The sequence below is a fragment of the Stegodyphus dumicola genome, chromosome 10, assembly GCF_044657685.1.
Source record: "Stegodyphus dumicola isolate Sdum_Otavi_A_Nest chromosome 10, ASM4465768v1".
In the NCBI taxonomy this organism is placed as follows: Eukaryota; Metazoa; Arthropoda; class Arachnida; order Araneae; family Eresidae; genus Stegodyphus; species Stegodyphus dumicola.
This window is the reverse complement of record NC_140777.1, coordinates 93,774,941-93,919,119: the sequence shown is the minus strand read 5'-3', so window position 1 is coordinate 93,919,119 and position 144,179 is coordinate 93,774,941. Positions and strand designations below refer to the sequence as shown.

The 144,179-nt window shown below is 32.8% G+C and overlaps 1 protein-coding gene across 1 annotated transcript; it reads right to left on the bottom strand.

Annotated features, from left to right (window-relative positions):
• Positions 1–49,094: 49,094 nt before the first annotated feature.
• On the bottom strand, positions 49,095–134,193 carry mora (cysteine and histidine rich domain containing protein). The gene is made up of 10 exons (XM_085825260.1): positions 134,055–134,193; positions 133,390–133,472; positions 104,534–104,640; positions 102,073–102,147; positions 80,404–80,557; positions 72,282–72,337; positions 66,353–66,423; positions 54,891–54,993; positions 54,468–54,656; positions 49,095–49,362 (listed from the first exon to the last, which is right to left on the bottom strand). Exons 2-10 carry the CDS (start codon positions 133,466–133,468, stop codon positions 49,216–49,218), a joined length of 981 nt encoding a protein of 326 aa, XP_085681386.1. The 5' UTR covers positions 133,469–133,472; positions 134,055–134,193; the 3' UTR covers positions 49,095–49,215.
• Positions 134,194–144,179: the final 9,986 nt, after the last annotated feature.

Here is a 144,179-nt window from a genome sequence, read left to right as displayed (position 1 = left end):
TCATTTATTACTCTGTATAGATGGTTCACCAAAATTTCTTTGCCCTCAATAGACTTTAAATTAAAAATTTTTATGTGAGTGCTCTTGTTAACATTATAATATCTTACTAGTATTGGATACAATTTTGTTTCATTATGATTCGATGCCTCAGATAAAACTGTTATAAATACTGCATTTTTCAAGTCTTCTGCAAGTATATTGTCACAATTATTATACTCAGAGTATAATAATTATACAGTGAAAGGAAATTTGTATTTGCATCAGATGTAAATGTGAACTATAATATTATAGACACATTAAAATAAACAAAGTAAAGTGCGCAAAAGTGTGAGGGTGCATGACAAGTGTGGCTGCGTGATGTTTTGATATGCCCAGAATGTGCTGTCTGTGCATTTTATAATCATGTTTTTTCGAACTGCACTATCACCTGACCATTGACATGTAACATTTCGAAGCAGCATCTTTAACTAATACAGAGATAAACAGATTAGTTGTACAATATTGAAAAGGAAGACAGTTGGGAGGACACTTCTTGAAGAAGGACAGAGTCTACCAAAGGAGGACAATTGGTCTCCTTGCATGGTGGTTCGCATGTAACATTCTTTTCATTGTTACCTCCTGGGGCATAGCTAGAGGGGAGTGAGGGTAGACATATGTCCCTTGGCTCCCCCCCCCAAGGGGAGCCAAACTGATGTTACTAAATTTTAAAATTAAATATTTTCCGTTCTTAGCAAACAAAAAGGGGTGCGAAAACTTCAGCTGGGCACTGAAAACCTTACCTATGACTTTGGTTACATTATCAGCTTTAAGATTTTCCCCAGGCAGATTATTATAATTCTCATACTGTCTTCGGACTAGTTGTAAGACATTTTAGCTCTGTGTATTCCTAAGCATATTTCATTTGTGATAAAATTTTCGTGGTGAATCATTTCCATAAGTTTCTTCAGAGTATCAGGTATGAGTCAACATTTCAGACATTAGCATCTGAAACACAAGCACAGAAGCTAACCATACAGAAATAAATGCCAATGATGATTTAATAGCTGTCCTTTTTTTTTAAAAAAAGGATTCTATATAATATCCTTTAATAAAGGTTAGTTTTTCTATATAAATTCACCTTAGCTGCTTCATTACTTTTTACCATTTTTTCTTATTAAAGAATTTACAAATTTTACAAATTTCTTATTAAAGATTTTGCAAAGGTGCTGTCCTTTTGCAAAGTGGAGATCTGTATTAAATTTATATTTTTTTAGATATGTACTGTTAAATATAATTTAACAGAAATTCAATTATCCTTCATCCTCTCAACATCAGTTTTTACTATTCACTTATATATTCTGATGAACAGAATGAAACCCCCAAAAGGCGAAAAATAAAAATAAGTAATAATAAAGAAAAGGATTTAAAATAAGCCATATTGTGATAAATATGATTATTTTGTCATTTTATTTATAATAAAGGAATAAAATACTGTTTTAAAAACAAAACATTCCATAGAAAAAAATTTCCATAAAAAATGACAAATGGTCAAATCAATAGTCATGTTTTTCCTGAATATATAAACCTTCATATCCAGCATATAAAATTTTAATAGAAATTTCTATCCAGCAGTAAGAAATGGTATTGACCTAAAATGGCGAGGATGAGTCATGTTAAAGATGTTTGATATTTATTGTATTTTGTGTAACGATTGTAAGTTATATATTTCTTAAATGCAACTTATATCATAAGTGCTTGCTTTTGTTTGCATAAAGGCACAAATCCACATACTATTGGATGTACATCCATTTTGATGTTTTCAATGAAAGCAAAAATACCAATCTGCAGTTTGAAAAATTAATCTGGCTATTTAATTATGATCTGTACATTACTTATAATAAGTATAACATATAACACATATGAAATTTTATTATTGTACAAAATCTTTGGTAAAACAATTTTGGAAACTTCTGAAAGTTAACAGTAATTCTGAGAACATAAAAAAGCTTTATTATTGAGCATTAATAATATGTAGTTATTTTCTTGTTTGAGCAATCTAAAAGCTATTAAAAGAAACAGAAATTGAAAAATCATCAGGAATCATTATATCGTTATCTTAGGGAGATTTCATTACATTTAATATAACTTATGTAATAGTTTACTATTTATATATGTATATGTGCTATTTCATCACTGTGTGCTAACATAAGTTGTCAATAACAATTATTAAATGCAGTGGTTTGTGAAATGGTTAGAAGTTTTGATTTTACTGCTTACTTATTTATAATTATTGATCATTTTTAACAGTTACAGTGAAATCATTGGGGCAACCACTTCCTGAAAATGAGTAATGTTTCTATTATCATAAATCAAACTTCACAGAATTTATTTTTAAATATCTCTATAAGATGATGGATTCCATGAAAGATAAAAGCCATGGATGCCCTTCTTGCAGAGATTTCACTGTGTAGATATTTAGTTATTGCTATTTCATTACTCATTATTTGCTTCTTCTCTCTCACATAAACTATATGCATGATGCTTAAAAGATTTTCAGAAATATGTTTAATAAAAATTTATAATTTTAATCCAATAGTATATATTATTAATTTTTTTCACATTTCAGAAATGTTTAATATGAAATTTTTATTTACTTTCTCAAGGGGGGAAAAACTTAGCATCATGATGTGTTAATGAAATAAACATCCTGAATTTTTTATTCATACATAATTTGTCAATGCATGATCTCAATGCAAGTTCTCAGATTTAATATTTAAAAATTATGGAAATTTTTAACTTTTTTTAAAATAAAAATTCTTGTTTTTAATGTAATGAATCTCATTGCTAATGTTGGAAATAAAGATAAAATTGTACCTAACAGATGGGAGATTTCACTGATATGAAGTTATGAAATTATTCCTGTTAGCATAGAGCTTCTGATAATAGTATTCAGACTTACTAATACTATTTCTAATATCTAATAGTTTGAAAAGACAATAGAACTTTGTTAATTCAAAATTTGTGATAATTTAAATTTAGATATATCTTTCCCTGATGAGTTGTTTTAAAAATGGATACTAACTTTTCTTCATAAATCAAACATAACTTTGATAATTCAAAATTTGTGATAATTTAAATTCCTCTTTCCCTGATGAGTTTGTAGAGGCATTAAGTTATTTTAAAACAGGAGACATGATAAATGAGCAATGCCCTCACCGGGAATCGAACCACGGACCTCTCGAATATCCGCCAAGCATGCAGACCACTACACCACGAAGGCACACTAAGAAGCTGGGAGAAATACGTTGTATACTCCACCTTTTAAAGGGCACTGGGGATTAAGGGATTCCATCGCCAAATTCTGATGGTGGAGAATCGTCATCAACCATCATTTTTAGTTCAGGCGGCACTGTAGAGATATTGTTTTTTTTTTTTTTTTATGCAGGAGAAGTAAAAAATTAGCGACGCCTTCACAGGGACCTCTGGAATACGTGCCCAGCGTGCTGACCACTACACTACGAAAGCATGCTAGGAAGCTGGGAGAATTACCTTATACACTTCCCCTTTTAAAAGGTGACTGAGGTTTTATAGGACCCACTCGCCAAATCCTGGGTGTGGAGAATCATCATCCACCACTCTTTTAGTTTGAGCGCCACTTTAGAGACATTATGTATTTTTTTGGAAGCAGAAAAGATGAAAAATGAGCGATGCTCTCGCCGGGAATCCAACCACGAACGTCTGGAATACGCGCCCAGTGTGTAGACCATTACATCATGAAGGCATGCCAAGAAAGTCGGAGAAATACCTTAAAATTTTTATCAAAAATGGATACTAACTTTTCTTAATAAGTCAAATTTCCTTGGCTGCTGTAATGAAAATTTCAATCAAATTTTCAATTTACTCAAAATTCAGAATTTTGAGTAAGTTTATTTTCCCCCCTACTTTTTCCTATTTATCCTAAATTCATAGAAGTTGTTCTAACTTCTCAGGAGATTCTAATCGATTGAAACCTGGAATGTTAACAAATATGTAGAAGTCTTCGGTAAAAAGTGAACTTCCCCTTTTCGTCCTGACAACCAACTAAAATATTGTAAGATGAATACAAGCCAGTATCTCAAAAATCCTCCACAAAAGCATCCCTTCCATTAGCAGATGTCCCTTACACACTTTAAGTTAAATGAAACACTTCGAAAAACTTAAATTACCTTGGTATGTAATTTAAGTTTTTCGAAGGCAGTGTTTCGTAAATATTCAAATTTTTTACACATAACAGTAATATTTGTAATAAATATTTAGAGATATCATGTATCATACAGCATTATTTATTAGGAAAGAACACAATTCTTGGTGTAAGGATGCTAGCATATGAGAACACTGCAGCTTGGTTTCTTGATCAATGCTATATCTTTTGGTACCTCTAAATTTCAATAGTAAATTATTAGTGCTATGTAACTCTTGATCACCTTGGCATTAATTAAATCACACTGTTTCCTTTGCTTGGTCCTAATACTTATGTAATGTGCCGTATATGATTTCAGAAAAAAATCCAAGCTGTTGTCAAACTGAAATGAGAAGCAATGATATAAGAAGCATGATTGCCAGTGCCCGACTTAGCCTAAATGGGGACTTTACCAAAAACTTTTTTGGGACCCTCCTATGCTTTACTGCTTCAGTAATAGACACACGAACTTTTTAGATATATTTAAATTTTTATAGTAATAAACTTTCTAGTCGATTAAGACCCCTTCTGTGCTGTGGGGGCCTGGGGCAACTGCCCCGTATGCCCTTGCCTTAGTCAGGATCTGATGATTACATAACCTACAAAGTACATATTTGAGGACTATATTTCCCACCTATTTGAGTCCCTACTGTCATACTTTGCTTTCTTCCTTGAAATTGGTATTACACTGCTAGCTGCTCAACTTACTATATCATGACTGTGGCATGCAACAAATGTCAAATTTGCCTAAAGTACTACATGGTGGGATGTGCAAATAGTTAATGATCAGTATTCTAGCGCATGCACACAAAGCAGGTATGAATAACATCTGCATTGTGTATAATTGTAAAGTCACCGCGATTTTCATTTAGAAATCGCAACTGAACATCGGTCGTTTGAGTATTACGCCTACATATTATAAACGAAAAACTCCTACCAGCACCTGTCAGAAATCGACTGCTCCAGGATTGGAGGGTTTATCGGTTCACTAGCGCCTAGAGGACAGCCATATCTTTTCGTCTCGGCTTTTGCGGGATTGTACAATCACTTCACGTGCCCTGAGTCAGGAATTTGGCTCCTCATGTTCAGGACTACAAGTGTCTGCACAGACCGCGCTATGACGTCTGCAGCACCACGAACTGTTAGGACTGCGACCGTTATTGCGGGTTTCAATTGGTGACGCAGCAGAGACAGGCGTACATACCAGTAGCTTGACGAACGACGATATTGGACACAAGAGTACCACCACATCCTCTTTGTAGAGGTTCTGCTTCAACATCATGATGAAACTCGGTTCTGCGTCAGCCATCATGATGGACGTATCCATATATGGAAGTGTAGCAATTTTAACGCCCAAAAGCAGAGTACTTTAACCATCAGCTGTGTGCATTTAGAATAATTATATGATCATCATGAAACATGCAAGAGGAATGAGAATACAGAAATGAAAATACGATGGAAGCCTATGAGTCTACTCTTAGTCACCATGCATGATTGGTTTCAAATTGATTGAAGAGCATACTTCGGAACACTCTTTTGCAAAAAATCCAAGCACCATGAAGGAAGTGGTTGTTTTTGATGAAATTGAATATATGTATAACTGATACACAGGTAATAAACTGATTAAAAGGTGAAGGTTATAGTACCTGTTCATGGCTTACAATCACCCATTGAGTGTTCAAGTTAGTAGTTGGTCGAACCTTCTCTGGCGGCAATGCATGTTTGAATTCGTCGAGGCAAGGAATGCTAGAGGTTCCTAATGTCATCCTGCGACACATTCTGCCAAGCATTCATCAGTTGTCGCTCCAGATCTGCGATATTTTGTTCTGCCCGAATCTGGCGGCCTACCATGCCATAAAGATTAAAATAGTTCCGACCCGGCAATAAGCCATACAGTATTGAATGCTGTGACACCAAAGGGTGTCTAAAAACTTTAGCGATCACTCAGCCCGAGTCAGACCTTGGTAGTATCATTACGAATCCCTACCGCGCCTGAGCGCGCACTGAACAGAACGGTGCTTCTAGTCCTGTGAAGGCCGCTAATTTTCTCCATATTCCACTCCCAACGTATGCGCAGAATAAGTGAGCAGCGTGGGGGAGGTCAGGTCCAACTAACCCGCATAAGTAGAGCAGCCAACTCATGCATTGCCGCCTCTTCCCTACGTCGACGAAGGACCCACGGAGAGGGACTGATAAACATGGCCCAAGAGCCCTAAAAGTGAACTCCTGACAATTAAAAAATAGACAACTGTAAAAGAGACAACTATTCACTGACGGCAATGAAATTATGCTCTCGGAAATATCTCTTTGCAGTACAGTGTTTTCATTGATAAGTCTGAAAACAGCTATTAGCACTACAGCTTACCACAATATCGCTGCCGATCACATTCAATCAGGACCAGGATCGGAGCCTGTGCAGCCGTACCGGGCGGTAGCACTTAGGGAAGACAAATTTTTTAGAATTTAGGGCGGCACTGGGTGGCAGAAGTTAAGACAGTAAAGACTGCACCGTGCGGCAAAGAACCTACCATTGGCCCTGCGTACACTCCTTCATTGATGCTATTCCACCAGATGCTAATGTTAATTTTCAAGAGAACGATAGTCACCGTGCATAATTGATCTCATATTGGCTGAAGAGCATATTTCGGAACATAAATAGTTTCCGTGCCAACTAAATTCTTTGGTTTCAATCCCATAAGCACTTTCAGAAACAAAATTGAAACATAATTTCGAAACTTGCTGACAAGAGTTTTTAATTGTTGATCAGGTTTATGCGCGTTGTCAAATGGTTGTAACTGTCGTCCTAACACGCCTCATGCATACATATCACTTTTGGGAAAAAAACTGAAGATCTGGCAAGCAAAAGGGAGGTTGTAATATTAAACAGACATTCCTTGGAGGCGTTGGCCGCATGCAGCTGGCTATTATCTTGCTCAAGGATGATCGCTGACGAATGCCATAGTTTTGGCAATACAGAAGTTGGCAGGATCTTGTCCATAAATCATTGGGCTCTTAAAGTGCTGCGAAAGATCAGTAAAAATTTGGTTATTAAGTAAGAATTTGGCTGCCTAGATAATAATGCCAGTATATACAGAGCTATGGTTGTTTTACGTTGACAAAGGGTACACAGCTCACTCGGACTTCCATGCTGAATTAAGGTAAGCCAATCTTCTTTCACGTATGAATCCCAAGCTAACGAAAATCATAATTCATCGCAGAACATGATCCAGTTCTAACCCGATACATTCGAAAATTATCAGCCGCAACACCAGAATAAACTTTGCTCTCAATGCCCCCTCTCCGGGGATCTACGTCGGAAAATCGGGAAGCTACTGTCTAAGATCTATACATAGGCAGTTTCTGCCACGTATAATCAGTCTTTACAGGACTAGAACATACGTTCATTCAGAGGATGGTTCAGGACCATATGGCCCCATTCAGGACCTGCAGGGACCATATGGCACTGTCTTGTCTGCCTATTCACTGTAGGTAGCAACATGGTTAGATATGAGGCGTTTCCATTGGGTCATTGGCTCTTCGGTCCTCTGGTGCACTTAGTAGATGGAACAACACATCAAATATAATCATTGCTACCGGACTGGTACACAATCGGAACTTTTATTGACTGAGCGTTATCGTTCGTGCAATGTAATATATATAAAGCCCGTAGGAACCCGCGGGAGTTACGTCCGCCTGAATGGTCTCCTGCAGATCTGAGGATTTTTTCTGAAAGTTAATCCAGGGCAGGAGTTCGTCTCCAGTGTTCTATTCTGCTCTCCATGCCTAGGAGTTATGGATATTGCAACAGACGCCGAAAATTCAAACCACCTTTCCTTACAACACTGTTTTTTAAAACTACACGTCTAGAGTTTGTAGGTAAGTGATGCTGAATGGTAGAAGCTTTCAACTAATTTGCAGTAACTCTTGCTATCCCACAATCCTTCCCAGAAACTGCCATTCTAGCTCTGCGTCTGTCCTTTTGGTGATTCTGAATGCCTTATTGTAATACTTAGTAACAATATAGTTCTAACTGTATTACACTCTTGTCAGAATTCTGGTTCTCAGGTCAGACGATGCATCAGTAAGATCAGTCCGTTCCCATGAAAGTGGTAATGCAGTCGCTGTCGAATTTATTCATTTGGATTATATTGAGTATTCGGATACATTCTCATTAGCTAATGCAAACAAAACTGTGAAATAAGTAGTCAAAGTTATAGAACGTTGACACGTTAGTCGATATGCTTAACTGAATAAACCTTGCTCAGGCAGTTTTAAGTAAGACAAGAGAAGGCTTATATAAGCACACTGCTTTTTTCGGGAAATGAGCTTGTCTTCACCTACACTGCTGGCCATTAAAATTGCAACACCAGGAAGGAATGATGTGACGAACGATAAAAGCACGTGAAAGGAAGAAGAGATTTGGTATGCAAATGGATTAGAATTTAAGCGCATGCAGGAGGGAGAAAAGACATCTGACGCATTGCATAAAAAATGTTGTATAGTGGATTTCTCATTCGAAACGCGCTTTGTACGGCCAGAGTTTTCTCAGAATATAGTGTTATGCCTCAAATATTAAGACGAAATTCTTACCAGCAAGAGTCGGAATTCGGTAGAGGCAGGATTGTTTCCCATAGAGAGTGTGGATTATCGTTCCGCGATATCGCCCGTCGCACTGGTCGACATCCAATCACTGTCATGCGAATATATAATCAATGGGTTGCTGAGGGTCATACTGAACGGCATGCAGGATCTCAACGCCGTCTCCTGACTAACGCTCGAGATGACAGACATATTGTGAGGTTAGCCTTGAAAAAAACCGCACAAACACATAACGAACCATTAGTTAGGAAATGTGTATGTTTGTAGTACGTCGAGTATCCGCTCGTACGGTGCTTCGACGTTTGCAGCAGAGCAGTGCTTAAATTGCACCGGAGCCCAGCTCTGGTACTTCTCAATTTTTAAGCTAAATTACAATTCTAGCCGGAGTGCACCGGAGCCCTAAATAAGAAGGCTGCGGCAATTCTTTTATATAACTGAATAACAATTTCCGTAGAAATTTTAACTCGAAAATTTTATTTTTAGCAATAAAATTATATTAAAAATCGCTTATGACATTTTAATTTGTTGCTTTACATTTATTTTAGTTTTAATTATTTCAATAAATAATAATTAATTATATAATAATTATCAATTAAATTATAATCAATTATATAATAATTGTTAATTGAATAAAATCTATAAACTTTAATTAAATAGCTATTAATTAATTTGATTATAATTAATTGTTTAATTTAAAAATTATTAATGAGTTTAATAGTCATTTAATTAATTTATTTACTTTTATTGCTCTTTGCTGGCGGTCTTCCATAAGGCTCCGGCACTTATAATTTTAAAATTTAAGCCCTGCAGCGGAGTGAACTATCAACACGATGACCGCTACTTTGGCTTCCCTTGAAAATGCAGCATAGAGAGAGACGGTGATTCTGGTGCACCAAACGACAAAGCTGGATAAAAGAATGTCACAATGTTGTCTTTTCAGACATGACCCTGTTCAGCGTGCGATATTCTGATGGCCGTATATGTGTCTGGAGGCAACGAGGAGACTGCACGTCGTATACCATACAGTTTACGTGCAATAAATATCTTTTTTGTATTTGCTTTTCTTCACGGTGTTGCTATTTTAATGGCCAACAGTGTACTACTGAAGTGTTCCTAACCGAAACATGTTTCGTTGAAAACTGCGTCTCGCCTAGCTAGCGAGATAATTTTATACTTAAATGAAAATGTTTCGTTTGAAGCACTGTTTCTCGTTTGATTTCTCCAAAGAACCGGTTTTCATATAAGTCAACTGATCAAACAATAATTATATATTCGACGTTGTATGCATAGACGTTCTTTCTGCACCTTCCCACGCATTGACCGTATTCTCAAATTGCACATTAATTCTTCTAACACTACATTTCCTGAATGTTTACGCCAGCCCAGAAATTTTATGAGTCATTCATTTTAAGTAATATAGTCTGCTTCTTATTCGATCTATTATTTTTCTTCCAGTCTTTTTTAAATTGCTAATTCTTCATCGATTTAATACATAGCACTGTTGATTTATGTCATAGTGAATGAACTTCATTGCATTTTTCTGTGATTACATTTCGCTTATTTTGTGACATTGCATCCCCTTTTTTTGCCAGAAGCAATGAACTGTTTGTGTTTTCTGAAATATAAATCCTAGATAATTCATTGCTATGCAGCAACTTGATCAATATGGTTCAGAACCGACTCACTTGTGCCAAGATTCGAATTTCAAATAAGCTATTTTTTACTGTTATGCTTAAGCACATTAAGGACACTTGAAATCTGTCAGTCCAAAAGTGCTCTGATGTGGATGCTAGAAAGGAAACAAAAGGTGTAAACCACAGGAATCTGTCTTTTCGGGTTTTATGTATCGAATCTAAGAAATAATTACCTATACTGCTGCAACATAAACACCACAAGTAACAGGTATAAAGTTGCACTATTATGATTATTCAAGATCTTTCCGCATGTAAAGACTCAGAATAAGTTAACACCACACTTATTGATATGTATAATATAAGCAAATGATAATCTCCTTTTCATCGAGTTAGAATGTCATACAATAAACAGTCCATGTTTAAAAGCATCTAGCTAATTTCCTGGTCTTAATCCCATATCAAGTAGAGTTAAACCTGACTTATGCAACTTGAAGTTACATGTTTTTTTAAATCATTTTTTAAACTCCAATATATGCATACAACCAATGATTGCATAAGAACTCTGATGGACAAGTGGTATAAGCAATATACTAACTTACATTTCACAAAAATTTAGACCAGATTTTATGACAGCAATATAACTAAGAATGCTTTAGATGTATGGAAAAAATTTAATGTTGTAAAGGGCAAAATTATTTTGTTTCCTAGTTGCTTAATGATTTCACTCCTATAGATACATATGCCAGTATTGGGCTCAAACACTACTCCTGCATATACATGCAGGAGTAATGTCTACATGAGAGTGGAGTAGGTCAAACACTACTCCTGCATGTATATTTAGTTTATTAAATGAAAACTTTAGTTATCTTCCCTTTTTTAAGTGTATTATGTAAATATAAATAAATATATATATATTCAGAAACAGGTTTGAAACATATTCACATAGATATTAGATTTTTTTATATGTACATATACAGTATTCTTTATTAGTTCAAAACTGAACTTCACAATATCATCTTCTAAGACACAGGTTCCCAAACTTTTCCATGTCTAGCAGTTCTAAAAAATTATATTCTTGCAGCCCCTAACAAAGTTTCTAGGGAGGGTGAGGAAAAAGAAAACAGTTATGTAATCAAATTTTAATAATAATAATAATAATAAAAAAAAAGGAACTAAAAAAATATTACAAAATTTAATATTTGCATAAATTTTTCAAAACAATAATTAATAACTATTTCTGTTCCTCTGTATTGGATATTTTTTTCCAAATTGTGGCACTTTATTGTTAATAGCAATTCGCATATCTGCTTGTGCATCCAAGTGATTTCTGAATTTTGTTTCGATTGACAAAAGAGCATACTTCACAAAAAATTTCTTCACATGCAGAAAGGCATCATTTCTTTTGTGATTGTTTTCATGTCTTCACAGAACCAAGACATCTTCCATTATAGCAACACTATGCTGTAGCACCCAGACAGGATAGTAGTTAATGACGCTGCCTATCATACCAAAAGGTTCGAGTTCAAATCCCAAAGAAGGCATGGATGTTGTAATGTAAGTGTGTAATGGTTGTTTAGCAAGGAGCACTAAAAGCAGAAGGTGAGGCAAAATCCTTGAGAGGTTGGTGGTAGGAGACTTTCTGACCACATTCAGAGCATTCTTCTTCAAAATTCCATTTTGGTGGAAGCTTAGTACTTAGCAAGGCCCAGCAATACCTAAAGTACCCACTTAGATATACAGGTGCTGGTTTTCCTTCAATCTGTCAGGTACTAAAACAAGCTTATTTTTGTTGCCCATCAGTTATTATGAAGGGACAAACAAACATAAGCTTGATTTAGGTAATTCTGATTATAGATGCTAAAATATACATTATGAACATAAACTCTTTAGAACAAAACAATTTCAATAAATATCTATTTGATTTGAATGCGTTCAAACATCATATATACTAATATTTTCAGATTTTTTACCATACAATGTTTACAAGAGAAGGATTCGGGAGACAATTACAAATTATTATTATTTTACAAATCTCTGAAAGCTTTTTATCAGTTTCAAAATTATTTGAATGAAACTATTTTGAATTTACTTAAAAAGTCATATTTTCATCCTTTGACTGAGATGCTCGCATGTATGTATTCTGACTCAACACAAATTCAAACATTAAAATAAAAATAACATCAGAAACATATATTATACAATTTAATTCAATCTAATACATTATTACTAGAAGTAAATTAAAGAGTATAAAATTTTAAAATACATATGCAAAATCTGATGTGCATATCACATTACTTATTAAATTATACAAAAACTGCAGATTTTGAAATTTAAAACACTGCTCAGTCTTTGTCACATGGGAGTCAAACTTCTCATAATTTCATTTTTTATAATGAGTATAAAAATGTCCCAGATATTTTTGCAGACATAAGGAAGCTGGAGATCGCATTAAAATAGATTTCGTTATTTGTCAAAAATAATTTTTTAAAAAAAGTGTTACATCGCCAAAACACAACTATTTTCATCATTTAAAGCATTTCAATGATAATTGGGAGTACAGACTAGGGCCAATGATTGTGAAAATTAAGGCTAGGTAAAGGTGTGTGTGGGTATATTTGGTTCTGGCAATTACAATAAAAAGAGAGATGCACAACTATAGCAGTCCCATATACAACAAACATTCTACGGCTAATCTTTTTTAGTTATGTGAGATAAATACATATGTATGTACAGACATCATTGAAAAATTCCTTTTGGAAAAGAAGTAATTTATTCTGTGCGTATATACAGATGTTATGCAAAATTATGCATGACTGTTTGCCAGGAAATGCTCCAACGGTTGAATGTTGATCTGAACCTTCTGGAGAAAAAGGTGACTGGTGATGAGACCTGGGTCTACGAGTACGATCCTGAGTCGAAGTATCAAAGCTCAAAATAACACACTGCTTCCTCTCCGAAGCCCAAGAAAGCTCGCATGAGCAAGTCGCGTGTGAAGTGCATGCTGATTGCTTTTTTAATTGTGAAGGAGTGATTCACAAGGGTTTGTTGCTTGTGGACAGACTGTCACAGGTGACTTTTATGTTGGAGTGCTCCGCCGCTTGAGGGATCGAGTCCGCCCGGCGTCTGGATTCTGCACCACGACAATGCACCCGCCGACGTTTGAGTCAAGTTCAATGTGATAACACTGACGCAGCCACCCTACAGTTCCGACTTGGCTTCAAGTGACTTTTTCCTCTTTTCCCGAATCAAGACAGTCCTAAAAGGGAAGCGATTCGACCCCATCCAACAGGCTTCGACGAGAGCCCTTGACAGCATGACACTCGAGGCCTTCCAGAAGGGCTATGAACAGTGGAAGGCACGCTGTGTTGATGCTGAAGTATTATATTTTGAAGAATTTTAGTCCGCTGTATTTAAATGTCCAATAAATTTCTATTTCAAGGTAAGTCTTTAAACTTTTGATTCACACCCTGTATAATGATTGCATTACATTAAGATATATATATATTTCTTACTTTGACCTAAGTGGGTCATCAGCAGAAAACTGAATATTGAACTGAGCTGCCCAATATTCAGCTGGGATCAATCCATTAAAATGGATTCCCATATGCCAGCTCTAACAACATTTTTCAGTCCCTTTTTCTGAAAATGTGTTTGGTTACTTGATAAAAGCTCTAATTTATTGTCCTTGGAAAGTTAGAAACAATATCTCACCTAAACTGACAACACTGTTCTATATTTTGAGTGAAACGTTTTCGCCCTACGTGAATCCAACCATTAGGATCTGGAGGAGCAGATTTCCTGAAAGGTGGAGGAAACATATCTTGTTTACCATTGCACAAAAAGAAATTTACCAATTCTTTAATAATTCATGAAATCTCAAAATTACTAAAAAGAAATAACTGTTATGAAAAATGGATGCCGCATAGGGTACAAATGATTACGATTCACCACTAATGAATTATCATTTACCTCAAGAAAGAAGACAATTCAGAATTTTCCTTTAGGTTCTTTTGAGTAACAGCTACAGATGAACATTGGTGAAATTCTCTGTTAAAAAAATTAATTTATATGAAATGAAGAATAATAATTTAATGAAATGTACACGACTTGCAAAAATATAAATAATAATGTTTGATTAAGCATACAAGAATTTATGATTTACCTTGGATCCGTTTCATAGTTCAAAGATGCTACATGCTAGGCTTCCTATGGGAGATAGAAGCATTATGTTTATGAGTAATTTCATATCCACATCCTACGAAATTAATCTTGATAAAAGCTCTAATTTATTGTCCTTGGAAAGTTAAGAAACAATATCTCACCTCAACTGACAACACTGTTCTATATTTTGTGTGAAACGTTTTCGGCCATGAATCCAACCATTAGGATCTGGATGAGCAGATTTCCTGAAAGGTGGAGGAAACATATCTTGTTTACCGTTGCACAAAAAGAAATTTACCAATTCTTTAATAATTCATGAAATCTCAAAATTACTAAAAAGGAATAACTGTTATGAAAAACGGATGCCGCATAGGGTACAAATGATTACAATTCACCACTAATGAATTATCATTTACCTCAAGAAAGAAGACAATTCAGAATTTTCCTTTAGGATCTTTTGAGTAACAGCAGCAAATGAACACTGTTGAAATTCTCTGTTCAAAAAATTAATTTATATGAAATGAAGAAAAATAATTTAATGAAATGTACACGACTTGCAAAAATATAAATAATAATGTTTGATTAAGCATACAAGAATTTATGATTTACCTTGGATACGTTTTACAGTTCAAAGATGCTACATTCTTTGGTGAAACCAGGCAAGGCTTCCTATGGGAGATAGAAGCATTATGTTTATGAGTAATTTCATATCCACATCCTAAGAAATTAATCTTGATAAAAGCTCTAATTTATTGTCTTTGGAAAGTTAGAAACAATATCTCACCTCAACTGAAAACACTGTTCTATATTTTGAGTGAAACGTTTTCGCCCTACATGAATCCAACCATTAGGATCTGGATGAGCAGATTTCCTGAAAGGTGGAGGAAACATATCTTGTTTACCGTTGCACAAAAAGAAATTTACCAATTCTTTAATAATTCATGAAATCTCAAAATTACTAAAAAGGAATAACTGTTATGAAAAACGGATGCCGCATAGGGTACAAATGATTACGATTCACCACTAATGAATTATCATTTACCTCAAGAAAGAAGACAATTCAGAATTTTCCTTTAGGTTCTTTTGAGTAACAGCTACAGATGAACATTGGTGAAATTCTCTGTTAAAAAAATTAATTTATATGAAATGAAGAATAATAATTTAATGAAATGTACACGACTTGCAAAAATATAAATAATAATGTTTGATTAAGCATACAAGAATTTATGATTTACCTTGGATCCGTTTCATAGTTCAAAGATGCTACATGCTAGGCTTCCTATGGGAGATAGAAGCATTATGTTTATGAGTAATTTCATATCCACATCCTAAGAAATTAATCTTGAAAAAAGCTCTAATTTATTGTCCTTGGAAAGTTAGAAACAATATCTCACCTCAACTGACAACACTGTTGTATATTTTGTGTGAAACGTTTTCGGCCATGAATCCAACCATTAGGATCTGGATGAGCAGATTTCCTGAAAGGTGGAGGAAACATATCTTGTTTACCGTTGCACAAAAAGAAATTTACCAATTCTTTAATAATTCATGAAATCTCAAAATTACTAAAAAGGAATAACTGTTATGAAAAACGGATGCCGCATAGGGTACAAATGATTACAATTCACCACTAATGAATTATCATTTACCTCAAGAAAGAAGACAATTCAGAATTTTCCTTTAGGTTCTTTTGAGTAACAGCAGCAAATGAACACTGTTGAAATTCTCTGTTCAAAAAATTAATTTATATGAAATGAAGAATAATAATTTAATGAAATGTACACGACTTGCAAAAATATAAATAATAATGTTTGATTAAGCATACAAGAATTTATGATTTACCTTGGATACGTTTTACAGTTCAAAGATGCTACATTCTTTGGTGAAACCAGGCAAGGCTTCCTATGGGAGATAGAAGCATTATGTTTATGAGTAATTTCATATCCACATCCTAAGAAATTAATCTTGATAAAAGCTCTAATTTATTGTCTTTGGAAAGTTAGAAACAATATCTCACCTCAACTGAAAACACTGTTCTATATTTTGAGTGAAACGTTTTCGCCCTACATGAATCCAACCATTAGGATCTGGAGGAGCAGATTTCCTGAAAGGTGGAGGAAACATATCTTGTTTACCGTTGCACAAAAAGAAATTTACCAATTCTTTAATAATTCATGAAATCTCAAAATTACTAAAAAGGAATAACTGTTATGAAAAACGGATGCCGCATAGGGTACAAATGATTACGATTCACCACTAATGAATTATCATTTACCTCAAGAAAGAAGACAATTCAGAATTTTCCTTTAGGTTCTTTTGAGTAACAGCTACAGATGAACATTGGTGAAATTCTCTGTTAAAAAAATTAATTTATATGAAATGAAGAATAATAATTTAATGAAATGTACACGACTTGCAAAAATATAAATAATAATGTTTGATTAAGCATACAAGAATTTATGATTTACCTTGGATCCGTTTCATAGTTCAAAGATGCTACATGCTAGGCTTCCTATGGGAGATAGAAGCATTATGTTTATGAGTAATTTCATATCCACATCCTAAGAAATTAATCTTGATAAAAGCTCTAATTTATTGTCTTTGGAAAGTTAGAAACAATATCTCACCTCAACTGACAACACTGTTCTATATTTTGTGTGAAACGTTTTCGGCCATGAATCCAACCATTAGGATCTGGATGAGCAGATTTCCTGAAAGGTGGAGGAAACATATCTTGCTTACCGTTGCACAAAAAGAAATTTACCAATTCTTTAATAATTCATGAAATCTCAAAATTACTAAAAAGGAATAACTGTTATGAAAAACGGATGCCGCATAGGGTACAAATGATTACGATTCACCACTAATGAATTATCATTTACCTCAAGAAAGAAGACAATTCAGAATTTTCCTTTAGGTTCTTTTGAGTAACAGCAGCAGATGAACACTGTTGAAATTCTCTGTTTAAAAAATTAATTTATATGCAATGAAGTATAATAAATATCAATTTAGAGCAAAGAGTTCATGAACAAAAATTTATAGATTCTGTAGTACTTCATGCATTTGCATAAAAAAGCTACCTTGTTTGAAGTTGCTGTTCAGTTTCTGAAGGAGCTTTCACATTCAACTGTGATGGCAGTTTTCTGTGGAATAAAATAATTATGATTACACTTTTCTGCATTATTTTGTAGAAAAACAATTTTAGAGCATCAAAGCTAAAGTCAAGCTGTAAAATGCTCTGCAAACTATCCTGTATGCTGTTTTTTCCCTTTATTCTGTAGCTTATATATGTTACTGTTTAAATACTATTTTTCCATAAGCAATTTATTAAATAGAACAGCCACACAGTTTCTGAGGTAAGTTTGACAGCTATGCAAAAATTAAGGCCATGGGGGGATGTGTTTTCTCCCCTCAGCAGTGATGATTCATTAGAAGATGCTCTCCTCTGCAGTGACTTTAGGCAATATTTTCAGCAATCAGAAGATTAACTGCCTAGTAGGCTGTATTATTTTCTTAACAAATATTAAATGAGCAGCTGGTAAGTTATAACATATATACATAAACACTAACAATAATGCATATATTTAATAAACTCAGCCATTTATGACGTTCAGATTTTCAGAAACCAGAAGAAATACATACTAATCACTAGCAAAAATGCCATTTATTAAATTAAAGACTGGCAAAGGACTGATTCTTTTGTACCAAAATATCCTACATGTACATATAAAAATTCTCTGTACTTCATCATTCACTTTCAAATTTGCCGTTATCTTAATAGATGAGTCATTTGCAGCATGTTAGAATCATAGGACAAGGACTGATTTCAAAGTGATGCACTTTAAAAAGATTTATTATAAACACACACAAATATTTATCTGATTGTAATTCTTTGTGCATGAAAGTGATCTGTAGTCACAAGGTTAATGTCTTTTAAACAGCTACAGTTTGAAACAAATTGATGTTTATCACCTGTATAATCCCAACAGAACATATAAGACAAATAAAATTTACTTGCCTAATTTTTTATTGTGAATGGAAAAATTACTTATTTTCCAAGAAAATATCTCAAGCTTGCCACAGAAATAAAGAATTTATTTCAGAGTTTGGCAAAGTGAAATTTAAAAGTGTGTTTATTATCAAGTAGATTACATGCAAATGTGATTTCTTGCATTGTAGCCTTCAAATAACATGGGAATGGATAGCAAGTTAAACTTTTTTTGCGTGAAACAGAACTTTGCACTGAGTATCTCTAACCATATTTCTACAAACAGAAATAATTTTGCAGTTGAATATGGATTTTTTTTCTAGTGTTTGAACTTGCATGAGAATAGTTGTGTCATCAACAAAGAAAATTTGAATTTTACAGTGTTGGGAAGACTAATAAGCACATATATAATAAAATAAGGAACTCAGTCTTGGGCCTCTTGTTCTGTAATCTGCCTCTGCACTGAAATGATCCATGACAGATAAAAATTCCTCATTAAAGAAGCCACTACATAAGCCTTTGAGAACATTAGAAATTTGAATGTTATTGACTGGGCGATTACGTTCTCCAGCTGTCACAACTAAATGCAATAGCTGCTTTATCAAGGAAGCATTAAGTTTTTTCAAGAAAACAATATACAATTTGTATTCTTAGGCACTGAATTTTACTTGTCAAATTTCATTACTTTAAAAAGAAAAATGAATAAAGATTTTGATAGTTCAACAGTTGCTTAGTATGATTCAGAAATTCATAGCTTGGCTGACAAACAGATTGCTTAAATATTTAATGCCTTGCTGTAAAAATATTTCTTTGTGTTTGAATTTCGAAGAAGGAAAGAAATTATATATATATATATATATATATATACATACCTCGACAGAGCTGATTCAGCAACAACTTCAGAACACAGAGGAGAGGCTGAAGATGTTAAAATATCGCTGCCGCCATCACAGAGAGGAGGAAAATCCAATGAACTTCGAAGCTCTATTTTACTGGTACTTTTGGAACTCTCAGTTAAAAGTTGCGTCAAAACTTGAACAAACAGTGTAGCTAACTGCCGTGTTCCTGCTGCATTCAAATGCAGCCCATCCAGAGCCATGCATCCACTCCAGTCACGAGATGACATGCAGAAGGTTACATTATCCAGCTCTTCACAGAGATCAATCATTTTTTCATCAAACTGAGAACTCTTGTTGTTGACAGAGCGCAGTCGAGGTCGCAATTCGTCTCTCTCATTATAAGTTAAATACTTCGAATCCACTCTGGGCAAAATTCCTGATATGACTACCCGCGCATACGGATTCACTCTACTCCCCGAATTAAACTTTTATATTTTAAGACACTGTCATCCACAGTAGAATCCATATTATTGGTCCCTACATGAAAAAGGATACAATCGTATTCATTAAAGGATGAAATTTTTTTGGTCAACCTTTCTATTGTTATGCCCGGAAACGCGAGAGCATGCAGTTTATTATCATACAGCTGAGACAGTAAATATTGGTACATATATTTAATCATGGAATCACCGGTTATCAGAACCTTCATAGTCGATTACAAGTTATAAAAACTTCAAAATTACAAGCCCGTTACAACACGCCGAACGACCTAATATTAACAATACTACTACGAACAATGACAGATTGAACGAAAGCTTGGCTACTTTTGAACAATGCACTTAGCTCTAAAATTTATTCTGGTAACCTTACATTGCATCAGCGATTTCGAAAGGCATCATGGGAAAAAGTACACATTTTTCGGTAAACTTCCGGTATCAGGGACTCAGTTATCTGTAAAATTCATGAAAAATAACCCTCGAATGCTTTGCAACAGTTGAATAAACCAAACGATTACTACATAACATGCTTAAAATATTTTGTGTTTAAAAGTTTATGCGTCAAAGTTGGCTCCCGTTAAGTGAAATATGCTGTTCTTTTTTTTTCTCTTTGCTTTTATAGCAATGTTCTCGTTTTCAGAATGTGAATAAAACATTTTTAATAATGTGTCATTCTATTTGGTTTTTTGTTTAATGAAAAAAATGAATTTAAGGAACAAATTTCTTATGTTCCGAAAAATTTTACCATTATAGACATGAGCTGCTGTCAAAAGTGCATTTTCTTACTAGCGCATCTATTTGTATAGAGAAAATTCTTTTGTGTGTGTTGTCGTATAACTGAAAAGATTCTGAGAAATTTGTATAGGGAAATAAAGTTATTAAATTTAAATAAAAAATAAAGTTATTTGTGGGCTATATGTATTTTGAGGTAAGAATCGAAACACGAGGTATGCGATGAATTTAAAATAATGACATATATAGTAAGGATTTCGTCACTAGACATTCCCAACGAAATTTGCTAAATTTTTCTATATATAGAATCAATGTATATTCCGTTTAGTATATAAATTCAGTGTTATAACGCTCTCCTTTATCAGTGTTATTCTGTGTTATATCGAGATTTAGTTACGTCCGGTATAAGCATTTTGTTTTTGTTTTATAAAATTGGTTCGTTTATTAGTATTATTCTTATTAAATACGAGTTATCAAGTTTTTAAATCTATCAGATCCCAACCAGTGGCCTTCCTGGCTAAGACCGCTGATGACTACCAGTTCCACTTGCACTGAAACCGAAAAGAACAAATTGTCTGCATGGTTGGGTTTCATAGTTTTCCCATGTGTGACATGGATATGAATGAGTTTTACTTAGAAAGCCCACCACGGCGACTAGTCTATAATTTAGACAGACGATCTCGTTTGTTTTGCCATATTCAAATAATCGGACAAAATTTGAGAACAAAGACTAGTAAATGCATATACCATAATAAAATAAAATAAGTGCATATTATAAAACTAAACTAAGTGCATATTCAAAACTAAAATAAACGTAAGAAATGAGAGCATATAACGTAAGAAATGAGATCACAACAAATTTTAAATTATTTTTTAATACACTAATTACTAAATTGCATTTTTTTCAAATTTTATTTCATTTTTATTTATGTATTAATGCATATTTTATACGTGCGAAAGTGCGCTTGTTTAGCTTATCCATATACATTAAATAAATCTGATTTGAAAATACATGTAGGTGAGATTTTCGTAACTTGAAAAAATTTACTCGCAAAATAATTTCTGAGAAAAAATATATATTAAGAAAATAAAATTTTATCTTCCTACTTGGTTTTGGGTAAAACAATTTAAAAATTAGCTTATTACTTTTTTTTATATCGAAATCGTATGTGTGGCACTGTGCTGCATAGATATTGGCGAACTGACATATAAAAATTATATGAATGTTGAAAGGAAGATATTCTACTCGAAACTTCAATTAAATGGAATAAATGAATACGCCGAAGGAATTTCTAGAAATATTTGTTTTCAAAATTTTATTATTAAGATTTTAAATCCAAAATGTTTTAAAATCTAAAGGAAAAAATATGTATTCCTTGAAACATTTTTGGAAAGAAATCTATCGATATAAAATCTCTTAAAATTAATGGAGTGTAAATTAATTAAAACAGTTAGTGTACGGAAGGGTTAGATATATTCCGCGCAAAAAATTACAGTCAGAAGAACAATTATCTAAAGAATTAAATTAATTACATTAAAATAATTTAAAATAAATTAACATCTGTCCAAGTGTCAATTCTAACAGCAATAGCACGAATGAAAGTTATTCTTTAAATTCCGAACTTAATTCATCCGTCGGTATGCAATGATTGTGCCTTTGCGATTATTTTTCTTATAGATACTACAAAAGGCCGCCAGCTAAGTAGCGGTAAAATCGTTGAATACTAATAGTTTGAAGCGGGTTCAAATCCTGACGATTGATTGCCTGCACACTAGTTTTCGCGAATTTTTACTGCCCATGTTTAATGTGAATATGAGCCAATTTCAGTTAGCTTTTCATGATGACGTGCCTGGCTACGAGTCCTTGCTCGGGTTGTGTTTGGTTTGGCTTGTTAGATTATTAAGCACGTGAAGGCGATCTGCCTAAGGGGAGGTATGCTTTCGTGACAGATTTTCTAAGGGAAACAATCTCGCACTACAAAAAGCTAAAACCATAAAAACGCCCATGCAATCAGCCTGTTCACGGGAGTTTGAATGCAGGTCAAACTACCAGTATGTTAAGAGAAGCGATTTCAAGAATGTTTAATTATTTTATTTAGTTTGTCATAAGCTAAATAAAATAATTAAACATTCTTTAAATCGTTTCACATTACTGAAATGACAAAAAATTCGAATTATACTATGCTACCACTTTTCCTCTAATATGAAATTTTGAGCTTTTCCGTTATCGGACAGCCCACCAGCGACTGAGCGGAGTCTAACGGAATAACTGGTGGTTCTGTCCGGGGTTCGAATCCCGGCAAACAGGCTGGCTGCCAGGATGATATTCTTAGTTTTCCATATGTGTAACATGTATTCAAGCCAATTTCCGTTAGGCAGTTGTCGAACGAAGGCATCCTTCACCTTAGGAAAATAACCATCGAGTACTTTGCCATAATCAAATAAACCATTATCCATAACATGCTTCAAATATTTTTCTGTTGAAAAGTGCATGCGCCAAAGTTGGCTCCCGTTGAATGAAATATGTTGTTTATTTTTCTTTGTTTTTTTATAACAACAATGTTCTTGTTTTCAGAATCTGAATTATCAACAAAATTCTTTTAATAATATACGATTCTATTTTTTTTTTTTTTTTTGTTTAATGAAAAATTAATTTAAGCGACAAATTTCTTACGTTTAGAAAAATTTTCGATTTTCGAAACAAGTTGCTGTCAAAAACGCATCTTCTCGTTGCTGCATATATTTATTTAAAGCAAACTGTTTGGCGCGTGTCCTTTTATATTTGAAAAGATCCAGAGAATTTTCAACAGGGAAATTAAGTTATTAATTTTATTGAATTTTGTGGATTCTTTGTATTTTGAGGTAAAAGTCAAACCATCAGATATGCGATAACCTTAAAATAAGGGTATATATAATCAGGATTTTGTGGCCAGACATTCCCAGCGAAATATATTACAAAAAATTTTCTATGTAGAATTAACGTATATTCCATTTAGTATTTGAATTTATCAGTGTTATTACACATCAGTTTATCAGTGTAAGTTATATCGAGATTTAGTTGTGTTCGATATTAGAATTTTATTTGGTTTATATAAATCCGATTCGTGTAATAATATTATATTTTTTAAATACTATTTATTAGGTTTCCAAATCTGTCAAACTCAATCAATAGCCTCCTGGCTAAGATTTCTGATTACCGCTAGTTCGACTCATATTCGAACCCAAACAAACGAACTGGTTGCATGGTTGAGTTTTGTGATTCCCCTATGTGTAACATGAACATGAGTACATTTTACTTAGAAAGTCGTCCATGGGGACATCCACTCCTTTCGGCTGATAGATCTTGTTTCCTTTGCCGTACTCAAATAATCTAAAAATTTTCGAAAAGACTAAAAGATGCATATAACAAAATAAAATTAAGTAAATGCATATAAGAAAATAAAATTAAGTAAATGCATATAACAAAACTGAAGTAAATGTATATAACGGAAAAAAAAAATGAGGTAAAAGCAAATTTTTAATGATTTTTCAACACTGTAAAAAAAAGTTCGCTCTTTACAGGCAAAAGTTTTGTAAAGCTACAGAAATCAAAAAGTTACACAAGACTTTCCTGTAATGGTAACAGGTTGACAGCAAACTGTGGCGGGAATAGCTGATTTGCCTGTAGCATTAATCGCTAATTAGTGGTTTTCACGGACGAATTTCTCACTTACACGGATGGCGCACTCCGACTTTTATCGAATTTAACGTCTTTAAATGGTAATTTGCTTATTTCAAAGTTTCTTAAGGGTATACAACCTCTTAAACCCGTGTAACAAAAGGTTAAGTTAGATTCCGACTTATATTTCGTTTAACAATATTGCATACAGCGCCATTTTCCCCCCTGGTGGTGAGGTTTCGAACTTCCTTATTTTCGCGGAAAATAAATTCCCGTGACCTCCTTTACACGATTACCAAGTTTGATAACATTTGATCCAGTAGTTTTCCTTTTATGACGTTTCAATGTGGAACTTTAATTATAACGACTCTGTATATTATTAAATTTTAATTTGAAGCTATGCGTTATATGTATACCATGCGTAAATTTTTCGCTTTTATGGAAAAATAAAGAATCGAAGCAAATATACTTAGGATAATGGACCAAAACTGAAAAAATTTCCCCTCCCTCGGAAAATAAAATATTGAAACTTCGACCTTGAGTTTATTGGGTTATCGAAATATTTAATTTGACTTATCTTCTAAGTCCTAGTTCCGACAACAATTCCTTCAAAAATTCCGAATTACTTAAGCTGAAGTAAAAGATTTAGTATATATTCACTGTACAAAGTAAAAAAAAAAGTTCACTCTTTACAGGCAAAAGGTTTGCAAAGTTACAGAAATCAAAAAGTTACACAAGAATTTCCTGTAATGGTAACAGGTTGAAAGCAAACTGTGGCGGGTACAGCAGATTTGCCTGTAACATTACAGATAATGTTTCGGAAGCCGCGCGGAAGAATCATGTGACTGATTGAAAATTAGCCAATCAGGAGAAAAGTGTTTGAAAGCTAGTTGCAGAAAAAAGCATGGCTGGATGATTGTTGGTTGTATAGCGCAGGTAAGCAAGAAAATGTTTACAATTACTGTTTGAAATATTTTTTTGTTCATTTTATGCAGATTATTCTCATGCACTTTGCACTGTTACATGTAGTGAGTAAGTATTTAAACGTTTAAGCTTTGCGATTAATTAATATGAGTGTTCGTAATGTCTAATGAGTTAAAAGAGTGCAAAATATTTATTCTAAATGCTGATCTAATAGTAATATTTTGTGATTGTGCATCCGATAAATTATGCCTTAAATTGCCCGTATTATTATTTATAACTAATTATTCCAAAATTTAATCACCGTTGTGGTATTTAATTGAAACGGTAATGTGGTTGTTGAAATATGGGCACAGCTTTAGTATTGGTCCTTTTTGGCGAGACATTTGTTTGGCGACATTTTGGAGCGATAAAGGAAAAATTATGATAACCTTGGTAACCCTAAATACTGAGCTTCAAACTTCAAAACATGCCGCCATTTCTGTCCACGTAACTTGAACGAATTTGGTAGATATCGGAGCTTTCATGGCAGGAGGGATAAATTGCATGTTTTTCTTAAAGTTACTTTTGTGTTAGGAAAGCACAACATTTAAAATAGTTTTTAAAAAGCCAAAACTCGATAGTTAAAACTGGTGCTTTTAATATTACATCACGAGTCTTGACATTTTTTCATATGTCAACTCTGCATATTATTATAAACTCCAGCCCCCCCCCCCAAGGAAAAAAAAAACACATTAGTAGCATGAGGTAAACTCTTGGTGTTTCCTTTGCTAAGGAGATCAAAATTACCATGGTCTAAAAATACTTATTTGCCTCATATTAGAACTATAGGGATGTGTAATTGCATGAACTCATAGGTTCGAATCAGGACCAAAATCAGGTTTCATTATTGCTTTTATAACATTTTTATAATTTGTCTGACTATAAAAAATATAATGTTGCTTAGATTATGGAATATATTGCTTATAATTTAGAGTTCTCAAATTTTGTAAATCTTACAACCTAATAGCTGTATATGAATAACCTTCACTGAATATTATTACCTTTATTAATAGTATGTTGACATAAGAGTTGACTTTTTATTTTAAATTTTATGCAAATTTTCTACATTACTTAAACATTGTATCTAACAGAAATCTGAATTTTTTGTAATAAAAACTCTATAATAAAAGTAAGAGTACAATTTATATATAAAAATTTGACTACATGGCAAGCACTTAGATACTGATTTCAATGTCTTTAAATGTTATTATTATAAAGTTTAGACATAGTCTTATTAAGTTAAGATATACTTTTATTCTATTATAAAGTTAAGATGTACAGAACAGAAGGCAGACTTTGCACTTACAACTCAGTCAACCACTTGTGGCAAGATAACTTATGATAACAAATAAGTTCAAATGTAAAATTTAAATTCAAATAAATTTGTAGCCAAAGGCTACACAAATCAATTTAATGCAAAGTTGGTTAAAAACTTAACCGGCATGGAATTCAACTATCAGCAATTATAATGCAAGACTGAAGACTACAAATCTTATCTTATCTAGCAACCTAGTAACGTGGCCTCGAAAGGTTTGTTTTACAAACTAAAAACTTCATTTGGATTCTGGTGAGAAAACAGATGGAGGAAATTGACAGTAAAGATTCCAAGCATAAAATAACTCTGGTTACAAAATAAAGGAACGTTATTATATACTTGGTTCCCTGATTAATTATTCACTACATGAAATAGTGTAATGCATTTTTGTTTGCATCATATACAAATTATTTATTTTATTTAAATGCTGTTGAAAACTGAACAGGATTTTGCAAACATATTGACCATATTTTTCGACCTATAGATGTAACACTTTTTTGCTTCAGAAGTAAGATTTAAAATTAAGAAATAAGAAAATAAGAGAATTATGAATAGAAAATAAATATATATGCTGGCTAGCGGAAGAAGGATGCCTTCATAAAGTACTTTTTAAGAGAAACTGGCTCAGATTCACATTACATGTACGGAAAACCACAAAAACTCCCATATAGCCAGCCTGAACTACCACTGTTCAGTGGCTTTATCACTCCACCACTAGTGGATTCCAATGACCGTTCGAATTTTTCACATAAATTATTGTATTATTACCATTGTTACAAAATTTACTCATTATGATAATTTAATTTTAGCTTTTAAATTATAATCATAAATTACTTGTAATAAATTGAGGGATTTAAAAAATACACATTTGTTAATATTTTTACCATTTACAAAATTTAATCATAAAAAGTATTTATAACACTGGTATAAAACTTGCCCATTACCCTTTAAATTTAAAATATTAATACTAGTATAATACAAATATTAGCTAACTACTTAAAATATTAATGTTTAATACATTAATATTAAATTTTGTAATTTAAAATATTAGCCTTTTGTAAATTTCATTACTCATAATCACTGCCATAAATTCATTTACGTTAGTGTTTCAAGAATTTATCATAGCAGTACTAGAAATGTTGAAAATTAGAGAAAGACTGTTTATTCTGATTAAGAGCTTATTTTTTAGGATTGTTATTTAGTCTAGAGCGGGTTTTGTTGACAATCCGTCATTTTTTTCCGAGCTTCAAAGCCGGGTCTACCTTGGCGACCGAAGTTTGTCGCCAAATCAAAAAATCGCCAAAAGGACCAATACTAAAGCTGTAATTATGTTAGCGTTCGTTTGCAATCGTCTGTCCAAAGAACGTTTGACATCTTTTTCCCGGCAGGCCTTGCAAGAAAGTTTATGTAAACAATTAAAAGGAAGCACTTCCGCAGAGAACCCGATAAATGTAAACATCGCCAACTTTGGCGATAATAGTTCAAACTTGGTAACCCATCAGATTTATCCTATTCGCTTGTTCGAAGTTTGCAACCATTCCTCTTGTGTGTATTTTGTTGAATTAACACTGTCATTGTTCGCATTTGCAGATTTATATTATTTTCCTCTTATTTATTATTATTTTTTCTGAATTTTTAACAACGAATAGATAGAATAGAAATATTTTCGTAGATAGATGCTGGTTCTCGGTTCAGGATGAAAGGAGGGGTGAATGCTAATTTGTAACACGGCTGTTCACGTTTTGTTCTTAATTATTAACAACTCTAAGAACCATGAGGTTTCCAAAGTCTAAAATAATTTGATTTTGTAGACCGCAAAAATGCGCATGTGCATTTAAAATAATTAAGTAATGCTTTTATTTTTATTATTGGTTATTGTCATCTAAAATTATGAGAATAAATCAATTTTTTTGGCGTAAAATTTTAACAAGATAATATATTGTTAATGCTTTTCTAATAATAACCTTTCAGAGGATGGCAGGTGTGACATAAATAGATGATTAAATTGAAATAAAATATTATTGATTATCTAAGATGACAGAATAGTTTGATGCATCACCATGGTCATCAAAATTAGCAAATCACTGCTGGTGTAAGGAATATATTGTTTTCTGTGTTAACTGGAATTATGCTTAATAATATATTCCTTTCTGTGCTAACTTGAATTTAATACAAATTTATTTTCGTATATCACGTTTAACCGTTTAGTTTTACATCTACAAGCATATTATCTGTGAATTTTTACTACCATATGCTTAATATATTGTTTTATCTGCTAACTTGAATTTACATGCACTATAAATCACGTTTACGGCTCGGCTCATCGCGAGCTTGGCGAGTAAGAATGCAACGGCGCCAACGGGTTCTCTGCGGATGAAAACCCAATTAGAATTCTGAATGTAATATACAGTGTCTCAAAAAAGTGATGGGACACTTGACAAAAAGAAACTGTAATAAAATTAATTAAAAAAACATGTAACAAATTTTTTGTGGGTGTGTTTCATACTTAAATTTAGTAACAATTATTACATAACATACATTTTTTCAAACATACAAATATTAATTTAATAAAAATACAATTGTTTAGAACGGAGCAAAAAATGGCTCACATAAGTGATGGCACACTACGTACTATGCAACAAAAATCGTCTGAAGTAAGCAATAAAAATATCTTTTGGGGTATTTATTTTTACTCAAAATCAATTGGCAATAACTTATAAAATCGTCTGCAGTATTTCTCTCCAGTTTGTTTTGGAATTTTTGTGTTTTTTAGCTCTGTGCAGCTATGAATGCTAAACAAAAAGAAACTTTGCCTGAAATTCGAAAATTAGTTATTAATTTGCATATTGAACGTAGGAAATCTATTAGAGAAACAGCTGAAACAGTTAACTTGAGTCCTTCAACAGTTTTCAATATCATTAAACGATATAAAAAGAATCATATGATCCAGGATAAAAGAAGACCTGGCCGACCATCAAAACTATCCAATGGAATAAAGCGAATTATCGTTTGAAATATTAAAAAAAATCCAAGAATGAGTGCTCCTAAAGTTGCTGCTGATTTACAAGCATTATATGGAGTAATTGTTAATCCTGATACTATTAGAAAAGTAATTCGATCTGCTGGATATCACGGTAGAGCAGCCAGGAAAAAATTCTTCGTAAGTGAAAAGAATAGAAAACAGACTGGCTTTCGCAAAATCCAACATAAATAAGAATTCTGATTACTGGAATGAAGTTATATTTGCTGATGAGAGTAAATTTAATATATTTGGTTCTGACGGTAGAATATTGGTGTGGAGAAAACCCAGGGAAGAATTTCATAAACAGAACTTGGTGCCAACAGTAAAACATGGTGGAGGAGGAGTTATGGTATGGGGGTGTATGTCGTCCGCTGGAGTTGGTAATCTTGTTTTTATTGACAGTATAATGGATCGGTACAAGTATATTGACATTTTAAATCAAAATTTGAAATCTTCAGCACGAAAATTGAACCTTCATAACGATTTTAAATTCTACCAGGACAATGACCCCAAGCACATTGATTTGAACGTTAGACTCTGGCTGCTGTATAACTATCCTGAAATAATAAAATCACCACCACAATCTCCAGACTTAAATCCCATAGAGAATATTTGGCAAGAATTGGAATCAAGAATTCGCAAACACACCATTTCTTCAAAACAACAATTAAAATCGGTGCTTCAAGAAGAATGGGGTAAAATCACAAAAAAATTAGTGGAATCCATCCCAAGAAGATTAAATCATGTTTCAAAAGGAAAAGGAAATCCAACAAAATATTAAAACCTTTTAAAAAGTAAAATTTTTGGATAAATATTTGATGGAAAAGTAAGTGTCCCATCACTTATGTGTGCCATTTTTTGCTCCGTTCTAAACAATTGCATTTTTATTAAAATAATATTTTAATATTTTGAGAAAATGTATGTTATGTAATAATTGTTACTAAATTTAAGTATGAAACACACCCACAAAAATTTTTTACTGTTTTTTAAATTTATTTTACTACAGTTTCCTTTTGTAAAGCACAAGTGTCCCATCACTTTTTTGAGACACTGTATGTATCTTTTGCTTACTAGGATTAGTTTATTCTTTCTTTATGATTACCTGATTAATTATACTTGGTTTATAATTCAGTCTAATAATATGTTTATGTACGAGCGTGTTATGAAGTAAAATTACAAAAACTTGAACAACGCGGTCGAGAATCTCATTTATTCTTTAGTGTAATAATATTATTTTTTTCACTGATATTAATTTCTTACGAAAATGTTATAATTCCAAAATGAAGTAATTATATCGATTAAAAATATGTCGCATCAAATACTTTTCGTAATGTTCTGTTTTACTAACTAGACGCAACTTAATTATTCCATATATTTTAATATACCAATATCAACAGGGGTAAGATGGAAATGACCTAAAATATTTTTCTAAAAATTCGTTAAACTAGTTATAAACAAAAACTAAAATTTTGTACATTATTTCCAAAAATATCATTTCATTAATATTTTATAAATGACAAAATTTATTATATTGTATAAATATCTACCACCGCATACTTATAAGTTTTAAACATTTAATTTAGAATTTATGTTGATTTTATTTTGCCCAGTTTTAATACAGTTTTGAAGTATGATAGTCTTGTTACTAGGATAGCATGAATCTGCTAATACAAGTTTAATACATTTCTTGACAAATGTTTCTCTTATTCATGTAATATAATACATAAATTATAAAATAAGTTTTCTTTAAAATAAATTATGATAGTTTATTGGAATTTAAAACAATTCTGTATCTGTATGTTAGTATTAAAAATAAAATAATAATTTAATTTTAATGAAGCATTGATTTTAGCATTTAACAGTATAAATATATATACTATATACACACATGAATAAATGAAAGTGCAAGCTATTTTCCCTTACAAACCCGTCCATGAATATATACTTTCCTTTAGGCTCATAGCCTTTGCTTCTATCAATCAAATGATGCAAATATGCAAAAAATTTTATTTTTTAAAGTTAATGCAGGAAATAAAATTCAGTGCATTTGTAAACTACATTAGTTCTCTTATTGCTTGGCATTTAATTGCCCAATGATTTACTAGTCCAAAGTAATGCAGAATTCAGATATCGTTCAAATAAAAAAAATTTATGAAGGTCTGATGTTTTAGACATATATATGAAGATTAATTTTTTTAAATATTATTTTAAGTTAACCAAATTAATTTCAAATTTAAGTAAGTATTCATACCTTTCAGTAGCATTATTTTCGGAAATCTTAAATTAAATAACTGAATGCAATATTTCTTGTTAATAAAAGAAAAGCAATGTTATGAAAGACTAGTGAAGTCGATTTGCAAGTTCTAATTACGGAAGGCCATTTTTAAAAATAATTAATTTAAAGAAAAGTTTTTAACATAAAACTTCCAAACTCACACATGTGGAATATTAATTATATATATTTTATCTCATTCTTATGTTATTGATTAATTTCATAGCATTTCGTATGACACTAATAGTAATTATTAATTAAATTTTATGCAGTTTCTGATCTATGTTTTGATTTTTTATTAATTACGTAAGGTTACACAAGGTTTAAAATTATGTAAGGTACAAAAACCTTCTGCATCTATTAATGCATACAGAAGTGAATGTAATTATGCCAGTGAAATTTTTTTAAAATAAAAAAAAAGGAGTGAATTTGAAAGTTATAAGCCAAAGTGTTGGTAATTTTTGCAGTTTTGCAGAAGAATTTTTATACTTTGCAGAACGGGAATATGATGTTTGGTTTTGTTAGTATTAATTATTACAACTGAATTATTGCAACTTAAACACATAATTTATAATTTTTGAATTTATTTTGATCATGTATATTTCATGTGTCATAAGTCTTTAAAATGAACTTAATTCTCATCATATTTATTAACACAAATTTTTTTAAAGAGGAAAAAGTCACATTTGTTTTGCTTAGTTGCACACAAAGATACATGCCTATATATAGAGAGAGAGAGAGAGAAAGAGGAGTTATATTTACTTGCAGACTTTTTTCTTCCTTTTTACTAATATCATAGTATGAAAATCAAGGGGGAAATTAAGCAATCAATTTAACTTTGAAGGATGTGATTACAGTAAGATAACGAATCAAAAATATCCATGAATGAACTACTGGTTACTATCATATTACTATTTAAAAGAGACCTACATTCCAATAAGAATGCTTAGTAACATTAACATTTCAGTATCTGATAATAATAATTTTCATTCCTACTTCCCTATACCTTGAATTTCACTCTTATTATTGTCCACTGCTACTCCCTACACCTCAAAGCATTTAATGCATCTGAAACTGCAATTTGCGTCTTCTTCTACAGCATGCAAGTTATCACCGTTTAGTTTGTACTGCCACGAGCAATGATCTTCAGAATTACCGTATTGTGTTGCATTTTGCACCCCACCCAACTTTAGAACCAGATTCTGAAAATTAAAAAAATATTTGCAGAATTTTCCCCTTTTTAATGCATTCAGAAAATGAAGATCCCAAGGTTTTAAAATGGATTTATCAACATAATGATTGTTTTCGTCATACTAACAAAGGCAAACTTTTGCACACTAAAGGCCCCGTTGAATCTTTCTCTTCTAACTGTTGAATATTATGTCAGCATAATAAAAAAATGATCTATGATAGTGAAAGCACATACCAACTGCCATTCACTGTGCAATTTTGCCATATCAGCTACATATTCACCTTCCCTAATTATTTATGTATGATCTGAGGCCTAAGGAGTTGCAAGAACAACAATGAGAATGAAAGAAATTCAAATTATAAGGAAGTAGAAATGAGATAACTTATTAGATGTTACAATTAAGTGTATTCTTATTGAACTATAGGTTTCTTTTAAAGAAATAATATTGTGATAGTAGTAGTTTATCTATGATTACTTTTCATTTGTTATATTCTTACAGTGACGTTGTCCTTTGGAAATTAAATTATTCGCCTAATTTTTCCCTCTCAATTCTCGGAAGATAAAATTAGTAAAAATAAGTGGGAATATGGCATCAAGAGCATTAGATATCCCCATTTTCTTGAAGCTGTTCACTATTATTGTTTCATCAATGATAGGCCATGCACCTGAAATCCCCTAGCAAATCAGTTAGTAAGATGAAAATGACCACTATGCGGACGAAAAATTTAGGGTAACTCGTTTTGTGAACGCCTTAAGGAAGACAAACATTACCAAAATCATTAAAACATATTCAGAATCCTGTGCTAAAAGAAAGCTAGGGGGAAAATGTTGTCCGAGTCCCAGTGATTCATTTGGGTGAATATGTAATATTGTTTTAGAAATTTAAGGTAATAAATACAATACTTTTCAAATGCTAGAAAAGTTCGAGAAATTTATTTAAGTTATGAATTCTGAATATAAGTATACTGTATATTATATTTAATAACTATGGTGGCTTCATTTATGAAAAGATTTGCATATTGGCTGTTTTGTACAATGAATCTTCTCTAAGCTAGCTTACATGATTCCTAAAGATTTTGATCTTCAATGACAGTGGGCATCCTAGAGAAGTTATGTTTACTAATTAAGTTATTTTATGAGGAATGCTGGGTAAATTTAAAAAGTGGTTGACAGGGGTAGTTTGTCGTAATGAGACGGTTCACTGTAATCCAATATTTTAAGGAATTTAAGCTGTTCTTAATTTCTTAAGATATTATAAAGAAATATGATTAAAAGTGTTATATAAGCACACGTTTAAAACATCTATTAAAATAATTTTTATAAGCTTTTTAAGAGCATGGTTATGATTTAAAAAAAATGTTTTTTTTTTTTTTTTTTTTCTTTATTTAGGAGGCATGGTTTACAAAAATGGAAAAACCATTCATTTTTTCCAAGCAGTCGAAACGAATTTTTATGAAATGTTACATTGTGTTATTTTTAATTAATTCTTTTTTCAGATTTTATGTAAAGTTTATGAATTAAGTAATAAATTATTTTTACTTCTGTATTTTAATTAGCATATTATTTGCTTCATAATGTTTCACAATAAAATTATAAATTCAATAAACTTCTTAATTAACATGCTGTAATATATATATAGGGCATAAAGTTTATTTTCTGGTGTCACATGTATATTTCACAATTTTGTATGCAAATCTCGAAATTTATAATAAATAGGAATACTTTTTAGTATCACTTTCTAAATGGTAAATATTAAGCTTAAATTTATTACATATCATGTTTGTAAAAATTATAGGTAAAATTAAAATGCATTAAATTTTAAGCTAAAGTGAGTATTAATTTTTGAAACAAATTTGTTAAAGGCATAACTGTATTAAGCATTAAGAATTTTAATGGAAGCAAGGCTTTGAAAATTAAGGTCAGTTGGTGAAGTTTTATACTTATTCAAAAAACATGACATTAGGCTTTTAATGAAAGACTTCTATCTGTTAATTCAAAGGAAATTATTTGAAGGTAAGGTAAAAATGTTATGCATTTACCATCTATTATTTCAAACAATAGCAGACTGTTGGCAAATAGTAAGTGCAGATAAGAATAAAAAGATTAGTTGGACGTCGTAATTCAAGCTTATGAACAAAATTTTGAATTCCTTGCAGTAACAAAATGAAGTTCATTGCTATGTTGAATTCTTTAATTTACTGAAAATGTTATTTTTTAGAAGGAGAGAATATAATATTTTTGAAACATAAAGAACAGCTGTTCTGAGTTCTTCATAGAAATATTTCACAAAATGTTTTTTACAGTAATAATATGATCATATAAACATGCAACACATTTACTCATATAAGTTAAATCTAAAGCAACATGTGTCTATTTTAGCTAAAATTACTAAAAAGAAAGTTCTAGAACATATCTTAATAATTGACACTAAAACATGCAAATAAAGCATATTGTTTTTCTCAGCTATTTTACAGGCCAAATATAAATTCTAGATGCCATTTCATTATTTTATATAAAGGATATACATGTAATTTAATGTAAGGAGTAGCATATCAATTTGAACTTAATTATATAATTAAGCTCTAATCAATTATTAATCAAAATGATATATATACATACAGATATCATTCTTTTACTCAAAACAAATTGATTTCAATGTATTTTATTATAATAAGCATCATTTTAGACAAAAATCTATTACTTTTATAGACATATCCTTTAGTATTTCATCTATGAAAAATATATTCTACACACATATAATTGCTTAATGAGATATTAGAAGGAAATAAGCTGAAACCTTTACAGATACAACCATTGGAATTTTAGGTAAGAAAAGTATCTTCTACTCACATAATAACTTGCTGAAATAATACAAGCAAATAACCTGGAACGGTTACAGATATATCTGTTGAGATTTTACACGAGAAGAACATGTTCTTTTTACATAATTATTTGCTGTAATATTACTAGCAAATAATCTGTAACCATTACAGATATATCGTTTGGGATTTTACATGAGAAAAGCGTGTTCTTTTACACAATTATTTGCTGTAATATTACACGCAAATAATCTGTAACCATTACAGATATATTGTTTGGGAATTTACATGAGAAAAATATGTTCTACTTACATAACTATATGCTGTGATATTACAAGAAAATGATCTGTAACCATTACAAGCAAAACTCTTTTAAAGTTACAAAGAAAACACCTGTTTCTGTTACTCAGATAACCCATGGCATCCCAGTTTCCATGAGTTTTCTTAGTAACCTTACAGATTTTTTTTTTTTTTTACAGTGAATACAGTAGTTTTTAAATTGCTTGTTTTCAAATTTTATTTCATTTTTATGTATGTACTAATATACAGTTTATATGTGCGAAAGTGTGCTTGTTCGGCATATCCATATATATTAATTAAATAAATCTGATTTGAAAATGCACGCACTAACGCGCTATTCTCGTAATTTGAAAAACACTAAAGTATTGTCTGAGAAAAATATTTATAAAGAAAATTAAATTTCGTCTCCTTACTCGGTGCTGTGTAAAACAATTTAAATAAGCTTATTAATTATTTTTCTTCTTTATTAAAAACAAATTATTTTATTTTTCATCTATATATGAAAAATAACCAAATCTTGCTGTCAGACTGGAAATTCTTAAAATATAAAACTCGTTTTTTTCGAACAAAAGTTTCTGAGAAATTTCTCTTAGTCAGCAAGTAGTAACAAGACCCCTGACTGCTTTGTTTGAAAAACCTGATGAAGTGGATGATTTTACCCCCAAAAGGTTTTCTCTAACAAAGCAAATGCGGTCCAAATGGCTTTGCTGCATTCGTATTTGAATAGCTAGAAGCTATTCAAATACGTAGTTATTGGAATGGAAGACTTATTGTTCCCGAAGCAATCAGTCAGACAGCAATAAAATTTGTTATAGATATTTCTCTCTCTCTCTCTGTGAGTTGTTGAAATCTTGGAATAGGTGAAAGTTTATTTGTTTTACATACATAAGGAAACTGCATGTAAAGCAAAATAATTCAAGGCACCCATTGTATGTTAATCATTGTACGTCCCTTCAGCTCTTCGGTTGGATATTAAGAAAAGAAAGTCCTATACTGCTTTTTTATTATTTGTATAGTGAAAGATTTGAAAAAAATAGCTTCATATGAAAAGTTTTTCTCTGATGAACGAATACAGCTGAAAGCATGTTTGTTTCTTCAAGTATATCCACAAAACATGAAATAGTATTGTACTCTTTTGTGTTGTATTGCATTTTTATATTACTTCGGGTAAATTTTTTTATTCTTAAATTTCTCTCTCTCTTTTCTTATAATACACAAGTACTCTTTCAAATATGGCTCACCTATGAACCTAAATGTTTATACTATAAAATTTTATATAAAAATTAGCCGTAATCATTAGACACAGCTTTGTGTATATTATATTTATGAACTACATGCCTGCAATTAATACTAAGAATACTATTGATGAAATTCGTTATATAATTAATAATGAAAATACTGTTTAAGCTAAAAACCAATTTGATTCTTTTTTTCATTATAGGGTAACATGAGCCAAACAATTTTCGTTAGAAATATACAATTCTGCTAACTTGACACATCAGACAGGAAATATTTTATCGTCCTCATTGGCTATCATAAAAGGTTTTTACGCTTAAGATTTTGGATTATGATAAAGCACACAGGACCTATTTGTCTAAGGGAAAGGAAGTCTACGTGGTAGATTTTTTTGAGGGAAACAAACTGTTAATTCACAATTGCACTTCAGAAAAACTCCTAAACCTTCCATGCAGCTGCTAGAATTTACCGGTGCTCAGCTATCTTACCGCTTGGAGACTAGTTGGCTTTCTGAACTTATGCAATATCTATCTGAATTTGAATATTTGCATAAAAAACGAGCAAAATAAAATGACACATTGTAAACACAGTCAAAAGTCGTTAATTCGGACACCCATAATCCGGACCTCAAAGCTAAAATCTTTCTGCGCATATGCCGCGCTGACGCATGCGCATAGGCGTTTTACGCATGCGCGCAAGACATTTACGACTGCGCATATGTGTTTGCGCAAGCGCAGAATACGTTTTCGCGTGCGCGTTTAATGTATAACAGACGATATAAGCTCTAATTATCTATTTCAGTTAATGTTGATGATTGCGTTGTTCTTTAATCTTCGAATTGGATCCAGCTTATTATTTTTTGAAGACTGTAAGAGCAATTTTATAAAAGTAAGCTTGAACTTTCGATTATGTCAAATAGAATTTCCGATGCTGGAGCTCCCAAAGGATCTAGAAAACGAAAGTATGTTTCGATGTCCATCAAACAAAAAACGAATTGCTACAAAAAATGGATAAAGCCATATCCTTTGTTTATCTAACCATTCCGAAATCTGTTTATCAATTTCACGCTGCTCTGCGCGGGGGGGGGGGGGGACGTCGCGGCGCACAATGAACTGGAAGTTGATCTGTCAGCACTATCGTTATCTTCAGGGCAGATGTTTTTATTTTATTCGGCTTATAATTCCTTACTAAATGTAGTATTTAATCTCGATGTAATCCGTCTTTGATATGATTTAAATCAAATTCCTCGTCATTGTAAATATCACGAATACAAATCAAATAGTTTTCTGGTTGCAATTTTCTAATTTCGGCTATGCATGAGGTATGCTTTACGCATGCGCGCGTTGAAAGAAATGTTTAATAAAGTAAACAAATAAATATTAAGCTTCTTTTTTTGTAAATTTTGATACCCTTTAGATCATAATTGCTCATTATTTTATAAATTACGGTTTCATATTTTTAATTTTATAATTTCTGCATGCCATCTTACCAGATTTAAACTGATGATCTATAATCCGGAAAAATCGATAATCCGGAATCGCCGAAGTCCTGACAAGTCCGGATTAAAGACTTTTGACTGTAGTACATTTTACTGAAATCAAACTTTCTTAGAAAAAGGAAAATTAATTGTAAGGAATACGATGGATGCATTTAATTATACGGCGGGCAATAACAGCGCTGATCATATGTTTTTGTATAGGAAATCATTTTGTTCGTGTTATCGTATAATGAAAAATATCCACAGATTATATTTTACAGTTTTTAAGAAGTAATGGGTTATCTGCTCTAAGAGAATACCTTCGTGGGTAATTTTCTAAATAAAATTGTCTTGAATTCACGTTAAGCATCGGGAAAATCATAAAGACCACAAGCAGCTAACCTGTTCGGTTGCCAACAACAAACTACCAACATCCAGCAATCTTATTCACTCAACTATAGTGAACTTTAATTAATGTTTGTAATTATTAGTAGTATTAAAATAACGAAAATATTTATTCTAATAAAAATTTTTGTTTAAATATCCTCCCTAGTAAGGTATTTCCTTTGGTTGGAGATTTGTCAATAATAAATGCTATGTTCAAACAAGACATTTATTTAGAACATAATGCTTCAAAAGCTGGAATCCCTAGAAAAAAAATATCGCCGGAAAATATATCTCCGAAAAAAATTTAATTATTCATATTCTTATGATTAATTATTAAATAATTAATAACTTTTATAATTATTAAATGCAATGCTTATTTATACTTTACCAAATGTACAGCAACACTTTTACTTTACAAAAATACCATATTGAATAATTAATATTGTAAGCTAATGAGTAACAACATTGCTTTGTTTAATTAAGATGCAATAACAAGCCGAACAAACATTAAATTGAAAGTCAAACAACAAAAATCAGCGTTATATTTTCAAATTTTCACAATCTAATTTTCATTATATCTTATCTCATTCATTTGCGCTTTTGCAGCTGAGGATGATGGTTCGGTAAAACCATCGAAACTAGTCCTGTGAAAATTTTTCTGAATATCTTGAATGTATATGAAAAAGTAAAATGCAAATTTAATATTAATATTATCACCCTTAAAAAACACCCAAATGTTTTGCTTATTACTCTCTTAAAACTATGTAATAATTAAGGAAAAAAGAAATTATTTAAAATAATTATTATTTGCATGCAGTTGAAGAATATAGGAAAATGCTGAAAGTTTTAAAGATTTTTAATTAATGACAAAAATACAGAAAATCGGAAATAATACGAAATGTTTCAGCAGTATCTTAGAAGGAATGAAAGTTGCACAAGATATTTGTCAGAATAGAATTTTAGTGATAGCAGTTTGCATCACTAAAATCAGTTTGCATTGAAACTCCTGTGATAATCAGTGACATACAGATTTAGGATACTTAGGTTAAAAATGCGTAATAATTAAATATTTAACCAGGTAAATTTTAAAACCAATTTATTTGAAAACTAACAGCTTCACTGCCAGCCTTCATCTGGCTTTTAAATGTACCGGGAAAATGGCTGAAGGGAACACCAAACGTTAAATTTAAAAACTGCGTAGAACTTTACTTTGCAGAACAACTTCATAAAAAAAAGTTATTACATATAACAAAATTACAATGATCCCTTAATACAAATATTAATACAATATCCCTTAATACAAATATTAATTATCCTAATATATATAACCAACTTCCCTTTGCAAAATCTTAAGAACTCAAATGGTATAAAGGAGGTTAAGAACTTTGTTTCCTAAAAAAATCACTCAATACTTTTCAGCATCTTAAAAATAATGAAATGAGCAATAAATAACATAAAAGAATACAAAACACAAAAAATTCTGAAAAGCAAAGTATAATTAATGATATTTTATATTTTCAAGAGAAAAAAATTACAATAAAATAAGTTATATTCCTTAATACAAATATTAATTATCCTAATAAAAAATTAACCAACCAGTTTCGTTGAAGAAACAAAAAAACAAAATCATGCAAAACTTTTTAATATCTTACAAACAGTGAAATAAGCAAAAAAAAAAAAAAATCTGAAATGTTTCAGATTTTAAATTACGTCCAAAGGGGCGTTTTTTAACATTTTGTGTGTTACCTTTCTTTATTAAATATCATGTTCCTCGCACTTAAACCATAAGATCCAGTGCAACAGCAATATCCCAATATAGTTTTAAAAGGAGCACATCTTTAGAATTTCCGATACAGAGACTCACGCGCTGGAGATAAAAATGTTTTTTCTGCACAACGTTGCCATTGCTCGCTTTGAAATCCTTAAGTTTGTTAATCAAAAATTCGTCAAAGTTTTAAAAAATAGGAAATCGATCATAAAACAAATTTCAAATTTCAAATTTGGTCTTCCACGTGCTCATATTCGTTGGAGGATTACGTTATTCAAAATTCGATGACTCTATGTACCGTTGTTTTATCACAATACGAGAAATGTACATACATTTATGCAGATTTTTCATTATTTAATTTCTTCAAATATAATGCAGGACTCTAATATTTTGTGGCAACAGTTTGAAAAGTGAACCGACATTTATGAGTCCGACGCAAAATGCCAAAACGAAACTAATAGTCCTTCGGGATTCAATTCCCCCCCCCCAAATCAAAAATAACATGAAAGCAACTCAAAAAACATAAAATTCTGCGCAGAATTTTACTCTGCAGAACAACTTTAGAAAAAAAAAAAAAAAAAAAAAACAATAAAATTGTATTATATATATATATATAAATGACAATGAAATATGCCAATCTGTTAAAAACAGTGACATAAGAAATACGATGAAAAATTGTTGCCAAACCCATATTTCTAAAAGAATGAAACTATTCAAAATGATGCGATTTCATCAAAAATCTATCAACAAGACAGGAAAATTGTTGCCAAAATCACATTTTTAAAGATGTGAGAAGTGTACTCAGAAGCTTCATTTAAAAAATTCTTTAAAAATACAGAACATTATCATTTTTCCAAAATTCTTTTTGTAAAAGCAGTCGCAAGGATGAAAGTTTAATGTGTTCAAAAATCAAAGAAAAATAAACTGTACACTTTTAAAAATAAACTTTTTTAGAAAAATTCCCGTTGAAAAGGTGTTAAGCTCCCTTTGTTAAATAAATTCCTATTTAATCGATTTATTGAAACACGAAATTTATTTTAAGTTCGTAAAATAGCTAAGTGCCTACGTTTCATGACGATGTGAAAATGGAGTGTGTAGAGTAAAATCTCGCTTTCCTATAGCCCATTTTGTCACGTAACATAAAATTAAAAAAAATTAATTCAAGTTTCGAAAAATTCGCTTCGAGGTGCACTGGCTCTTGTCTAGATGCACCTATGTACCAAATTTCGTAGCCGTGGGTCTATTAGCTTACGCGCAGCACGAACGAAAGACACACACACAGACTCTTTCTTTTATTATATGTAGAGAAGAGAGGAGATAAGATTGTTTAAGGGAAGGAAATTTAAGTTTCGCAGCTGTACCCTGCGGCATTAAGACGGTAATCACGGAGAGTCTACTCTTTTGCAATTCTCTTGACAGCTCACATCTACGGAACAATATCTAGTAATCAATCTCACTTAGCGGAATCATTGAAGTAAAATTCTGGGAGGGATGGGAAATAACAAAAGAACTGCTTGACAATTTTCAGAGGTTTAGGGTTATTTTCGCGACATTTTACGGGAAGTTCGGTCCAAAACTAGCGACAGTTTTAAAGGGATTCACAGAAAATTACTCGACAGGCTAAGGGTTAAGTGAAAATAGGTCGATGTGTACATGGATACCGAGTTTGTACAATTCTTAAAAACGCACTAAGCAGTGGGTGATTCTGCACTTTCCCCGAAAAACGTTTACTTACGATCCATGTAACACTTTAAAGAAAACTCTCCCATACTTGCTATGTTGATTCCCCCAGTGCACAGGTGGCGAAGAAACCTAAAACGGATGTTAATCAGCAGATGAACGAAGTGAAAGAAGATGCCTGGATTTTGCCAAGGAAAACTGCCAAAATTGCTGAGGTAGAATGTATGGAAATTTCGAAAGAAAACAGATTCGAAGTTCTGAGCGAAGCTGAAAATCCGGCCGAAGGCGGGGCCAGCAAGGAGGAGACGCCCCCAACGATTGTGTTCCAGCAGCGTAGTGTGGATTGGATGGCGATAGATGAACTGCTTAGAAAAGCATGCAAGGAGGAGCTCGAGGCGAGCGTGAATTTACGTCTATGTTAAGTCGATAGAGGACTATCATAATGCCACGAGACTGTTGCAGGAGAAGAGTATGCCGTATCACACTTTTCAGTTGCCTAGTGAGAAACCTCTCCGAGCGATATTGAAGGACCTGCCGGACACGGTGAATGAAGAAGCTATTTTTGACGATTTGAAAAAAGGCAATTCCCTATTGAGAAGGTCAAACAATTTAGAAAAGGAAGATCGAAGAATTTTGAGAAACTCCCAATTTACTTGCTTGAGCTGAGGAAGAATCAAGCTGGCCATGCAATTTTTAATCTGAACAACATGTTCAGTTTTAACGTTAAGGTTGAGAAATATAATTCCAAGAAGAGGCCGATACTGTGGTACAGGTGTCACTCTCAGCACCTAAACACTAATCCTGAGCGATGTTGCAAGTGTGGCAATTCTCACAGGAGCAAGGAATGTCCCCTCAAACAAGATGAAGCACCCACCTGCATTTATTGTCAGGAAAATCATGTCAGCAGTTATCGAGGTTGTCGATATTATAGAAGGAAGTTAGAGAAGAGATCTGAGAGAAAGCCCACCGCCAAACCTAGAGAGTTTGTCAAGTTAGACGATGACTTTCCCATACTCCCAAGTAAAGTGCCAGTAGCGCCAAGAAGGAAGATAGCACTTCCCCGCAGTCAGAACGCCAGGGAACTTATTCAACCGCCCCCAGAAGATCTTGGAGAAGCAGTCAGATGGCTAAGAGATAGAAAAGTCAGCAGCTTCCTTTGAAGTATGATCGATCACATAGCAAAAATACGTGCTGCAAAGTCTACTGCCGAAAAGTTAACTGAGGGATTTAGAGCTGCAATGATGCTAGTAAAGTTTGCGGATGATGGAAATTAAGGATTATTTCTGTGCAACTTAGTAGTACTTTTTCATTATTATGATCACGGCCATCCATTATTGCAACGTTTGTCACTGGTTCTCATGGATGTGAGATTTATGTAACTTGAGTTTTTCACCTGTTCAATTTTATGTTCCAGTTATTTTTTGGACATGATTCGAAAAAACTTAGTCGTTCTACAAGGGGTAGGGTTCTCGTTAATCCAGGTACCCTGGTGCTACACCGTTCCACTGGAGGCTATGTTGATTTCAGTTTTACACCAGGAACACATGGCCTTGCGATTACTTTCGCTGTGTTTAAGCCATTCAGAATATTCTTCCTTAGAAAGCCAATCTGTGTTAAAATCACAGTTACCCATTTTTAAAGTTTACCTAACTTCAGCATTTACTGCAAATAATATATTATAAATATTCATACATATCTCTCATATTCGATCGTAATAAATGCGAATATGAACTGTCCACGTGGGATTTGGAACGTCTAATATTTGTGGGTGGAAGGAAAAGTATGTGAAAATATACCGGAATTTTCTACCCCTTTTCACAACTCTTTCATCAATAGAACGACGTGCACCTGTCTATACTCGCGCAAATCAAAAGTTAAAGGTTGCGTTAATGCGGAGAAAGCTATTTCCGGAAGTATGATTCACAATCTGATGCCCCAGATAAGAAAGAATAAGTTGTTTAGTTAGTTGCGGCTTTGATGTGGCAAAAAAAGCACAAAAAACAAAAATATAAGTGCTTTAGAAAAAAATTAAGCACCTTTTATAATTTATTTGCAAATACAGTACAAAGTCTTTAATCCGGACTCATCGGTACTTTGGCGATTCCGGATTAGAGGTTTTTCCGGATTATAGATCATCAATTTAAATCTGGTAAGATGACATGCAGAAATTGTAAAATTAAAAACATGAAACTGTAATTTATGAAATAAAGAGCAATTATGATCTAAAGGATATGAAAATTTACAAAATAAATCTTAATATTTATTTGTTTACTTTACTAAACATTTCTTTCAACACGCGCATGAGTAAAGCATACATTACGGATAGTCGAAATTAGAAAATTGCAACCAGAAAACTATTTGATGTATATTCGTAATATTTATAATGACGAGGAATTTGATTTAAATCATATCAAAGACGGAGTACATCGAAATGAAATACTACATTTAGTAAGGAATTATAAGCGGAATAAAATAAAAACATCTGCCCTGAAGATGAGGATAGTGCTGACAGATCAACTTCCAGTTCATTGCGCGCTGCGACGTGCCCCCCCCTTCTGCAGAGCAGCGTTAAATTGATAAATAGATTTTGGAATGGTTAGAGAAACAAAAGGATATGCCTTTATCCACTTTTTGTTTGATGGACATTGAAACATGCTTTCGCTTTGTAGATCATTTGGCAGCCCCAGAATCAGAAACTCTTTCTGACATAATCGAAAATTCAAGCTTACTTTTTATAAAATTGCTCTAACAGTCTGCAAAAAATAATAAGCTGTATCCAAATAGAAGATTAAGGAACAACGGAATCTGCAACATTAACTGAATTATATAATTAGATAATTTTAGCCTAGCTTATACCGTCCGTTATACATTAAACGCACATGCGTAAACGTATTATGGGCCTGCGTAAAGGTATTATGTGCATGCGCAGAAAGTTTGTAGCTTTGAGGTCCGGATTAAAAACTTTGTACTGTATAAGGACTTATAAGCACTTGTAAGGACCACTACGAACCCTGTAAAATAGTTAAAAACCATCATATCTACTTAAATTTTTTCAAAGATTCCTTTAGTGATTTGAAATTTAGTCACAAATCTTTCTATAGAGAGGGTAATCTGTTTGGAGTTTAAAAAAAATAAATAAATAAAGGGTTTTTCATCTCCTTGTATAAATCTTGTTAAGTTGCAAATTGCATCTTCTGAATGAGAAAGCTGACCTATGTACATAGAGATTTTTTTTCTATCATTCCTGTTCTTGTAATCTGTCTGATAAGTGAAAGCCAAAATCTTTCAGTTCATTTTTAATATCTGTTACTTCAGTATCCAGTTGTTTTATTACTGCTTTCATGTTCGTTTTTTTTTTTTTTTTTTCATCTTTTAATTAAAACTTGTGGAATTAGCTCTTTTTGAAATTTACTAGATTTTTTTTTTTGTAAAATTCGAGATAATAATTGGTAGGATCATTTCTTTTTTTAATCAGCATAGGTTCAGTACTCTTTTGATTATGGTTTTTAATTTGTTCCGTATCATTACTTAAAGTTGCAAATTTATTTTCTTACTCTATTAGGGTTATGATCTGTGATATTTTTCTTTCGGCAGTATGTCTGGAAATTTCCCACCTTCTCCACCTGCTAAAGTGTCGGTTATGTTCATCAAATAACTCATATTCTGAATTTTGGGAAGCAATAAAAGCAATTTTCTGTTTTTTCAGAAATTCAACTTCAAACTCAAAACTGCTTAGAGTATCCAAGTCAGCTGTATTTTCACTAATCTGTTTCAACTGATTTAGCAATTGAAATTTCTCCTAGTTAATACATTTCTTCTGCTATGTCACTTAGCAGGGGTGATTCAGCAGCCATATTTGCAATCAAAACTGTGTGAAATATTAAAAAAAAAAAAAAAAAAAAAAAAAATTGCTAACTTGTTTAACCTTACGATTATAAGGCATTGGCAGAAATGAAATATAAAGTAATCCTGGGAAGTAATGGAGAAAAAATAAAAAGTGAACAGTAATCTTGAGGGAGAATGTAAAAATAATTCCAACAACAAAGCACTATGGTAACTTCATGAATTTATAAAAACTAGAATTCTTTTTATAAGCTTTCCAATAAAAATGAGGATATGCTCTCCATTAGCCTTTACAGTTTATCTGGGAAATCTTGCTAGTAATGAATAATTCATACAAAACAAATGATAGATTTTAATCTTGTTAAATTGCATATTTTATCATATTCTACAATTAATCTCTCATCTAATACTTTTTATCTCATTAAAATAGGGATGCACAACCTTTTCAGCAGAAGGACCACTCGCAAAAATAACGTGGTTACCAAGGGCCAATAGCGTAGGCACAAAATTTTGGGAGAATGGGTATCAGTGCAATTAAGTTGCTTAATTTGTAATTCAGACATGTACCATATCAAATTTAAACTGATTTGAGACTATTACATATGTATGCAAGGTTTTTCACTTTCCCCTTGCATGTGCTACTGGGACAACACACTCAATTCAGCTTGAAAAAAAAAAAAATATGTTTGTGCATTATTTAAAGTATAAATATTTTAATAAAAATGTGTACAAGTTAGCCATACATAAATATATTAGTGTGATGGTTTAGACTGAATTTTATCAATTTTATATATATATATATTTGGCTGAAAGCTAGTTGTTGATATTCTTAAGACAGATTTCAAGTGTTGATCTGTCGGTTTATTTCTTATTTTTGACTAACAACTTGAATTCATAAAAGAAAATGTTTGTTCACATATATAAGTACTACCAAACATGGAGCCCATCTGCTCGCATTATTTTTTAAATGCAAAAATTTAGCAAGTTTTATAAATTCAAGAATGTCATAATCACAAAATCTGGATTTGCCAGATTCAGAAGTTTGTAAATCAGTAAGATTCATTTGAACATCTTCTGGAGCTTCTTCGACTATAACAGAAAATGGATCCCCAAACAGTTTAAATTTAGCCTTGTGCAACTCAAAATCTGTAAATTGCTTTTCAAATGAAGTAAGCAGTATCTTTATTTGATCTGAATAACCAGTTGTTTATCAAGAAAATTTTCCTTGAGTTTCTTCAGGTAAGGTGACAACCAAGCTGGTTTGAGAACAGCTGGTGTTTTAGTTTGAAAGCAGATATTGCACTGGCTAGTTTTGACTTAAAAAACGTTTTGACTTATGACATGGTTTTTTTCACATTAATTTTTTGTTTATGTCATTCAGATGGGCTGTCACATCAACTAAAAATGCTAAGTCACACTTGAAAGATGGTTTTTTTAACATCTTAGTTTGCTTACCTTTTTCTTCAAGAAATGATATTATTTCATCAATCAAACCAGCAAACCTTTTCAAAGCCTCTACATGGCTCAACCACAATACTTCAGAGTAATGCAGATCATTATGTGGTGTATCTGTGTGTTCTAGGATTTCCTTAAATTGCCTGTAGTTGAAACTATGTGAGAGAATAAAATTGATTGTATCGCTCATGTATTACCTTCATTAGGCAGTCAAATCCTAGTTCTTTTGCACACAGCTGTTCTTGGTGCATGATAGAATGGTACCCACGCAAATCTTTGCCTCGATCATATAAATGGTTTCTCAGTAGACTCACCATGCCATTCTGAATTCCAATCATGGCTGCAGCTCCATCAGCAGTGATGCTAACAAGTTTGTTAGTATCAAAATTATATACAGAACACAAATTTAAAATAGAGGATAAAATATCAGCTCCAATTGTTCACCCTTTCATTGAACGCATTCCAACAAGTTGTTCAGTTACTTCAAAATTTTTAGAAATTCCTCTATCAAACAAAAGCAGATGAGCTGTTGAAGAAATGTCTGTTGACTCATCTGCTGCTAGAGAAAAGTATTTAAATTTGGTGGCAGCAATCTGTAATTTTTAAACAACATCATCAGAAGAAATTTTCAATTTTGTTTTGAATTGTCATTCTGCTAAGACTCACATTTTAAAATTTCTTCGTAGCTTCAGGACATACTTTCTTGAACACCAACAATATACATCTGTATATTAAAAGCATCTAAGCTAGATACTATTCTTATATCAAATGGTGACTTTTGTATAAAAGTTTTATTAGGAATTATATTTAATACCAATTGACAATAAAAAAAAATTATTTATTCACTGAGAATTCACAGTTCCCATTATTAGGATATGTAACTATGAATTTTTCATTAATAAAAAATTGTTTTGAATTTTACATGATTTTTCTGATGATTAGAACTCTCATCTTACATCTGAATTTATATATCTGGGTTTAAAGACAGATTTTAGGGAAACAAACTACTCTTTCATTTTAATAGTTAATCTGTAATACTGATAACTGCTTTAAGGAATATTATTTTAATAACCCATAAAATAAGTTATTTTTATTCTAAGTAACAATACTAAAACTTTACAGTACACAAGTGCAAATGAAACAAAATGAATGAAAAGTTATGCACAATTCAGAATATTTGTCATTTGTCTTGTATAGTCATGGTATCAATGTCCATTATCTTGTCTCGCAGTGTTAAGTCTTTCCAACCTACTGGCTCTGCTTTCTTTAATTTAATTTCTACTTTACTACCAAGGTAAGTCACAGAACAGTTTTCAAGATTAATAACCTAAAATAAAACATTAATTTCTCATTAAAATTTTCAGTAACAATAATAATAAATACATCAGTATAAGAGATGCTAAAAATTCACATAGAAAAATAAAATGTATTTAGATGGGTTATTCTTTAATACAGTCAAAAGTCTTTCATCCGGACTCGTCGGGACTTCGGTGATTCCGGATTATCGATTTTTCCGGATTATAGATCATCAGTTTAAATCTGGTAAGATGGCATGCAGAAATTATAAAATTAAAAATATGAAACCGTAATTTATAAAATAATGAGCAATTATGATCTAAAGGGTATCAAAATTTACCAAAAAAGAAGCCTAATATTTATTTGTTTACTTTATTAAACATTTCTTTCAACGCACGGATGCGTAAAGCATACCTGACGCATAGCCGAAATTAGAAAATTGCAACCAGAAAACTATTTGATTTGTATTCGTGGTATTTATAATGATGAGGAATTTGATTTAAATCATATCAAAGACGGAGTACATCGAAATGAAATACTACATTTAGTAAGGAATTATAAGCCGAATAAAATAAAAACATCTGCTCTGAAGATAACGATAGTGTTGACAAATCAACTTCCAGTTCATTGCGCGCCGGGACGTAAATGCAAAAATAATACAATTAAAAATATGAAACTGTAATTTATGAAATAAAAAGCAATCATGATCTAAAAGGTATCAAAATTAAAAGCTTAATATTTATTTGTTTACTTTAGTAAACATTTCTATCAATGTAAGTTGCTTAAGCTGCTTCGTTTTTTGTGCTACTTTCTCTTTAATTCTATAAACAGACATAATTTCTTGTTCAGTTACAAAGTTCCACTGTTCAAGTCCTGTAATTGCTGTGTCGAGAATACCGACTAACTTGGCAATCGAAATCTTTTCATTTTCAATAACGTTCTCTGTAACTTTCTTCACTATCGGAAGCCGCGTATGGTTAAACGCTTTACTGGCTTTACGCGCATGTGTAGCGGACGCGCGCATCAAACGTGCATGCGTAAATGCATTACGTGCATGTGTAAGTTTGTGGCTTTGAGGTCTGGATTATAGATTATTCGGAATAATGGACGTCCGGATTAAAGACTTTGTACTGTAGTAACATTTTCCAGTAAACCTAAGAGAGTTCCAGACAGAAGTGCATGTTTGCAGTGCTGTCTAGAGTGACAGAACATGGAAAATGGGAGTCTGAAATTTTATTTGGTTCAAACAGCATTAATTTTTTTTTTTTTTTTTTTTAATCTGATGTGTACACCAGAAGCCTTCCTTGTATCAAATATTAAATTAGATGCATTTCATTTACACTTATTTCCTTGAATTCTATTAGAGATATACATTCTCATTCAATTAATTCAATTCTCACTTCACAACAAGGCAAAAATACATAAAACCTCAAAATATTGTTATAAAAATTGAAAAATCTAAAACACCAAATACAGTTAAAACAATTAAAAATCAATTTTTACAATTGAAATTGGAGTTTCTACACAAAGACAAGCAATGCGGCCAATGGGTAAGAAGGCAGATTTCTCAGTGCACAAAACTCAAAGTTTACTTTTGGTCCCGCTTGGAAAAACAACACTGAAGGTACAGAAACTGACTAAATATTCTGCTAAGTTTCATATGTAAACAAATATGGCTGCTATAGTAAAAAAATGAAGCTTAGCTGCACTTAATCAACTTTTAAACTGATGATAATTCCACAATTATTGCATGCAGGTTTACTAAGGGCATAAAAATTTTAATCGGAAGATTAGAACAACATAATTAAATCATTTTTAAAGCAAAAAAAGGCACAACTTACCAGCAAGAATTTAAAAAACTGAGCTCACAGAACCGAGTAACAGAGTGGGTGGGTATATGTATATACTTTTAAGTATGGCCGATTGCAACCGAAAAGGGAGGTGCATAACTCCTCGTTATATCAGTCCTATATACAAAATTTCAATGTTCTGAGGCCGCTGGTTTTTTAGTTATGCAAGATACATATACACATATATACAGACATACTATGTACAGACGTCATGAAAAAATCTCTTCTGAATCTATTTTAAATCCTTTTTACAACTTGTTTTGGGAAAAAGAATCTTTTATTCTGTCTTTATGTACAGATATGATGCCAAAACATTGTTAAATTACATCCAATAGCAGTCAAAATATATATTTTTGTTTAAATGTGATACCCGAAAATTTTCACGATTACAATACTTCCTTTACTTCGTACAAGGAAATAAAAATGGCCACTAAGTAATAATTACATTATTACATAATAGCAGTCAAAATATATATTTTTGTTTAAATGTGATACCCGAAAATTTTCACGATTACAATACTTCCTTTACTTCGTACAAGTAAGTAAAAATGGCCACTAAGTAATAATTAAGCTCAAAATTTCAAGTTACTATAATTTTCTTCAAATTATTTGGCATGAAGAAAGTTTAAAAGTCAGAAAAAGTATAGTCTGAAACGTTCAGTCTAAATATTATCGCTTTCTACTATGCATGATGCATATGAAAAGGAGAAATTGAGATGTCCCAATTCAAATGTGTTTAAGAGATTATAAGAAGTTACAGATTTAACATTAGTGTATTACTTATGTTGAGTGCTTCAACTTACAATGTTTTGGGTATGCTAGTATAAAATTAGAGGTTTTATTGCAGAACCTGCTGAGGTACGTGGGAAATCTTCTGTGATTTGTAAAAGCTTGTTGTAGATAGAAGTCTGTTTTAGGCCTCTTGTTGGAGATCACAGGAAAGATGGAGTAGGCTTGTCGCCCAGTGTTCGAGTCATCCCAACGAGCTTGCCAGATGGACATGAAGGTGCAGAAGATCTTGTGTTTGGCAACGACTATGGAAAGTGGGATCTCTAAGTTGATGGAAGGATGAGTTAACGAACATGACATCAACTAACAGCAGGAGTGACGTGAACTTACGGGAGATGTTAGCACAGCATTCTAATACACTGCTGGCCATTAAAATTACTACACAAGGAAGGAGTAATCTGATGAACATCAAAATCACATGAAAGGAAGAAGATGTTGGGATACGTTATGATCCCAATGATTAGTATTTCAATGCATTTAAGATGACACAGGAAAGAGAAATGACATCTGAAACACTGTATAAAAGAAAAATTGTGTAGTGGATTTCTCATTCGGAAGGCGCTTTGTATGGTTGGAGTTTGCTTAGAATATCGTGTTAGGACTCAAATAATAATAATAAATGTTTACCAGCAAGTGTTGTAATTTGATAGAGGCAGGATCATTGCATATCGAGTGTGTGGATTATTGTTCCGTGATATTGCTCGCCACACTGGTTGACATCTGACCACTGTCATACGAATACAGAATCAATGGGTTGCTGAGGGTCATATTGAATGGCAAGCAGGATCTCAGTGCCCTCCCATGAGTAACGCTCGAGAGGATAGCCATATTGTGAGGTCAGCTTTTCAAATTGTACAACCACATCACAGACCATTAGTCAGGAAATGGGCATTTTTGCGGCATGCCCAGTGTCCGCTTGTATGGTGCATCAACATTTGCAGCAGCGTGGACTATCAGCATGACAACCATTACTTCAGCTTCCCTTGACAATGCAGCATAGAGAAAGACCCCTACTTTGGTACGTCGAACAAAAAAGTTGGATACAGGAGTGGCACGATGTGGTCTTTTCAGACGAGTCACGCTTCTGCCTGCAGTATTCTGATGGCCATATAAATGCCTGGAGGTTCCGAGGATACAGCACGTCACCTGCTTGCATTCAATTTAGGAGCCCTTCACCTATTGCAATGGTTTCAGCAGCCACTGGGTACATGACATGCACAAGTCTAGTTTGGATTGATGGTAATTTGAATGCAGATTAGTGCATTTCTGACATCTTACATCCAGTGGTTGTGCCCTGTCTTCAACATCTGCCAAATGCCATCTTTCAGCAAGATAATGTAAGACCACATGTTGCACGTCATGTTCTGATGTTCCTTGATACACAGGGTATTCAACAGCTGCCCTGGCCTGCAAGGTCTCCAGATCTGTCACCCACTAAAAACATCTGGTCACGGATTTCTGAGAGATTGGTCCGCCATCTCTCTCCAGCTAATACAGACTTGAAGTATGACATAGACTTGAAACAGCATAAGTTGCCTGTTTCTGTCATCCAAGCCCAGTTCGACTCCATGCCTAACCAAGTAAGGGCTGTTTTAGCTGACATGGGTGACAGCTGTTTCTACTAATTTCACACCCTTGTAAACCCCTGAACTGCTTACAAATTTGATCATTTTGTCTTCGTGCCATACTGATTACATACAATAAATATTTTTTTTTTGTATTTACTTCCCTTCATGGTGTTGCAATTTTAATGGCCAGCAGTGTATAAATGGCCTGAGTGTGGATTCCATGGGAGGTTCTTCAAAATCTCATGTTGGCAGTGACCTTCTTCGCTTTGAAGGTAAATAGAGCCAAATTGTATCAAGGTCAGAATAAAACTGTACATAAGATTATTGCTACCAGGTTCTGATCACTTTCAAAAGGTATATTATACACTAGACGTTTAACATAAAAGAAAGAATCTAGGCATATTACTACCTCCCAGGTAATTTACTAATGGTGATATCCTGAAAGAATATATGAGCACTCTCACTACCTTACAGTGCCATCTACTGCATCTAAATAGTATTTTCTATGTTATACTGTATAGGATTCTGATTTGCCTTTGTGCAGTCATAGAAGTTTGTATATGCTTAACTGAATTACCCTGCATATGTAGACCTTAAGACTTCTATTTTGCACAAGAATAAAATTACCCCTAAAAATCATTGCAGTTTTTTTCATAACATATAAAAATAAAATTGAAGTTCACCATAATGACCCTTTGTATCTCTCAGAAAAAGGACATTAGAACAAGGGGTCAATATAATGAAAGATTTAATATAATTCTCATCAGATGAAGATTTTTGTACTGGTCAGTGTAACAAGAAGGTAGGTATAATGAGTAGTTGTTGCAACAAGCACTGCCATATTCAAATAAGCAACCAACCACAAAATAGTATTACTAAAATTCTGAGGCTGAAAGCTAAAAATCATTTAATATAAAAATATTACTTACACCATACAAAATGAGCTCTTCATCAAATACAGTTTTTTCTTCTCCAAATGTTATATATATATGCAGTTTCACTGGATTTGCATCAACAAATGATAAATCAGGTAAAGGACATTTTGAATAAACTGAAATAACAACAGAATTGCCTGTTTGATGCCAGTCATAGCGACATTTAGCTCTTTGTTCCATGTTCTGCAACAGAAAATATATATTATAAAGTAAATGCAGTTGATAAAGATGCTAATAATAATATAATTTCTTTAATGATCATCTAACACTCTAAAACTATGCAGAACTAATTATTAGCTATGCTTATTTCATAAAATATATTTATATAACAAATATATTTTTATGTAGGAATAACATTTTGTTTTTTAAGTATAATACATCTAAAAAAGTTATATAGTCCAAGAAACAAGAACATACTTTATCTTTAAGCCATTTATGTTTTCCAGTTGTACATCCTATCTGCTCTAAGAAACTGTCAAAATCTGTCGTACGCTTGACGCAGCAGGACCAGTACTTCATACTAAAATTAGTTTAAAACTTATTAAAAATCAATTTAACAATTTTACAATAACATGCCATTGTTAGAAGCAATACAGATAGGTTTAAAATTGCTTTAATTAAAAAGAAAAGAAAACCATGTTGTGATAATTGAATTTATTCAGCACAGAATAATTTCTCATAAAAATCATTTATATTTGAAATACATTTGCAGTCGTTTAACTGTAACAGAACTCCTGAACTCTTATTTATTTCTAAGTGTTTGTTTAATTGTCCATTATTTCATATACCTAAAATTGTTAATTTAGAAAACTGTATGTAACTGTAATTGTATCTGTATCTCAGGCAGTAAAGCATTTCTGATCGTGTTTGCATGCAGACAAATGTTACGTTGCAGAACATATTCACTTTACTGAACAAATGATTAGCGCTCCAGTAAAAACAGAATTGGCAGTTCTTTAACCCTTCGACGCGCGGTGGTCGCACCCAAAACCACCAGTTTAATTTTTTTCTCCTCTTCTTTCCAAAATTTTTGAATGAAAATAAATTGATTACTGGTCTATTACCTCTAAACAACACAAAATGACTGCAGAATCATACGTGTTTTAGGTCTTAGTACTTTCAAATCGGATGCCTTTCAAAATTCATTTTCAATGAGACAAAATAACTTCCTTTTAAGAATATAAACAACTTTAAATTTCAAAAGTTTTTCATCACACATCATGATTTCTATCATAAACAATAAAAAATAGCAATAATTAAACTGCACATATATAAAAAAAAACCCCTCTGTATGTATGGAATTTGCTTTGCGGTTTCAGGGCACGACCACTACGCCACTAGAACATTGTGTCACAATGCTCTAGAGGCTCGGTAGTTGTGCCTTGAAACCACTGCTCTTCACAATGGCATTTGCTTGCTTCTCAAATAGGAATGTTTATTTTTACCCGGATATAGATAAAGGGTTTTGAAATCACAGGGTAATTTTATTACTAGACAATACATGTACCTGCCCAGTAAAAAGGTCTTTCTTTTCCAGAGACTTTTCTTTGACCTCAACACACTTGCTCCCCAAGCTAGTATTGTGATTTTATAAATTATTTCCTGTGGTTTAAATTTAATGTAAATATACTTTGTTATAATTAAAAATAGAAATCGCGTAAAGTTTTATTTAAGTTAAAAATATTTTCTGAATATTTGGGGACGAAATACGAATAAAATAAGTATGAATGGGAAACGAATGATTTGTACCAAAGCCAAAAAGACCAAGCCCCCACCCCATTACATAAAAAACCACAAATTTGATGTGCCAGATGAAAGAAACTAAATAAGGGTGGACATATACCAGTGAAATTCACCAGGCAGTGTACATTTTGCAGCACAAGGAAGAAACCTCATAGAAGAAGATACATGTGCGAAACATGCAATGTGGGTCTATGCATGTACCAAAAAGACAAAACATGCTTTGAACAGTGTCACAAAAAAAATTGTTCTTTGAAATTAAAAAAAAAAGAATCCTTTTTTTATCCTTATTTTACTAAGTTTTTTAATCCTTTTAGCCAAATGTTCTTATTATATAAGTACTTATATACAGCAAAACTTTTAGGGAATCTCAAAAGTAGAATTTGAATAAATCCAGTCCAAAGAGTGAGTGGCTTGGTTGAGTTGATTCCAGTGATCCCACTCCTTGTTAATTTTTTTCTGTTTTTCCCCTATCTTTCCACACTGCTCTTGATCCACGCCTGTTCCGAGTGCATTAATCATTAAAAAGAACTGATTCATTTCAGTGAGCGAATGGTTTCAATTTAATCCTTTAACCTTTTAACTGTCAAGTTATTTTGATGATTTGGGTGCATAAATTGTCAATTTTTTTTTTATTTAAAAAATGAAATGTTTGCCTCACAGTCAAAAAATCAAAAAAATGCAGCGCACTTTGAACTTTAACCTCTATCTTTTGAAACTTTCAATAAAATGCTGCCACCTGTTGAACTGAAGCCAAAATAAACTTCTCATGATATATATTCGGGTGTAACAATACGATGCACTCAAAAAAAAAAAAAAAAAAAAAAAAATTTAAGCTTGAGTAATATTTGGGCGTGACATTTTGGAATACCAGTGCTGTACCCGAGAATATTTTGGGCATGCCAGTTAAAAGGTTAAAGGAGCAGTTTTGCCCATCTCTAACGTACACATCATATTACTTGTTTTTGGTTAGATATAAAAGTTGTTAATGTTGAGAGTAGCAGCTCTCTTCCAACATAACAACATGTGTTGTGACCTACTACACTATAGTGGTATACCCAATATATTACAGTGGTGACTTGAGAAGCATCATCCATTATATGCATCCAGAGAATACATTATCAATTTATTAATTATAAACATAAAATCCACAACAGTGATAATGAGATAAAAGCTCGATATTTTCAAATATTTTGTGACTTCGATAGCTGCTCACCACATATGTGTATGGTTCCATGTGTGTGACAGTTTTAAATGCATGCGTGCAAGAAATTTGCATGAATTATACAACATTTAAATTTTGATACATTACCACTCATTAGCTGCAATTTCTTTGTCACAGGTTCTCTGGTTTCGCTCATTGAATATGCACGTTTAGGGCAGCATTATGTATCATTTTTAATAATTATATTGCATTTTGATTTGTGTATCATATTATATATATTTCTCTTGCATATATATTTCATCAAGCCACTCACCAATCCTAGCAAAAGCAGCCATGAAAACCAGATCATACATGTAGGTGTTAAAGCACCACATTTCTGGAAAATTAGAAGTGCAATTTTCCTTAGCTAAAATTATTTTGGAAAGCACTAAATTTATTCATGTTGTGCCAGCCGATATCCTAAAGGCATTTATTAAAAAAAAAAAAAAAAAAAGTTTAAAAGATTTTGTGGTAAAATCTTGATTGTGAAGAATCAAGAATATGTACTTGGAAGGCACAGAACAATGCAAACAGGCACAGAACTTGCAGCAAGGCACAGAACTTGGCTACTCACATCCATCTAATTTACTTCGTGTATGTGTAATTCTATGAGCCATACTATAGGAAAAGCATCCCTTAAATTTCCATATTACTGCAGCATCTTATGGACATCAAGTGATGGACTGTCACAGTCGGCTGTTGTGGCAGACAAAGACAAAATTCATGACCTGCCCATGTCTGCTCAAACCAAATCACTATGCTATCTCAAACCATCTTGAAATTCATCGCTGGAAGGAAACATTGTGCAACTCACTCAGGAGGTAAGAAAATTGGCAATGACGGGGTTGCCACTACAGCATAGGAATGAAATTTCCTGACTTTTTCAGGTGTGTTTTAAGAAAATTCCAGTCCATCCGTATAATGCATGTCGGCTGTGCTAAGAGGTAAATTAACTATGGTATTACTTGAAAACACAAAAATTTACCAATTACATCTGACTTATAATCTTCAAAGCATTACTATGTTAACTATAATAGGAATTGTTTTCGCCACTGAAGATTGAGATTAGAATCTGCCCAATCTGGATTAAAAAATGTCTTTTTCTGCAGAAATTTTGCAGCTAAATGAAAGAAAGAAATATATTTAATAATACTTTTAATTAATGCAGATATTTATTCAGCAGCATTCATAAGCAAAAAATATGTGCATTACATTTCATGATGGCATGTCATCATACTGCTAGAATTAATTTCAGGAGTATGCCAGAGAAAATCCTGAAATTTGAAAGTATTATTTACTACTAATAAAAAAATTTAGAGGGAAGAAGCAACATTAAATGATACGAATAACATAAAAATAAAGATAATTACTTAAAAATTGAAATAGAATAATCAACGACATTTAAGAGAATATTTAATGGTTAGCCTAGATGACTGATTACTATTTTGTTTTATAATTTTATTGCAAAATGACAAATAAGGCATTTATTAAAAAGAAAAGGTTTAAAAGATTTTGTGGTAAAATCTTAGTATACGGTAAAGCCATGGCACTATTTTCAAAATTGTCGCCAACACCAAAATGAAACGTTTACTGCTCATCATAATGCCGCCAAATCTCATGTGTATCGCATATGGAGGTTAGAATAGAATACATGGAGGTTATTCTAACCAAAAAACGTCTATGTAAAGAAAGACAGTATTCAATATGTAAAGGTTCGATAGACGTAATGCTATTACGCCGCTAGAAAGCGGAGGAAAAATTTGCCAAAGGATTTGCCGACGGAACCTGATGGCCAGAATTTCCCTCTTCGCGATGTGTACAGGAAATTGAAGAACACATAACGTTTCTTCTTTGATATTTAGTAATAATTTAAACATGGATTTTCATAGTTTTTTTCCTCAAAAATAACTATTCCATTAATTAATTTACTTGCATGAAAAAATATTTTTTTTTGTTTTAAAGTTTTAAGAAATTTTAAACGATATTCATTTTATGAACTCTTTATAACGTGACCTTCGAACTTTGACACCGGCTTCGAGCTTTGGCGACAGATATTTTGCCCATGCGCAGCTGTTTTCCTCTATGTTGGAATGGAGCCACTCCTGTTGCAGAGAAGTTGTTCCTTCTTAACAATACATATTCTTTGATTCTAATTTCCACGGCACCGCATACTAACCGATTTTGTTTTATACGAGAATAGCCAGGTGTATTTAATATACTTGTTTTTAATGCGTATCAATATAAAGAATATCACATTAACCCATTAGCCCCTGGTGTTGCGTTGACGCAACGGTCAAAATAAATGCGTATATAAATATAAATACCTAAGATATTTTATACCAGCAGATGATTTTGTGTAGGGAATATTATGAAGATTATTTCTGTAAAAAAATATTTGCCTTCAACAATCATTTTGTTTATAATAATTAATCTCATACTTTAAGCAAAATTTTCGACCGGGTATTTTTGCTGAAAATATTTAACGAAAGAATCGCCATCTTTATGAGTGATCTATTTTTAGTCAAGGTCACCGTTTATCAGAACATTACATCAGTCAGATATTTATATTTGTGTCGGGAAGCAAGGCAAAACAGGTGTTGCGCTGATGTAACGTCAGCAGGAAACGGGTAGTCAATCTCCTTTTTCACTCATTCCTTTCGATGTTCTAGTTCATGTTCTGGTTGTTTAAAAATGCCTAGAACGAGATATCTTACATTATAGGAAGCCCTTCAAAGATTTTTTGATGAAAAAACAAATGATGATAATGTTAATAATGACCAGAATGAAACTGATATTGTTGTTGTTCCCCCACGAATTGCAGAAACTAGTGACAAAGAAGAAAGGGATGGCAATGTTTTAAATAATGATAATGATATTTTACCAAATGATACTGCTGGGGAAGTTGAAATTCAAGTAAGAAGTAAGTTTCAGCATTCTAAAAGCAGTCATAGTCATACTAAAAAGTTTAAAAAGCAGAAGATTGAAATCTTGAAGTGGATAAAAAAGAACTGTTAGTTACGTCTCAGGAAAAATATGAAGAAAGAGATAGAAGAGAAATTATAACAGGGTTCGTACACATTTCCTTACATGAAAATTAAGGACTTTTAAGGACCATCAAAGAAAAAATTAAGGACCTATAAGCAAACAAAAAAAAAAAAAAAAAAAAAAAAAAAAAAAAAAAAAAATGAATAGAATAAAGCAATTATCCATACAACCGACTTCATGCTTGTAATTTCACTTTAAGAAACTAACAGAAGTGTGTATTATGCACTATTATTAAATTCAATTTAATACTTACCATAAAACAATTTTTAAAATTAAACTAACTCCCTACAAGTTATGAAGTAGATAACATTAAATTAGGGACATAATTTCTTGAAAAACATGTATAAGTGTATTTTACACTAATAATAGTCACTATTTTAGAGATTTACATGATTATTATTTAACTTATTTGATATTTATTTAAACACAGTCAACTACTATTATAATCACAATGTAAGAATATTTTGCAGATTAAAATAACTGATTTGTAAACATACAACTTATTTCCTTGGTTTTTTGAAAGATACTAGAATAATAAACTGTACAATAAAAGATACAAAACATTTGTGCTTTTTTTAAATCTGAAATCTTTTCAGCCATTTTAACATCTAATTTATTTATGTCTATTTCCTTTTCTTTAACTATTCTTCTAAGTTCATTTGCTTTGATAAACAAATCAATGTTCCTGCTGGTCTCAGCTTCATCTGCTAAAGCATCTACTTCTTCATTAACATCTTTAATGTCCCTTTGAAGAAATTTGTTCTTCTGCTTCATATAATCAATTTCTTCCTCAATAATATTTCTTTCCCTCTTTGAATTTTCAGATTTAGTTAAAGATTTTTGTTCTTCTAAATACTGAACTTCTAAATAACGAACTCCACTTCTTGCAGAAGCTGCTGCTGATCTCATTTCTTTATTAATTTCGATATTAAGAACAGCTCCAGAAAATTTTATGTAATCAAATACTGTGCGTTGAAAAATGTACGATGAGTCACTTAGATTTTCAATTTCAATTGCTTTATTTACAGAGAAGCCCCTTTCCACAGAGGCCTGTTAATGTGACAAGATAAGATTACTTGATTTACAGAAAAGCCCCTTTCCACAGAGGCCTGTTCAGGTGACAAGATAAGATTACTTGTCACAGTGAATACTTGAATAGTGAAAATATACACTTTTTATTATATATATATATATATATTTTGAAAGATGTATATATATAAAGTCCGAGATCTGGACATGCAATATCTGGAATGATCTAAAATCCGGACCTCAAAGCCACCAACAACCAATTTTTTAGGGCTTTTTTGAAGGGAAGGGATATGCTTGTAAGGATCTTAAGTTTTACTAACGTTTATTTTATTTTAAATCTTTACTATCACTTCTTATTTTCTACTTCCGGCCAGAATTAAAAGCTTTAACTTATTTATGCAAATTTGTCTTGCGAACGCCAAGTACTTAAGTTGTGGCTTTTTGCCAAGCAAGAGAGAGAGGAAGGAGTTAGTAGAAGCAGGCCGCTTGCCTTAGCAGTTTTACTCGGTTGCTGGTTGCCTTCAAGGCCAGAGGTTTAATCCTCTTGATAATTTTAAACGTATCGTAGTGTTAACAGCTCTCTGTACTACATACGGCCTTTCTGTTAATATACGACCAATCTTCAAGTAGACCCTTGTTTATTAATCCAAAGTTAGTTTAGTTAGAATTTAGTTAATATTTTTATATTCTTACGTTCAGACCACAAGTGGTTGGTCTCTGTATTCTGAAGTCCGGAAATCATTGTAAAGAGAGAAAAAATAAAGGGTTTCGTATACCCTTCCTGTGTATCTTGTCTACTTCCCACATTTATTGAACATATCTTTAGTAAGCTCCCTGTTCCGAGTCAGGTCATTTAAATGTTCCCCAAGCAAGTAAGGAGGAACACTGAACCTGATATGCTTTACGCACGCGCGTTAGATTTTTTTCCTCATCATAAAAAAAAAAAAAAAAAAAAAACATGCCGGAAATCCCGATTCTTAATCTCAGTTTGGCGCTAAATAAAATATCTCATTATTGAAGAAATAATTATTTTAGTATAAATTTGTGTGATTAGTAACTTGACTCCATAGCTGCGTATCTGCTTGGCATAATCTTAAACCGAAACATTTGTTAATTTTACACCAACTAATATTTTATATCCTTGATGCCGAAATCGCGAATCATTATTTATTGTATTTTGCTTTCATCACCGCATGTATATCAACGGATGACAACTTGAGTGATGAATCATGCAGCGACGCCAAATAATAGAGTATTATCCGATTACAGATTTAAGTTTAATGCGCTAAAATGTTGACAAGGGGAGATTTAGCAGAAATTTCTTTCCTTATGCTAAAAATAGATTTTGTTAATGATACTCATAGGACAAACAATTATATTTAGTGCTATTTGAATTAAGAATAACTGATTTGTTATTCACATAAAGCCAGAACCAGTGCCAGAGCTCACATGGCCGCACCCTTTAAATCATAAATGCTTCATTATTTCATAAAGCACGATTTCATATTTTCAATTTTCTAATTTCTACGTGCCATCTTAGTAGATTTAAAATGATCTAATATCCGGAAAAATCTCAAATCTGGGATTGCCGAAGTCCCGACGAGTCCAGACCTCGGACTTTGTACTGTATATATATATATATATAATACGGAATGTATATTTTCAGTTAAACTTCTACCCAATAACATTAATAATTCATGAAAGTTAATTTTGCGTCTAGTTAATTCATGAAAATTAGTTTCAATTAGTTGTTTTCAGCTTTAAAAATATTAAAAAATTTTTAATTAGTTATTTTCAACTAATAATTGTATCGCCATTAGCAAAAATTATGCATTGCTATCAACAACATAGGTTTAAACCAAATACTTAATTGTCTGTTGAAGCTTCAAAACGTATTTCCGAACTTCACATTTTCTTGGCTAGCGTTACCGAATTCACCCTTGGCCACCTAAAATCGAAATGGAGCCAACAGATTTCCCGCGAAATCGAAAACAGACCCTCTGCAGAAATAAACTCATAATCCCGATATCCCATACATATAGTATGTGCAAAAGAGAATAAACTTCGTAGAAGGTGATAAAAAATTAATTTATGGCTTAATTGAAACAAGCACAGAAATTAAGCTAAGCAAAACCGTGTGAAAACAAATTGAAATGATAAAACGAAACTTAATTTTCATGTGAATTTTCAGCGCTGACTCTCCCATTTTAGAAATTTCAATTTGTTTCAGACAAAAACCACATTTAAGGATTGCCATCCATCAATATCCAGTCTTTGTAGTCAGCTTGATGAAGCCACAGTTTATTGAAAATGCACTTTCCAGACATCTCGTTCCTATTGGCGTCGGAAGGGTTGTGGCCTTCCAGGTTGGAATTGCTCTAATTTTGGCAAATATTTTCAGAATCCCCCCCTTTTTTTTCTCGAGCACCTTCATCATCACTTTCCCCTCTTAAACAACTTCCGGCTTCACGCTTTCATCACAATCTGCCTAAATTTATGGATAACACCTGTTTCGAAAGATTGGGTGAATAGCCAATCAGACACCGATACTTTCGTTCGGGTAGCTGTTTTTTTTTTCTTTTTAAATCATTTGCAATGCAAATCCGCCAACAGATTGATTAAGAGCCGTGTAATTTTAATTCCATATTCATGAGAAATCGTAATTCACACTTAGAATGGCAATCATTAGAAATGATAAGAAATGTCAAATGAGCAAAATTAAGGACCGTTTATTCATTTTGGCCAAAATTAAGGACTTTTAGGGACCAAAAATCATTTTTGAAAAAATTAAGGGCTTTTAAGACAAAATACAAGGTAAAACTAGTGCACAGATTTTCGATTTTCTTTTTGGTTTAGATATTTACTCTCTTCTCGTTGAACAGACAAATATATATGCTCAGAAGAAAAAAAAAAAAAAAAAAAAAAAAAAAAGAGCCCAGATTTTATTACATTTGAAGCCTATAAAAAGATTTATTGGAATATTTTGCTTACAGGATATTATTCTTTACTTCAAGAAAAAATGTATTGGTCTTTTGATAAGGACATTTCTGTTCCTGTTGTATGAGAATCGATATCACGTTCGCAGTACAGGAATATGAAGCAGAATTTGTATTTGACAATAGTCAAATTGACAATACTAATAAAGTATATGAGGTGAGACCAAATCTAAACTTACTAAATATCACCACTTTTTACTACTGGAAATATAAAGTCTCTTTTAGATTTCAGACGCGAGAATGCATTATTCCTTTTGCAAACTCCTATTGAGAGTGTAGAATTAGCCAGAAATATATCAGCAACAGGAAGACCTAATAAATTCAGCATTCAAAAACCATTGCATGGAGATGGTAGACATTTTATCATAAAGTCCGTTGATAACAAAAGACTTTGTTGTAGAGAGTACGATAGCCAGACTGTCTATAGATGCAAAGTATGTAATGTAGCTCTACATCATGATTGTAATCAAGGTTTTCATGCTTGAATCTTTCAATTGAAATAATTGGTATTTGTAAAAGAAATACAATGTATATTTTAATATTAAATTAATTACAAGTAAAGTGATTTGTAGATTTATAAAACGTTATACAGCTAAAAAGTAATCTTGCGCTCCACTCAAAAGAAGCATCACACGAGTACAATCCTACTCACTAAACATCCGTAGTCTTATTCTGCTGACATTGCGCGAACGCAACACTCCCGTTTTCCACAGGTAAGAGCAATTTTTTTATTTTCAATGTAAATTTATGTTATAAATGCTTAATTTAATATTTGTTATTATTTTCATGAGAAAAGAAACATTCCTTGTAGTTTTGGTGGTTAATGGGTTAAGAGAAATAAATTTAACAGGCAAAATACTAAAAATACTAAAATCATTACTATACACACAGAAATAAGTACATAAACATGAAAAAAATTACAAATAAGAAACAATAATAATAACAATAAAAAACTGAACAAGAATTACGTGTTGGTAATTAAATTTCAATTTAAAAATTCTACTGTGTGTGAAATAATTCAAAACTAGGATCGACACACAGTCTTACATTGCATATTTCACACTCAAAATACATTGTTTGCTTTCGCTTTTCCTTGGTTTTAGCGCACACAACACATCTCCTACTTTTATAACCTTTTCCGTCAACGTAAATTTTCAGAAACTGTCTTCCAGTTAGACAGAAAGGTGGAATATCCGGTGATTTTGGACAAATTTTGAAGTTTTTAAGTAAGGTCTCTTAGCCATGGCAAACAGAATGAAACTGAATATAACCTCAACACATGTCCCAAAACTTCTTCAAAAACCACTCAGAAATATTTCATCCTCAAACCCTGTGTGACATCAGGTTTATATTAGAAAACTTCCTGTTTTTCTAAATCGAAAACAGCGTCCACGATGACCAGAAAGTGATCAAGGAAAGACTCCCCCCCCCACTGTCGGGATATCCATTACTGACCACGTCAATCTATACATTTTATATAAAGTAAATACATTATATACCAAAATATAATGCCTTTTTGATACACTTGCTTTTAACAAATACACAGCTACTTACACCAAATTTCAGAAAAAAAAAAAAAAAAAAAAAAAGAGATTATTAGAAAAGAAAGAGATTATTAAAAGAAAGAGATTTTTATTATTTTTTAAAAGAAGTATTTATTATAATTTGCTACAGTATTGCACTGATTAAATTTATAATAATAAGTATTTTTAGTACAAATATAAATAATCTTTCATCAGAAGTGAAGTACTTAAACTGAATTTTGAAGGGATTACAGCAAGACTGTAATAATAAGTAAACAAATGAAGGAGACTTAAAAAAAAAAAAAAAAAAAAAAAAAAAAAAAAAATCGAATGGGAACTTACCCTTCATGAAACACAGGCATTCCTTCATGATGCAAACAAGTCTCAGCATCACTCTCCTCTCCCCTATACACCTTGACCATAGTAATATTAAAAAATTAACAAATGCATTTTATAAATGCCACTTAGTGTATCAATTAATAAAGGAGAATATCAAATACTGATGAAAAAATATAAAAATCCACTGATACATGCAAAGATAAATCACATTTTACATAGTGAAATTTTTTAACTGAATATCTAAGTGTCATTAACCCCTTAACTGCCACAAGCATATATATACGCCTTGCTCAGCTGATGCGTTAACTGCCCCAGGTGTATATATAAGCCCTTCCGAAATACTATCATTTGCTTTGCGCTGCTACCAGCAAAATTATTTGCAAAGCTATAGAATGCAAGACCACAACGACCTTGACAGAGTATGTGCAGGAGATACTATTTCAGAAAAGGTGGGGAATCGGGAAGGGGATGTTTCTGAAATGGTGGGTGAAAGTAAATGACTGCATGGTATTTGCTGGTGTTTCTGTTTGACTAAAATGTACTTTTTTTTTAATTCTGTGTTTTCCGTTTTTGTTTACTGCTTCTAGTACGTGCCACGAATAGAGAAAGATATAACAGATGTTCCTAACCCACTTATCTTTTTTTGAATTATTTTTTTATGAACTGCTCATTCTTCATATTGTTACTGAAACTAACTGTTTCGCAGACGAGTATATGAACTAATACCTTGAAAAAAAAAAAAAAAAAAAAAAAAATTAAGAACAAAATCGAGGCATTTAACCAGTTCAGAAGAAATATATGTTTTTTAAGGTATACTGATTTCACAAGGTATAACACTGCAACCTAATATTACACTTTACTGGTCTAAAAACAAATTGATCGAAACTCCATTTTGTGGAAATTTTTTATTATACAAACATCAATTTTACTATATTTACATCTTTTTATTATACTTTTACACATTAAATTTTCGATTTAATTTTTTCTTTTATTCTTTATTTTGTGAAAGTAAACACTTTTTGGAAAGTAAAACTTGCACTTATTTTCTCCCTAATACATCGCATAACCATGCACACCCGGGTGAAAAACTGTGGCACTGGGGAGTGAATCTTGTACATTTTCCGTGGCAGTTAAGGGGGTAATTCTAAGAAGGGAACCCTCTACCTTCTGATGTATAATGACTTTCTTACATAGCAAAATCAACTACTTTCTTACTAAAACAAGCTTAGATAAGATGTAATCACAACAAGAGCAACATAATAAGTAATACTTTTGCTAGTTTTGTTCTGCTAAAAATATCTGCTGTGATATCACAGATTTACAAATCCTGGTCAATTATAAGAAAATATTTTGTATATTTGCTATATATTTTTTTTTTATATTATGTTAACCACACAGGTCTAACATTATGATGGTCACTTTGAAATTTTTGAGACATACATAGGTTTTTAAACCTATGTGTATCTATAAAATTTTGGGAGTGTTCAAAGTAGCCTCCGTCAGCATCAATATATTTCTGTCGGTGAATTTTTCCAATGATTGAATGCCTTAATGATTTGCAACGATAAAAGCCATTCATTTCTTGGAATCGATGAAAAAAATGCATTTATAGCCTCATCAATCTTATCTTTGGACCAAATAAGTTCGTCTTTAGATTAAACCCTAGTGAAAAGTCACATCTGGCCAGATCGGGTGGATATTCTATCACTCTGATGTGTTCAAGAAACTCAACTGTCAATCTTGCTGAATGAGAAGATGCATTGTCATGGTCGAACATGAGTCCTCTAACATTCACTTCTTGAAGAATTTCTGGAAGACACTTTAGTGGTATACTAGTTAGCTGTGACTGTCTTCTGTCCTTCCAACTTGATGGCTTCGACCGGTACTTCTGAAGAAAATGGCATACATTACTTTTTTCATAACATGTTGTCTTTTCCCCATTGTGGGCATGGGATATCTTCAATGACCCATACTTCACTTTCTTGGCGTGTTAGAACGTCCAAACATGGTGTGTACATTTCATTATCAGTTAGGATTTTAGAAATAATGTGGTGGTCGCCATTTTTAAGTAATTTAAGGGTTTCTGTACTGATTCTGACATGCTTCTCTTTTGGGTGCTCAGTTAAATTATGGGGAACCCAATGGCAAACTAATTTTTCATATGCAATTCTTCATTAATAATTTTATGTATGGCAGTGGATCCAATGCTAAATCCCTTCTGTATCATTTGGTAGATGCAGCAATTATCATCGATTAACATTTTCTGTATAGTAGACACATTATCCAGGGTTACTGCCGACAAAGGCCTTCGTGTGCATGATTCATCTTGATGAGAAATATGACCTCTGTGAAATTCTGTAAACCATCTAAATACAGTAGCATAAGATGGACCTTCATTTCCAAATGCTATTTGTAGATGTTGAATTCATTCTTCTTGATTTAACCTCATTTTGAAATCACAGAAAATCATAGTGCGATAATGTTCTCGTATCAACACCCTTTTTTCCCTTCGGCCTAAAATGTATTCTACACTAAAATACTTGCAATTATTCTATGCTAAAATACTTGCCAATAAAAAAAAAATCATTTGCTAGGCTAAAATAGTTCATATTTTCAAATCTAACTGTTTAATTTTTTTCTGCCACTTGTCCTCTGCATGTATCTCGAACATTTCAGAGTGATCTACGTATTAAACAGATGCTTTCAACATAATTCTAGCCTGGATAACACTCTTTATAATATTCAGAGTTCACTGTAGTATTCTTTGATTACAAACACACTCAGCACAGTTCCAACAAGTTAAAAAAATACAAGCCTCATGTCTTGATGATAGACCTTTGATCGATGTGCCTCACCCTCTTCCTGAAAATAACATTTGAATTATTTGTATCCCATTTTTATTGGCATCATCATAAGCTTATCTTTTATACCTTACCTTTATGCTTACGTGCTTATGTATCAGTTTTGTTTAACATCTTTTTTATAATGACTTTTAAAGACTTTCATAATACCCTAGTCTAAATATTATATCATAGAAGGAACACTAATTTAATGTTCTTCTAACCATAAGAGTAAAGCTATTTTTCATTTCATTGTAGTATTTGAAAAGAAAATCTGTAAAAAATACTACTTGGCATCCATAAGTTTTTGTTGCTCTGTGTAAAAAATACTACTTATCATCCATAAGTCAGATATAAATTCGTGGTGCCTTACTAAGTTGTTTTTACTTCCTTGCACAAAGTAAAAAAAAAAGTATTGTAATCGCAAAAAGTTTCAGGCAGCATATTTCAACGAAAATATCCATTCTGAGCACTCTAGAATGCAATTTAACGATGTTTTTGCGTGATATCTGTACGTAAGGACAGAATAAAAGACTCTTTTCCTCCAAAAAAAGTTATAAAACTGCTTTAAAATTAATTCTGAAAAGAATTTTTCTTGGTGTCTGTACAAACGTATCTTGCATTACTCAAAAACAAGTAGACTCACAACATTGAAATTTTGTATATAGGACTACTATAACATGTTGATGTGCACCTCGTATTTTGGTTGCAATCGGCCATGCCAAACATATATAAATATATCCACTCTGTTACCTGGCTCAGTGATTTCAGTTTCTTTACTCTTATATGTTTGTAAATTGTACATTTTTTTGCTTTAAAAATGATTGAATTATGTTGTTCTTATCTTCCGGTTAAGGTTTTTATGCCTTTAGTAAATCTGTATGCAGTATTTTTAGAATTATCAACAATTTAAAAGTTGTTTAAGTGCCGCTAAGCCTAATAATTTTTTTTGATGGCGGCCATTGCTTGTTTACATTTGAAACAGCAGAGTAGTGAATTTGTTGCCAATCTAGAGAAACGTAGCTTCGCAACAACAAAGATAACACCTTCATTTATTATTGCGATTTAAATAATGCTTAATCCTTTCTGGAATTTTTTTGAGGAAATAAGTGTTTAAGATTTACTTAATTTTTAATAATTAGTAATTTTTAATACAGATATTTTGAGTTTTTATGTGTTTTTGCCTTGTGCCGAAGTGAGAACTGAATTAATTGAATGAGAAGTACTGAATCGTCTGTGAAAAACTGTTTCTTTTTTGTTTTGTTTGCTTAATTTCTTTTCTCTAGCTTTATTATAGTATTTGAATAGAACATGTGGCAATGATTAGATAATTCTTTAAATGATATAAATTTTGTGCATTCTGAGTTATAATATTCTACTGGCAAAAACTCTAGTTGTTAAAAGACCAAAAAAAAGTAAGTCATAATACGAACGAAATATAATACTGTTAAGTGAACCTAGCGCCAGAGTGTCGCTATGGTAAACAAATAGAGTTAATTTTAAAGAATGCGTTTATTCTATTGTGGTTTATGCCCTGTCGGCGAAGTAGATTTAATTAAATCCAATACGTTTAAACGAAATGCAAGAAAAAATGCGTATAATTTAATATTCCGTACAAGGAAGTCATGTGGTGTACGCATCAGATTTATTATTATTATTATTGTTAATAACCAGTAATAATACCAATAATAATGTTGTCCTGAATGGTCCTTACAGCTGACTGAGAAAATTCTAGGGTGTTCTGCATGAATCTAGAACCAAAAATTTAGGAGCTGTTCTTACTTGAATTTACATTCTAACATTGAGCCTGTTCTTATATCAGTAAGTTGTTCTCTTTCCTTCTCTGGCAAGCAGTCTGATTTATCGTAGTACTCGAATGGATTCTTACAATTGAAAAGAAGGCTCCGCTGTATAATTTTTAATACTGTCATCTAAATTCAATTCATTTTCCATTAAAAAACTATTTGATTTTTTTTTTTTTTTTTTTTTTTTTTTTTGCAAAGCAGTGCAATTTATTCTCTTAGACATATTATGACTGCACGTTATGCTATGCCTTTAGAAAGAATGATCTTGCTAATTTTAAAAGTAAGAAAATTCTGCACCTGTCATATCCAGTCCGGACAAAGAACTTTGCAAACAGTGTCTGACAGGCACAGAATTAATTGCAACTAACAATGCAGAGACCAGGAACAAGAACTAAAATGGAATAAATTTCGGCAAAATGATAAATAAGCCATGTTTCTAAATAAGTTGAACGGATGAATAAAAAGCAACTTCAACAGGTACCACTAACAATATTCTGGGAATGAAGACAACTTCTGATGAGCTGAGAAATCTTTTGCTGATTTGAGTTATATAAATGAAGAAAGAACAGCTTGATAAGCGGGGGTAAAATAAATTTTCGTTTGATTTGGATACATTATGTGATGTATGGGTGACGCCAACCAACAAGATGTATAGAGGGTGCTGGCTCTCAATCTGAAGGCGCAAAAAGTTTAGTTTCCAAGAGAGAGACCGACAGAGAGGTCATAGGGAAGCCTCTTGGGAGCCTATTAGGAAAACGAAATTAACTTGTATTACTTAGCATATATATGTATTTCAGTTATTAGATTGTAGTGTTCGTGTAATAAATGTTCAAAATACAAAAAGGTGGAGTTACTTCTCTATGAAGTGGAGGATGAAGAAAGGGGTGATATTACATTAGCTCCTAGAAATTTGAATGTAATAATTAATCAGTGAGTTTAACAAGTGACATATATTGTATGTGTTAATATAATCAAATAAAATCACAAGCATCATTTATATATTACTGGTACCTAATTTGCAGCTAAAACTTAAATGAAATGATAAAGATTATAAATGAAACAAGCGCAACTGGTTAGAGTAGAAATTGTTTTCAGTGCTTTCATAGAAATGATAATAATTTTTTTAAATTGTAAGTAATAATTAATTGAGTTACAGAGAAAAGTATTTCCTGGGGTACTAAGGAGGCAGAGTAACATTTCCCATATGTGAATCTTACAATCACAAAACAAAGATATAATTTTAAATTTCAAAAAATAAAACACATAACAGATTTATTTTTAGCTTACCGCTTTGCATCCTTTGTTTTGACATGGTGTATTAAGCTGGATAATAGAGTCATTTTCTGCAATGAAGAAAAATTGATTTGCAATTCATACTTGTTTTAAAAAATAACACTATTTCAATGTCAAACATTTGGCCCATTTCATTTAACTATGAAAATTCATACACTTTAAACAGTTTTAACTTCCCTGTATCTATTCACATCTATTTTTATGTTTATTTATTCAGTTCAACACACATTTTCTCACTGGATTTTTAATAGTGCATCTTTATGTTAAACTTTCTTCAAATGCATTTAATTTATTTAGATCAACACTTCTCAAACTTTTTTCTAGAAAGGACCACTTTTATAAATTAGAATGCTCAGCAGACCACCAAACTTTCATCCCCTTCGAAAGCAAATTTTTTTGGTGTATGTTACTTGCAACCAGTATACTTATATTTTTTAGAGTTTGTAAAATCTTTATCTTATTAACCTCTTGCCTTACAATTTGAGTTGCAAAAATGTATGCCATAAACACCAACAAGGTCAGTCATACGTCAAACCATTTCACAGTACAGCTGAGTGCTCAAAGTGGAAGCAACTCCAGCGTCAGTTATGTTCTCATGACACACACTTTTTGAAAAAATTATGTTGTATAACTTGTTTGCTTCTAATTTAAAATATGTTGTGTAACTTGTTAGCTTCTACTTTAAAGTGGTATTAATTTTTTACTTTGAACTTATTTGTTGTTCTCAAGATTTTATTTCAATTGGAAATTGTTAATGATTATTCCTTTAATAATTTTTGAGGAGAAAACTTAACTATATTTAATTTCTCCTTATGAAAATTTAATTCATACTTTTTCTTTAGTTTTTTAATTGCTGTTGGTTTAATTTTTGTTAAAAGGGATCAGTGATTTCAGTGTTTACTAATTTTAATTTGGTTCCTTATGTCTACACCTAATGATATTTTCACTTAATTATTTTATTTATTACCTTTTTTAAAAAAAATTCCCTCCCTTCTTTTAAAGCATGAAATCTTTTGTTTCTGACAAAGTCAGATATTTCAACAACTTGAACTATGATGAAATAATTTTATGTAGTTGTAAAGAATCAGGTCTTTGGAAAAGAAAATATGATACTAGAAAGTTATGTCTAAACTCCAGAACTATTTGAAACTTTATTTATTTTTGTGGTGCCTGGATGGCAGTTCGGGGGGCCCCCTCGTGAGTGGGATTGCAAGGCTTCAGAAAGAAATGCGGATTCCCCCTTGTGGCCATAAAAGTGGTTGCCAGGGAAGCTAGAAACACGCATGTGTTTATCTTCCCTACTGATGGTGAACCTTTTGAACACTGCGTGTCAAAATTCAGAAAAAACCCTAACTTAACTCTTGATGCCATGTCATATAGAATCATTCATCTGCCAAGACTGCACTCGAACATACCTATAATAAGCATCACACATGTTGAGAATGACGAGGCCTCTGCAAGAGACAAATACTTTTTTTATTATGAATTTTTTGTTGTTTTTTGACAGCTCTGGAAATGCACAATGCATGTCACCCAAAATGGGCTTGCATATCATAGGTTCGACATCAGTGATTTAAATCTTTGAAGCAAGGAGCCTAATAGTCACACTGAGTGTTCACCACTGTTTGATATTTTTTTAAGGACTTGGTGTTTTAAGGGAAAAAAGAAACGATTTCTGCCAAGGTTGGAACACCCCTATTGGATGCCCTTATAAAAACCCCACTGTTTTCTACCGGAGATGACAGGAACTCCTTGGGGTTTGCCTGAAACTGAAACGGCAGATTCTTCACCACAGAAGAGACAATAATCATGGAGGAGCCGAAGGGAACGTGTATTCTTTTTGTCTGTGCAAGAAGGAAGGAAGACATTGGCCATGCTGAGGACCTGATGGAAGAAAACGATCCTTCTTCTTCTTACGATGTTTGGCTGATAATAATTTCCTACATTTTCTTTTTTCAGATACTGGTGTCAGAGTTCATATCGTGCTTCCTTAAATGCAGACCTTTTCAGCAAAGTAGAATGTCACTCATGGGAGAAGCTTGCTCTTGGCCAAGCATATTTTTATTTGTTATAATTGTTTCACTAATTGAAACTGGAAATAAATCTCTTTCCAGTCCCTTCCTGAAAATTTGTAATTTTTTAAATATCGAGAACACATTCTAATTTTTGTAATAATATGATTCATTGATTTGTAATTTGTATATTAAATTCTCAGTCCAACGATAAGCTGGCTAATCAGTTCAGGTATTATGAAACATACAAAATAACATTTTATTTCAGTGCAAATTTTTTGTTGTTCTTTTACTTGTAACTGATAAACTTGAGTTCTCACACTGTATTAACCAATTAACATTAAACAAGAGATGATTTTTTTCTTATACTAATAATAATAAGTACTAACATATATTTACACTGAAAAAAAAAAAAAAATGCTTTTACATGTGGAAAAATTGCGTGCTGCGTTCGCGCAACATGAGCAGAATAGGAATACAGATGTTTAGTGAGTATGTTTGTACTCGTGCAAAGTTTTTCTTCGAGTGGAGCACTATATTACATTTTAGCTGTATAATGTTTTTGTAAATCTATAAATCATTTTGATTGTAATTAATATTAAAATTTACATTATATTTCTTTTACAAATACAGATTATTTAAATACAGATCAATATAGTAAATACTGGATACCAGAAAGTAATACAGTGGAAAATCTGAGATCCAGACGTCCAATATCCGGACCTTAAAACCACCAACAACTATACTCCCTCATAATAAAACATCTGGAGAGTCCGATTCTTAATTTCACTTAATTAAATATAAATAAATAAAATACCTTGTTATTGAAGAAACAATTATTGTAGCATATATTTGTATGATCAATAATTTGGCTCTGTGGATGCGTCTACTTGGCATACATCTCAAACCAAAACATTCTACACTGATACATCGTTGTTGATTTTACATCTACTAATATGTTATATCCCTGACAAAATTCTGACAAATCATTATTTATTATATTTTACTTTCATCACTGCATGTTTATCAACACAAGACAACTTGAGTAGTGACTGATGTAGCAATGCCTAAACTATTTTTTTAATGTTAATAATTGAATAATAAAGAGCATGGTAACCTTTTATGTTGACATAACACATGCCGATGATTATAGGTTTAAGTTCAATACTCTAAGAAATGTTGATGAGGAAAAAATTAATAAAAATCTCTTTTCATATACTAAAAGATTAAATTTAGTGCTATTTGAATTAAGAATAACCAATTCCTTATTCACATAAATCCAGAACCAGCGCCAGGGCTTGTATGGCTACACGGGGTGCGCGGAATTTAGAGCCTTTATTTATTAAGGACTTGGATAAGCATGTGTAAAAAATAGACATAAGTATAATAGACAACTAAATACAATTCAGGCTTAATTGTCTCTGTGTGCGATAAAAGCAAGATAAAATTTAGTGGAATAACTTGTCTTTAGTTGTCAATCTCACGATACATAGCCAAATATATACAGTCAAAAGTCGTTAATTCGGACACCCATAATCCGGACCTCAAAGCTACAAACTTTCTGCGCATGCGTAAGACCTTTCCGGCTCCGAATTTGCGTGTGTGTGTGCGCAAAATACGTTTACGAATGCGCGTTTAATGTATAACGGACGGGATAAGCTAAGCTAAAATTATCTAATTATCTATTTCAGTTAATGTTGCAGATTGCGTTGTTCCTTAATCTTCGAATTGGATCCGGCTTATTATTTTTTGCAGACTAGAGCAATTTTATAAAAGTATGCTTGAACTTTCGATTATGTCAAAAAGAATTTCCGATATATATTTACTAATATGTAAAGGATATACAAAGCGAAAGTATCTTTCGGAGTCCATTAAACAAAAAGTGGAATTGCTTCAAAAAAATGGATAAAGGCATATCCTTTGTTTATCTAAACTTTGTTTATCTTTAACACAGCGGAGTGCAATGAATTGGAAGTTGATTTGTCAACACTATCCTTATCTTAAGGGCAGATGTTTTTATTTTATTTGGCTTATAATTGCTTACTAAATGTCGTATTTCCTCTCGATGTACTCCGTCTTTGATATGATTTAAATCAAATGCCTCGTCATTATAATTCGCTTCCGATAGCAAAGAAAGTAACAGAGGTTATTGAAAACGAAAAAATTTCGATTGACAAATTAGTCGGTATTCTCGACACAGCAATTATAGGACTTGAACAGCGGAACTTTGTAACTGAACAAGAAATTATGTCTGTTTATGGAATTAAAGAGAATGTATTATCACATAAAAAACGAAGCAACTTAAACAATTTACATTGAAAGAAATGTTTAATAAAATAAACAAATAAATATTAAGCTTTTTTTTTTTTTTTTTTTTGTAAATTTTGATACCCTTTAGATCATTATTGTTCTTTATTTCGTAAATTACGGTTTCATATTTTTAATTTTATAATTTCTGCGTGCCATTTTACCAGATTTAAACTGATGATCTATAATCCGGAATCGCCGAAGTCCCGACGAGTCCGGATTAACGACTTTTGACTGTATACTGAATGACTGCTAAATTTTATGATGATAGCCGCGAATTTTAAAGGCTTTTGGATATCGCAAACCAAAGGTGAAATTTCCAATTAACGGATTCTTTAAAGAAATGTAGAGAAGCGGCAACAAATGAAGATGATATAAAAGAAGGTTTTCATTGTGATGACAATGCTCCTCAATCATCAATAAATGAATGGATGGCAAAATCTGTAGTATGGTTCTAGATCCAGAAAATACCGCTACCAATAGTGAAGAAAGTGACAGAGGGGTTACTAAAAACAAAAAAATTTTGATCGATAAGTTAGTCAGAATTCTGAACGTAGCATTAGTTACATTGCTGAAGCATTTCAACAATGTAACTAAAGAAGAAATTATGTCTGTCTACAGAATTAAAGAGAAAATATTAACACAAAAAACGAAGCAACTTGCACTGAAAGAAAATTTTAATAAAGTAAACAGATAAATGGTCTCATAAGAGACTGAAAGGCAAAAGTTTAATAAAAAATTAAATAAATATTGATACTTAGATTGAGAAGATTGATAAGCCTGCCGATTCTTGCACAGCTATTCCACGTTTAGATTTATGCTGGTAATCTTAAGTCTGAGATCAGGACATGCGACAAATGGATTTCAGTATTCTACTTTTACTTGAGTTGGTGATGAAAACTCTTTCTTATACAGTTACATAGAGGAAGACTGAATTATAATTTTAAAACCACCATTGTACAGTTCATTATATTTCATATTTGATGGTAAAAAAAATTCAGAAATTAATCGTATTTTATGCTTAGAATTTGTTTTAAGTCTGGTATTACTAGACAGTTCAGTTAACTGTACTGTTTCATTAAATGAGTTCATTATTTTTAAAATCACAATGGAAAACAGCAAGAACACATGAAATTTCACACTGACGTTTGAAATTATGACCTCAGAGTTTCGAGATGCAAACATATCTCTTTCATATTTCTTTTTCAATAATAACATAATTTTCTATTAAAAATGATTTCAAGGTTGGAAATGGTGAAAAATTATTTCTTTTACATAACTGATCCAAAAACCAAGTTTCTTTTTAAACTCCTTTATTTTTTCTTGTTCAGCGAGAACAATCAAAGAATTACCTTGTACACAGAGATTTAGTTTTGAGATTATATTGAGTTTTATGTTCACTGAGTTTTGAGAATGACATGCACTGTATTTAGCAAAATGTCATCAGCAAGAAATCATGTATCTAGTTCTCATAAAAGTTTTCAGTCAAAAAAAAAAAAAAAAAAAAAAATTCTTAATAAAGTTAAAGAAACAGGAAAGCAGAACCTTTAGTGTGGGTAGTAATCATCCTCCAACTCTATGATTTTCTGACACCATTTTGGTAGTTTTCCAAAGCTTTCAAGGCCCAGAAACTTGGTAGACACGAGTCCAAACACAGATCAACCTCATTTCGAATGTCTTATGCAGAATGGAAGACATCCCCAGCAAGATGTAGCTGCAGTTGTGAGAAAAGGTAGAAGTCCGAAGGAAAGATATCAGGGCTATATGGAGGATGTGGTAAAATATCTGATGCCCGTCCATACACAGTCCAGCCGGTGAATGGAGACATGTGGTCTTGCATTATCTTGATGAACCATCACTTTTTTTGCACCGGAACTCAGTTTGATGCATTTCCTTGACAGCAGTCTCAACACAGACTAGCATCTGGCTGTACACCTTACTGTCGAGGGTTTTACCTTTTTCCAGATATTTTTTTGAGTATAATACCACATTAAAATCACCAGAGACAAAGCATGATCTACTTGTTAATCAAATTGTGCTTTGAGATGCTGCCGAAGGGTTCACCGGGTGCAGACCACATTCCTTTTCGGCCTGTGTTGTTGATGTAAATCCACTTTCCATCACAACTGATGATCTGTCCAGAATTTTATCCTTGCGTTGATATTGAAGCAGATTAATGCAAACCTGAACACGTCTGTCCTTATCTTTTTGAATCAGCTCACGTAGCATCCAGTGATTGAACTTGTATGTCAAGTTTATGCGATGCACTGCACGACTAATGGGCAAGGCACTAAACTCTAACTCCTTAGCAAGTTCTCAAGGGGTGCACACTGATATTCATCCACAAAGTGGGCCTCATCAACATTGGGGCCAGCATTCTTCCACAGGTGGGTCTCATCAACATCAGAAGGTCAGCCAGAGACCTCTGCTTCTTGAATGTTTTGAACTTTGTTTTTGAACTTTCGGTACCAAACCTTCACAGTGTCATATGATATAACATTAGTACCTAAAGTTGTACACAAGATTTGGTGACATTTTGTAGCTCACTTTTTGTCACAGAATTGGATAGCATGCTAATTCCATTTCAGACACCTTGTACTTAATGATTTAATGAATGATATTTTTTTTACTAATTTCACAACACAGTATTCTAAAGCAAATCTCTTTCAAATGGCAAAAAAATGTTTAACAAAATATGATTAAACACTCCATTGCAAGCTGTTTGTGCAGACGGTATTTGCGGTAGTGGAAAGCTTTCATCAAAACCTGATAAAAACTTGTTAATTTCATTCACAGGACATTTTTCCAAATCCAGGAGGATCATGAAGGCAGGGTTCTAAGATCATTTGAAGTCCACGGACCACAGTTTTAGAAATGCTGATAATAAAATATATGCATTTTTGCAGGTAGGGGAAGAACAAAAGTTTATGATTTTTTTACAAATAAAATGTTATTTGAAGTACAGTACCATGTTAAGACCCAGTCCAACATATAAGAATTTGCTGCTCTTTTAATCTGGTGTTCTCATCTAATTTTTAGCTAAACACTTTGTTTTATTAATTTATGTTGTTGATTAAATCAATATTACAACATGCAGCATTCTATTGTAATACAGACGGTAACATGTTATATTTATATTATAGAGATAAGGACCATTTAATTTGTTCATACATAAATCTAGATAATTAATTTTATATCTTATTTCAGTAATTCAAAGATATTAAAGTAAGTCATTTAATCTTTAACTCATTACAAATTACTTTAATAGGGCTATAAAATTACAGTTGATAAAAAATCTTTCCAATTAAATTACTTTCAATGCATGCAATATTTAACATATCAAATGGCAAGCCTATTTCGTTTGCTGTTAAAGTTGGTTCGATACTCTTCTGTTATGGCACCAGGTATACGCGTATGTGTGCGTATATATATATATGTATATATACGTACATAAAGATACATACTTAGATGCATGCATACATGAACACACACACATGCATTCATTTCTGAATATGATCTCCAAAACAGAAGAGTCCCATTGGTTCATACTGCCTGACATTTAATAGGTTAAATGTAAATAACTGTACTGCAACCTGGATATGGTAATTATGGTTACTAAAATTTATTATTTTTGTATCAAATACTTTATATATATGCAAAATAAATTTATCATGAACATTTTTTATAAGTTACAGAGTAAATCATTGCTAAAAATATATGCTATATTAACTGAATGGATCAGACTAAAGAATAAAATATCCCATTAATTTTCATTTATAGTTTTAAGAATACCATACCAGGATCTTTTTCTAATGTTATTTCTTTCTGCATTGCATCTAAAACAGGTTTTAAAGAAGCACCAATGGTAAATGGAAGGTGTACCATCGGCTGATTAGGATCAGGTCGCTCCAGTGCATCTCTCTGCTGCATAGGTTTTGGTGATGAATATACCTAAATATTAATAATAAAGAAGATTTGAATTAATACTGAAATGCAGATTTACGAACCTATGATTTAATGAATGTTAGAAGACTAACATAAGGTTTTTACCTTTTTATTATACAGTCAAAAGTCGTTAATCCGGACTCGTCGGGACTTCGGCGATTCCGGATTATCGATTTTTCCGGATTATAGATAATCAGTTAAAATCTGGTAAGATGGCATGTAGAAATTATAAAATTAAAAATATGAAACCGTAATTTATGAAAAAAAGAACAATTATGATCTAAAGGGTATCAAAATTTACAAAAAAAAAAAAAAAAAAAAAAAAAAAAAAAAAAAAAAAGCTTAATATTTATTTATTTGTTTGTTTAATATTTATTAAACATTTCTTTCAATGTGAGTTGTTTAAGTTGCTTCGTCTTATGTGATAATACTTTCTCTTTAATTCTATAAACAGACATAATTTCTTGTTCAGTTGCAAAGTTCCGCTGTTCAAGTCCTATAACTGCTGTTTCGAGAATACCGACTAATTTGTCAATCGAAATTTTTTCGTTTTCACAAACCTCTGTGTCACTTTCTTCACTATCGGAAGCGAATTATAATGACGAGGAATTTGATTTAAGTCATATCAAAGACGGAGTACATCGAGATGAAATACTACATTTAGTAAGGAATTATAAGCCAAATAAAATAAAAGCATCTGCCCTGAAGATAAGGATAGTGCTGACAGATCAACTTCCAAATCATTGCGCGCCGCAATGTCCCCCCCCGGCCGCGGAGCAGCGTGAAATTGATAAACAGATTTCGGAATCGTTAGAGAAACAAAGGATGTGCCTTTATCCATTTTTTGCAGCAATTCCACTTTTTGTTTAATGGACTTCGAAACATACTTTCGCTTTGTAGATCCTTTTACATATTAGTAAATATATATTGGAAATTCTATTTGACATAATCGAAAGTTCAAGCTTACTTTTATAAAATTGCTTTAACAGTCTGAAAAAAAGGAGCCGGATCCTATTCGAAGATTAAGGAACAACGCATTCTGAAACATTAACTGAATTAGATAATTTTAGCTTAGCTTATACCGTCCGTTATACATTAAACGCGCATGCGTAAACGTATTATGCACATGCGCACACGCATATTCGCAGCCGTAAAGTGTTGGCTTTAGTTTTCCACATGCAAATTTTGATCGGAGGTCGATTGGCGGTAAGCTAACGTGGTTGCCGCTGATTGGCCGATGACGTCAAGATCGGCGGGTTGGCCGAGTATAATATATATGTACGCCAATATCGGCGAATCTTGTTTTTTCTTGTTCTCTTGTGTCATTATGAGTTAGCATAATGCTAGTTTGCTTTCACTAAATGATTTTAAATGTAAAGGCTACAGTGTTAGCTCTTTTATTTTATTTATGGAATAAAGCAAGAATTTTGTTTAGTTTAGTCTTAGCTTTATTTAAGGGAAGCAAAACATGCTTTGCCTTTATCACCACTGCCAACAGGGTTATGGGCCCAGCGCCAACAGCTAATCAGTCATCCAGTTCAACTCAGCATTGAAGGAATGTAGGTGAAGAGGGCCGTTATCCACGAAAAGAAGCTGACCTGTCTTAGAAGTTTGTTCAAGTCGTTGTGCTCACAATTAATTGAAGATGTCATTATTACCTGAAAGTTTTGAGTTGTTAAACCATGACAACTGGGATCGATGGAAAGTCAACATGAAAATGCTGTTACTGGATAGAAATTGTTGGAGCTTCATAGAAGACAAAGAAGAAGAATTAGATAAAAGTGCAACAAGGCATCAGAGCCTTCACTACATTATATTACGGAATTAAAGCTGAGTTCAGGCCGCTGATACAAGAATGTTCAAGTGGTAAAGAAGTGTGGGAAGTTCTACAGAAGCAATTCGAACCCAAAACAAGAGCAAGGATAATTCAGTTACTGGATGAATTTTTTAGTATTAGATATACGCCAAATGAAGAAATAAGACTATTTATCGCGAGGATAAGAATGACTGCAAAGAAGTTGGCTGAAGCTGGTCACAACTTGGCAGATCTTTGTAAAGGATTCCAGGCAATAAAGAGATTACCCCAGGAATACTCCGGCATTGTACAATTGATCTATAGGTGGAAGGACGAAGATTTTACGCTGGAAAGAATTGCTGAAGAGCTGGTAAGGGAAGAAAGCCGACTTCGCCAGGTAATTGCCGATTTAGAAGACAGCAAGGTAAGCGTGTTTAATACTATTAGTTTAAATGCAGGGACAGATAAAGTTGAAAATAAAACTAAATCTAAGAAAAAAATGGGGAATATGAGAAAAGGACCTTGTTTCAGATGTCATAAATTTGGGCACTTAATTGCTCAATGTAAAGAAAATGTAAGTAAAAATCAGAAGTTTAAAATAGACGATAAAAATGGACAGTTTAAAGATAAAGAATTAATGTTAGTAGAAAATTATGTAACAACTACAGATAAAGGAGGTAACGCAGATAAATTTAATTGAGTCGTAGATACTGCAGCTACAACTCATTTCTGTAATAATAGAAATTTAATGACAAATTTTGAAGAAATAAACGATATACGTATGTCTTTAGCTGTAGGAAATTGTGAAAGTAAAGTACTAGGAAAGGGTACTTTCAAATTTGCAGTAAAAGTAAGCAATCGAATAAATTGGATTGAGTTAGATAATGTGTTGTATAATCCAAATCTAAGAAGAAATTTACTATCGGGAGCAAGGTTAGAAAAGGCTGGTGCTCAATTTGTGATTTCAAAAGGGAAGATGTGGATATACTTTAATAATTGGGATAGATTATGCTACGCTAAACGATATGACGGACGTAAAACCATTTAGATATGCAACAGGTAAAAGGGAAGCTGGTTACGGTACAGAAATTGGAAAGTTAAATAAAGTAGACGATGCAATGCTATGGCATCGGAGATTTAGCCACGTAAATTTTGATTATATTAAGAAAATTAGTAAGAATCAAAGCGTGAAATGGTTACCAGAAATTGAAAAACCAATAGAGAGGTGTAAATCGTGTATTATTGCTAAATCTAGTAGAATAACTTTTAAATCTGTTCCGAAGAGATCGGATAAACCATTGCAGTTGGTTTATTTAGACGTTTGTGCCCCACTACCAGTTCCATCTAAGGATGGGAGTAAATATTTTCTTGCTATTGTAGATGACTATAGTAGATTAGTAACAGTGTATTGTATGAAAAATAAAAACGAATCGTTCTACAACTTTATAAAAATTATCATAGGCAAATGGAAAGACTGACGAATAGAAAATTAATAAGTATACGCACCGATAATGGGGGAATTCTGTAACAGGCAATTCGAAGGGTACTTAGCCGAAAATGGAATTAGTGTTGAACGCACGAACGCGTACACCCCAGAAGAGAACGGTGTGTGTGAACGTTTTAACCGAACGGCATTAGACGCAGTTAAAGCTATGCTTAATGATGGTAAAATGGGAAAAGAATGGTGAGCAGAAGCTCTTGGCTGTTTCGTACATACGTAGAACAGAGTATGTCATAAAAGCAACCGAACCCCTTATAAAATGTTCCTAAATAGAAAACCCAGTGTTGTTTATTTTAAAGTATTTGGTTGTAAAGCCTATGTTGGCGTGCCAAAACAGATTAGGAATAAATTAGAAATGAGGTGCAAAGAAGGAATCATGGTAGGATATGCGAAGGAAACTAGGGGTTATAGGATATGGCTGCCAGAAGAACGCAAATTAATAGAAACCTGTAATGTGAAGTTCGATGAAAAACTGTATGCAGCAAATGGCATCCTGGAACAGAAATCAAAACCCTAAATTTAAAAGACTAGAGGAATCTGAGCTATTAGCAGAATCAGATGAAGAACAGGAAATTTCTAGAGAAGAAATAAAGTTATCATATGACAAATCTACTCCGAAAGAAGTATCTGACTTAAACTGGCAAAGAAAAGCAGTTAAAAGGCCTGATGGTACACGTACAGACATATATTATTATGTAGAAGGAACAGACACCCGTTTTAGATCTTATAATGATATTGAAAAATATTGTGAGGCAAGAAATATTAAATTTGAAAAAGATAAGTTTGATTTTAGTGGAAAAAACGAATACTCGAGGAAAGTTAATTTTGTAGAACAGGAGACTAGCTCCGTGTCTGAAGAGGCAAATTCCGTAGAAAGAGTTATCCCACAAAATTTTAAAGAAGCACGAAAATCAGTAAATGCCGAAGAATGGGATAAGACAATGAAAGAAGAAATTGACACAATGAAGAAAAGAAAGGTTTGGGAATTAGTCGAAAAGCCAGAAAATAAAACTATAATAGGAAACAAATGGGTCTATACGCTAAAAAGAAATGAAAAGAATCAAGTGGTTAGATACAAAGCACGTTTAGTAGCACAGGGATTCAGGCAGAAAAGAGGTGAAGATTTTGATGACGTTTACAGTCCTGTAGTAAATTTTTCAATCATAAGAATATTTTTCACTATCCTGGTATGTTTATATGGATGGACTAATTGTCAGTTAAATGTAAAGAACGCATATTTATATGCAGACCTAAATGAGAAAATATATATGACCCAACCAGAGGGATTTATCGAAGAGGAAAATAAAGTGTGTTTATTACACAAGGCCATTTACGGTCTACATCAAAGCGGCCGTGAATGGTTTTGTGAATTTGAAAGTACTTTAGAAAATCTACATTTTAAGAAAATACAATGGTGTAATTGTGTTTATAAGGGTTCAAATGTAGTTCTCTTGTTATATGTAGATGATATTGTGATTTTTAGTAAAGATCAATATAGTATAGATAAAGTAATTTCACAGCTGAGTAAGTTTTTTGATCTTAAAGTATTAGGCAAAACTAAAACGTTACTTGGAATTGAATTCTTAGAGAATGAGAATGGGATTTTTATACATCAGCAAAAATATATCGAAGAAATTTTTGAAAAATTTAAACATTTCCAGATACCAATAACTTCACTTCCCATTGCTAAAGGCACTATTCTTACAAAATTAGATTGTCCATCTACAAGTGCAGAAATTGTGGAAATGCATACATTACCCTTTAGAAATCTGTTAGGATGTTTAGTTTTTGTAGCTAACAGGACAAGGCCTAATATTACATATGCAGTGAATATCTTACCACAATTTCAGGAGAATCCTGGAATTAGGCATTGGGAATCATTGTTGAAATTGCTTGGTTATCTCAATAGTACTAAATTATATAAGTTAAACTTATCGAAGATTAAACATCTAAATTTATATTGTTATTCAGATGCTGATTATGCAAGTAATAGAGATGACCGCTTGTCCATGGGAGGATTTATATTATATTTACATGGAGTACCGGTAATCTGGAAAACTGTTAAACAAAAATGTGTAAGTTTATCAACCATGGAAGCGGAGTATATCGCCTTATCTGAAGCAGCGAAGGAATTAATATGGACGAAAAATGTCTTACAAGATGAAATTTTAAAGTTTAATTTAAGAGAGTGTAAACTATTTTGTGATAACAAGTCTGCCATTGATTTTTCTAGATCGCCAATAGAAAATTGCCGAACTAAGCACATAGACGTAACATATCACTTTGTTAGAAGACTAGTAAATGATGGAGTGTTTGACCTTGAATTTATCACCAGTAAATTAAATACTTCCGACTTATTTACAAAAGCAGCGACTGCTGTTAATTTAAGAAAGTTTTGTTTAGATGTTTTCAGTGTTTAAAGACAATAAGTGTTTTCGTATAATAGAATTGAACTATGAACTTCTGCGAAAGTTTTGTTTTTGTCTTTGCATGGGGAAAAGAGGGCCGTTTGTTGGCTTTAGTTTTCCACATGCAAATTTTGATCGGAGGTCGATCGGCGGTAAGCTAACGTGGTTGCCGCTGATTGGCCGATGACGTCAAGATTGGCGGGTTAGCCGAGTATAATATATATGTACGCCAGTATCAGCGAATCTTGTTTTTTCTTGTTCTCTTGTGTCATTATGAGTTAGCATAATGCTAGTTTGCTTTCACTAAATGATTTTAAATGTAAAGGCTACAGTGTTAGCTCTTTTATTTTATTTACGGTGTAGGGTCTATATTTATTTTAACTAACATTTATTTTAAGTTTAAACTATCTTTCCTGTCAAGCCTTACTTTCCCCTGGAACTGCCAATGCCAGAGTATGTAAATTTTTGTAGAACGCGCAAGGATTCAAATTATCAGCGGAAGTATTCTGAGTTAAATAGAAAGGAAACGAGTTCGAGATGTGCTTTCTTACTCCACGAGCGTGGAGGTAGTTAGTCAGAAATTGAAGAACCCCGCGTTTCGGCCTGTGTGCTTGCCTCGGAGAATTGTTAATCGTTCAACGTGATATTTAAAGTTTGCTGAATTAGCAGCGGTATTGTAAAACGCGGTGAGGTTAGTTACGTTTAGAGAGCCTCGTAGTTAGAATCTTGTTATTATTTCTTTCCAGGTTCTTATTTTTTATTTTACCGCCGGGTCGGCGTAGTTTGTGAGCGTCAAGAGCACGCAATTGTAATTTCTTAAGTTGAATAAAAAGGGACTTAAACCCTTCGCAAGACTCTGTCTAATTTCCAGTTTCAGCAGTCACCACTTTGTTGCCTGCAGGTTGGAGGCGCGCAACTGTACATTGGTGCCCGAACACTTGTCGAACTGAAATGGCCAAAAATCGGATGGAAGCCGCGGGACAACAACAAGAAATGGCAAGCCAATTGGAAGGATTTGGATACCTGGTCCAGACGTTAGTAAAGGCCTTCCCCATAGTGAAAGATCGAGCTAGGCTAGAAGCCGAACTATATAGTTTCTATCAACGGGATATAGAAGAATTAACAGACTTTATTCTGCGAAAAATTAAGCTGACGGATATGCTGTATGGGAAGAAACCCGACGCGGAGATTATTGAAATAATCTTACCAAGATTGTTACCTGCTGTTCAAGACTACTTGAAAATTAGAAACCCAAGCACATTGCAGGAGCTCTTCGAATTGGCGGTGAAGTTTCAAAATCGCAGAATAGCGGAAAAAGCTAGTAAAAGCATCGTATTCTCAAAGTACCCGAAGGCAATCTTCAAATGAGCAAACCAGAAATGCATACCGCTCATATGGGGGAAAGAGCTATCAAGCTAACTCATCGAACCTCGAAGGTCAAGGCCCAAAAAGGAAATTCGAAAACAAATGTCCGCGTACCCAGAAGGCAGAAGTTGAAAGGAAAGCTTTAAACAAGTAGAGGGGCCTGTGAAAGCAAGGGTCCAGACCCCGGAAGTTTTAAAAAAAACCCTCAAAAAGACATTTAAATACGGTCATCGTAAAGAACTCACATCTACCAATTATACAAGTCGTGGTTGGCGATGTACCAATAGAAGCCCTCATCGATACAGGAGCAGAAGGTAATTTTATGAGCGAAAAATTCTTCAAAAAGAATTTTTATAGGTTACGATTATTTAAAAACAAAAACACAGAAATTATAGCGGCACAGGGAAAAACCTGTCACTGCATCGGGGAAGTATCATTAAACATACAGGTAAAAGAGGAAAGCCTTAATTTTTGTGGTAAAACATCTGCAAAATCCTCTTATTTTAGGTATGGAGTTTTTAAGGGCCGCGAGGGCCAAATTGAATTTTCAGGACAGTTCTATTGTGCTGGAGATGGACCGGAGGGTGGTGGAACCTGTGGAACAACCGCAAGTTGACCTTAGCCATTTGAATGACCATGAAAGTCAAGCCATCCAGCAAGTGGTGAGTAATTTTTCTAACTTGTTTTCAGAAAAGCCTGGTAGCTGTCAAATAGTTACGCATCAGATACAGTTAACTGCCGAAAAACCTTGTAGGACTAAACCGTATCGTTATGATAAACAAAAAGATTCTAATCATCGAAGAACATATTCAGGAAATGTTAAAGAACAAAATAATAACGCCCATAAACAGTGAGTACGCGAGTCCAGTTGTACTATGTAGGAAAAAGAAAGAGTTTCCTCCTTCGGATAAAAGGGCTTGGAGGTTTGCCATCGATTACAGAAAACTGAATAGTATTACTAAATTCCCAGTTTACCCTTTGCCGGTTATAGAGGAAGTTATTAGAAACATTAAATCTACTAGATACATGACTACTTTGGACTTAACATCTGGCTACTATCAAATAGCTATGAAACCCGAAGATATACATAAAACCGCGTTTATAACAAAATCGGGCACTTATGCATTTTTACGCACGCCCTTTGGGTTGTGTGGGGCCCCATCAACATTCCAGAGAGCTATGGACATTGTTCTAAAGCCTGTCCTAGGAAAATCGACTTTAATCTATTTAGATGATATAATTATAACGAGTAGTACGTTGGAACAACATATTAAAGATCTAGAAGAAGTGTTTAAATTATTAAAAGAGGCCCCGGTCTTACAATTAACGCCTCAAAATGCAAGTTCGCAACTAAAGAACTTAAATATCTGGGTTATAAAATTTCACAAAAGGGTATAGAAACTCAAGATTCAAAAATAAAAGCAATCAAGAATTTTCCACCACCCAACACTGCCAAGAAACTTTCTTCTTTCCTTGGGTTATGTTCTTACTATCGGTCATTTATAAAAGATTTCACTAATATTGTTGAACCACTGTTAGTAATTAAAAGAAAGAGAAGTAAATTTACGTGGACAGCGGAAACAAATACCGCATTTGAAAGATTAAAAGAAGCGCTCATCAATGCCCGTTTTGAAATTCCCAGAGGGGGACGAAAACCTGGAAATTGCAGCAGATGCGTCGGACTATGCTGTGGGTGCGGTTCTTATGCAAAATAGCCATCCTCTGGCATTTTTTAGTAAAACGTTGAATCAAACACAAAGGAATTATACAGCTACAGAGAGAGAAACATTATCCGTATTAATGGCTGTACACAAATTTCGAGTTTATTTCGGCAAAGCGCCAGTAACAGTCTTTTTGGATCATGCGGCTGTTGGTAGACTTTACTCGGGGAAAAACCTAACGCCCAGGTTAATAAGATGGGCTTTAAAACTCCAAGAATATAATCTAATAATAAAATATAAACCGGGTAAGGAAAACAATGTAGCTGACGCACTTTCTCGTATAAAACTGGACGATGAAGGCAATGAACTTAAATGTGCTGTGTTGACTTCAAAAATTTTAGATTCTAGAGATACAATTATCACTGAACTGAAAGCTGATCCTGAATTTGGAAGTATCTATGCATATTTGAAAGACCCCAAAGCTTTGAGCACACAGATATCGATGCGATAAGAAATAGAGCAAAAAACTATGAAATAATAGATAATTTATTATTTTATACGAAAACAACAAACGAAAAATCTCGAGTACAAACCAGTCATCCCAGCCTCGCTTTGATTAAGCGTTTTGAAGGAATTACACGACGCGAAAACAGCGGGTCATTTAGGGGTCAGAAAGACTTTAAAAAGGGTACGCGAGGCGGTATATTTCCCGCAATTATACAAAATAGTAACTGCGTATGTCAGGTCCTGCAATCAATGTCAGTTAATAAATGATATTAATTACAGCCCGGCCGGGTACTTAAATAGCATTCGCGCTACATTTCCGAATGGAATTTTAGGCATAGATCTTCTTGGTCCCTTCCCCCAGAGCGAGTTAAATAAAAATCGTTTTCTTTTAGTAATAGTAGATCATTTTTCAAAATGGACAGAAATTGTTCCACTTAAGTGCGCGTCAGCCAAAACAGTCGCAAATACATTCTTACATAGATACATTTTAAAATACGGTGCACCGATAAAAGTCATTAGCGATAACAGAAAACAATTCATTAGTCAAATATTTGAAAACATGCACTGGATTTGGCATACGCCATATCAAAATGGTTCCGTATAGACCACAGGCAAACATAGCAGAAAGAGTGAATAAAAACATTGTAAAAATAATTCGCAGTTACGTTAGCACACAACACAAGCGCTGGGATGGCTACATAAATGAATTAGCTTATGCTTTAAGAACGGCAAATCACGATACTACGGGAAATACTCCAGCAGAATTATTTTTAGGCCGAAAGTTAATTACGCCTTTAGATAAATTATTCTTTGTGCAACAAAGAGAGCAAGAGTTTAAACAGAAAGATGTGCAAAAACTTATTAAAAGCTTGGATAGGGCAAGAAATAAGCAAAAAATATATTATGATAGAAAACGCCATGAAGCAGATTTTAAAGTTGGGGATAAAGTATTGAAGCGGAAATTTTCTTTATCAAGTGCCCCAGACAATTTTACTGCAAAGTTAGCTCCAAAATTTGACGGCCCCTATGTAATTCAGGAAATCAAAGGAGTCGTATTGTACCTTAAGAACGAGAGAGGGGAAATTCGTAAAGCAAGTCCCGACCAGGTGAAAAAATACTATAATCAAAATGATTTTGAAATCCTTAAGAGTTTCTTGCAGGACTCAAGCGTAAAAGAAGTAGAAGGTCCCGAAATAACGTCACCCATTCCACCACCCAAGAAGCAGAGAACTGAAGAGAGACCTAGCCCTTCTACAACCCAGGCGACGGTACCGAAAAGAAAAAACGAAAAATTTCAGCATTTAAGAAAAACAAGAATGCAAAGCCACCGCATATAGAAACCTTGGTAAAGAGGAAAACACCACCTACAACGTATCGCAGTAGAAATTATACATCAAGGAGAACGCTCCCAGGGACAGAGAGTCAGGTGCAAACAAGGCCGCCGTTCCGGAAACTAAAAAGACAGCAGGAGGAACGAAAAGACCAGCAACAACAGAAGAAATTCACGGACTCCAGACCGGAGGACGTCAAGACCAGCCGTCCAAGGGAAAAACGAAAAAGACAGCAACCCGACGATTACTACGCCAAGAGGCCAGCATGCAGAGGACGCAAAAGAAAAACTAATGTGGACGACACTCGGAGGTCAGTAAGGAGAAGATTGACGTCCATGAAACCTATAACGTGGGAACAGTTTTGCCAGAAAAGAATGTCGGAGTTTCAATCATCGAAAACTCAAAGATAAGTTAAAATCTACTATAATTTTTTTTTTTCTTTTCTTCCGAAATGTTATGCGTAAGTACGAAGTTCTATGTCTTGACGAAAGTCAATATGTCTCGGTTGAGACTTAGTTTTGTTTTACTTTATTTAGCTAAGGCAAAAGTATTATTTTCTTTAAGTATAAAATCTATGAACAAGAAGTTTCTGTTGGTCGAAAGACTAATTCTGTTATGTTAAAGCCAAAATTTGGCCGAAGATAAAAATAACTTTGTATTCTTGTATTAATAAAAACTTTAGTTTTAGTGCCGCCAGCTTGGCGAAGAATGAGTAAAGTAAAAATTTATTTTCTCTTATTCATTTTATGGTAAATTGTAAAAATCATACGTCTTAGAATTTTGTAAATATACGTAAATACTTGAATATTATGTAAAAGTAGAATTTAGTCTAGAAGCATAAAATTTTAGATGCTAAAAGTAAATGCTCAAAAGCAATGAATTCAAAATTTAAGTATTAAACTGTAGATAAAATCATGCTTTAGAGCGAAAGCCTGCATGTCTAAAGATGAATGAGGGGGAAGTTAGAATGAATGTGTTTTGTAGGGTTCTCCACCTACACTTGAATTTTAAGAATGTTAAAGTAGCTCATCGAGTTGTAGAATGTCGAGTAAGGTGTGTCTATTTGGTCGTTGAATTCTAACAAATCATGGTGGTTAGGGGAAGTGTCGTAATACTAAAACACGAATATTCCCGTTTGATACCACACATGGTGTAGAGCCAGGGTAAAGTTAAATTAATGTTTGAATACTTGAATGAATGTGAAGTAAGCAGTAACTAATGAAAATAAATCGTTTAAAAACAAAAATGTATTCAGTGTCAAGAAAGTGTAAATTATAATGTATTTAGAAAGATACTGATACTTATTCCTTCCAGATGCTGGAAGGAAAAGAACAAGATTGATTGCTGAAGTCCAGGAAAAGTTGCTGTAAGAAGAGAGATTTAAATAAGTATCTACAGAAATTTAGTATACCTTTTGTTACATAAGATTTTTTTGTGTAAACGAGGCTCTTAAAAGTTAGTTCAGAATTGTAGAAACTTTACAACAGGTCGTTTGTAGAACCTGCTTCCAAGTTTTCCAAATTCTGGCAGCGGCAAATGTAGGGTTTATATTTATTTTAACTAACATTTATTTTAAGTTTAAACTATCTTTCCTGTCAAGCCTTACTTTTCCCTGGAACTGCCAATGCCAGAGTATGTAAATTTTTGTAGAACACGCAAGGATTCAAATTATCAGTGGAAGTATTCTGAGTTAAATAGAAAGGAAACGAGTTCGAGATGTGCTTTCTTACTTCACGAGCGCGGAGGTAGTTAGTCAGAAATTGAAGAACCCCGCGTTTCGGCCTGTGTGCTTGCCTCGGAGAATTGTTAATTGTTCAACGTGATATTCAAAGTTTGCTGAATTAGCAGTGGTATTGTAAAACGCGGTGAGGTTAGTTACGTTTAGAGAGCCTCGTAGTTAGAGTCTTGTTATTATTTCTTTTCAGGTTCTTATTTTTTATTTTACCGCCGGGTCGGCGTAGTTTGTGAGCGTCAAGAGCACGCAATTGTAATTTCTTAAGCTGAATAAAAAGGGACTTAAACCCTTCGCAAGACTCTGTCTAATTTCCAGTTTCAGCAGTCACCACTTTGTTGCGTGCAGGTTGGAGGCGCGCAACTGTACAACGGAATAAAGCAAGAATTTTATTTAGTTTTAGCTTTATTTAAGGGAAGCAAAACATGCTTTGCCTTTATCACCACTGCCAACATAAAGGTCTTACGTGCATGCGCAGAAAGTTTGTAGCTTTGAGGTCAGGATTATGGGTGTCGGAATTAACGACTTTTGACTGTAATACATTTTTTACCCAATTAAAAGTTACCCCAGTTCATCATACAGTAGCAGTCACAGGTCATGTAAATCAACAGAGTTGAATTTTTAAGACACTCTTATCTCCATGTTGATATTCATTAACAAACATTTTCATTCTGTTTATTATTTATTTCCAGCCATAATAATAGCTATAGTAAGGATATGCCTATATACAAATCTGAGCTATATACATCATGTATATCAAACAGAAACATGTATATCAAAATGCTCCAATATACTCATTTTATGGTTTTAGCCCAAGAAATCAGACCCATTGTTTCTACATGTAATACAGTATAACGTCCAAGATCTGGACTCGTTGGGACTTTGGTGATTCTGCATTTGGGATTTTTCAGGATATTAGATCTTGAGTTTAAATCTAGTAAGATGGCATGTAGAAATTATAAAATTAAAATTTGTGTTTAATGAAATAATGGAGCATTTATGATTTAAAGGGTATCAAAATTTATGAAAAAAAGCTTAATATTTATTTGTTTACTTTATTAAACATTTCTTTCAATATAAGTTGTTTAAGTTGCTTCGTGTTTTGTGCTAATACTTTCTCTTTTTCTTCCATAGACAGATATAATTCTTTATTCAGTTACAAAGTTCTATCGTTCAAGTCACTGCTGTGTCAAAAATTCTGACTAACTTGTGAATCAAAAGTTTTTCATTTACATTTAACCTCTCTGTCACTTTCTTCACTGTCGATAGTTATATTTTCTGGATCTAGAACCATACTACAGATTTTGCCATCCATTAATTGACTGATGATTGGGGCATTGTCATCGCAATGAAAAACTTTTGTTACATCATCTTCAACTATTACCACTTCTCCACATTTCTTTGCAAAATCCATTAATTGGAAAATTTCACCTTTGGTTTGCCTTCAAATTCATATCAAAAATCATATCTGTAAATTTGTGGTTATCATTTTCATCATCCTCACCACGAAATCTGGTAGCTGGCGATAGATTCGACACGCAACTTTTAAAGTACCTGGAGACACATCCTCCCACAATCTTGCAATGCTCCACACAGCAAATATTATGCTAAAATATTTCAAAAATTTCTGAATAGCCTTGTCATTATTCAAGAATTTAAACAGACTTAAAAAAGCATTTTAGCATTTTTTAGACTTAAAAAATGCTACTTTACATTTGCATTTCAGTGCACGCACTCTTTGCTCCTTTAAATGCTCGACATCCTGTATTTTTTACAAATACAAAAATTTACACTTGTGCGTTTCAGCAGCATTTGGACATGCTAAAATTGTTAGTCTTGCTTTGGAATCTTTGGCAACTGTTGGAGACTTTCCTGTGGAGGTTGCCAAGGTATTTTGTGGTACATATTGCCAGAATAGACCAGTTCCATCAGCGCTGTAAATTTGTTTTGGAGATAACTTTTCACCATTAATGAGTTTGATAAATTCACCTGCAAATAATTCAGCAGTTTCAGTATCAGCTATCCTGAGATTGGCGATGAAAAGACACGTTATTCTGCTACATTTTGTCTTGCTTCTATCATGCACTGAGACAATTAAGCCTGAATTGTATGTATTATTTTATTTATTATACTTGTGTCTATGTCTTGTACATGTTTAAGGCTTATTGGAGTCCAGAATAAATTAATTCCCACATATACTTAAGGAATTATTGAGGGACGGCACTAGATATGTTACTACCTGAAGCAGTCTCTGCAGCTCCTAAATTCTGCTCCTTCCCAAGTTCTAAAATTTTACCGCCCTTAAATTCCAGGTCACAGTGCTTTCCTGAATTCTAAAAATTTTGTCATCCCTTAATTTGTGTCGCTCGGTGCTTCTCTAAATCCCAAAACTTTTGCCTAAATTCTGCCACCCGATATGGTCATACGAGCTCTAGCGCCAGCTTTGGTTTTATCTGAACAACAAATCAATTATTCTTAATTCACATAGCACAAATTGTAATCTTTTAGCCTATGAGTATCATTAACAAAAACTATTTTTAACATACGGAAAGAAATTTTGGCTAAAATTTGTTCTCATCAACATTTCTTAAAGCATGTAATCATCGCCATGCATAATGTCAACTTAAATAGTTATTATACTCTTTATTATACTAAAATTTTTTTAAAAAGTGCTTAGGCATCGCTGCATGAGTCATTACTCAAGTTTTCACATGCTGATAAATATGCGGTGAAGAAAGCAAAATATAATAATGATTCGCCAGGTTGGCATCAGGAATATAAAATATTAGTTGGTGTAAAATCAACAATGTTTTTATGTAGAATGTTTCAGTCGAGATGCATGCCAAGCAAATACGCAGCTAAGGAGTCAAATTATTGATCACACAAATTTATGCTAAAATGATCGTTTCTTCAGAGTATTTTATTTAGTACCAAAGTGAAATTAAGAATTGGGACTCTCTACATGCTTATTATAGGGGGGGGGAATCAAATGCGTATGCGTAAAGCATATATATAAAAAGAAGATCGTTGGTGGTTTTGAGGTCCGGATTTTAGATTGGACGTCTGGATCTTGCACTTCGTACTGTAATAGTAACAACTATTTAAACCTAAGCTATACTTGAGGCACAACTGCTCATAAACAGGAATACTGAATTTAAAAAAATGTTACAATTTCTTATAAATGTTTTTTATTCAACAATTTAACACTCAGTCGAGCGCGTCTCGAAACTTGCGGCATCGGGCGCTGTCAGATACATCTCTATTTTACGTGTTTTCTGGTGATGTGTATTAATTTAAATCTTCTATTTTTATTCTTTTTAGGTCCAGGCTTTTACAACCAGACCTTTCTTTTTTTATTTTTTAATATTTTTATTTATTATTTACAATCACTATTACACAGGTTAAAATGCCATTTAAAAACACACACAATGAAACATACAACAATACAGTTGAAAAAAATTTGAAAATATGGCAGTTATTCACAAATAATTAATATCACATAAAAATACATAATATAAAATGACAAAATAAATCAGTTATACTTTAAAGTGATTCTAAATTTAAGTTTGATTTTTATTTGAACATTTCTGACACATCATTACAGCATCTTCCAAACAAAAATATTCAGCACATTTTATGCAGGAATATTGGGTCAATCTACTTTTCTTATTTGTTTGACATATAGAGCACCTTTTGCATTTATTTTGGTTACTGGGAACCTTTGCTTTTTTTCCTTCTTCAGCAGTTGGTCTATAGGTTTGAAGTTTCATTTGCAAATATTTCAACAAATTGGATTTAGTCATGCACCTAACAACTTCTTCATTGACTAATTCCTTCACAGTATTTTCAAATACTCTCTCCTGTTTTGAACAGTATTCTGATTTCCCAAAAATACAACTAGTCCGTTTATAGCTGAAATAAATAGCATCGAATAAAAATACTATCATCGGCCATCTCCTTGTATCGCGAGCGCAATTATAAGTTCCACACATCTTATCTAGAGCATCAACACCGCATTTTGTATCATTATAAAATGTGATTATTTCTGGCTTTTTTTCATCTCAAGTGTCTGCATCTATAGCATCATCAAAGTGCATATTTGATACAAGGAAAACATTTTTGTCTTTTTTCAGTACGTATGAAACTAAAGTGAAAACCAAATAAGCTTGAATGTACTTCTTTTCCTTTAGATTTCACAAAACAGGGAGGTATTTCTTTTTTATTCTTTCTTATTGTTCCAACGTAAAACAACGTTTTTTATCTTTTAGGGCTTTTACAATACAGGTAAACCAATTATCTGTGGTGATATTGAGACCGCTGTTGAAAATTGGTTCCGATAATCGTAGAACATCATCTAGTGGGGAATTACTGACACTAAATGGACCTTCGGGCTGTTTTCCGGTATATATTTCTAAATTCAATGTATAAAGCATTTTAACATCAACTGCTGCAAAATTTTTAATGCCATATTTATTTGGTTTTGATGGAATGTACTGCCGAAAAGGGCATCTTCCTCTAAAACAGGGATGTCAAACTCGCGGCCCACAATAAATATTTTTTGCGGCCCGGCCAACATATCGGCAAATAATAATATATAATAATAAAATAACATATTGACGAAGAAAAAAATGAAATGTTTACTGCTAAGTAATTAACGATAATTTATTCAGTGTTGTTAGATTACTCACAGCGAGCTGACACACACACTACTTAAATTACAAATGCGTGTGAGTAGCTTGCGTTCAGCTACCTTCGGCTTTTGGGGGACACGTGCACTCAGAACTTGTACGCATCCCCCAATAGCCGAACTCATGGTCTCAGTTTTCCAATAATAGTTTTGTACGATATATTGGTGCATGCACTTTGCTTTATTATTAATTATTACTTAATTCATATTGTTACGGATTTCATAGTTATTTATTTATTTAGTTTTTTTTTATTTAGAATTGTAATTAGATTTGCTTCATGTTGCCTTAGCAACGCAGACGATTTTTGAAAAGACAGCTGCGTTGGAAGGTTAAAAATAGAACAGCTCGTGCATTTAATACGTAATTAGTTCAGCCTTTAGATGTGTCTATCAATAAACCATTCACAGAAAATTTAAAATGACAGTAGAATAGGTGGATATTAAAAGGTGAAAAAAACATCTACAGAAGGAGGCTAAATGCATCATGCTAGTCTAGAAACAGTATATGAGTGGATAATGAAAGCATGGCATGAAATTAAACCAGACATAATTCTCATTCATTTAAAAATTAAAAAAGTCATTTAAAAATTGTAGTATACCTGAAAATCTAGATGATTATTACATGATTATTTATTTACGGAACACTGTAAAAGTGATGGTGAAGCTGAAACAGAATTTGATGATGTGCCTAAAGATACAACAGAAGATGAATATGATGAATATGATGAACTTTGCATGCTATCTAATGAAAAGATTTAAGTTCATGAGGTATGCCATTTCTTTTACAATAACAGCATTTAGGTACATCTAATTTTTGTATGCTCATCTGTTCCTTATTTTTAAAATTGTAATACATTTAGAACTCTGATTTTTGCATGTTCATCTCTTCCTTATATTTAAAATTATAATTCTCATATAACATAAAACATGCACCCGTAAATTTCAATCTTATTTTCTGTATTAAAAATGTGCTCTACATGCAGGAATATACGGTATATATAGTCTTTTCACAAAAGTTTTAAAGTTTCACATATATTTTAAATTCTTTGGATTATGTACTCCTTGTTTAAAGGTAAAATTTTGATTTGGATTTTTCACTGAAGTATCTTATTTCACTTACATTTTAAATTCTTTAAATAGAATTCTATTTTTTTTTAAGGTGCAAGATTTTAATTAGAATTTACTTTTTTTTTCCTTGCTTTGGGGAGGGACCAGAATTTTCGGGTGAACTATTATAATTAAAATACATTCAAATGGGGCTAATTCTGGATGCAAAAAAAGCAAGGATTTTTCTTTAAGAGAGATTTCCATGTTCCTCTTCCTAACAAAGTGGCATTGAAGTTGATTGAATTCCTCTTCTATTATGTTTGTTTTTCTTTAAATTTCATCGATTTTTTGAATTGGGGTTGCTTACTTGAAGAGTTTCGGTTTTCACATTTATTAAATCCTTTATTGCATTTATAGGATTATATGAAATTTATTACTTATGAATTTCAATTTTTGGTCTTTGAGAAAAATTGAATCTAAATTTCTTACTTTATGCCTTTATTGATAATTTTCTTACTTTATGTCTTATGAATTTCAATTTTTGATCTTTGTGAAAAATTGAATCTAAATTTCTTACTTTATGTCTTTATTATAATTCTGCAGCAGCTTAACTTTCTGAAGCCAGCTGGTACAAAAGTTGTACCAGGAGAATGACTTTCTCAGACGGCGGCACTGGTACAACTGTCGTACCATCCATGCCCTCCCCATTTTAGAGAATGGCATATCTGTAGATCTCTGGGTGGTCCATTGTCGCTGCTCAGAGTAGCCGCTGGTTACGCATTATTTCCCTCTTCTTATCAGTTTGGCTACATTTTGGCAAAAACCGCAGGTTTCGTCTCGCGCCAATATACTTGGAAATCAAATAGAGGCCATCTCTTTCTCAATCTGTCTCATAATCTTAATGCTAATTTTTTTAGTATTGACTTTTGCTATAATTAAAACGTCAGCGATTTTGCATGCTCTTTAAGCTTACCATATTTAATGTTTTTTAATCATAACAAATAAGAATAGATTAATATTTTAGATTTAATGCCCTTCTAGAAAATAGGTGAAACCGCTTTTATCGTTTATTTCCTTTTCATACTTATGAATAATAAGATTTTATTTTGACATTTTTTTGTGGAGTGCATAAAACCCTTAAGAACTGTTAACTCTTTCAAAATGCTTCTATTATGTAGGCAATTTTGTCTGATTTATCAGGAGATAAATAAGAGACAATTGTATGCATAATAGTTTTTGTGATTTTCATTCATTCAGTGATTGCTTTCAATGATTTTCATTGATTGTAAATTAAATAAAATCAATTTATCTTTAGACCCTCTTTTAGGATGAGATCTGCCAAAAAGTATTTAAATATCAGTAAAGCTCACGTTACTTCTAAATTGAATCAAAACATCAGTTACATTGTATAAAATTTCGGCCAGTTTTATTTGCTGAAATTCTTATACTCCTCAAGAGATAAAGAGAATTCAGACAAGTTAATAAAAAAATATCTTTAAAAAAGGTTGTTATTTTGTCTGCAATAAGGTGTATGTCAACTTACTATTAAATGTATGAAAATTAGGATTGGATTACGGAAAAGAACGCGAACGCTATCTGCTTAAGGGGATGGATGCTTTCCTGTAAACCTTTTTAAGAGAAAATTGCTCGCATTTACGTTCCTGGTGTAAAACTCCACATGTAATCAACCCGTTCTTCAGGTTTGATTGGATTAATTTTGTTCACTTAATTACATCAAAGCACACAACAATTACCTGTATAAGGGGAGTTATGCCTTCGCGGAGGACTTTCTAAGAGAAGCTGGCTTGCATTTACGTTACACAAAAACCGTGAATCCAACTATTTAGCCGGGATTCAAACCCAAGCGAGGTACAAGTGTTCAGCCAAATTTACCGCTCTACTGAAGAGCCCGTAAAAATATTGATAAAGGAAAAGTATTGAAATAACCGGTTTAATTTACTAACTTATATTTCTCAATCGACAGTATATAAATTACGCATATGAGGGGGATTATTTGTGAATAAATAAACTGTATTGCACTTTTCTCCACTATTTCATATTACGATGGAATTATTGCATTTCAAAGTTATTTCTCGTGATTTAATTTTGCTGCGTTCATGATTTTTGATATTTTCAAAGAGAAAATTCCACACTTTAAATAAAAAAATACATGAGAAGATACTTTATGCAACATTTTGCGTAAATGGTTTTCTTAATTTTGCTTTGAAAATATTCCAGGGTAATTGTTTTCATTACTGGAAGAAATATGAAAAACAGATTTACTACATTGTGTCAACACCCAGTATGTCCTTATTATTTTGAAAACGTGAAAGATTACTCTTTCTAAAATAAATTAGAAAATATATTTTGTGCAAATAGAATATTCGTTGAAAATGAAATAGACTTCAACTTTTGGATATAACGATGGTTTTAGACGAAATTTCTACCTATGAAAAGAAATTGACGTATAATTAATTCTTCATGAACATTTAAAACTGTTCTCAAAATTCTTTTGATGATTGCATGTATAGGTCACGGATTTTTTTCTCTGCTAACATAAACAAAAGCCAATTTTACAAAGAAAAATTCTCGTTAAAGATATACCTTCTTTGCCTGATAGTCCAATGTAATATTTGTTAAAGTTAAATGATGAAACGCAACCAATGTATCTCGGATTTTGATTTTTATATTATAATAACAAAATTATCAAAAAAAGCAGATTTTATTCTCTGTTATTGTTATGTAAAGCTTTATTATTGCTGTAAGTTCATCTCAAAATCTAATTGTATTGAATCTCATTCTAATCATCTAATAGTAATAAATATTATTATTATTATTTCATTAAAATAGTCATTACCATTATTTTATTAATGAAAATATGTTATTAAAAATCGCATTCCAGCCTGCAGACTTACAAATCTAGTCCGTATTTACTATATTTTGTTAAATTTTGTTCTCGCTTTCTAATTTCTAATACGAAAATACGCGAATATAAATGAAGAGTGAAAACAAAGTTAAAAAATTCACAAATTATTTACAAGATTGATTAGAAATAGTGAGTGAAATATAAATATTGCATACATTTTGTTCTAAATAAATTGTGCACTGGATATGCATCCAGTACTGCATATTTATTTATGCATTATTTATTTAGAACTTCATTTAAATGAAAGCAAAATAATCATCGAAAAAAATTGCAAATCTAGCAACCCCTCTACTATGGGACGTAAGCGTCCGACAAACATGTAAATTTTACTTCATCCATTGAGGGGGACTAACGACTTTTCTCATTAGGAAAATGTCAAAGAGGGGGCAAAACTGTTTCAGATCGCGCCGGTCTGAAGGCTATATTATGAGAATTTTGGCCCGGTTTAGAAGGTTAATGCACGAAAATAGTAGACATGATTATATTTTGTTTTTTTAAAAAAACTATTTTGCAATTATATATATATATATATACTATTAAAATAAGCTAAATAACACCTACTTCTTTATCATTCTCCTCTTTACGCTTTGGAGTCTCAACTGGTTTTATGTTGCTGTGATAAGATCTTGTACAACCCTGTAACATATTGTAAAAGCTCAGTTATATTGCAAATATATAAATTTAAGAAAAAAATTTTAAAATATGAGGTATTAAAAAGAAATTCTCACAATTTACACAAAAGGAAAACAAATTATGACAACTATAGCACATTTTAAATAAGAAATATCACAGTTCTCAAATTCATATCACAAGGGAAAAAAAAAATATATTCTTTTGCAATTTTAAAATTCTTTTATACCGTATTTCTTGAACTAATGTTGTTAATTTACTTCAAAAATTCTCCCCGATTTCAAAATTTGGATCACCAAATTCATTTATTTCATTAAAGTAAAATTTAACTCATGCAGAGAAAAATGCACTGTTTATACTGCAAGTAAAAATCATTAACTCCTTGATCAAGCTAAGCTTTTGACGTTTAAGCCAAGGTAAATTTTGTAACAGTTAAAGTGCAGTGAAAAAGAATCTGACTTAAATAAAATATATTAACCCGTAACAGGGGATGTGCAGTCTGACGGACCGCGCCACATGTTCCTCCTATCACCCCTATTGCATGCTTTATCCAAGTGAATGGATTCTTCCCCTAGCTTCACGTTTTGTGACTTTCTTTCTATCCCCTTTTTATCGGAATGCTTTGGCAAGTGTATCTGTTGAAATTCTTCTAGAGCAGTCTGTGAGACCTCACCTCCCTCTCAGTGTTACAATTTTCGGCAGTAGTGAACACATGGCTCTGAAGTTAGGTCTGCGGAGATTCATTTATCCTTCTGATCGACGTTATGCAGAAGAACTGAAAAAACAGAAAATCAGTGAGATACTGATATTTTAGGTACTGTCAAAATTTTTCTGTATTGTGCTATATACAATTTTCTGATGTTAAAATTTGCTTTGAATATTAACTAATATAGATAAAATAGTTAATTCAAAATAGATGCATTTTTATTTTTAGTTTTATAGAATTTAGTGCAGCATATGATTTTCATTGAAAAATTTGAGGCTATGGGGAAATTTTCTGGGAAAACTTTAATTTCACTTTAAAGTGTAAAAACATATTTTCTTTTCAGAGTAAAATGTTCAAAGAACATCTAAGTGAACTATCCTGATGATATTTTAATTAGACGATTTTTAAAAATTTATTATAATGCGCGGTCTCTGACACCGCACGTTTCCTGCTATGTTCAATTTTTTTACCTCCCCTGTTACGGGTTAATTTATAAGAAATCAAAGTGCTATTATGGCTGAAAGTCTGCAGTTGGAAGTGTGCTCCAATTACAACCAACAACAGTCAGGGTTAAGTTTGCTTTATAATTACAAAATAATAACAGAACATTTACAACTACAGTACAAAGTCCGTAATCTGGAAGTCCATTATCCAGAATGATCTATAATCTGGACCTCAAAGCCACAAACTTACGCATGCACGTAAAGCCAGTAAAGCGTTTACACAAGACCGCTTCCGATAGTGAAGAAAGTGACAGAGAGGTTATTGAAAACGAAAAAATTTTGATTGACAAGTTAGTCGGTATTCTCGACACAGCAATTACATTATTTGAACAGTGGAACTTTGTAACTGAACAAGAAATTATGTTTGCTTATAGAAGAGAGAATTAAAGAGAAAGTATTAGCACAAAAAACGAAGCAACTTACATTGCAAGATATGTTTAATAAAGTAAACAAATAAATGTTAAGCTTTTTTTTTTTGTAAATTTTAATACCCTTTAAATCATAATTGCTCTTTATTTCATAAATTATGGTTTCATATTTTTAATTGTATAATTTCTGCACGCCATCTTACCAGATTTAAACTGATGATCCATAATCTGGAAAAACCCCTAATCCGGAATCGCCGAAGTCTGACGACTCCAGATTACAGACTTACTGTAGTAGTTATCTTAAAAAATGAAGGAAACTTTCATTTTTGATGTATAAACAACTAATAATACACAAAAGAATGAAAAAAATGTTGCAAAAGAACAAAAGAAGCTGCATTAATTAACCATGTTAAAAAGCAGATAGTTTAAAAATCACACCAGAAAGGTTATCTTAGATTAATACAGATTTGAAGTTTTATCAATTTTCAGGGCAATCTGACACTGGTTTCTTCTTCAGGAGCAAAACATTTTTGTTCCTAATGAAAAGAAGTTTATTTCAGATCGTCCTCAAAGTCGATAATGTTTTATTTAAAATCTAAAGTTGCTTTTTTGCTTAGTTTTAAATTTTACACTGGTATGTTTCTTTTCTAATTACAACGGATACCTATAATTAAAAATTATAAGGAGACAATTAAATGTTATATTTAAAAAACAATTATCAAAATAATATTTTAATATGAAGCTTATAACTCTAAATATTAGTAAAAAGAACACTTAAAGAAAGTTATATTTAAATTTAATATAGAAATCCCTACCTTTATATTTAAAAATTCAGTAAAATCTGTTGTTTTTTTTTCACAGCATGACCATTTTTTATACACATCATGAAAAACTGGTACCCCAGGATGATGCAAGCAGGATTCTGTGGGGAAATATGAGTAAATAAAAAAGAGAATTTCATATATTTATAATGTAATGATTAAGTGATAACTCCTCCTTGAAGAAATGGCTCTTTTCCATTAAGATCTCGCCTTTTGGTACTATTTTTGTTTTGGTGTTATTTCTTTGCCACCATGTGTCATAAGTTTGATTACGCATCTTTCCTGGAGATAACTGTTTTTATGATCATCAATCAATCACCCAACCATATTTTTTAACTAATCATTTTTTTTTTTTTTTTTTTTTTTGTGATAAGATTCAAGATGTGAGATTTGCCAAGAAATTAAAAACCCACTATCCTGTATCTTTAATAACGAGATGCTCTTCATAAAGAAAAATTATGCTTGAATAAACATTCATGAAATAAAAATGAAACTTTAAATCAAAATGGTTATGCAGTAACAATAAAAAAAAAAAGTATCCAAATACAAATGTGGTTTGTTGGATCATGTATTTCTTCTGTTGTTACTATAAAATTCCTTCGCTTATATTGTCAGGAATCAATATTTAACCAGTTTTCCCAATTGAAACATGCTTCAAATGAATAACGCAGCAAGTGATTGGAATACATACATATATTAATTATTCTTGGTACACTTTGATAATTTTTACTTTTCCGTTTAAAAAACTTAATAAAATTTAAGATATATACATTGGATAACAACTGTACGTTTTATTTAATTATTACTCATGATCATCCCCAGTTCAACACAAGGCTAATCCGGTTCTTATAAATCACAACGCAATGCTAAAAGTTAGGTTAGATTTTAGGTAAATTTAATTTGTGTGAGGTGCATTCTTAAAAGGCACCTTAACACTTGAAAACACAAATATAATTATAATAGGAGTTGTTTTCTCCACTGAAGATTGAAATTTGAATCTGCCCAATCTGCAATAAAATAAGGCTTTTTTTGCAGACATTCTGCAGCTAAACGAAAGAAAGAAATCTATTTAATGATATTTTTTTACTAAATTGAGGTATTTTATATTTATTTCGCAGCATACATAAGGAAAAAATATGTGCATTAAATTTCGTGATGTCATCATACTGCTAGAATTAATTTCAAGATTATGCCAGAGAAAATTTCTTGAAATTTGGAAATATTTACTAATGATAAATAAATTTAGAGGGAAGAAGCAACATTAAATGATATGAATAACATAAAAATAATTACTTAAAAATTTAATTAGAATTTTCAACGATATTTTAGCGAATATAGTTACATATGGTTATCCTAGATGATTGATTACAATTTTTTTTATTTTACTGCAAAATGACAAGGTATTTATTAAAAAGAAAAGGAAAAAAAAAAAAAAGATTTTGCGGTAAAATCCTAGTATACGATACGGCTTTCGCATGATTTTGAAAATTGTCGCCAAGAACAAAATGACCCGTTTACTGCTCATCATCATGTCGCCAAATCCCGCTGTAGCATACATGGAGATTATTCCGACCAAAGAACGTCTACGTAAAAAGCGGAGGGAAATTTGCCAAGGGATTTGACGACGGAACGGCCAGAATTTCCCTCTCCGCGATGTGTACAGGAAATTGAGAAACACGTGTTAAGAAGAAACGTTCTTTGACAAAAAAGAAAACTACGAAAATCCGTTTTTAAATTATTGCGAAAAATCCAAGAAGAAACGTTTTATCAAAGAACGTTTTTTCTTGGAATTTTCGCAATAATTTTAAAAACGGATTTTCGTAGATTCCACCCCCCCGTCAAAATAACTAATCCATGAATTAATTTACTTGCGTCAAAAAATATTTTCTTTTCCTTTAGAGTTTAAAGATATTTTAAACGATATTCATTTTATGAACTCTTGATAACGTGACCTTCGAACTTCGACACCGGTTTCGAGCTTTGACGACAGATACTATATCGCGCATGCACAGCTGTTTCCCGCTATGATGGAACCGAGCCACGTCTGTTGCAGAGAGGTTTTCCTTCTTAACAATACATATTTTTTTTAATTCTAACCTTCATGGTACCGTATACTAGGATTAAACCCATTTTGTTTTATACGAGAACAGGTACTTTCTTTAGTTCATGCACTGCACATGCGATTCTCGAGGTTACTGGAAACCAAAAGTTGCGGGAAACTTGCTTGCCTTTCTAAAAAGACAATCAAATTGGAGCTGCGAAAATTGGCTCTATGCCAGCTGCCCGAATGACACTCACGTGACACACAATTCGCCAAAAAAGTGATTTCTTCCGACGTCAGCGCAAAACTTGCCTTTTTTGGCGGGATCGTTGTATGAAATTCCCTGACTTTTCCAGATTTTGACTAAAACACTTAAATTCCCTGACTTTTCCCTGAATTTTTTGGTCAATTTCCGAATTCCCTGACTTTTTCCGGTTTTCCAGGTAGCGTGGCAACCCTGATATAAGAGGTATGTGCCAATTCCTTGTTATCTCATCTTAAGATTAAAATCTATAAATGCAGCAAAATTAAAAAAATCTGAAATGTTTCAGATTTTAAATTACGTCCAAAGGGGCGTTTTTTAACATTTTGTGTGTTACCTTTCTTTATTAAATATCATGTTCCTCGCACTTAAACCATAAGATCCAGTGCAACAGCAATATCGCAAAATAGTTTTAAAACGAGCATATCTTTAGAATTTCCGATACAGAGACTCACGCGCTGGAGATAGAAATGTTTTTTCTGCACAACGTTGCCATTGCTCGCTTTGAAATCCTTGAGTTTGTTAATCAAAAATTCGTCAAAGTTTTAAAAAATAGGAAATCGATCATAAAACAAATTTCAAATTTCAAATTTGGTCTTCCACGTGCTCATATTCGTTGGAGGATTACGTTATTCAAAATTCGATGACTCTATGTACCGTTGTTTTATCACAATACGAGAAATGTACATACATTTATGCAGATTTTTCATTATTTAATTTCTTCAAATATAATGCAGGACTCTAATATTTTGTGGCAACAGTTTGAAAAGTGAACCGACATTTATGAGTCCGACGCAAAATGCCAAAACGAAACTAATAGTCCTTCGGGATTCAATTCCCCCCCCCCAAATCAAAAATAACATGAAAGCAACTCAAAAAACATAAAATTCTGCGCAGAATTTTACTCTGCAGAACAACTTTAGAAAGAAAAAAAAAAAAAAAATAAAAAAATAAAAAAAATAAAATTGTATTATATATATATATATAAATGACAATGAAATATGCCAATCTGTTAAAAACAGTGACATAAGAAATACGATGAAAAATTGTTGCCAAACCCATATTTCTAAAAGAACGAAACTATTCAAAATGATGCGATTTCATCAAAAATCTATCAACAAGACAGGAAAATTGTTGCCAAAATCACATTTTTAAAGATGTGAGAAGTGTACTCAGAAGCTTCATTTAAAAAATTCTTTAAAAATACAAAACTATCATTTTTCCAAAATTCTTTTTGTAAAAGCAGTCGCAAGGATGAAAGTTTAATGTGTTCAAAAATCAAAGAAAAATAAACTGTACACTTTTAAAAATAAACTTTTTTAGAAAAATTCCCGTTGAAAAGGTGTTAAGCTCCCTTTGTTAAATAAATTCCTATTTAATCGATTTATTGAAACACGAAATTTATTTTAAGTTCGTAAAATAGCTAAGTGCCTACGTTTCATGACGATGTGAAAATGGAGTGTGTAGAGTAAAATCTCGCTTTCCTATAGCCCATTTTGTCACGAAACATAAAATTAAAAAAAAATTAATTCAAGTTTCGAAAAATTCGCTTCGAGGTGCACTGGCTCTTGTCTAGATGCACCTATGTACCAAATTTCGTAGCCGTGGGTCTATTAGCTTACGCGCAGCACGAACGAAAGACACACACACAGACTCTTTCTTTTATTATATGTAGAGAAGAGAGGAGATAAGATTGTTTAAGGGAAGGAAATTTAAGTTTCGCAGCTGTACCCTGCGGCATTAAGACGGTAATCACGGAGAGTCTACTCTTTTGCAATTCTCTTGACAGCTCACATCTACGGAACAATATCTAGTAATCAATCTCACTTAGCGGAATCATTGAAGTAAAATTCTGGGAGGGATGGGAAATAACAAAAGAACTGCTTGACAATTTTCAGAGGTTTAGGGTTATTTTCGCGACATTTTACGGGAAGTTCGGTCCAAAAAATTCTTAGAAACAATAATAAAGGTATACAATCTGTGCTAACATACTGTTTATAGTAGCCAAACTTTAGTCTTAAGTCATTAGTTCATAAGCTCTTTTGTACTTTTACACAGTATTATTGAAATTTTCAAGTACACAGTACTTATTCAAGTGAGCAGCCACCATAACCTGACAATTTCTATTAGACAATATCTGACGACAGCATTCAGACAATCATGTTGAGTCAAAAGTTACATAAATGCAGCCCTTCTAGGATCATTAGGAATCATAAAAATTCTTTTATCTATTACTGATCAACTCTTGTTCCTAGACAGTGACATATATTTAGCTTAAAATTACTAAAAGCAAAGGTGTGGACTTTAGGGTGGATGATTGAAAATTTCCCATCCAAATTGATCCAGTGGGTAGTCAATATTTTGGGATACCCCTTGGATTATCGCCAAGTTGTTGTTTCATTTATGGTAACCTGAGTATTTTACGGTGTATGTTTTGGAAACCCTATCATGATGTGATTGGTTGGACCCTATCATGACGTGAATGGTTGTAATGTGTGATGGCACTGATTTTGATGAGGAGAACATTTCTGAGAGCTTATTTCTGCATTGGATGCTGGCTAGGAAGTACGTCACTTATTTTGTACTTTACGCCGTAAAACGGCTGCTGGTGGTAAACAGGGTGTTTGGTGGTATGAAACGAGTGAAAGATGTTCTTTTAAGTGGTTGAGGACAGAAGAAAAGAAACTTTGTTCGATATAAATAAACAGAATATTACCTGGAACAACAATTATATCCCATTGCTGGAAGTTGTACGACTGTTTTTCTAACAATGCTTCGTTCATATCTCAGTAAATTAAGCAGTGACATTTAAGGATCTGGAAACCCCTCATATCAACACTATCCTAGGTATGTGGGATGTAATAAAAAAGTATTTTCCGAAAGAAATACCACCAACAGTCCGACACTACGGCGGGTATTTTTCATTTTTACTTTTATGGATTTATGTGGCAACAGCAGTATACACATTCTAGTTCAGATAATTTTAAAGAGTTTTTGGATGCTGTTAAGGAATTCTGTGTCCTAAGACACAGAAATTTAAATAAAATAAGTCAATATTTTCTTTTTGTACTCTGCAGATTAGATAACATGTATTTCCATTCTTATGTTATTTCTAGTGATGGGCAACTTCGGTACTTTCTTGTACCCAGTACGAGAGTAATGGGTACAGACAAGTATCCAGTACAAAATACCTGTTATTCAAGTAACCGTTACTTAAGTATGAAAAACCGATTTCAAGTACCGAGTACCCAAGTAATGATTTAGAGTACCGAAGTAACGAAATATCGGAGTAACGGTTTGCTGTACCCTAGTAACGGTTTGCTGTACCGGAGAACCCTAGTCACGTTTTGCTGTACCGGAGTACCCTAGTAACGATTTGGAGTACCGAAGTACCCTAGTAACGATTTGTAGTACTGAAGTGCCCTAGTAACGATTTGGAGTACCGAAATACGCAGCTAACGATTTACGCACTGAATGAACTCTGCCACGTCACCACGTGTTTGATTTTATCTGCATGGAGTAAGATTTTGAATATCAGAAAACATGTCAACTACGGAAGTGTCTGAGGAGCAGGAGAGCGCAGCGGTTGTTTCTGGTGTTGGGTTTGTGTAGATTGTCTTTGATGGCCAGTGGGGGTTGGGAGGATTGGCGCAGGAAGTGGATGGATGGAAACATTTTCGCTTTCGGTTGTGTCTTGTGTGCAGGTGCAGCAAAATCGATGGGTGCTCTATCAATTTCGTGAAAGGGGTCGTCCATAAATGATGTTACGCTTGGAGGGAGGTTAGTGAAATTGTGACAGTTTGTGACAAGGCGGGGGAGGGGTTAACAAGATATGTGACATCATATTTTGATTAAAATAAAAATGTTTAAAATCAGCAGATTGAATTTTGAAGTTATTTTAAAATTACCAAAATTTGTAGGTATTTCCTTAATTGGGGCGAAAGCAACTTTCATGTGATTATTTTTTACTTACATTACTTTCTTTCAAAAAAAAAAAAAAAAAAAAAAGCATTCAGAGTAGGTTTTGAGAATAGGGTAGCGGTAGAAATTGTAATTTTATTGCTATTGTGTATTAATTATATTTTTTGCTGTAAACTTTTCTCTTATTGCATACAAAATAAGTGCACAAATCATTATTATTGTTATATTTACAGATGTCATTAAAATATATAGTTTAACTTTAAAAATAAAATCTGAAATATGATCTATAACGTAGTGCTACGTTTTTGAACTGCAAGTATAAGTTTACGTAATATTGTGTGACATGTGACAAAAGGAGGGAGGGGGTATGTTGAAGTGTGACACTTTGTGACAAGGAGGGGGAGGGGATTCAAAATGTTGCAGAAAAGTGTGACATCATTTATGGACACCCCCAAATGAGCATAGTTGCGTACTTGAAAAACGTAGGAAGATAGTAAAGGGCATAGGGGTGCGTAGGGTCTAGAAATTAAAATAAACACAAACCTTTATCCCACTTATAGATAAGATAATGACTTTCAGTACCACTGCGAAATAAAACTTATTCAAGCTACCAAATTTTAAAAAAGATAAATCTCTTATTCTCTTCTCTCCCCTATATATATTAAAAATTCTGAATAAAAAAGTAAGATAATTTAAACATTAAATATAACATAAATGACCTTGCGTGTTTAATTGTACAATACTGGCATAAAATAAAATTTACACATTTATTCATATACACATGGTTGAAGAGCTTTTCCACAAAAATGTTTATACTGTTCCTTTTTAAATTACATTTAGGTTTGTTTTGAGTTAAATTTGTACTTTTGGAGATTTGGCACCGTACAATAAACAACAAAATGATTAGAAATATTTTTAAAAACAAAAAATATGATTTTAAAAAATGCATAAACATATATATTTGATTTGAACATTGTGAATTACCAGAAGCAGTAGAAAATGAGGTATGTTTTGAAAAGCAACATAATGTAATATATTTGGATGTACTACAGTATAAGTAAATTTCAGCAAAATGGTTAAAAATATTTTTAAAAACGCACAATATGATTTTAAAAGGCATATTCAATATAACAATTTTGAATTGAAGATTATCAAAAAACACTAGAAAATAAGATAGCAAAGGATTTAAAACTGTGAGAGCACAATACCTGGATGCAGTAACTGCTGTAAACACAAAAATGCAACAGAATGGTAAAAAATATTTTAAAACTCAAATTACAGCCAATATGCATTCAACATAAGAATTTTGAGTGAAAGATTATTAAAAACACTAGGAAATAAGGCAGCATGTCTTTAAAACTACGAGAACGTAATATCTGGATGCTGTAATAGCAAAAAGCAACAAAAATATTTGTAAAATCGCATTATATGAATTCAATAAGTACATTCGATATAAAAATTTTAATTAAAGATGATTTAAACGCTAGAAAATAAGATAGCATGCTTTCAACTATATGAGATCTTAACATATGTGAGTACAGCTAAGTAAATAATAGAACTGTAGAACTTTATATTATATTAATAATCTAAATACAATTTCAAAATAATATTTTTTTTAAGAAATTGACATCTGAATGAAGTAATATTTCATTTAATTAAAACAAATAAAACTTTGATAAGCTGTGCAAAACGTTATAAAAGTATCAAATTTTTTAACTTTATGGAAATTTTAGGCATTTAATTCCTTCTATTTTTTTATAAAGACCACTTAAAATATGTAACGAAAAATTAAGCATAAAAAATTGACTCCCAGAAACAGTTTTGAAAATAATGCAGCGAAAATAAACATAGAAATAAACATTTTAAAGCTGAACTTAGGTTGGAATTTTAAGAAGGTCAACAAATGATTTAATATTATAATTGTAATGTAAGAAAATTAGTTGTTTCAACTTTTGTCCACTCAAACGGTTTCGCCGATCATTCAGTATTAATCCAGCTTTAAAGAACACCCTTTTGCATGGCACTGAAGTAGCCACAAGCCTAATTTTTTCTGTTAATGCGAAAGTCCAGCGCTAATCATATTTTTGATAATTCGTACAAATTAGGAAATACATTTTTATTCTTTTCCCACCACTCCAGTGGATCAGATTTCCTAAAAGGAATTGGCTCTTGCAGGTATCTTTTCACTTCTCCCGCAGCTTTGTCGATCGCCGCATCTGCTGCGGGAGCTGATGAAGTTCGAGAGTCTTTACTCTCAAACTCGAACCAAACCGATGATTCGTCTATCTCTTCATCATCCCCTTCCACATCCTCAACATGATTATGGGTAGCTTGTGCAACTACCGATAACTCACAGATAATATCACTTTCAATTTTTTTTGCGACATCACATTTGAGCCCCAATTTTTTTATTTGGGGGTCAAGGAAAGCGGCTTGAGCAATGTCTTCTCTTGAATCGATAGTTGTAAATCTATTACCCAATTCACGTTGTAATACTAGTACCACATTTTGTACTTGTTCATTAACACTTTTACTAAGCAGATTTTCACAGATTTTTTTAAGCCCGCCGATTAACACAAGCGCCACAGATGCTGGCAAGTATTTTTCCGAACTCAACTCGCAAGTCACCTTTTCAAAAGGTTTCAAAACGTCACAAAGATGTTGGACACTTTCCCATTCTGGCACATCAAGACCCTCTGGGGGGTCGTTCATCAAACCCATTGTAGAACGAATAGCATCTTTCAGTTCAAGGAAACGTTTTACCATATAAAACGTGCTGTTGCAACGAGTCTTCACATCTAAGATGACTTTTAAGTCTTTTCTATCCTCTCTAGAGCACAGATATTTTCGCAGATTTTTTGCAGCGATATTACTTTTCCTGTAAACTATCACAATATCCCTAATTTTTGTTAGAAGGTCGTTAACCTCGTTTAGAGAATTTGTGACAGCCAAATTGAGAGAGTGTGCAATGCATCCTAAATGTTTTAACTTTAGTTTGCTGTCGACAGCGTTAATTATATTTTTGGCATTGTCAGTCACTATTAAAGATACTTTTTCCATTGGAAAATATGGTTGGCAAATGTGTATAATATTTTCTGCAATATTTTTGGCTGAATGACGTTCATCAAAAATTGAGCAGTCAATCAGTACCGTTTTCTTTTGCATGTGTTCGTCAATAAAATGGTCTGTCATGGCCATATAACTTTCAGCCTTTTGGTTGCTCCAACAGTCTACAGTTAAACAGATATTTTGTACAGCACTAAGAACGTTTTTTAAACTAGTCTTTTTTTTTTCTTCATAAGCAGCAGGAAGCAAGGATTTAGAAACCGTTTTCCATGAAGGTAAGGAATAGGTTGGATTCAAAGCCTTTGAGTATTCTTGGAATCCCTCATTTTCTACGATACTTATTGGTTGTAAATCCTTATTACCATTTTGATCAGTGCACGATTGATTACTTTTTTTTATATGTACATCCATCGTATTTCTCTGGACAAACTGCATTATGCTGGACTGGGATTTTTGTGAAAATACGCCAACAATATCACAAGCACTGTTGTCTACTGTAAGTTGGGTAGTCTGCTGGGATGTGCATGGTTGCCCACCATCTGCAGGGCTAGTGACGACAGAACGGGCTGGAGCGACATCAATATCATCAACATCTTGATTCAGCAAAGCGTGTTTCTTGTGCAGATTTACACAAGGATGCTTCCTTTGCAAATGTTTTTTTAAATTTCCTGTTGAACCACCTTTGATGGATAAAAGGTCTTTACAAATGTCACACATAACCAGTGGCGGCTCGTAATAAGCACTGTGGAACTGCAGCACCTTTTATTTCCACTTATTATTATTTTTAATATTTAATATAGTGTGCCCTTTAGTCTTTAATTCTTTCTTTATACTTTTACAATACATAATCCTTAAGCTTAAAATGTCAGTAGCCATCCTCCAGTATGTGAAAAAGGTACGAAAGTCTTTGATTGGAACTGCGTGCTGCACAGTTCCAGTGACGTAGTGTTTGGCTGTTCTGCACATGCGCACAGAGAAAGCAGTACGCGAGCCAAGGGAGAAAGAAAAGCACTGTCGCTCTTACAGTGCTGAAAATCTGGTGTGTTGTTGGAAACGTGATTTCTTTTTATTCCGCGCATGTGGTATTCCTCCACAAGGTGGAACTTCATCATACGGACCATAAACAGAGTTCATGAAAATTTGCAACCTTTAAATAATTGCCCTGCTGAAATTCAATTAACATCAAATGCAAATCAAACTATTGCAAAAGCAACAGGAATTTTAAAATATCTAAATGATCATAATTTCAACGTTGGTTAGCGATTTTTTACCAGATTATGCCTCATGTTGAAATAGTATACAAGTAAATGCAATCCAGAGAAATTAGTGTGTTTAAAGTTAATGAATATATAACAAATTTCAAAACTGCTATTTTAGAATTAAGAAACTCAAAGTACTGTGAGAATTTTTCAAAGACACTGATGGCAGAAGCTAAGGAAATATGTGACTTTACACTATGTATTGATATAATGTACAAATATTCTTCCTGCTAAATTGTTTAACAACAAGAAATGCTTCGCTAGTTTTAGGAATGAACATCCTGTAGAAGAAATAGTACTGACCACTGAAGCATATCCAATGATTGACAAAGAAAAGCTTGAAACTGAACTAATTCTATTGTAGGTCTGATATCCATCAATATTGCAAATTAATTGAGCTACTGAAATTTATCTTCGAAAATAATCTAGATGATGTTCTTAGTGAAATTGCGAAACTGATAAAAATTCTCTTGAGAGTTCCCATGACTACATCAGAGGCAGAACGCTGCTTTTCAACATTGAAAAGAATGAAAACTTTTCTAAGAAGCACTAGGAATTCAGAAAGACTAAATGTCCTTGCACTGCTTTCAATAAAGAAAAATTTCCTCAGTTGTCATATCAAGGAGAAAATTATTCATCTTTTCGCGCAAATTAATACACGAAGAATGGATTTCATTTAAAAATGACTAGATAAAGTTTGAACTTAACAATTTAGGTTAAAGTAATTAAGAAATGCTTAACTTTTTTTCTTGTAAGATTTCATGAAGTTTCAAAATAAATTTTCTTTTTATACATGTTTATTTCCTTTTACAATATTTTAAAACAAAGGTTAAATTTTTTTGGAACAGCACCCCCACTAATTTTAGCTACAAGCCGCCACTGCACATAACTTTTTCGTCTTCATTAGTATAGGAAAAGTGCTGCCAAACCAAGCTGAATTTCCTTTTCTTTCTAGACATTTTGTAATTCGATTTTTTTTTCTGAGGCATAAGAAACTAAGCAATTCTATAACATACCGATATTCACCAGTACGAGACAAGAATGAATCTTATGGGAAAAGTGACGAAGTTGGGAGATGGTCATCAGCATCGTCAGATAAGCATAAAAAAATTCTATTAACGACTTCCGCTGTTCACTCCAGCTGCAAATTCTAAAATCAGCACTACGCTGTGAAAAGGGTATGTGTAATATCGCCTAATGATTCTATTAATCAGGCATGAAATAGCAAAAAATGCAAAGGAAAAAAAGGGAGGGACATGTATGTATACATAAACATGTCCGGATAATTTCCAGTGTTCCCTTCGATAGTTCCCCCCTCTCAAATAAGCTCCAGAGGGAGTAAAAAAAAAAAAAAAAAAAAGAAGAAGATTCGGACTGCCAGGTCAAAGTTCATCCCTCTTACTATCGTAGGAGCGTCGTCACGTCCTGGGGGGTAAAGCATGTGTTGACAATCCTGCGTTAGCCACGTGACCTGGGTTTAGTTTTTGGCAAGATGAAAATATGTTTTTAGAAGGGGGAAGAATTATTATAAGTGGGTCAGTTATCTTTGTTCTTTCATTAGAAAAGGTAAAATTGCATCTGTATTTTATGTTGATTGGCTTAGTGATCCACTAGATGCTGTGACATTTTCTGAAGTAGGTACAGCGGGATAAAAAAGGATCATATGATTTATGTTGCCCTATTAAGCAAGCAAACGAAAAATATTTTTCATGATTTATGCCAAAATATGTTGAGGAAAAGGAAGTAATCTAGTTGGTATTTGATTCCATTCACCAATCCAACAACAGCAACTTACCAAATCAATCATTTCAGATCCACGCAGTTTTTCTCCTACAAACGATGAAAAATTAAAACATGCACAATTCGGATTGCAAATCATTTAGCGCTCTCCTCCCTTTCCCTCCTGACTATACCGACTCCAATCACAAGCGAGCAATGCCGGCGACAGTGACTCCAACTGCTACTATTCCCCCCCCCACACACACAACAAACAGCTTTTCGAAAAATTTCCACTATTTCACACTTGTCCTCCCGTGCACACAAAGGCAATTAATTATACTACCTCAAACTCTAGTCTCCGTAACGAACAGAACGGAAGTTCTCCCCCTTTCATGTTTGCGATTCCATGCCCTATTTCAAGGTCATTCATGGACACAAGGAGTGAATATCACCATTTCGCAAATACAACCAGATACTACTGTCCTCGTACCAAAACCGAAGTGAGCTGAACCCTCATCGATCCTCCAGTAACGAATACCGAAATACCAAGAAGAGACGCATATTTTCGTTACAAAGTAGCGAATATCAAAAAGCACCCGTTTCGGTACAGAAGTAACGAATACCGAAAAGTACCTGTTTCATTACAGAAGTAACGAATACCGAAAAGCACTTGTTTTGGTACAGAAGTAACGAATACCAAAAAGTACCATTTCGGTACAGAAGTAACGAATACCGAAAAATAGCGATTTCGGTACTGAAGTAACGGGTACTTGGATGTACCGATTTTCAATACCCGTTACAACTAAGTACCCATTACAAAATACCCGGTTTGGTAGTACCGACTCATCACTAGTTATTTCCTTGTTTTATTTTGATTTAAAATGTAGTTTACTGAGATTGTAATTATTTTTTGTTTACCACATTATGTTCTGGATGCCATTTTACTTGGAAGGGCATTTCTCAAAAACAGAAATTGAGGGTGAAATATTTCCGGGTACCCCTTCATGAATTTTTTCAAAGGGGTGCCCTGAAATATATTTTTCCTGATCCAGCAAAGCAGCAGGGTAAGGGTAAGCAGTGTTGTGAAGAAACCCCTCCAGAAAACATTCCTGATCTCCTGTTTTGAATAGCTCTCCACAGTTTCCTCAGAGTTTCACAATAATGATTTGCATTGATTCCCGTGTCTTTTGGCGTAAAATCCACCAAAAGAACACCTTTATGATCCCAAAAGATAGTTGCCACCACCTGTTGCAATTATTATGTTGACAGAATCTGTTTGAATTTTCTCAGTCTTTTACGTGATGAAGGATGATGCCATTCAAGTGATTGATGCTTGCTCTCTGGGGTAATGCGAGACACCCAAATCTCATCAACAGTCATAATTCAATCAAGAAAGGCATCTCCATCTGTGTTATATCGTGTTAAAAAGGTCAATGCTATGCCTATTCTCTGAGTTTTATGTTAATAACTCAGTTGCTGTAAAACTCATCTACCAAAAATTTTGTTGTAGCCAAGATGCCGTGACACAATTTCACCAAGGAAAGAATGATAAATTCTGGAAATAGAATGTGCAATTTATCGAGAGTTACTTGCCTGTCTTGCAAGATTCTATTGTTCACTGCAGTCTCTAGGTCTCCTGTGATGAATGTTGCAAATTTCATTGTGTACATTGTTCTTCCATTGTTGAACATTTCACATAATTTTCTCACATTTCTTTCATTCATGAAGAGAAAGGAGAGTGAGCTATGTGGCAGAAATGCAGGAGTGGTCTTTTGCTTGAATGCAGGACCACATGGCTTAATGAACCGATGACAGAAGAATGGGAATTCTGAAGCTCATGAACAACTACAACAAATACTTAAATGAAAGTGGTATTTATGTAGTGAAGTGAAGTATGCTTCAGGAATATGACAGAATCGTTTTTACAATAAATATCGTGTTTTTCATTTTGTATAACTAAACGGTCTTTATTTTCTAGATGACCTTCTTTCATATTTTAAAACTGAATTTAAGATAAAATATATCACAATATGTCTATAAAAAGAATTGGAACTTGAAATACCAAACAGAACACCTATGAAAATGGCTTCATTGCTTGTTAATGCTTAAGAATTACTATGCCTATGGTTGCTAGTTTTGGACTTTCTGAAAAATTTCAAAACTCCTACAAGGTGGTTGGTCTAACACGTAAGCTCCAAAACAAATTCCTAGAGATAAACAATATTTAAAAGTTCACAAAAAACACAAGCACAAATACTCAACAGCTTTTTGTTACTTTTTGGTTAAAATTATATCACTTAACCTTCTTGTCTGTTTTATTTTGAGTATTTTCTCAGTGAATTCTGCTGCTAATTTTGTTTGGTTTCTTTCTGAGCAATAACTGTACATATAGCCGTGTTGCAGCTTCACTTTTGAAATTCTAGGTAGGGAACATAGTTATCTATTTAGTACTAAGAAGTGACAAGTAAACTTATTTTGCTTCACCATTACACCTTCCTTTTCTGATACTAATTAAAAAATCTTTTTGCTCCCTCTCTCCCAAGGGTTAATTTTTAAAATCAAAGTGCCAGAGACTTACAGAAGGCCATCAAAAAAGAGAAACAATAAATGAATAAATAAAAATTAAATTAATAATTAATATTATAAAAAATTAAAATTATAATAAAAATTAAATAAAATGTACTGAAATAAACAAAAATTTAATAAATTATTAAGTGAATGATGAATAGTCCAATAACAAATTAAAATACCAGATCTTCTTTTATTTGTAGATGCAAGTAAAATAACAATTTCCTACGAAAAGCTAAAAAAATAGCTTAGCTGGGCTGTGGTTGAATTAAGTCCTGAACAAACAGTATAATACAGCAATTCAAAGAATGATAGAAGAAAAGACCACTGATTTTCCAGCACACGAATGGAAAAGGTAAAACGGTTAAAGTGCCACTGTAAGAATAGACAGAATGCTAGAAACAGTAACAAACTATGGAAGGACATACGATTGCTTTGTATTTTCATACAAAATTACATTTGCCTAACTTTCCCCTTTCTACAGTTGGATGACTGTCTTTTCATCATTTCCCCTGCTGTTCACTTAATCTCAATATTCATGTGCTAGATGGAGAACAAGATGGGTTTGCTTTATTTGATTATGAAAAAGCATGCTAGTGCTATCTGCTTAAGAAAAAAGGATGCCTTTTTGGAGAACCTTCTCCTGAACGACAAAATTGACAAAAGTACAGACTAGAATTAACAAAAAGGCTAGAGGACCATACAACATCTTTATGCATCAAATAAAATAAAAAAAAGTAAAAAATATTCTAAAAAAATAATTCATATACAAAATAATTTTTGCCTGGCTCAGTATATACTCTCTTAGATATACAGGCAAAAAAGTGTTTTTTGCATTTATGTATATAATAATGCTATATATATGTTCCTAAATGTATTGTTATATGTATGTCATTATGTCCCAATATGTTATATATTAAATTTATGTTATATATTAACCTTTATGTTATATATTTACCTTTATGTTATTGCCTTTATGTTCTGTACTTATCATTATGATCTATATTTACCATTATGTATTCGAGTATGGAAGGCACCATATGTCACAACTATATTGTAATCATATGAAAAAATGTAAATATGTCTAAATTCTTTCAAAAAAATTATAATGTTCAAATAAAAAGATAGTGCAGTTGGACAATACCCACATTACCTATGGGTCTCCGCTGCACTACAACCTGAACCTGGAGAACCTTCTCAGGGAAATGGGCTCATAACCACACTACACATGCGAGAAAACTATGAAAATGCCCCTCAAACAGCCCATTCGCCGGGAATCAAACCCGTCTGCCCTTCCAGTTCTGATGTCTTTAATCCTTTAGCTCCTCCCTCTATTTTCACATCACTAGCTTATATTGATATCTACAATTATAATTGAGTTATTTTTTAATTTTGATTCTCTTTAATTTTTTTTTTTTTTTTGGTAATGTACTTTTTAATCTTAATTTAGGTATTGATATATATATATATATATATATATATACATACTATACACATTTTAAAATCACAAACAATAATAAAAGAATCTATTCCTTATGATAGTTAAATAAATAAAGATCATCATTTTCAAAAATTATACTTCATACAAAAAAACAATCCTTACTTTTATCGAATAAGATATTTATTTTTCATTTGCACCTTCTCTCTTTTTAATGTCAAACACAATTAGTGAAGAGTAACTAATTGCGTTTAGTAGGGAACAGTTAGTTTAGATACTTACTAAAGCAGGAGAATAAACTAATTAATTAGCGTAATGCAACATTTTTTAATTTTGGAATTCACTCATATAAATGGAAGAAAAAAAAAATAGCATGATTTTGCTTAAAACTCTTAATCATGAGTGAGGATGCTAAGAACTTCCTCCTATCTGTCCAAGTTTAAATCAATAATATCTTTAAAATCCTTGATTTTGAAAAATAAGCATTTCATCCAAAATAACTTCTTAACCAAAGGGCTCGGAATTTTCCATATGTATGGTACAAAGCCTTTAATCCAGACTCATCAGGACTTCGGCGATTCCGGATTAGGAGTTTTTCAGGATTATAGGTCATCAATTTAAATCTGGTAAGATGGCATGCAGAAATTATAAAATTAAAAATATGAGACCGTAATTTATGAAATAAAGAGCAATTATGATCTAAAGGGTATAAAATTAAAAAAAAAAAAAAAAAAAAAAAAGCAGCTTAATATTTGTTTATTTTATTAAACATTTCTTTCAATGTAAGTTGTTTAAGTTGCTTCATTTTATGTGATAATACTTTCTCTTTAATTCTATAAACCGACATAATTTCTTGTTCAAAGTTCCATTGTTCAAGTCCTGTAATTTCTGTGCCGAGAATACCGACTAATTTGTCAATCGAAATTTTTTCATTTTCACTAACCTCTCTGTCACTTTCTTCATGCCTTTATCCATTTTTTGCAGTAATTCCACTTTTTGTTTGATGGACATCGAAACATGCTTTCGCTTTGTAGATCCTTTGGCAGCTCCAGAATCGGACTCTTTTTGACATAATCGAAAGTTCAAGCTTACTTTTTATAAAATTGCTCTAACAGTCTGCAAAAAAAAAAAAAAAAAAAAAAAAAAAAAAAGGCCGGATCGAATTAGAAGATTAAGGAACAATGCAATCTGCAACATTAACTGAAATAGATAATTAAATAATTTTAGCCTAGCTTATACTGTCCGTTATACATTAAACACGCATGCATAAATAAATTATGCGCATGCGTAAATGTTATGTATGCGCAGAAAGTTTGTAGCTTTGAGGTCCAGATTATAGATCATTCCGGATTATGAACGTCCAGATTAAAGACTTTGTACTGTATAACATGAAGATGAGTAAATTTCTAGTAAAGAATATTTCGTGCAGACAATCCTCCAGGTAGACTGGTAGTTTTCGGGTGCCCTGCATTTAATCAAAACCCAGCCCAATCAAAATTATGACATTTTAATTAAAATTTATTTTTATATTAGATATTCAATCAAATTTGCATTCATCTCCTCAATTATTATCAAATTATTTCTTTATTATCCAAGCTTATACAGCCCAGAATTTTCACTGATTTCAGTGCCAAAGTTTTTGCTGTCCTGGAAGGCCTCTCAGTTTGCCATCTCTCTGAATATACAATTTTAAAAAAAATCTATAATGTATTATGGAAATATATTTACCTAACATGACTTCTAGGAAAATAATTAAAGCTATCTTTATAAGTAAAATTTTAATATTCCAATGTTTTAATAGTGTAAAGGCCCTTATTTTTGCGGGCCGTAATTTTCGCGAAGATTATTATATCGGTGATTTCGCGAGTTGAAAATTTCGCGAATTTTATATGAACAGAACCGAAAGTTGAAAAATTTCAAAACAACCTAAGTAAAATTGAGAAAGTTGGCAAAAAAAAGTATTTCACTTTCACGAGGCTTAAATTTTCACGATTACGACGGGCTCGCGAAAATAAGGGCCTTTACGGTACATAATGTTGCTTTTTTTTTTTTTTTTTTTTTTTGTGTGTGTGTCCAAAGGGGCTTTGTTCCTGAAGGACTATTTTTTGCAATTTTGCATTGAATCACTACAAACGGCGAATCACCATTCAAACTGTTGCCACCAAATGTTAAAGTCCTGCATTATATTTGAAGAAATTAAATCATTAAAAATCTGCATAAATGTATATATGTTTCTCGCACTGCATAAAACAATGGTAACTAGAGCCATCACATTTTGAATAATGTAATCCTCCTGCGAATATGGGCAACTGGAAGCCTAAATTTGGAATTTGTTATACAGTCAAAAGTTGTTAATCCGGACACCCATAATCCAGAATGATCTATAATCCGGACCTCAAAGCTACAAACTTTCTGCGCATGCATCAACGCATAATGCGTTCACGCCCGCGTATAATACTTTTAGGCATGCGTGTAATACCTTTATGCATGCACATAAACGTGTACGCATGTGCGTTTAATGTATAACGGATGGTATTAGCTAAGCTAATATTATCTAATTATCTATTTCAGTTAATGTTACAGATTGCGTTGTTCCTTAATCTTCGAACTGGATCCGGCTTATTATTTTTTGCAGACTGTTAGAGCAATTTTATAAAAGTAAGCTTGAACTTTCGATTATGTCAAATAGAATTTACGATGCTGGAGCTACCAAAGGATCTACAAAGCGAAACCATGTTTCGATGTCCATCAAACAAAAAGTGGAATTGCGGCAAAAAATGGATAAAGGCATATCCTTTGTTTCTTTAACCATTCCGAAATTTGTTTATCAATTTCAAGCTGCTCTGGGGGTGAAGGGAATGTCACGGCGCGCAATTAACTGGAAGTCGATCTGTCAGCACTATCCTTATTTTCAGGGAAGATGTTTTTATTTTATTTGGCTTATAATTCATTACTAAATGTAGTATTTCATCTTGATGTACTCTGTCTTTGATATAATTTAAATCAAATTCATTATAAATATCACGTATACACATCAAATAGTTTTCTGGTTGCAATTTTCTAATTTCGACTGTGCGTAATGTATGCTTTACGCATGCGCGCGTTGAAAAAATGTTTAATAAAGTAAACAAATAAATATGAAGCTTTTTTTTTTTTTTGTAAATTTTGATACCCTTTAGATCATAATTGCTCTTTATTTCATAAATTACGGTTTCATATTTTTAATTTTATAATTTCTGCACGCTATCTTACCAGATTCAAACTGATGATCTATAATCCTGAAAAATCGATAATCCGGAATCGCCGAAGTCCCACGATTCCAGATTAGACTTTTGACTGTATTTTCATATTTTGTAAAATTTTAATGAATTTTTGATTAACAAACTCAAGGATTTCAAAGCGAGAAATGGCAATGTTGCATAGAAAAAACATTTTTATCTCCACCGCGTGATACTGTATATTTGAAATTCTAAAGATATGCTATTTTTAAAATTATTTTGCGAGATTGCTCTTGAACTGAATTTTATAGTTTAAAAGCAAAGAACATAATATTTAATAAATAAAGCACAAAATGTTTTAAAAAATGCCCCTTTGGATGTAATTTTAAATCTGAAACCTTTCAGATTTTATTTATTTATCTATTTTCAAATTAGAAATTGAATATCAAACAGCATGGTAACTTTTATGCTGACATTATGCTTGGCAATGATTAGACTTCTTCAAACAATGCAATGTTGGTAACGAGAAATTTAAAAGAAATTCTCTTCTATATATGGGGAAAAAAGATTTTTTGGTACTTTGGGTTATCCCATCGACCATTTTTGTATTTTGGGGTTATCCTGTCGACCAATTTCGCGAAACCTGATGTTATCATTAAAAGGTAGCTTCTACACCAATAACCACAAATAACTGCGTAATCCTTGACTACACAAGTTAGTTTTCTTTAGTGTGTTGAAATATACTGCCTTTTTTTTTTTTTGCCTAGCACTGAAGAGAGTGCAGTGGCATATTTTCAAGATTATGGAACCTTTTCTTCTAAGAAAATGTGCATTAATGACCATGATACGATGGTGTATATTAAAGCTGATAATCAATGGCAGTGCAAAGCAAGACACATATCACATACACTGTTCGTAGCCAGAATACGACATGAAAAGAAACATTTCTCAGACAACAAAACCTATGTAGCTGGGTTAACATCTTTGCTTGGCAAACAGATTTGAAAGCCAAACAGGAATTAGTTCTTGCTCAGAATGACAAAAGAGACATTTGCTTTCAAATTCCGTGTATATACAAAATATATTTTGTAATTATTTTAATACTGTTGGGCCAGTGCCGTGGCAAAATGATATGTGTATATTACATTAATTGTTACTTTAAAAATTGTATATATGTTTACTCCAGGGGTGGCCCAAGAGTGATGCGTAGCGCAGGGAGAAAATTATGCCACATGTGCATGACGTCATGTGGGTGACAGTCGTTAGCTCTTGGCATTTGTTTACATTCGTTGCATCAACAGTTTGATTTGATTTGTGTTATTAATTTGCTATTATACCTAGTCGGAAGTGGCAAATTGTGCTATAGTGTTGTATCAGAACTATACACGCCAATACGTTTTTCGGCAGAAAACACTCTTTACAACCAGATAAAATAACTAACTATTTTTTTAATGAATTTATGTAGTTTTCATACATAACTATGATGTAATTATCATAATCTTCATTTTGTGAATGAGACTTACATCATAGTGAGATATTTAAACTCAGTGTCATGTTTACCAATACTGAGTATCTGAATGATTAGTTGATAAATTCGCTTATCCAACTTCATTCACATGTTTTGGTTACTTTCTTTACATCCCAAACGTAATTCTATGTATTGAAAAAATGTCTGGGTTAGGCATTGCGAATTTTGGATTGGATTATTCAAATATGACAAGGCACACGAGGGCTATCTGCCTAAAGGGAGGGATGCCTTCGTTGGAGGACTTCTAAGGGAATCTCACTAACTAAAAAGTAAATGAAATTACTTTCCACGCCTTCCTCCTTGGAGCATTCTCATATTTCAAGCTTTCTCTTTTCATTCATAGTATCATTTGGAATTCATGGTAGTTAGCAAGTAGCGTGCTTGAAATGAAAAAATACAAAAGCTTTTAGGTACAACTCTGATAAACACCCTAATTTCACCAAATGTGGCGATATGTGTTTTGCGCTGGTTTTTGGCGCGATTGCGTGTTGTATGGCAACCATGTCGATGTTGAAAAATCTTTTGGTGGAGTAGTTTAATTGCTAGTTGGTTCGTGTCGCGTGTGTTTTTGAAATGGCCTATGTTGCGATGAAAGACGTGGTGGGAAGGTTTCAGCCGCATATTTTAGATTGTGTGCAGAGTAAATTTAGTATGAAAAGGTACGATGTTGGAGTTGTTAACGAGTCTTTTGTTCACGGATGTATTTATGGGGATCGTAGTGTATTTTTGGAATTTTTGTGGGAGTCGGGACTTTGAAAACGGAGTTTGACGTGTCCGAAATGCGGAGCTGATATGAGAACTCGGACGAAAAATGGTGTTTCTGATAGACTTGTGTGGGTTTGCAGTAAAATTGTTGCTAATAAAGTATGTGGGTGTCAGCGGAGTTTAAGGTTTGGATCTTGGTTTTCGTGTAGCAAGTTAACATTGGAGGAAGTTTTTATTGTTACTTTCGAAATTTTGAATCGTAGGAAGGCATGTGATATAGCAAAATCGTGAAAGTTTTCTTCACAGACAATGTGTGACTGGCGAAATTTTATTAACGAATGTATTTTGGACTTTGTATGCTCTGTATCTGAGAAGATAGGGGGGAAAAGATATTTCTGCTTTTTAAAGAAGCTTTCACTATGGTAAATGCATCTTATTTTATTGTTTTTATTTTGTAGAATGTTGTATTCATTGTTTTTTGTACGAATTTCTCTTTTTATTGTTGTTTTTTGAATTGTCTGAAATTTATTTTAGTTTATTTTCTTGATTTGTTTTTAGTGTAGATTATGCAATTCGTAGATGTTTTTTAAAGTTGAAACAGAACGCTGTGTACATGGTATTCTTTGAAATTTATTGTTATGTTAATTTATTAAAGCGAGGTGTGCGTAGTTCGTAGATTCGTTCGTTGCCTACAGTGTGCCATTCGTAGATGTTTTTTTAAGTTAACACATGTCGCTGTGTACGTTGATTCTTGTCAAATATTTTTGGTTAGAAACTCTACGTTTTTGCTATCTAAATTTTTTGTTTTTGTTTCGGATTTTTAGCTTAAATCGTGTGTTCAAAACGTAGTTTTTGCATGTGTGAAAACCGTGTTTTTGGAGACATTTTAGGCTTAAAGTTCGAAATGTAGACAAAAAATTTGGATAGTAATATGGCAGCGTGAAGTTTCTTGCCAGGGCGCATATCAGAGTAGTTCCAGCTTTTAAACTGAAAATCGTAAAATTTGCACAGAGAAATGGAAAACGAACAGCAGGAAGAGTATTTAAGGTGGACAAAAAGTATTCGCGCAATTGGAGCAAACTGCGTGATCAAATGGTGGCTATAAACAAAACAAGACGTGCGTTCCATGGTTCAAAATGCAAGTTTCCGAACTTAGAAAAAACAAGTAGTTGCATATGTTCGTGATATGCATGCTCAAAGGTACGCAGTAACACAGCAAATGAGCCCTATAAGAGCGCTTGCTGCGGCACGTGAAGAAGACATTCCTACACTGCAAATTTCTACATCGCGTGAAGGCTAACTGCGGGGAATGATGAAACGAAATGGATTTTCCTGCAGTGCGTCAGAACAGACTTTTTAAAAAAATAATGTGTGCAAGATTTTTAAAGAATCAATGTTTATTTAATTTGTGTAAAATTAAATATAAAAGTTGCAAGTGTTGGTTAATTTGTGCCTCTATATTGTACTCCTATGCAAACTAACATGCGCCGAGTGTTGATAAAGTAAATGGGTAATTTATATTATTATATATATAGATGGGTGTGTGGTGTGTGTGATTATGGCAAAGCCTCGAGGGCTATCTGCCTAAGAGGAGGGATGCCTTCGTGGAGGACTTTCTAAGGGAAACTGGCTCGTATGCACGTTACACATGGGGAAAACCACGAAAACACCCATGCAGCCAGCCCGTTCGCGGGATTCGAACCTCGGACCGAACTACCAGTGTTCAGCGACGTTACCGCTCGGCCGCTGGTGGGCCTATATATATAGATGGGAGAAAGCAAGTTTGTAAATTTTAGATAGCTATTAAACAACTTTAAATTTGATACCTTTATTACTTATGCCATTTTCTTCCACTTAGAACTTAACTTGGCTGTTTGAAATGAAATTAACACCCAAAATTACTCACGAGAAAAAGCGTGACATTTGAGCGACCCGTGTGATGTCCGCATTTGCATTTTAGCGATGTAATTTTAGTAAAAAAAGTTCGGACATTAAATGAGCATATACAGTATGTTTAGCGATGGGTCAAAAATATTTATTTTATCTCCCAAAACATTAAATATTTTATAAAGGTTCAAAATAAAAATTTCTTAGAACTAGCATTTGTTAAAATTTTTCATGTGTATACTGTGTGTTGTCGCCAATAAAGTCTGCTTGGGGAGATTTGCGCCAGCGAAACGGAAAAGTACTGATGAATTTAACCCTTGACTTCGCTTTTTCTATATTTTCGCTTTCGGGTGAGTGATGTGATTGCATCCTAATTGACTTATATACCATGAATGGCGTTAGGGCATAAAATTAAACTATCTGGTAAAAATTAGGGCATAAAACTGAACTATCTGGTAAAAATTCTGTGTAATTGTATGCCAGTATTGAAAGAAACAATCTGATAAGAAATGGCTGCTACTTGTTTTGAAAATTAGGCATAAAAGGTTGTAAAGTTGCGCGCCTCCAACTTGCATGCAACCAAGAGGTGACTGTTGAAACTGGATAAATGACAGAGTCTTGCTAAGGGTTTATGTCCCTTTTTATTCAACGTAATAAATTACAAGTGCGTGCTCTTGACGCTCACAAACTACGCCAACTCGGCGGTAAAATAAAAATAAGAATCTGAAAAGAAACTAATAACAAGACTCTAACTACGAGGCTCTCTAAAAGTAACTAACCTCACCGCGTTTTACAATACCGCTGCTAATTCAGCAAACTTTGAAATATCACGTTGAACGATTAACAATTCTCCAAGGCAAGCACACAGGCCGAAATGCGGGGTTCTTCAATTTCTGGCAAACTACCTCCTCACTCGTGAAGTATGAACAGCACACCTCGAACTCGTTTCCTTTCTATTTAACTCAGAATACTTCCGCTGATAATTTGAATCCTTGCGTGTTCTACTAAAAATTTACATACTCTGGCATTGGCAGTTCCAGGGGAAAGTAAGGCTTGACAGGAAAGATAGTTTAAACTTAAAATAAATATAAACCCTACAAGGTTACCAGCAAGGATATTTCATTTGGCGACTTTATCGCCTGCATTGGCAAAATTGAAAAGTAGTAAAAAAACTAATGGATACACTTTAATAAAAATTTAGGAACAGCTATATTTTATGACAAAAGTACTCAAAAGGAGAAGAATAACTATATAAGTTATAAGCACTCTCACAGTTCTAAAATATTTGGGCGGTCATATAGGCCTCAGCTCTGTGTTTAAGGGATATATAACTTCTTGAATACAACATACTCAATGGTAGGACTTAAGTACTTCTTAGCTCATTTTTTATTTAAAAAATATATCTTACAGCTAGTAATACTTACAGCTACAATGAGAAAACTTAGCAGTACTATTAAATAGTAGGAACTGCATTCTGGAATCAGTATTTTTAGATTAAACTGCAGAAATTTGTAAGGGCTAAATTTCCACATATCTGTTTCATCTTCCTTAACAGTACTTAAAAAAAATTCAAAAATATTTCTCACTCAGTATTGAGGTCATAATTTAATTTATATTTATATTTTTCATTTGAAAAGTGACACTGTAATAAATGCAGAGCATAAATTTGAAGCTAATAAAATCTTACAATTTATTTAAACACTTTATAGACTATAAAAAAACAATTCTCCCCTTAATTCAGTTTTGTAAGAAAATGTTTACCTTATGCTTTTTAAGCTGTCTTCAGTTTCTTCTTTTTGCATGACAACTCGCAACTAGTCTCTATGAAATTATGTTTCAACATATAAATGCCAAGAGGCACCCCTCTAGCTATGCCACTTTAGGGTAAACGGTTAATCTTCGGATTATGGTAACTTGGCGATTTTTTGGTGAAAATTTGGTGACCAACCCTGCTACAGCAACCTGCTAGTTTTGTTTTGGATGCCATTTTGTTTTCACGAAGTAAAGGTTTTTTGGTACTTTTCCGTTTTGCCGGCGCAAATCTCGCCAAGCAGACTTTGTTGGCGACAACATACAGTATACACATAAAAAATGTTAACAAACATTAATTCTAAGAATTTTTTATTTTGAAGGCATAAACATTTTATTATGGTTTAAAATTTTGTAAAAAGCCAATAAATTTATAAAAAGGCATTAGTTTAAGAATTTATTATGCTTTCATGTTTCAAAATCTTGATTCACTGATTCGTATCACGGGAGCCCAAGTGATCATAACCCGTAAACTACGCTACAAAAATCTATCGGTACTTATGTATTATCGCAACCAGGTTGGCGCGATTTGTAAGTTTGAGTAAAAAAGTATGAATAGAAAGAAAATGTACATTTATTAATTACACATAATTTTAATACAGTTTTTTATATTATTTTGTTTTAAAATATAAAATAGCAATTAAACCCTTCCGGTTTCGAATTTGAATAAGTTGCAGAATTATTTTTTTGGCGGAAATCTTTTGGCTAATACTTTTAGCACTGATTGAAAACCGTAGTCGCCATAACCATGTACACGTCGACTTATTTTTACTTCAAAAACATCCCAGAATTGCACAAAAATTGCATTGCGCACACTCTTGACTTTATCCATCTACACTGCTATTTTCTCATAAATTACAAAAATTTGCACAAAAATGCAGGAAAATTTTGTGAATCTCCACATGCTCTTTTTACAAAACTACGTATAACACGTAGGGTTGCCGTAAGTAGGGTCGCCAAATTTGGCAATTTATGCGAATTTTGGCCTGGTTGCGTTAATACGTAAGTACCAATCTATCTACATTAATTTCAAGTTAAATCTTAATTTGGAATACAAGTTTAAATGCAAGAATTATTTCAATTTATACGAATAGCTTACTCAGAAATTATGTAAAACCGCAGTGCTTTACTTCGCTAGTGCATTCTCATTAGAATTGATGAATTTAATCCTTGATTTTGCCTTTTCTTCATTTTCGGGTGAGCAGCGTGACTGCACTCTAATTGACTTAATTACCGTGGATGGTCCTAGGCCATAAAATTTAACTATCTTGTAAAAATTATATGTAATTGTATGCCAGTATTGAAAGAAACAATCAATCTGATAAGAAACGGCTACGACTTGTTTTTAAATGAGGCGTAAAAGGTTACCAGCGAAGATATTCCGTTTGGCATCAGTTGTACCATTGTTGGCGACTTTATTGTTTGCGCCGGCAAAACGGAAAAGTACCGGCTTTTTTTATTTATTTATTTTTTTAAAATTTTTTTTTTTTTTTAAACTCAACATTTTTTCCAACAATCTGCTAGCCAATTTATGCTTATACTAGAACTTTTATGGAACAAAAATGCTTAATCATGACAAAGATTAGGTGTGAAATTGGGAGAAAGTGCAGAACCGCAAACTGCTTGCCGCGTTTTTAAGAATTGCATATACACGGTATCCATGTACACGTCAATCTATTTTCACTTAATGCACAAAATTGCACAAAAATGGCATTGCACACATTCTTGACTTTATCCATGTACAATGCTAAAGTCCTAGCTAGTAACCTTTATTGCCTTACCAAAATGTCGCCAAACTAACTGTTACCATATTCCAAAGATTAGCTGGGTAAAATTTTAGAAAAAGGAAATTTTCATTCTACAAAGGTATTACAGTCATAAGCACCTCTATGTATATATAAATTTAAACAAATTTAAATTCTTAACAAATACGTATAAAAGTAAAAAGTAAAAGAGCAAATTTAAATTCTAAAAAAAGAAAAAAGCCAAAATAATTTTAAAATATGCAAACATGTAAAAGATTTAATTCTCAAACTAATCTACAATATCATTTAAATTCAGAAGCATAAGCAAATCAAGTGCAAAATCTATCCATGAAAATAAATCTACTAATTTAATAAATTAAACAATTTTTTTAAAAAATGCATATGTGAAGAATGATCATAGAGTAGGCAGTCTATATATATATATATATAGATTATTCAGAATTTGGGAAGCACTTCTGCAGAGAACCCGGTAAATGTAAACATCGCCAACTTTGGCGATAAAAGTTCAAACCTGGTAACCCAGCGCATTTATCCTATTCGCTTGTTCGAAGTTTGCAACCATTCCTCTTGGGATCATTTTGTTGAATTATCACTGTCGTTGTTCGCATTTGCAGATTCATATTATTCTTCTCTTATTTATTATTATTTTTTCTGAAATTTTTAACAACGAATAGATAGAAATATTTTCGTAGATAGATGCCGGTTCTCGGTTCGGGATGAAAGGAAGAAAATACGGCGGGAGGGGTGAATGCTAATTTGTAACACGGCTGTTCACATTGTGTTCTTAATTGTTAACAGCTCTAAGAACCAGCAATTTAAATAACTAAGTAATGCTTTTATTTTTATTATTGGTTATTGTCATCTAAAATTATGAGAATAAATCAATTTTCTGGCGTAAAATTCTAACAAGATAATATATTGTTAATGCTTTTCTAACAATAACCTTTCAAAGGATGGCAAGTGTGACATAAATAGATGATTAAGTTGAAATAAAAAAGATTATTGATTATCTAAGATGACAGAATAGTTTGATGCATCACCATGGTCATCAAAATTAGCAAACCACTGCTGGTGTAATGAATATATTGTTCTCTGTGTTAACTGGAATTTAAGACAATTTTTTTTTTTTTGTTTATCAAGTTTAACAGGTTAATTTCAGTACATTATTACTAATTTATATTTTTCAAATGAATTTTTATTTCCGTTATAAATGCTTATATATTGTCTTATACTTAATATATTCTTTTCTGTGCTAACTTGAATTTAATACAATTTTCGTATATCATGCTTAACAAGTTAGTTTTACATCTACATGCTCATTATCTGTGAATTTTTACTACCATATGCTTAATATATTGTTTTGTCTGCTAACTTGAATTTACATGCACTAAAAATCACGTTTACAAAATATCACGTTTGCGGCTCGGCTCATCGTCGATGAACCACGAGCTTGGCGAGTAAAAATGCAACGGCGCCAACGGGTTCTCTGTGGATGAAAACCCAGAATTTGTACCAAAGCATCAAGAAACTAAGCTCATCCAGCAAGCAGACAATTTTACCTGGCCATCACAATTATTGAAAGAATACATATCTGATTAATTATATATACTGAATAATAGATGATACATATACAATTAGGTCACTGCATACATGAAAAGCATACCTGAAGTATTCTCAGCAGGATCAAACAACTGACCACAAGATCTGTTATAACACTGCAACTTTGTATCACCAGATGACATGTTACTATAAGCAAAATAAAGTTAAAACTTTTAAAATTCAGCAAAAAAACTGAAGCAATAAATTAAAGAACTGCACAAACTAAAAATTCGACGATAATAAAAGTATGTTAACTCTTTACACTCTGTGAACAGTATCCACAAACTAAGCAATATTTTGCCTAAAAAGGGGTTAAAACACCAAATGATTTAAAATGTTTCGAAAAATTTACAAGTAAAAACATCACTTATTGATACATAAACAGAGATTTTCGGCAGAACTAATACAATGTATTATACGTATACAAACACTGTTAAATGGAAATATGAAATACTATTTAAGAATCGAAATTCTTATCAAATTGGAATTGTTGGCATCAGGAATGCGGGATTATATAACAAATTTAATACACAATTAGTAAATTATATTCAAATTCTGAAACTTCATTAGTTTTTAAATTATAATATTAGAAGTTTACAAACTACTATATTAAGAAAAGTCTTTAAAAATGAAATTTCCATCCTTTAAAAACTACCGGTTTATTATTTCAAATTCTGGTAATATCAAAGCAGCAACACTAGCGCCCTTACAATATGAAACAAAACTTACAAGTATAAATTTTAATTTATATTCGCAGATTTCTACGCAATCCAGGCGCAAAACGAAAAACACAAACTAAGTAAATTAACGCACGTTATATCAAGCACACAGACAGACAGACAAATTAAACAGATGTCTTGTTTTGCACCCACTACGTCTTTCTGCAACGATGGGCGAAAAATCAATCTTAGGTGCGAACTGCGGTGCTTAACCACCAGGGTGCCTGGGCGCCATAGCCCTACCCCTCATCGAATAACATGATAAAAGTTTCGAATTATGAGAAATATAACTGAATGTGCTAAATAATTAAATGAGCAAGAGTTTAAATTCATAATTGCTAATAGTTAAGTACATATTTTTTCTCTTAAGTACCTAATTACTAATCCATACATAATTAACTATTTTTTAACAACTATTTCACAGAAGAATAGGAAAGGCATATAGAAAGGGGGGCAATTTCGGTTTCCAGAGCAGAGTAAAAAGAACTTCGTATTGTTTTATACGAGTTCAAAAGGCCTGGAAAAAAAATTGGGACAAAATAAACTAAAAAATAAATGGTTCATAGTAGTAAGAGGAGAAAGGAAAGAATAAAAAAAATGGGCCTGGAGAGGAAAAGGAAGAGAAGTAGAAAATATCTTGATATGTTATAGCGTCCATTGGTGTGTGTGTGTGTGTATGGATGTGTCAAAAACCGGCTCTTCCCCAAGGGAAAAAAAACCTCCTCCGATTAGGAATGTAACGTGAAGTAAACAAAATTAACATAAGTTTGGAATATATAGGTACTCTAGAGTAATTTTGTAAATGAGCATATAAAGGAGTTTTAGTATGTAACTTATAAGGTATATAATATATCATATAATTTTGAGCACCACTGGGAAGACAAGGCATGCTAATATTAAGAAAACCTTACGGGTAAATATGTATACAAACTGTTTTTCATTTCGAGATCCGTGGTCGTCGTTTGAAGGATAATTTAGTATGACTGGTTTCTGAGTCTTTGAAGCTGTTTCAGCACTTTGTATTGCAGCAATCAAAAACCTGTAAGTAAATCTTTAGGAAAAAAAAGTCAAAACTTCTTATTATAATGATATCAGCTAGTTGTACCTTGAATTAAGGAACGGAGTAAGATTAATGAAAGAGCATCAGCAGATGCTGTAACAATATCGAGATTTCCGAAGGTAGCAGACGGGCCCGTCCATCAGAGGTAGCCGCGCTTTCATGGAAGAAAGAAAAACCTCTTAAAAGCTAATTCATGTTGATTAAAAGTATTTTAAAACGTAAGTTAAGAGGGAGCGGAAATAAGTAAATATACAAGCGGTAAATAGAAGATTTGTCAGTAATGAGAAATACGTAAAAAAATAATAATAATAAATAAAAATAAACAAAAATAGGCCCGCTTCCTAAAAGGTGGCCACGCTTGCATCGGATTAAAAATGTTGTATGAAACGCCGATATTTCCTTATGAACCATTTTACAGGTCATGGGCACCTGCAAGGATTGGTAACATACTTCAAGGTAAGTTATGAAGGGGAAAAAATTTAAAAGGAAATTTTATAAAAAGGCAACCAAAAATTTCCGATAGAGAAAATGGTAATAATCAGTGGGCGTAATAAGTGGGAGGGCGTAAGTAGGATAACTTGTACTTGTGACATGATGATGCAGACGGTGTGAACATCGCTGCTTTTACACATAGTTTTGGAAGATTGCGCTGAGACGTTGGCAAATATAAAATAATAAAAATTTAAAGAAATACAAGAGGTAAACTCTTCGCCGATACGGCGTAATCAAAAGTGTTGACATTGGCGGTTCGAGCTGGTGACCCAAGATCGCGGGAAGGCGTGGCTATGTGGAATTCGAATTTGTAGAAATAGAGGGTGTATAAATTGAGATACTTAAGAAAAAAAGAAGAAAAAAGTGTTAACGTCCTCGCAGCACGTCGTCAGCAGTCGATATTTATCAGAAGAAAAAGGCAAGATCAGCTTTGCCTAAGATGAAGGACACGAGGTATTAAAATATTATGCTTGAATATAACACAGTACAAAACACCTGTATATAAAATAATGCTAACAACTGAAAATTAAAGGAATATTATTGTTTTAGTGAACCAGCGTTTGTATGTACAGTCGGTCACAAAAGAATTTGAACAGCGGTACCCATTCAGAAAATTTACTTTTCCGTTGAGAAACAAACTGGTGGCTCGTGTCAATCTTGGTTCGATCAGAACACCAAAGGATGGTTGACGTCCATCCTGGCTAGGTGTCGAGAGAAAAAAAAACCACGAGCTATCTGGGTGAGCAGAGAAATAAAAAAAAAAAAAAAACGCAAACGGTCGCTGCGGCCCGACTTGGTTGCCGAAAAGCGAAAAAGCAAAAGGGTCTCAAGAGTCTATTTCAGTTGGATGGGAAAAACAAAAGGATGGTTCATGTCAAATTCGGCTAGGTGTTGGAAAAATACAATACGACCTATCTGAGTGAGCTGGGAAACAAAATGGCTGCTTAAGGGGTCGAGGTTTGCGTGCAAAGGAAAAAAATAAAACCCACAAACGGTCGCTACACCCCCGTCTTGGTTCGCGCAGAGAGAAAAAGAACAGAATCGTCTCACTCATCCATCTTAGTTGGATGGGGAAAATAAAAGGATGACTCACGTCAAATTTGTATAAGTGTAGGAAAAAATACAACATTACCTATCTGAGTGAGATGAGAACTCAAGTGATCAAGGTTTAAGAACAGAGGGAAAAAAAAAACAAACGGTCGCTACGCCCCGTCTTGGCTCTCGAAGAGAGAAAAAGAACAGAATCGTCTCACTCATCCATCTTAGTTGGATGAGAAAAAACAAAAGGATGGTTCATGTCAAATTCGGCTAGGTGTAGGAAAAAATACAACACGACCTATCTAAGTGAGCTGAGAAACAAAATGACTGATCAAACGATCCAGGTTTGCGTTCAGAGAAAAAACGCAAACGGTCGCTACGTCCCGTCCAAGGACAACTAGGTCTAGTTGGCCTTGTCCCGTCTCGGTTATCGTCTTTTATGTGTAATTAAAATTATTTAATAATATATGTTACTGTAATTTACTATTTTTGATTTTAATGTTTTAGAAATTTGCTAAATCAAGTTTATTTTTGTGTGACCTTGCATCAGAGGCACCAATGATAAATCTGTTTTGGCTTTCACTGCCAAAGTTTTTAATGAAAAAAGTATTACTGATGTAAAAGAATGAAAAAATGATATTTACTTCCTAATCAGTGCCTTATGATATTGCAATAACTTAAAAGGCTTCTTACTGTTTCTTAAGTTGCATAACGTGTTTTCACAACTTCTTATCATCTTTATATTTTATTCGTCTATGGTATCAAATAAATATAAAAGATATGTTTCTAATTAAAAATTCTTCCTTTCATAGCAGTGTACATAACATGTACACTGCTATGAAAGGAAGAATTTTTAAGTGTGTGATATATGTGATGTGATATGTGTTGTGATGTGATATGTGTTGGCGTTTATTATATAGTTATGAACATTATAGAGTTTTATGTATTTATTAAATATATGTAATCTACATCATTGTGTACTATATAATTTTCCTTTTAGAATATATTACATTGTATTTTTTGAGTTGTTAATAGAACTAGGTACATTTTTCTTTTCTTTTGCTTTAAAAGGTCTTTTGAATCACTTTTTTTTTCAGTATGCAAAAATTACTTGACCTATATTTTTCACATGTATATGATTTATGTGAATGGAATGTGTCTTTTAGGTTAGCTGTTTTCATTAAAGAATTAAAATAAAATAATACCTTTGAAGAATTTTCATAGATAAAACTTTGAAACAATAGCGCTGAAAAGCCAAAGATGGCACACCAAACGTGAACTGCAACCCTAAAGAATGGTTACGAGGAGTCAACCTGCACATCTGGTAGCTCTTTCATTGGTTATTTCCAAACAAACGCAACTTCCGACCAAGTGACAAACAGCATCGCGCATCAAGTAACCACTGGCAACCCCTACGAGTTCGACTGGTAGGGAAGTGTTTCAAATGAATACGAAAAATCACTCGTTTTCAAAAGTGATCGCTAATGCTGGATACAACGATCGCTGTTTGAGCGATCATAGCTGTTTCAATTGAATGAGGCCTTTAGTTGGATGAGAAAAACAACAAAAGGATAACTCATGTCAAATTCGGCTAGGTGTAGGAAAAAAAATACAATACGACCTATCTGAATGAGCTGGGAAACAAAATAGTTGCTCAAGTGATCGAGGTTTGTGCTCAGAGGAAAAATAAAAAAACACAAACGGTCGTTATGCCCCCGTCTGGTTGCGTATTTCCAAACCACTTTTCAAATTTTTGACGTCACGGAAATATCGACTAGTTTCTCCTGGCAAGACGCCTACCCCACTTTTGACTACTACGGCAAAGAATCTCTACTACGGCGCGCTTTCGAAAGTGTGTTTAGGTGCTAATTGTGAGATTTTCGCAATTTAAATTATTATGAGTGGGAATTTACGCAAAATCTTTAGTGAATGGTTATTGTTTAACGCCGTAGTGTATTTGAGGAAAGAGGAGAATATTTCACTGCTGATGTATACATTAACAGTATGAAAAATCTGGAAGGTGATACTCGGCAATAAATGTGCTGCATTTCATCGCAAAATTCAGCGACGCCAGTAAAATAAACGAAAGTGTTCGAAAAACTTATCCACATCTGAAGCCACTATACAAAAATTGTATGTGTGCCAATACAGCAATTTAAATTAAAAAAAAAAATTGCAGAAAACTTCAGATCAAGGAATAAGAATTGCAGTGCCTCTATGTGCTTAAAAACTACGAAGCATTCTGCAGACTTTCGTGCCAAAATCAAGTTTAACAAATAGATTAATAAATTTTATTGTTTCTTTTAGTGTATATATTTCAAAATTATTAAAATAACTTGAACAGTTGTTTAATTGCTTAAAACAGTAATAAAGTTCATTTATAAAGATATGCAAGGAACTTCATAATTCATTGCTTTGTTGAACAACTGAAATTTACTAAATTACCTAACTTTATAATATTAAATATCTTTGTAACTGTGTTATTATGCTCTGTTTTATAAAAGCTTAACTACTTCTAAAAGCTAACTACTGACTAAAAGCTTAGCTACTTACTATTCATTTGTTATACATTAAAATATTTTCTGATTTATTTACTAAATGCGTAACCAATTATCAGGATTACTAAATGTATTAAGAACTTCCATACATGCTTGTGCAGTGTGAATGCATGTTTGTGTAATGAACTTTGATTTTCATGAACGAAAAGAAATACAGTCTCCAAATAAGTACTTTTTTGTTTTCCAGTTCCTGTGTTTAGCTGTAAAAGTAAATTCACTTCAAGTATGTGTCTGTGCAATTTTGACGATGTAAATGCTGAAATGTATGTATAGTAAAATCTCAACTAAAAAAATATCCGGAAAGCTCTTGAAATTTTGGATAGTCAAGCATATAAAAATAAAATAGTGTAATAAGTGAATGGAAGAATAAACTTCTAGTCTAAAATCATAAAAACAGTTCATCTTATTTGTATCAACTTAACTATCAAAAAGCCAATATTTAATATTATGCACGATTTTGAAAAAAAATGTATGCTGCTGATCTTTGGAATATGATAACGAGTGATTTTTATAATGGTTGTTATGTGGATTAAGACTGAAAGTTGAGACTTTAAATATGAACAATAGTAATCTAAAGATTTGAAGTAGTAATTTTATATCCAACAATCTCTGCCAAATAACTTCCATATTTTAAGTAATTAAAATATATATTTTTATATACCCGTTGGTGCCGTTGCATTTTTACTCGCCAAGCTGAGCTGAGTCTTTCTCTAATTTTCAACATTTCTAGTACTGCTATGATAAATTCTTGAAACACTAACTGTTTTGGCCTCCTCGGTGATTGCGGTGATTTGTGCCCAGAGGGCGCACCGCACAAAAAGTTAGTTGCGTTACAGAACGTAAGGGAAGCGGACACGCCAAAATGTCGGGCGTATTACCGCTAATTGAGGTAATTGCATCGTATCTGTCAGGTGACAGAAAACTAATATGATGTATCAATTCACATGCCAGGTGGCAGAATATGTCTATCATGTACATGCCAGGAGGCATAACGCTTGTAAACATACCAGGTGGCATACGACTTGTAAATAAATTGTAAATAAATGTACAGTAAAATATCTTGGTGCAATAGATGAAGGAACAAGCATCAACAACCTTCTGATCATTTGGATACGTACATTTTTTTCTGGTGACACCGGACTTGATTTGTGGAGATGAAGAATGGACGAAGAAAATTAGTGAGTTCATGACTGAAAAGCCATGATTTAACGCGAAGAAATTCGAGGTAGGCCCTTTTTCATTTTTCCAGTTTTGAATAGAATTGTTGAATAAAAATCTTGGTGATTATTATAGTTGATAAAATCTAATGGTAAAATGGAGGCTATGAATAAGGCAAAGAAGTTGCGTACGGTGACGCGTAACTTAACTACCAAGTTGATGAGTAAAATAGATTCTGCATTGTTAGAAGAGGGTGAAACCGCGGATGAGAAATTAAAAGAATTACTCGAAATGTTACTTGAAAAATCGCAGTTGTTGAAACAATACGATTCTGAGATTGAAAAACTTATAATTACGGAACAGGAGTTAGAAACAGAAGTAATTTCCGCGCAGGAATATCAGGAAAGAATTATAAGTTTTAAATGTAAACTTCAGGAAAAATTAAGAAAAAACGCGTGTAAAGTTGAATATAGAAATTCTAGTGAGGAAACTATATCTCCGAAGTTGAAAACTTGTGAAGTTAATATTTTAAAATTGCCAAAATTAACGATTACAAAATATTACGGTGATCCTTGTTCTTGGCTTGAATTCTGGAATCAGTTTAGTAATTCCATTCACCAAAACGAAAGTCTCAGTTCGGTTGACAAGTTTTGTTATTTAAAATCGCTTTTGGGAGGTTTAGCTTTGCTATTAGTGGATTAACATTTACTAGTGAAAACTATACGGTGGCTGTTGATATACTAAAAAACCGTTTCGGCAGAGATGACCTGCTAATTAATGCGCATATGAATAAATTGTTGAGTTTAGAACCTGTAAAATATTCCGGAAATACGGTTTCTTTGAGGAAGCTTTATGACGATATCGAAATACAAATAAGGAATTTAAATTCTTTAAATGTTACTAGTGGTTCTTATGGATATTTATTATCCCCTATTTTGTTAAAGTTAATACCCGAGAATTTAACTCTAGAATTCACTAGGAAAAGAAGTGATAAACAAAATTTCGATGTTAATGAACTACTAACGTTCTTGAAAACTGAAGTGGAATGTAGGGAAACATCAATGATGTTAGCGCGTTCTAAGAATTTTGATGTAAATGAAACACCAATACGAAACAAAAGTTCCCATCAAGGTTATCAAAATAAATCTTACATGCATTCTAAAAGAAATGATTACAGTACGAATAAGCAAGGTGCTTCGGTATTAACTAGTCAAAGCGAAACTCCCTCTAAATACTTTCAAAAATCACATTTTAATCCAAATCGAAAGTTCTCTACCCCGCCTAAGAAAGAGAATCAAAATGTCTGCATATTTTGTTTATCTGCTTGTCATATGAATCATGATTGCGCACTTGATTTAAAGACTCGCCGAAAGGCATTAATGGATCGAGGTTTATGTTTTATTTGCTTTTCGAAAGGGCATCCAAGGCGTTTCTGTGCTCATAAAGATGAAAAATGCAGACTGTGCAATGTCCAAGGTTTACATAATTCGTTAATATGTGACGCCGCATCGAAAGATTTAGAGACGCATACTTCCAATCAGACAAAACAAACGCCAATCCCTGAAGCTTCTCTTTCGCTCTTATGTAATGAAAATAATAACAAAATTAAACTACCGACTTCCGTTCTTTTACAGACATTTTCGGCAGCAGTTAGGTGTAAAGGGGGGAACGAAAAGGTATTACGTTGTATGCTAGATTCAGGGTCAACAAAGTCATTCATCTTATGAGAAGTGGTTGATTCACTGGGGTTGAAAATTATTAATATAGAAGCGCTTATTATTTTCACATTTGGATGCAAAGATGCAAAAGAGCGCTTGTATGACATTGTAGAAATCGTACTGCAAAATGTAAACCATCCCAATAAAAAGATAAAAATTAACGCAATAGTCATTGATTCTATAACACTAGGGCAAGAAAAAGTTCCTTCTCGGTGGATACGACAGATAGCGTTTGAGAAGGGAATAGAATTAGCAGATGCTGGTACAAATGACGAAATTCAAGTATTAATAGGTTCGGATTATATTTGGGAAATTTTAGGAGAACGAAACGTGAAGATTTGTAAAAAATTAGTCGCAACAGAAAGCACTTTCGGTTTTGTGATTCAAGGCAAGGACGAAGGATCAAAGTGTAAGGACGCAAGAGTTAATCATATAACCGTTGTAAATGAGGACTTAGATTATGAAAGAGTTAAAAAATTATGGGAATTAGAAGCAATTGGGATAAGTTCGGATAAAGAAATATCTCTATCAGATAAAGAAATTTTAGAGTCATTTGAACGAAATACAACTTACAAGAATAAAAGGTATGAAACTCGATTATTGTGGAAAGAGGGTGTTGAAGGTTTAAATAACAATTATGAAATCGCGAAACAGCGTTTACAATTTTTAAATAATAAGTTTCAGAAAAATAGCGAGCTATATTTAAAATATAATGAGATAATTAATGAACACTTGAGAGATGGTATAGTGGAACGGGTAGATACGTATTTAAATAGTAGTTTGAAAACGGGGTATTACATGCCTCATCACGCGGTAGTGCACGAGCAGAAGGATTCTACAAAGGTTCGAATAGTTTTTGACGCTTCTTCTAAAAGTAAGGGAAATTTATCACTTAATGATTGTTTGGAAAGCGGACCTAATTTAAATCCTGATTTGCTAAAGATTATCATTAAATTCAGGGTACATTCAATTGCGTTTTGTGCCGACATTCAGCGTGCATTTTTAGAGGTAGGCTTAGCTAAAGAAGATAGGGATTTTTTAAAGTTTTTGTGGATAAATGAATAAGGGTCAAATCTCGATCAGAGTAATTCCAACTTACAAGTTCTTCAACACAATCGAGTTCCTTTCGGGGTCAAGTGCTCACCTTATTTATTAACCGCTACAGTAAGACTGCATTTAAAAAAGTATGAAGATGCCTACGAAGAGGCATGCAGTATGTTAAAAGAGCTTTACGTAGATGATTTAATTTCTGGGACAGTTAATGTAGAAAAGGCCTTACATTTAAGCAAGGACATGATTTTCATTCTTAGCGAGGCCAGTATGAATTTACGTAGATGGGTTTCAAACTCACCTGAGCTGAATGAACTATGGAAACTTAATGGAATTGACTCTCGTGAAACATCTGAAGACTCTTTGGTACCGTTGAAAGTTTTAGGTCTTATCTGGGACAATGTCAATGATAATTTGAAAATAGATGTATCTCAGTTTGAGAAGTTACAAAATCTCAAAGTAACTAAACGCATCATTTTAGCAGCATGTGGTATGCTCTTTGATCCCTTAGGAATTATGAATCCATTTACTGTTCGAATTAAACTCTTAATGCAAACTATGTGGGAAAAGGGTATTCAATGGGACGAAAGTGTTCCCCTTGATACAGAATTCATATTTCAGGAATGGTTAAAAGAAGTTGAAAAAATAAAGTTTTTCGAAATTCCCAGACAGTACTTCAGTGATATGTGTTGGAAGTTTATAGAAGTTCACATATTTTCTGATGCCAGTCCCAAGTGTTATGGTGCCGTAGCATATTTTAGATTTAAGAAGAAAAATAAATGTAAAACAAGTTTCATAGCGTCGAAATCCCGTTTGGCTCCATTAAAAAGGTAACACTCCCTAGGCTTGAACTTTTGGGAACATTAATTTCTGCAAGATTAGGTTCGTATTTGCAATCGATATTTCCGCAGTTGGATAAGGGAAATATATTTTACTGGACTGATTCCCAAATTTGCATTCACTGGATCAAGGGATCTGCCAACGAGTGGAAACAATTTGTTAGAAATCGTGTGGTAGAAATCAAGGAGAAAACAATTTTAAACAACTGGTACTTTTGCAGT

Excerpts from the sequence above, each read along its gene's own strand:
- mora (XM_085825260.1), bottom strand. The coding sequence starts at position 133,468 with ATGTCATCTGGTGATACAAAGTTGCAGTGTTATAACAGATCTTGTGGT. Across the intron at positions 104,641-133,389 it reads TCCTGCTGAGAATACTTCAG|AATCCTGCTTGCATCATCCT; the intron begins GTATGCTTTTCA and ends ATTTCCCCACAG. Across the intron at positions 54,657-54,890 it reads ATAAATGGCTTAAAGATAAA|AACATGGAACAAAGAGCTAA; the intron begins GTATGTTCTTGT and ends TTTCTGTTGCAG.